This window comes from Lontra canadensis, unplaced genomic scaffold (assembly GCF_010015895.1).
Source record: "Lontra canadensis isolate GAN:19392208 unplaced genomic scaffold, GSC_riverotter_1.0 scaffold35, whole genome shotgun sequence".
NCBI lineage: Eukaryota > Metazoa > Chordata > Mammalia > Carnivora > Mustelidae > Lontra > Lontra canadensis.
In genome coordinates this window covers 15,545,112-15,677,310 of record NW_022631029.1, presented here as the reverse complement: position 1 = coordinate 15,677,310, position 132,199 = coordinate 15,545,112, and the positions used below count along the sequence as shown (strand labels likewise).

Sequence of the window (132,199 nt, the reverse complement as noted above, 5' to 3'; positions counted from 1 at the left end):
CTGACTATTCATTTACTATAATGAACATCTGTTGGTTACTACACTTGACCCTTGACCGGTGCATGGCTTAGGGGCACTGCCTCCCATGCAGTGGACAATCTGAGTGTGACTTTTGACTCCCCGCAAATTTAACTACTAATAGCCTATTGTTGACAGAAGCCTTACTAGTAACAGAAAGCCAATCAACACATTATGTTATATAAATACATATATATAACGTATATATACTGTATTCTTATAATAAAGTAGGCTACAGAAAAGAAAATGCTAAGAAAATCATAAGAGAAGATACATTTATAGTCTTGTACTTTTTATAGAAAAAAAAATCCATGTATAAGTGAAATTGAACCTGCACGTGCCGTTCATGTTGTTCAAGGGTCAATTGTATTTATTGTGTGAGTCACAGATGGAACAGGCCTCGACTTCCCTTATGGAAGTCAGAGAGGCCACAAATCCCTCTCCCAACTCCTGGAAGCAGGAAGATAACCTAAGCTCACTCTCACCCAGCCCTATGATAATGTCCAACTTGCCTGTGGCCACCATTTTGGTTCTGCCCTAAGAACAGACTAATCTGAGCAGAGCCATATACCCTAATGATAAATTTACCTGGTGATCAGTTCACTCATTGACCAATTTGCATTATGAACAGTTTATCTAAAATTCAAGCCTCTTTTGAGTATTTTTGCATTCATCTGGCTGCTATGTTTTGGGTTGCTGAGGGGGGGCACCTTTTTTGGCATTTTTACGGATTTAAAAACTTAATTTCCTCTAAGGGTTTTTCCCCCTGCTAAATTTTGCATTTGTGTGTGTGTGTGTGTGTGTGTGTGTGTGTGAGAGAGAGAGAGAGAGAGAGAGCGAGAGCTCTATACCCAATGTGGGGCTTGAACTCATGACCCCAAGATCAAGAGTCGCATACTCTACCAACTGAGCCAGCCAGGCACCTTGTAAATCTTGTATTTCTGATTAAGTATTTAAGAAATGTGTCACCTTTTATAAACAATAAAATGCGTTCACTGATGTGGGAGTCTTTTAATAGTATATGAACCTTTCAACAACTCTAAGGGACTTATTTACAAGTGGATATAGACTCTTCAAAGTTGTGTGCTCACAGCAAGAGACCCTTACTGAATCTGATATTCAAGGTATTAAATTCAGAATAATCCTATGTTTGTTTGTTTGTTTGTTTGTTTGTTTTTTTAAAAGATTTTATTTGACACACAGAGAGAGAAATCACAAGTCGGCAGAGAGGCAAGCAGAGACAGAGGGGGAAGCAGGCTTCCTGCTGAGCAGAGAGCCCGATGTGGGGCTCCATCCCAGGACCCTGGGATCATGACCTGAGCCGAAGGCAGAGGCTTAACCCACTGAGCCACCCAGGAGCCCCTCAATAACATTTTGTATAACAAAACTGTGGTTGGGAATGTAAAATGGTACAGCACTCTGGAAAATGATTTGGCAGTTTCTAGAAAACTAAGCACACACTTATCCTACAACCCAGCAGTTGCAGTCCTGGGCATTTATCCCAGAGGAATGAAAACTTATGTTCACACAAAAACCTGTACATGATTGTACATAGTAGCTTTATTTGTCATAACCCCAAACTGGAAACAGCTCAAATGTCCTACAGCAGGTGAATAATTAAGCCAACTATGCTACACCCATACTGCATGCAATAATATTTAACTTCAAAAAGAACAAACTACTGATACAGGCAATAACTTTGAATGGATCTCGGGGCATTGTGCTTAAGTAAAACAAAAAAACAAAAAATCTTCCAATTTACTTCCAATCTACTGCTGTATGACTCCATTTATATAAAATTCTCAAAATGACAAAACTTTAGAAAAGGAGACCTGATTAGTAGTTACCAGGGGCAGGGAAGGGTGGGTGTGACTATAACAGGGTAGTACCAGGGAAAGCTCTGCAGTGACACAACAGTTCTGGTGGTTACTCAATTCTACACACTTTGATAAAACAGCATATGCACACATCTTACCAATGTCAGGTCCTGGGTTTGATACATTGCTATAGTTCCCAGAGCCGTAACCATTGAGTGAAACTAGATGAAGGGTTCAAGGATCTCTCTGTACTATCTTTGCAACTTCCTGTGAATATATAATTATTTCAAAATAGAAAGTTTTTAAAAAAGAAAAGAAAATTATGGTTGAAAGCATCACCTGATTTCTCAAATTTCCCTTCTACACTGGTCTGAAAAAAATTCTAGTCAAGTGGAAGGATGCTTATGCCTCTCATATGGAGAAGTCTTCTTTATGCCTTTTACAGCTTCATAATATTCCGTTTCATGTCTGTACCATATATATTTTCTCATCTAAGCCCTAAATGTTTATTTCCATCTTTTGCCATTATAAATTGTCATTATTCTAAATATCCACGTATCACTTTATACATAAATTTCTTCCATTTCTTTTATGACTATGTTTGTAATACAAAGTCTCTGAAGTGGCAAAACTGGTTTTCTTTTCTTTTTCTTTTTTTTTTTTTAAGATTTTGTTTATTTACTTAGAGACTGAGAGAGACAGCATGAGAGGGGAAAGGGTCAGAGGGAGAAGTAGACTCCCTGTTGAGCAGGGAGCCCGATGTGGGACTTGATCCTGGGACTCTGGAATCATGACCTGAGTAGAAGGCAGTCGCTTAACCAACTGAGCCACTCAGGTGCCCCCAAAACTGGTTTTCTTAACAACTATGCTGTATTGCTATATTATTCTGTTTTTTAAGCAACATATAAATTGTTTTCAAGAAGTCTCATTTCTGAAAATAGATCTGCAAAAGGTTTTAGTCTACTTCAAGTTGTACATATTCAACATTAAAAAAAGATAAAAGCAGGGGTGCCTAGGTGGCTCAATGGGTTAAGCCTCTGCCTTTGGCTCAGGTCATGATCTCAGGGTCCTGGGATCAAGCCCCGTATGGGGCTCTCTGCTCCGTGGGGAGCCTGCTTCCCCCTCTCTCTCTGCCTGCTTGTGATCTCTCTCTGTCAAATAAATAAATAAAGTCTTTTTTTTTTAAAGATAAAAGCAGTAATAGCTAAAAATTAAAAACAAAATAACAAACAAACAAAAACAGGAAAGACTGTTACATTCACTCCTTTACCATGAGGGGAGTACTATAGCACTTTTTTAAATCAAAGCAACAATTAGAATAGAACCAGGATAATTCTACTGTAAATACCTAAAAAGACACTGCAACTAATAATTGTTCCTTCATTACTTGGAACGGAGCTGTTAAATTCAGTCAGCAAACCTTTCTGAGCAGAAAATAAATAAATAAATAAATAAAACATTTCTATTTTATTAACTTAGACTCGCTATTTATCTATTGGTGTTGATTTAAATACATTCTTAAATTTTTAAAAAATAGTCCTTTATTAGGGATAGAGAGAGTGAGAGTGAGCACAAGTGGGAGGAAGGGCAGAGCGGGGAGGCAAAGCAGGCTCTCTCTGAGCAAGGAGCCCTCCATGGCTGGAAGGACCCGATCCCAGGACCCAGGGATCACAATCTAAGCTGAAGGCAGACGCTTAACTGACAGAGCCACCCAGGCGCCCCTTAAATAGATTTTTAAAAAGATTTTAAGTAATCTCTACACCAGTAGGTGGCTTGACCCAGCAACTTCCAGATCAAGAGTCTCATGCTCTAGGGACTGAGTCAGTCAAGCACCCCAACTTAAACGCAGTTTTAAAGTTATACACTCACTATTATAATACAGTTCATTTTTACACAGATCCAGAGAAAATGGGAAATTCTGTCTACCTAAATGTAACAACTACACATAGAATAAGGCTGGTGTTATTAATTCAGAGACATCTTCCAACACAGTATTATAAATAGGTGCTAACGTATTGAACAAAATGGCTTTCCTTCAGCCAAAAAACATCTTTTTAATCTAGTCAAGTAATCAGCATCAAAATGTTTAGGATGCTACACAGCTCCTGGAAATGGGGCACCAGATCCATCCTTTAAAAGTTCACGGTACAGCGTGTGGGTGAAGCTTTCTGGGCAACCTTTCCCTCTTTCAGCCTTTGCTGCGGCGAAGCCAAAATGTGGGCTCATAGTCTGAGTTTTGCAACCCACAGAAAATGTGGCTAAGGCCGGAAAGCAGACGTATTTACACTTTTGGAGGCCCCATGTTTCACGAGTCACATGGCTGGCCTGACACAGTGGCTTCCGCTCCTTCTGCGGCTTGCTACCGCCACTCAAGGGGAGCGGGCGCCCTCTAGGGCTGAGCCTGGGTACTGAAATAGTCACCGCCACCAGGGGAAGGGACTGGGGGAAAAGCCTGGATCGCTTTTCCCTAACAGCTCTGCTTCTAGAACTTCCAGAAACTAAATCCTATCAGTGCAGTACCAGAAATAATCCTACGGACCGATGCGTGTGCGTACGAGCGCGTGCATGTGTACACACCCATAATATCCCCTTTAGGACCCCTAAAAAGAAGCAGGAAACCAGAAAGTGTGCTTGCCCCTGGGATGGGGGTGGGGGGAGACATCGCAAGAGAGACAGGGACGGGTGGGACACTCACTCTCCCTTCCCCCCACATTTATCATGAAAAACTTTCAAACATACAGAACAGGTGAAAGAATACTGCAATGAATTTCCACATACTCACCACTTAGATGCCACAGCTCTTGTCATTTGTCACATTTGCTTTAGCTCTATATTTATTTGCCTGAAATATAGGATTAAAGACCCATATGAAAAATCATCTCTTTCACAGACAACATAATTGCCTATGTGGGCAATCCTATGGAACCTACAAAAAAGCTTCCAGAAATAATAAATGAATTTAGCAAGGTTGCAAATTTAATGTCCAACCCCTGGAAACCACTATATTTTGATATATTAGCAGTAAAAAACTGGAAACTGAAAAAATTTTACACATCGTTTACAATAGCCTAAAAAGGACAGAAATATGTAGACATAAATCTAATAAAATATGTGCAAGTCTTGAAAGTTGAAAACTACAATAGTCCAATGAACGAAATCAAAGAAAACAAGGTAAAGGGAGAGACATGCTGTGAATGTGGTTGGAAGACAGTATAGTTAGGATATAGTTCTTCCCAAAATGTTCTATAGTTTCCTCACTATTTCAATCGAAATTCTATTTTTTTTGTAGATGCAGATAAGCTGATTGTAAAGATAATTTTGAAAAAGAAGAGTAATGTTGGAAGACTTATACTACTTGACACAGCTACAGCAATCAAGGCAGTATAATATTGAGGGGATAAACAGAGATCAATGGAACAGAACAGGCAGTCCAACTATAGACCCACACAAAACAGTCAACTGATGTATGTACAAAGGTGCAAAGGTAACTCAATGGAGAAAAGATGGTCTTTTTACCAAATGATGTTGAAACAAATGGACACTATCTGCAAAAAAAGAAAATTCAGGACCTAAGCCTCACACCTTAAATACAAATTAACTCGGGTCACCTGGGTGGCTCAGTGGGTTAAGTCTCTGCCTTCGGCTCCGGTCATGATCCCAGGGTCCTAGGATCCAGCCCCACATCAGGCTCTCTGCTCGACGAGGAGCCTGCTTCCTCCTCTCTCTCTGTGTGCCTCTCTGTCTAGGTATGATCTCTGTCAAATAAATAAATAAAATCTTAAAAAAAATACAAATTAACTCAAAATGGATTATAGATCTAAATGTAAAACTATAAAACTTTAGAAGGAAACATCAAAGAAAACCTTTGCAATCTGGTGTTTGGCAAAGAGTTCTGAGATAAGATACCAAAATGTGACCCATAAAAGACAAATTTGGGGAACTGAATTTCATAAAAATTTAAGCCTTTTTCTCTACAAAAGACACTGTTAAGAAAATGAAAAGATATGCCACAGACTGTGAGAAAGTTAGATATTCAACACAGAACTGGTATCCAGAATATATATATATATATATACATATATATATATATACACATATAACTCAACTGTGAGAAAATTTCAAATGACCTAATAAAAAATGGGCAAGGGATTTAAACAGGTATTTCACCAAAGATGACATATAAGTGGCCAATGAGTCGTTGAAGAGATGTTCAACATCATTAGCCATTAGGAAATGCAAATTAAAACCACGGTGATAATGGGGCGCTGGGTGGCTCAGTTGGTTAAGCAACTGCCTTTGGCTCAGGTCACGATCCTGGAGTCCTGGGATGGAGTCCCGGGATTGAGTCCCGCATCAGGCTCCCAGCTCCATTGGGAGTCAGTTTCTCCCTCTGACCTTCTCCCCTCTCATGCTCTCTCTCACTGTCTCTCTCTCGAATAAGTAAATAAGATCTTGGGGCAACTGGATGGCTCAGTGGGTTAAGCCTCTACCTTTGGCTCAGGTCATGATCTCAGGGTCCTGGGATGGAGCCCCATGTCGGGCTCTCTGCTCAGCAGGGAGCCTGCTTCCCCCTCCCTCTCTCTCCCTAGCTCTCTGCCTACCTGTGATCTCTGTCTGTCAAATAAATAAATAAAATCTTAAAATAAATAAATAAATTAAATCTTTAAAAAAAAAAAAGCACCATAATGGTATTACTACACACCTAAGAGAATGGCAAAAAAGCAAAAAGAACAAACAAATGATACTACCAAATGTTGGGGAGGATATGGAGCACTGGAACTCTCATACACTGGTGGTAAGAATAAAAAATGGTACACCACTCTAGAAAGCAGTTTGACAGTTTCTTAGAAGTTAAATACATGTGGGGCGCGTGGGTGGTTCAGTGGGTTAAAGCCTCTGCCTTCGGCTCAGGTCATGATCTCAGGGTCCTGGGATTGAGCCCCACATTGGGCTCTCTGCCTCCCCCCACCCCCTGCCTGCCTCTCTGCCTACTTGTGATCTCTATCAAAAAAAAAAAAAAAAGTTAAATACATGCAGCATATGACCCAGCAATCCCAATCCCACACCATAGAGAAATACAAACATACGTTTACATAAAACTCTGTAAAATTTTTTTTGCATTTGCTCTATTCAGCATTGCCAAAAACTAGGAACAATTCAAATGTCCCTCAACAAGCAAATGGATAAACCAATTGTGGTACATGCATACAGTTGAGTACTACCCAGCAAGAACAAACAATGAACTACTGATACACATGACAACTTGGATGAACCTCAAAGGTATTATGTGAGTGAAAGAAGTCAGTCTCAAAAAGTTATACATTGTATGATTTCATTTATATAACATTCTGGAAAAGGCAGTAGTATGGCAATAAACACAGATTAGTGGTTATCAGGGATGGGAGCAAGGAGTGGGCTTTGTGAGAACAGGAGAGAGTTTTGGGGATCATAGGACTGTTCTGTAACCTCACTGTGGTTGTCAGCTTCAAAACTCTCCAAGCGGGACACACACATACACACACACACACACACACAGAACTTTACTGTATACTCACTTAAAAATATATTTTCAAACAGCTAATCTTCGTGTAAACAAAGAGAGATCCAGACATACATGCTTATACATAAATGGTCCTTCTTGTAAATACACAGAAGAAATGAGTCATAGTGGTTGGCAAAGTGGGGAGAGGAAGCAAGGTAACCAAGGTCGGGGGAGGGGAGGGCAATTACTTTTTAACTTTTTTTTTAATATATATTTTTTAAGATTTTATTTATTCATTCGACAGAGATCACAAGTAGGCAGAGAGGCAGGCAGAGACAGAGAGGGAAGTAGGCTCCCTGCTGAGCAGGGAGCCCAATGTGGGGCTCAATCCCAGGACCCTGAGATCATGACCCAAGCCAAAGGCAGAGGCTTAACCCACTGAGCCACCCAGGCGCCCCACTTTTTAACTTTCTGTACTTGAATTTTTTTTTCCTATAATGAAAAAAATCTCCTACTCAAAAATATTTTTGGAATTCAAAATAAAATATAAAACATAAAGGCAAATGAATATATGAAAAAGAAATATGTAAAAATAATAAATCATATTTTGATCACAATTAAAAATCTGCCTTTTATTTTAAAATCTGTTAAGCTATTACATATTATCCCTTCCAAGCATTTTTCTATGCATACATACTTCTAGATAAAATTGGGATATTTCAAAGTATTTTTATTCTGCTTTTTTTCCTTTAATATTATTTCATAAGTACTTTTGCATATTAATTAATTCTTTACAAACAGAATTTCAGGTATTATGTAATATTTCAACATCTGGATATATCCTAATTTATCTAAGTATTTTCCCAGATATTTAAATAGTTGAAAAATTGTCCTACTATATGAATATTTTCACATAAATTAATCAAAAGCAACCAAGATTTAAGAGGATAAATCCTGCGATGCCTCGGTGGCTCAGTGGGTTAAGCCTCTACCTTCAGGTCATGATCTCGGGGTCCTGGGATCAAGTCCGGCATCGGGCTCTCTGCTTGGCAGGAAGACTGCTTCCTCCTCTCTCTCTGCCTGCCTCTCTGCCTGCTTGTGATCTCTGTCAAATAAATAAATAAAATCTTAAAAAAAAAAAAAGAGGATAAATCCTTACAAGTAGAATAGCTAGGCCAAAGGAATATGTATATATTATAAAATATAAACACATTTATTTATATGGATGAACATATTTATTTGAAGGTTCTTAAGGATCGATTAACAAACTGCTTTCCAAAAACACTGGAACAATTAATACTGTGTATGAGTGTCCATTTCCCTGAACCCTTATAAATATGGATAAACTTTGTCAAATCTTTAATAATTTGAAGAACCAAAAAATGGGGTCTCATTGATGTTTTGATTTCTATCCCTTTGGGTATGAGTGAAGTCAGACATAATTCATGTGTATTTTTTTTACATAATTCATGTTTGCTATCGTTTCTACTACTTTGTGAAAGTGTCCTCTTCATGCTCTTTGCCCATTTTCTATTGGGATTTAAGTGTTTTCTCCTTACTCCTTAGGAATTCTTTATGTATTAAGTATTTATATAAATATATTGCCATGTCTGTGACAAAGATTTCCCAGTATATTATTTGGCCTGTAATTTTATGAATTGTGTATGTTAATTAACAATAAATTAAAGAAAAATATTCTCATTATTAAAAAAAATACTATATAAAAGGTATAAAAAGAAAAGTAAGCGGTGCCTGGGTGGCTCAGTGGATTAAGCCTCTGCCTTCGGCTCATGATCTCAGGGTCCTGGGATCAAGCCCCACATCAGGCTCTCTACTCATCAAGGAGCCTGCTTCCCCCCTCTCTCTGTCTGCCTCTCTGCCTACTTGTGATCTCTCTCTCTCTGTCAAATAAATAAATAAAATATTTTTTTTAAAAAAGGGGAGCCTGGGTGGCTCAGTGGGTTAAAGCCTCTGCCTTTGGCTCAGGTCATGATTCCAGGGTCCTGGGATTGAGCCCCAAATTGGGCTCTCTGCTCGGGGGGAGCCTGCTTCCTTCTCTCTCTCTGCCTGCCTCTCTGCCTACTTATGATCTCTGTCTGTCAAATAAATAAATAAAATCTTTTAAAAAATAAATAAATAAATAATTTAAAAAAAAAAAAGTAAAACATTCCTTGATCTCTATTAGTCAAATTCTACCCCTCAACTGTTTAGCCTCTCTTCACAATTTCTTATGAATTCTTTCAAAACACTTTTTTTTTTTAAAGATTTTATTTATTTATGTGACAGACAGAGATCACAAGTAGGCAGAGAGACAGGCGGGCGGGGGGGGGAAGCAGGCTCCCCACCGAGTGGAGAGCCCGATGTGGGGCTTGATCCCAGGACCCTGGGATCATGACCTGAGCCGAAGGCAGAGGCTTTAACCCGCTGAGCCACCCAAGCACCCCTCAAAACACTTTTTTATGAGTAAATATTTTTATTCCTGTATTTTATTACACAAATGCGATTCCATTTTTCTATTTATTTGACACAGAGAGAGAGCCTAAGTAGGAGGACAGGTAGAAACAGGATCCCAGCAGAGCAGGGGAAACCCAATGTGGGACTCCATCCCAGGACCCCGGAATCATGACCTGAGCCTAAGGCAGTCACTTAACCAACTGAGACATCCAAGTGCCCAGGATTCCATTTTTTTCAGTTCATATCTCACCTTGTTTGGAGACTGTTTCCAATAAGTATATATGGTATATATGTATAGATCTGTACATGTAGGTCTGCTTCATTCTCCCATTTTTATTAACAGAAGAGTGATATTCCATGGAAGGGATGTAACATGCTTCATTAAACCAGTTCCCAACTGATGGATATGTGAATGCTTCTAGTTTTTCCCTATTTCTACTTTTTAAAAATTTCCTTATCCAATATTCATTTGTATGAATTTGGTACAGGGTTTCCCACTTTTTTAACCTGTGAGGAAAGATAATATCACTTTCATAAAAATTGTATTTATAAGGTATCATAGAAACCAGAGGCATTGGGTGCCTGGGTGGCTCAGTTGGTTGGGCGGCTGCCTTCAGCTCAGGTCATGATCCTAGAGTCCCAGGATGAGTCCCACATCGGGCTCCCTGCTGAGCGGGGAATCTGCTTCTCCCGATGACCTCTCCCCTCTCATGCTCTCTCTCTCTCATTCTCTCTCTCTCTCTCAAATAAATAAATAAAATCTTAAAAAAAAAAAAAAGAAAAGAAACCAGAGGCATTCTTGTTGATAAAATAAGAATAATCACTAATATGCCACCTGTCCCTGGATACAAAGCATGTCTTCTCTGCTTCGTCCTGAAGGAACAAAAGGAGACATTCATTCACTGAGGCTTTTCGTGTGAAGTTTAAATTCTGCTGTGGTCACTTTCTTAAAAGAGGTTGACAGACATTAAGCACATGGAAAGGTGCTCAACATTGTTGATAATCAAAGAAACAAAAATTAAAACAACATGAGATATAAACCCATACCCAACAGGACAGCAAAATCTTAAAAACTGGTATCATCAAATGTTGGTAAAGATTTGGAGCAACTTAGTCAGTTAAGAGGCTGCCGTAGGCTCTAGTCATGATCCTGGACTCCCGACATCAAGCCCTGAATTGTGCTCACTGCTCAGCAGGGAGTCTGCTTCTCCCTATATCCCTCAGCCTACTCTCCTGCTCTCTCTCAAATAAATAAACACAAATCTTAAAAAAAATATATTTGGAGTAACTGAAACATGCTCATCTTGGTGGAAGGAATATAAAATAGTACCACCACTTTGGAGAATTATTTGGCATTTCTTTCTTTTTTCCTTTTTTTTAAAGATTTTATTTATTTATTTGACAGAGAGAGATCACAAGTAGGCAGAGAGGCAGGCAGAGGGGGAGGGGGAAGCAGGCTCCTTGCACAGCGGAGAACCTGATGTGGGGCTCGATCCCAGGACCCTGAGATCATGACCTGAGCCGAAGGCAGAGGCCTAACCCACTGAGCCACCCAGGTGCCCCATTATTTGGCATTTCTTGTAAAACTGAACGTATACCTCTCTATCTATGACCCAGAATTTCACTCCAAGAGAAACAGAAACATAGGCTTCATAATGACTTTAATATGTATATTCATAGCAGCTTTATCCATAATAGCCTCAAACTGGTAACAGCCTAGGTGTCCATCAATGAAATGGGTAAGCAACAACAAAAAGGAGTGAACTGTAGTCAAGCTGATTCTAAAATTTATATTGTAGGGTAAAAGAACTAAAATAACCAAAATGATTTTGAAAAAGAAAAATGTATGGGGCACCTCGATGGCTCAGTGGGTTAAAGCCTCTGCCTTCGGCTCAGGTCATGATCCCAGGGTCCTGGGATCGAGCCCCACATCGGGCTCTCTGCTCAGCAGGGAGCCTGCTTCCTCCTTTCTCTCTGCCTGCCTCTCTGCCTACTTGTGATCTCTGTCAAATAAATAAATAAAATCTTAAATTTAAAAAAAAGAAAAAGAAAAATGTAATAGGAATCACATTACCTGATTTTAGGAATTACAATATAGCTACAGCTATCAAGACAGTATGGTATTGGAGGAGGAGGGACAGAGATACAGATCAATGGCACAGGATAGACTCCAGAAATACACCTACACAAGTTTGGCCAAATGATTTTTGACAAATATGCAAAAACAATTCAATCGAAAAAGTAGTTCTCTCAACAAATGGTATTGGAATAATTGGACATACTTGAGGAAAAAAAACAAAGATGTCAACCTAAACCTAAATATTATACAAAAATTAACTCAAAATAGATCATAGATCTAAATGGAAAACATAAAACCATAACACTTTTATAAAAAAGAAGAAGAGGGGCGCCTGGGTGGCTCAGTGGGTTAAGCCACTGCCTTCGGCTCAGGTCATGATCTCAAGGTCCTGGGATCGAGTCCCGCTTCGGGCTCTCTGCTCAGCGGGAAGCCTGCTTCCCTCTCTCTCTCTCTCTCTGCCTGCCTTTCTGTCTACTTGTGATCTCTCTCTGTCAAATCAATAAATAAAATTAAAAAAAAAAGAAGAAGAAGAATCTTTGTATGCTGGTGTTAGATAAAAATTTCTCATATATGACACCAATAAAAGCATAATCCATAAAAGAAAAAAGTTGAAAAATTGGACTTCATCAAAATTAAAAACTCTTGCCTGTGAAGTATCTTTACAGGATGAAAAGACAACCCATAAACTGAAGAACATGTTTGCATATCACATATTTGACAAAAGACTTGTATACGGAATCCATAAACAGTGCTCTGAAGACAACGGTAAGAAAAGAATCTCATTATGCAAAAATCAATCAATGAAATAGATCACACAAACAGAATGAATGGGGGAAAACTTCCTGGATACAGAAAAAGTATATGCCAAAATTCAACACCCTTTCATGTTAAAAACATTTGTCGGGCTAGAAATAGAAAGAAACTACCTCAACATAATAAAGCCCATATATGAAAAACCTATAGTTAACATCAGCTAGCTCAATGGTGAAAAACTGAAAATTTTTCCTCTAAGATCAGGAAGCAGACAAAGATGCCTGCTTTTGATACTTCTACTCAATAAAGTATTGGAAGCTCTAATCAGAGCAATTAGGCAAGAAAAATAAAAGTAATCCAAACTGGAAAGGAAGACACAAAATTATTTCTTTTTACAGATGGCATGATCTTATACATAGAAAATCCCAAAGGGGCGCCTGGGTGGCTCAGTGGGTTAAGCCTCTGCCTTCGGCTCAGGTCATGATCTCGGGGTCCTGGGATCGAGTCCCACATCAGGCTCTCTCCTCAGTGGGGAGCCTGATCCCAAAGATTACACACACACACACACACACATACACCTGTTAGAATAAACAAATTCAGCAAGGATATGAAATCAGCACTCAAAAATCAGGTGCATTTCTATACACTGACAATGGACAAGATGAAAAGGAGATTAAGAAAAGCATTCCACTCATAATAGCATCCAAAATAATAGAATAATTAGGAATTAACTTAACCAAGGAGGCTAAAGACTTAAACACTGAAAACTATAAGACACTGCTAAAGGAAATTGAAGAAGACACAAATAAATAAAAGATATCCTGTGTTCATAGACTGGAAGGCTTAATATTGTTAAGATGTCAATACCACCCAAAGCAATCTACAGATCTAGTGCAGTCTCTATCAAAATCCTAATGACAGTGTTTACAGAAATAGTAAAACCCATCCTAAAGTTCACATGGAATCTCAAGGAACCTCAAGTAGACAAAACAATCTTGAAAAAGAGTAACAAAGCTGGAGGACTCAACTTCTGATTTCAAAACTTACTACCAAGCTATAGTAATCAAAACAGCGTGGTACTGGGGCGCCTGGGTGGATCAGTCATTAGGGCGTCCAACTCTTGGTTTTGGCTCCAGTTATGATCTCAGGGTCCTGGGATTGAGTCCTGCATCGGGCTCCCCACTTAGCAGGGAATCTGCTTGTTCTCTTCCCTTTGCTGCTCCTCCTCCTCTCTCTCTCTGTCAAATAAATATATAAAATCTTTTAAAAATAACAAACAAACCTGTGTGGTACTGACAAAAATATAGGCATGGAAACCAAAATATAAACTAGAAAGGTCAAAAGAAAACTCTCCCGTATATGGTCAAATCATTTTCAACAAGGGTACCATGACAGTCAACATGGAAAGGACAGTGTTTTCAACAAATGGTATTGGGAAAACTGGATATCTACAAGCAAAAGGATGAAATTGGGCCCGACTTTATATCGTATACAAATATTAACTCAAAATGGGTCAAAGACCTAAACATAAGAGCTAATACTATAAAACTCCTAGAAGAAAATATAGGAGAAACTCTTCACGATATTGAATTTAGGAATGATTTCTTAGATATGTTAAATCAGAAACAAATGGAGGAGGGACAAGTGGCCGGCTCAGTCAGAGGAGCTTGCAGCTCTTGATCTCAGGGGGTTCATGAGTTCCAACGCCATGCTGACTGTAAAGATTATTAAAAAAAAAAAAAATTAGTAAACTACTGATACACTCAACATGGATGAATCTCAAAAACACTTTGCTGAGCCAGACACAAGAGTACACGTCTTATAATTGCCTTTATTTCAAGTTCGAGAACAGGCAAATTAAGTTACAATGATGGAAATTAGATCTGTAGTTGCCTGTGAGGTGATGTGTGGGGAATGACTGGGAGGAAACATCGAGGGAACTTTCTGAGGTGGTAGGAATGTGCATTTTACTGTGTTTAAATTACGTCTGAAAAGGTAGGGTGAGTGAAAAATCCCTCTTAATAAATCTCGTTTGAAATGACCAAGCCAAAAAATAAATAAATTAAAAATTTGGTCAAGCCCATAGAAGGTTGAAAATTTTGGATGAAGGAGTTTGTGAGGACTGCAACCCAAAGTGACTTGAGGACAACTGGAGGCAACAGTAATCACCTGAGAGGGTTCCTGTGAGAATTAATGGAGCTGTAAAGCACTTACCACAATCCCTGGCACACAGTAGGCGCTTAATGCATCAGTGAAAGCTCGGGTTCGCATTCCAGGGAACAGACTGAGCGCGGTCCCGGGAAGACCAGACTCGCTCATAAGGTGGTTAAGTTCCCTGTCACTAGAGAGTGCGCAAGCGACACCTGGTGCCCTGAGGGTTCCAGTGCCCTCAAAAGGCTGACCTAATAGCTTCAAGTTATGTTCCTTAGAGTCTGACTTTCCGTCCCCGTGCTTCAAGCACCACCACTTATGAAAGTGTCCACGACACGCAGCCCGCACTGCACCAACCTCCCGCTCCCGAGGAAGTTAGTTGTGGTGTCCACCCCAGAAACAACTGTGGAACCACCCAACGCGCCACCTCAGCCCCGCCCCTCGGCCCCTCACCCTTGAGGGGATGGGCAGGGCACGCAGGCGCCGCGCCCTGCCATTGGCTCGAGCTGGCGGGGGAGGCGGGGCCTGACTAGACTGCGGTCCTGCTGTGTTGTCATTCGGCGACGGCTAGAGGACACAGTCAAGATGGCGGCAGTGTCTGGCCTAATGCGGAGACCCCTTGAACAGGTAGACAGCGGCACGCGTGCCTGCGCGCGATTCCTGCCCACCTTGCGTCCCCTCTCAGCGTCTTCTCTCTCCCCTCCAGGTCTCCGGGCTGCTGAGGAGGCGCTTCCACCGGACGGCGCCGGCGGCGCTGCAGGTAAGTGGCCTGGACGCCCGCCGGGTTGGGAGGGGGCCGTCCATCCCGGGGAGGAGGCTGGGGACGCGCCTGCGCCGTGGGGAGAGGGACGGCAGCGGGCCCTGGAGTTAACAGATTCCCACGTCCAGCCTGGGATTCGTCGTGCTTCTCTTGGGACCCAGCACCGGACACACCAGCATATCACCCCCGCCAGGCTCATTGGGAATCTGTGGGGCGATCTGACTACACTAGACTTGACGCTTCTTCCCTCACCCTCCTTTTAAATCTTTCCTGTACTAAAATACATAAAACCAATGTTACCATTTTGAAGTGTATATTCAGCGGCACTAAGTCCAATTACTACGTTGTGAGACCGTCACCGCCATCCGTCTTCAGAACTTTGTCACCATCACAATCAGAAACTCTACCCCCTAAACAGGAACTTCCCATTTCCCCCAGCTCCTGGTAACCTCTATTGCACTTTCTGTGCCTGTGAATTTATCAATTCTAGGTACGTCCTGTAAGTGGAATCCTACATTGTTCTTTTAGGTCTGCTTTATTTCACTTAGCATGGTTGTTTTCAGGGTTCACATATGTTATAGCATGTGTCAGAAATTCATTTTTTTTTTAAGATTTTATTTATTTGACAGATCATAAGTAGGCAGGGAGGCAGGCAGAGAGAGAGGGAAGAAGGCTCCCCGCTGAGCAGAGAGCCCCCCCTCTGGACTCCATCCCAGGACCCTGAGATCATGACCCCAGCCGAAGGCAGAGGCTTAACCCACTGAGCGACCTAGGCACCCTTCATTTCTTTTTTTTAAGGCTAATATTCTATCTTATGCATATACCACATCTTGTTCATCCATTCATCTGTTGATGGACATTTGGGTGTTTTCACCTTTTGGATTTGTGAATAATGCTGCTGAGAACATTGGTGTGCAAGTATCTGAGTCCCTGCTTTTATTTCTTTTGAGCATCTATCTAGAAGTGGAATTGTTGGATCATATAGTAATTCTGTGTTCAACTCTTTGAGGAATTTCCACCCTCCCCTTTTTTTTTACTAGAGGATTCTACCAATCTGTTTAGTAAAATAACTTGTACATTCGGAAGGTAGTGTTTGGAAGTGCCTCGTACCTAGTGAGTGCTCAAAACATAGTTTTTTATATGGGCCTCCTTAACCGTTCTCCATCCCACACTATACCAAGTGTGGAAATAAACAACCCAGTATAATTTCTACTTAGGAAACTACTTATGAGCTGGTCTGGCCAGTAAACAGATTTTGTTAAGCTTAGATGCACATCAAGAAAAGTGTTCAGGGGGCGCCTGGGTGGCTCAGTGGGTTAAAGCCTCTGCCTTTGGCTCAGGTCATGATCCCCGGGGTCCTCGGATCGAGCCCCACATCGGGCTCTCTGCTCAGCAGGAAGCCTGCTCCCCCCCCCCACCTCTCTGCATACTTGTGATCTGTCTGTCAAATAAATAAATAAATAAAATCTTAAAAAAAAAAAAGGTGTTCAGTAAACTCACTAACAAATCCAGTGAGGCTGTATGATAAAAATGTTACTTTTCGAATTCTTTGAACTTTTAAAAAGAAGCCTGTTCTAGTGATAGTTTTTATATTATGTGCTGTAGGCAGCCTAGGTAATTATAAAAGGAAAGAAACTCAGTAGTATCTGAAGTAATTCTGTAGTAATCCTTGTTGATTGTTTTCCCCATACCTGTGACAGGTGACAGTTCGTGATGCTATAAACCAGGGTATGGATGAGGAGCTGGAAAGAGATGAGAAAGTATTTCTGCTTGGGGAAGAAGTTGCCCAGTATGATGGGGCATATAAGGTAACCCAAAATACAATAAAGCAATATAAATTGAGGTGGCTGTTAGCCCCCATATACACTTAAAAGTAATGAGATCATTGTGTAATTTTAGGTTAGTCGAGGCCTGTGGAAGAAATATGGAGATAAGAGGATCATAGACACTCCCATATCTGAAGTAAGTCTTCCATCAGGAAGTGGACCTTTCAGGGGCATGTTAAAGTGTACACTGTTGTGATTTTTATGCATTTTCACTTGTGTTTATATTTTACTTATAGATGGGCTTTGCTGGAATTGCCGTGGGTGCAGCTATGGTATGTAATCCTCTTTATGAATCTCATCCAAAGATATTTCTTTTAACATGACCTTTTAAAAACATTGTTTGAATTTTGGAGTGGTTGCCACTCTTTATCACTTTTTAGTTTTTTAAAGACCTTTGTTTTTTATTTGACAGGCTGGGTTGAGGCCCATTTGTGAATTTATGACCTTCAATTTCTCTATGCAAGCCATTGACCAGGTTATAAACTCAGCTGCCAAGACCTACTACATGTCGGGGGGCCTTCAGCCTGTGCCCATAGTCTTCAGGGGGCCCAATGGCGCCTCAGCAGGAGTGGCTGCCCAGCACTCACAGTGCTTTGCTGCCTGGTATGGGCACTGCCCAGGCTTAAAGGTGGTCAGCCCCTGGAATTCAGAGGATGCAAAAGGACTTATTAAATCAGCCATTCGGGATAATAATCCAGGTCAGTAGAATGACCGTTAGGTCTCTTGAACCTTAAAGAACTAAGTTGCAATCTTTGCCTGGAGGGAAGCCGTTAAAGGCTTCTAGTTGGGCTTAAACATACCATATAAATTGTCAGTTAATGATTTAGAGATACGGTAAAGACCGTTTTCAAAAAGGTTTTGTTTTTGCTTTTCTGACTGTAAAGGGGCCTGCTAGGTACCTACAACGCTGATTTAACTACAATAGATAAAATTAGGATTGACCAGAATATAAATGCTGGTACCTAAACCATCCTCTCAAGGCTACTAGACAATAGTTATGAGGCTTCCTATTGTCACAGTGAAACTTCTTGCAAAATGAGTCATAGTGTTGTATATATATTTGGTCATGTAGTTACTTCTGTTAAATATTTATATTTTTCAGTGGTGGTGCTAGAGAATGAACTGATGTATGGAGTTCCTTTTGAATTACCCTCAGAAGCTCAGTCAAAAGATTTTCTGATTCCCATTGGAAAAGCCAAAATAGAAAGGCAAGGTAAGAGCACTTAGTACATCTTAAATATTATTTGTAATCTAGCCAATTATGTTGGTCAAATTCTTTTTTTGTTTTTTTAGAGGTGGGGGAAGGTCGGCGGTGGCGGGCGAGAGAGAGAGAGAGAGAGAGAATGGGAGAATATTAAGCAGGCTCTATGCCCAGCCCAGAGCTTGACTAGGGCTTGATCTCATTATCCTAAGATCATGACTTAAGCTTAAATCAACAGTTGGACGCTTAATTGACTGAGCCTGCCAGGTGCACCTGGTCAAATTCATTCTTGAAGTTACTTGCCTTTTACTTTGATTAGGAAATTATAGGAGGAGTTCAAGTTAAGAAATGTGTCATGTTTTGCTTATACATTTATGCTTCCTAATTCTCAGTCCAGTAGATTTGTATTTCACCCCAAGAAGGCTACCACATTCCTTGCCTCCCTGGAACGGAGTTGAGTTCAAGATTTTACAAATGAGCAAGAGCCACAGTGGCTGCGGGGCAGTACAGCATCTTTGGTTTCAACCTGGCCTCTGATCTGTGACCACTTTGTTTCAGGGACACACATAACCGTAGTTGCCCATTCAAGACCTGTGGGCCACTGCTTAGAAGCTGCAACAGTGCTATCCAAAGAGGGAATTGAATGTGAGGTATGTGGACATTCACTTCTGGAAAAATCAGAAAGTTTCCTTTTAAAATTAAGACCCAGAAACAGGAGTTTGAATTCTCTAACAGGTTAACTGAGTGTAAAATCCTGCTTTGCAAATACCTAGCTTTTTACTGTGTAGCTTCTAGATCTGTTACAGTAGTACCTGCTTTCTCAAGTTGGGATCCAGCCGTGGAGCTGGAGTTCGGGAGAGGGGCAGACTTAGAAATCAGGGTCTAACTCCTTCACGTCCAGGACCTGCCACTTGCTGGTTACACTTGGGCAAGATGTGTACTCTCAATCTCAGCCACATCAGCTGTAAACTGAGGAGAATACACTTACTGTCCCCTCGGGGTGGTTGTGGGAATTACACATAGTGTAGCACCTGGTGCACCGTGAGCAGTCCATTGGTAGTTACGAGTTGTTTTGACAAGAAGTAAGTTAGCAAAGGAGGATAAGTGAATTCTTAGCAGAACCCCTTGTGGTAGAGATAAAGATTTTCATTTTAATTACAATTTCCCATTTTACATTTTGTTCTTGGATAGGCAGATTCGATTTTCCTAGACCCAGAGATGAACAGGAAATAAGAGAGGAAGTGGTATTATGGAGATGAGACGACATTTGTGGCACGGTGGCTCTACAGGTCATATCTGTGTTGTCTGTTTAGGTGATAAATATGCGAACCATCAGACCAATGGACATCGAAACAATAGAAGCCAGCGTCGTGAAGACCAATCATCTTGTCACCGTGGAAGGAGGCTGGCCACAGTTTGGAGTAGGAGCTGAAGTTTGTGCCAGGATCATGGAAGGTATTTCAGAGAAACGGGTTCTAGAATACTCAAACTGTAATAAACAGTGTGTACCTGGATACTGGGCAGAGATTAGAAGCTAGGCCAACAGTCTTAACTTGTCACCTTGGCATTTTTCATTTGGGTCAATGGGTGTTTTGGGTGGGTGAGGGGGAAATGTTTTTTAAAAAGCCAGAAACAGTCCTGGTAATGAGTATTCCTTTAGATTTTCTCTCCTTTGGAGAGCCATACCTCCTATGGGGAGGTGGTGGTGCTCAGTGGCTTTTCTTGCTTCTCAGTGAGCCTCCTTCTCTTCTAGGCCCTGCATTCAATTTCCTGGATGCTCCTGCAGTTCGTGTCACTGGTGCTGACGTCCCCATGCCTTATGCAAAGATTCTAGAAGACAACTCTATACCTCAGGTTAAAGACATCATATTTGCAGTAAAGAAAACATTAAATATTTAGTTCGGACTTGAATTTCAAGTCGTTGGGATTTACTTAAAATACTTGCTGTCTACTTCACCTGGATTGTACTGTAAGACCTTATGATTCATAAAGTTATCTCTAAAGCAACAACATGTATGTTTTTGTACTTGGAAGAATTTAAATGTGCTTGTATGTGGAAAAAACTCCTCTCCTGCCCTAGACTCCATGGGGTTTTTTTCTAGTCTGTTACAATCACCACATTCTTTGAATAAGGCTAATGTAAAATTTTAACCTCTCATAAGGACAAGGTATGAATGTGTCAGAGTTTTGCAGAAAGATGTATCCAAAAAGGACAACTTGTATGTAAAGGTAAAAGCTATCGTCTACATTTGTTGTTAAATTGTTTTGATAAGGAATAAAAGAATTCCTAATATGACTAATTGTAATTTTATATTCTTGAAGTAGTAAACATGGGGTGGGTGGAGGTCTTAAAATTCTGCTAAGAATTTCTGATAAGAAATGAGCGACACTGGGGCGCCTGGGTGGCTTGGTGGCTTAAAGCCTCTGCCTTCAGCTCAGGTCATGATCTCAGGGTCCTGGGATCGAGCCCCGCATTGGGCTCTCTGCTCAGCAGGGAGCCTGCTTCCTCCTCTCTCTCTGCCTGCCTCTCTGCCTACTTGTATGTAATCTCTGCCTGTCAAATAAATAAATAAAATCTTTAAAAAAAAAAAAAAAGAAAGAAAGAAATGAGCAACACTAATCACCTAAACTGCCATCACATTTGTAACAGGAACTTGTCCACAGACTCTTCAAATGCCCAATTGTAATAGGGTTCCCCTCCAAATTAAACCAAAATTCATGTCAAGTATTTTTCCCATTGCCAAAAAAGACATTCTACCATATGCTGTCGTCTTTAGAAGTTGAGACAGAAAACACAATTAGTTATAGAAGCATACAAAGGGTGCCTAATTTAAATAGCAAGACAGGATTGTTAGCTTTTAATAATTAAGAGGGAAAATAAGACAGAAATAGACATCAGGTAGGTAAGAAGGAAACCAGAAATACTATATGGATCTATTTCTTATAAAAGTTCCCACAAAAAATCCCACTTCAAATGCCTAGCCAAGCTACAGACACATTTTCTTGACATGGTTTATTTTAATAAAAAATACAGCTGAACATTTATCACAGATTAAATGAAACTATACACAATGACATTCTCTCTGCATAGTAACCAACACTGATGTGTGTACTTGAATTTTTAAATGGATTACTGATAATCCTTTAAAGTGCAATTTATTTAAGGGTTTAAACAAATCATAGGATAAAGGATCTAATAAATGAGTAACATTAGAAAGATGATGTATTTGGATAAATCTTTCAAAAATCAGAACTGGTTTTTATGGATGCCAAATTACTTATGTTGTAATAATAACCCCCCCCCCCACAAACCACAAACTTGACTTTATTGCTGAGGATTAAGGAGATCCTCTAATCCGGAAAGCACTTTTCCTGATCTTCACATTTTCTGCCTGTCCAATATACTCTGACTAAAAGGAACTGTGAGTCGAGTGGTTGCTTTCACAGCCCTGAGTTCTATAACCACAATGGTATTCCTGTTAGAACCTAGAGAAGGTTCCGGACTCGACTTGCCTGTCTATCCGAATGGGAAAGGAAGAACTCAGTTGCTTCTCTCTCTCCACGACGTAACTAGGCTTTACGCTACAGTGTTGATAATGTCTGAGATGAATTAAGGTAGCAAAAATGGGAGTTGTCTAAGAAGCAACCAGAAAATGCTTTACAGAGAAATGAGAGGAACGTTTCTGGGAGCTGTCTGATGGGAGAGGAGGGATTGCAACACAAAGGTCATTCACTGCTGTGACCGGACGTGGTCATTGCTTTTGTGTCCCGTTCCTTCAGTGGGTGAAAAGGTTGACCAATACGCTGCTGCCCCCGAAAGAAGCCCATTAGAGGATGAACCGGACTCCTTTAAAATGGCAATAACGGAGCAAAATAAAGATTTCTTAAGGCAGAAACGCCAGCCTGACTTTATTCTATTTGAGTATTTCCCTCTTGAGAAGCCGCTTGTAGGAGCATCTGCAAGACAGCAAGCGGCTGTCCTGGCTCATTCATCCGGAACGAGAGTACTTCAGGGGCTGGAGGTGGGAGGAAAGAAACAAAGAACTTTTCCCTCCAAATGTAAACACGAAGCTTTAGCCGATCTTAGGAGCGCTATGATCACAGGTTTCGGCTTTCCTCAAAGTTCCCTTTTGGAAATTCTGGATGGAGCGGAGTAAGGCTCCACGGCTCACACCATTCACAGCCTGGGGCAGGAGTTGTGGAGGCGCCTCTGTGCTCGCAGGAAGCAAGGGAGCTGCTGCTGGTGGAGGCGGGGGCGGAGGTGGAGGAGGTGGAGGTAATGCAGACATCCCTGGGTGGGGGGCAGAGGAAGGGGACAGTCAGTATCATCTCTCCCAACCCCCCCCCCGCCCCCGCACACATGCTACTACTGCTCAGTCCTGGGTAGAAGGGACTTCGATGAGCCTGCCAATGTTTTCCCGCAGAGGGACCAAGATACCCAGTACTGTGTGTGTTTTTTTTTTTAAATGCTAACTAGAAGCATCAAAGGGGAATTAATTAAAGGTTGCCATTTTCCCCAGGTAATAAGCCATCTAAGACTGAATATCACAGATGACATGAAACTCTACACAGTGACATTCTCCCTGCATAGGTGAGGCTCTAACTCCATTTCCAAATTTTAGCAGTGGTCCCCAAAGAAAAGTTCCATCAGCTGCTTCAGGCAGGTCCAGGGCACCTACTGAGCCAGCAAGTCAAGACAGACATTTGTATGCACAGAGTTGGGCTACCTGAGTATCAATCACTGACAAAGGACGAACATTTCTTTAGCTGCCCCAACACACAATATTTGAAGGATGTGGTTTAACAGAAAATGACAAGCCACTCAGGATTCTAGGCAAAGAACAGTGCCTGCTGGGTTTGAGGGTTCCCCAGGGGCGTGTGTCTTGAATAATCATTTTCTATTAGGCTGCATTAAAGAAATATAAAATGCTAATAACTGTTAGCAGCGCAAAGCAGGGGGCAGAAGGCTCTCTCCCTGGGAACAGTCTTCTCAGGGAGCAGTCGTCCTCAGCACCTTCTTTCCACGGGGCTTCACCCGGGAACAGAACGGAGCTGCAATAACCCTACACCTTCGCTGAGCGTCAGCGAAGAGAGACTCCGCCCGAGTGGACAAGGAGAAGGGAACTGGACACATATCTAAAGCTTCCCTTAGCTTCCAGGCACGCCAACATGTGGCCGTTACAGTTTTGAATCGATGAATGAGTTACTCTCCTAGGACAAAATAAAAGCTGAGTACAGCCAAGGACCTGCTTTAAAGAACTTGCTGGTGCGGCAGAGATACGTGTCCTGTCACCCGGGAATCCTGCAGCTCTCGGTGACTCCCCTGTTTCTGGCCTTAGTCTCAGCCCCTCCTAGGGCTACACAGCAACACATCCTGTTAGGTGTTCCTCCCCTCTAACCTGCTGCTGAGCTGTGCTGGTAACAAGTAAACATACCCTTCACCACCTGAGTTTCTATGGATGAGTGGTTCAGGATCACCAAGTACTCAGCTAAGAGCATCCTTTTTACCGAGCGTGACACGTAACAGTTCAAAGTCTTGTATTTCATGGAAGACCACTTACCTTCCTTTCATCTTTTACTCAAACCTAAGCCAGCTGCAATTAAAGAATCACACAGACACATACATTCATGCTCTGCAATCTTAGAATTCTCAAACGATGAAAATACAGCAATATGAATAAACATTAAATACAGACAAATGAACAAAATGTAATTCTCACTGGTACTACATAGTAACAACCAATGAATGAAGTCCTAGTATGTTCTCTACCAGGGTGACTTGGGGAAAAATGTTCGCAGCTGTGTGTTACAGGGTTAAAAAGATAAAAAGAACTTTAAACCCACAATGTTTGCTAAGGTGAGAAGAGCAGGGAGAATAAGCATGCTAGTAGGCGGTTTTGGAGAGTGGCCAGTGAAATCCCAGGAGGAAGGGGGTGTCTCTGAAGGCTCTTGGGACTCAACAGCAGCACCAAGAGTGCCCCAAGGAGCCAGCAGGTGCGGAAGCCCCGCAGTGCTGCCCACTGGCCAGCATCTGGGTTTGACATTCAGCGCCTGCCCTGTATCAGAAGGGGCTCCAGAATTTTTGGAGAAGAGGCACTGCAGGTTCCAAGAGGGAAGTCAGGCTCTGGGCTGCAATAGCACTGGTTTTGTGCTAAAGGCACAGAAGAGCCATCCGGAGACCTGCTACCCCTCCAGCCCGGGACTCTGGGAGGCTAGAGTGGGTCTCAGCTGCTGGACCTGGATCTGGGTTGCCTCTTGGCACAGAACAAATCTGCTTGGCCCTCATGAGGAGCCCACCCTCAACTTTGGCTGCATTACCAGCCACTCAAAATTAAAAGTGCAAATTGACTATCTCAGAGTTTGGGAGTTGGGGGTGATATTCAGTACCTGGATCTGTATTTTTCCACGTAAAGTTTGAGATTGTTATGGCTTTAAATGAATCTCCTTGAATATGTAGGTAGCATAAATAAACAGACAGTCCCAAGTGTCAAAGAGTAACCTGTACTTATAAAGCAAATGAGACGTGGAGGTCTGTGCAAAAGGAGAGGCTGTTCATCCAAGGGTAAGGAACAAAGTAACCCTGGCATCTGTCCCCAGACGGCCGGACCAGACCCAAAGGGCCTAACTGTCCCACAAGGCCCACTTTCCTTACTGGGCCTGAGACAATGAGGGCCGATATTCAGGTGTACCACCAGGGCAAGGCCAGACCTCATCTTGCCAGCTCAGAACACTCTGGAAGTGGGGAGGAAGTCCCACGGTCAGAAGGTCAGGAGGAGAGGAAGCAAAAACAGACCCAGGGACTCAGCCACTGACTACAGGCCCAACACCAAGATTTTTTGGCCTCTTCTTTTTACCTTCTCTATAGTCCACAAGCTTCCTTTAAAGTTTGTCAGGGCTTAAGCTACAACATGTTCTAACAGTTGGCAGTACTGATAGGGGCCAAATTCAGAACTGGCTATGTGGCCTGAGGCAGGCCTGACAGCCACTGACTCCTCCCCGCCAACAGGTACCCAACAGCCCTTACCCCCAGGCCACAGATAAGACCAGACAGATTCTGTGTTACATTGGTTGTTAATTAGAATTTAAATTAAAAATTTAAAGGGGTGGGGGGGAAAGGTTGGTTGCTAACTGAATTCACCCAGCTTTGAAAAATACTGGCTTCCAAACCCAGGATGAGGGATGCTCCGAAACAGTTCTCTTCCATCCTACCTACTCTTAGACAAAAATCCCAAAGCCAGCTACTCTATCCTCCCCAGAATCCCATTCACCAAACTAATGAGAACCTGGCAATCCAGAGCCTCAGTTAGATCTAGGGTAGAAAGCCTTGCCAGAAAGACCCTCACCAGCCTTGGGGAAAGAACGTCTGGGGACTGCCCTTTATTTGGGGCCAGTTTTAGCACTGGGCCATCTACAAGTCTCTGCAGGTCTGTCTTTGTGGTCTGCGAATAGAAGCGGGGAGACCACAAGGCCACCAGACCAACATCAGACCTGCTAGCCACCCTCGAGAGGGAACAGAGAGCAGTGACCCCTGGAAGCAGACCGCGCTCCCAGCTCTTGGCAACTGCCTTTGTATTTTTCCTCAGGTAGATGAGAAGGCTGCACTCATGTCCCAATGCAAGAATTAGTAAGGGTGCTCTAGAGAACTGTTTTTTCCTACTGTCCGTTATAAAAGCTGGTGAACTATCTTCCTGAAATCAAGAACTCAACCGGCTAACACTCTTTCCCTGCATCAGAGTAACAGGGAACCAATATTTTTGCTGCACCAACACTGTGGGATCCCGCTTTCCAAAATGAAAATAGAACAAAATGCCATGCGGTTGATTTGCAGGTTTTGAGCTGTGTTTTAAAACTACAATCAGAGTGGAAATGAAGATTTTGAAGGTCACGGTGAAAATGAAATGAATGTAGATGAAGTCATTTGGGTGCTTTTTAAAGATGCTGTATTTCGTTTAGATGTTCAGATAAGGAAATCGTCCCAAATCTGCTTTCCCATTTGTTCATCACTTCTGTGATCTCCACACACTGGGCCCCATTTCACATCCAGAAACAGAGCATCTTTAAAGTTAGAGAAACCAGTATAGCTTACTTTACCGAAAATTCACGTTCAAAATGGTGCATGCTCTACTAAAAACAGCAAAGAGAGAGAAAGAAAGAGAGAGAGGGGACACACATCATTATTCAGATTTCAGTGTCTGTTAATCAAATAGTAAGAGACAGCAAAATATTAGTCTGAACCACATGCTGATTCTTCTCACTGCCAAACTAAGACCCACTTCACCGCAAAATGCACTGGTTTGTAAACAAGACGGTGACCGTTTTAGAACACGGAAAATAGGCTCAGACAGTAATCAGCGAGTCAACATGCTAACAGAGTTGCCAGAGAAGCGCTTTCCTCTTCATACTTTTTTTCTGTGTCCCTGCCCCCGGAGCCATTTAGATGGGATTTTTTTTTTTTTAAGATTTTATTTATTTATTTGACAGAGAGAGAGAGATCCCAAGTAGGCAGAGAGGCAGGCAGAGAGAAAGGGGGGAGCAGACTCCCCACCAAGCAGACAGCCCAATGTGGGGCTCGATCCCAGGACCCTGAGACCATGACCCAAGCCGAAGGCAGAGGCTTAACCCACTGAGCCACCCAGGGGCCCCTAGATGGGATTTTTATTTGTTTATAAGCACAACACTCACTTCAGAAGACCTGTGAAGGTTTTAATCCCCGACCCCCACCCCAAAGTGGAGTGAGTACAGGAAGTGCAATTAGTTCTACTGCTAAATAAGGACAGCTTATCAAGATGGGAGAAAAACTAGAACTCATCACTTTTCCTCAAATCTTCTATAATCTAAAATGAAGACCTGTGTTTTTAAAGCCGGGAAGAGCACGAGCACAGGGTAGGTGGAAGGTGGAGTTCCTGGGCAGGGGCAAGTGGCCCCTCCCCCAAGGCCACCCTCTATAGGCTGAATTTGGGCAGGGAGTGACATTCGCTTACTTGTGGCTATAAAACTATTAAAGAGAAGACAAGCCAGGCAAACATGGCTCTTGTCTTCCTTTTAACCGACTAGATTCGAGGTTAAATGTGAAGGATAATGCTCTTCCTGACAGAATCCCAGAGTTCCTGATGAACGGGGACAATGGCTTTGTCTGCAGAGGGGCTGAGAAATGAGGCCCACGAGGGGCTGGGCAGGCTGACCACTCCCCAGGGACAGCTCTGGGAGGATGCTGGGGACACTCTGCCCTGTGCCACCTCCACCCACACCAGCCTTACCCCCTTGGTCGTGGAGGTGGGGAAGGAAGGCTGAAAGAGGACAGGAGAGCAGAGCCAACGCACTCTTCAGAGAAACACTGAAGGCCAACCTGCTCATCCCAAAGATGGCAACTGCTTTGTGTGTGTGTGGAGGTTTCGAGAAAAAGAAGCAATTCTTATGGCTGGAGACACGGATTCTGAGCCAAGAATGGGTTTCAGACTTTCACCTGGCCAGACACAGTCTGGAAATTCCCAACATTCTAAATAAATATATCTCTTTTTTGTGTCTTATTTATTCTCAACCATCCTTCCTATTATTCAAGCTTTCAGTCACTCTGTGCCCATAAGGCTCTGTTTTCCCTCGTCCAGCTCTCTAGATTTGAAATTTCCCTCTCTCCCCACTCATTCTGACACACTGAGTTTTCTATGAATTGCCAGCTTTCTCTCCAAAATGACTCCTTTAAATTATTAGCTGCAAGCAGAAGGACTAGAGTTCTCTTGCGGGTCATTCATGGCTTCCACTTTATAGCACGTCACCGCTTATAAAGCTTTGTGGTGTACACGACCTAATAAAGACCAGGAATTCTTTTAGAAGTCAGCTTCAGAGAATGGAAATTACTTACCCAAGGTCTCAGCTGTAAAGTGGCAGAGCGAGGACTCTGGCCCAGAGTGCTCCGACTCTACCTTCAGGGCTCTTTTCAGGCCACAGAACAGTGTTTAACAGCACACACCCTACCGTGCACCCGAGAGAACAGGCACTCGATCAAAACCAACCCGGTAGGGGCACCTGGGTGGCTCAGTGGGTTAAAGCCTCTGCCTTGGGCTCAGGTCATGATCCCAGAGTCCTGGGATCAAGCCCCACATCGGGCTCTCTGCTCAGCAGGGAGCCTGCTTCCTCCTCTCTCTCTGCTTATCTCTCTGCCTACTTGTGATTGCTGTCATATAAATAAATAAGATCTTAACAAAAACCAACCCAGTAAATGCGCAAGGTCGGAACCAAGTTTGGATCCTGGCTCTAGCATCCCCCACTTGTGTGACCTTGGTCAAAATCCCTTAAACTCACTAGGGCCTCTGTTTTCTTTGCCTTTAAAATGGAGCTTTAGGGGCGCCTGGGTGGTTCAGTGGATTAAAGCCTCTGCCTTCAGCTCAGGTCATGATCTCAGGGTCCTAGGATCGAGCCCCACATCGGGCTCTCTGCTCAACGGGGAGTCTGCTTCTCCCTCTCTCTCTGCCTGCCTCTCTGCCTACTTGTGATCTCTGTCAAATAAATAAATAAAATCTTAAAAAAAATTAAAAAAATAAAATGGAGCTTCAGTAGGAACTACTCTCATTGGAAAGGAAGGTATTCATGGGGATTAAATCAAACCATGACTTTAAATTACATAGAACACTGCCTTGCACAAAGTAAATGCCTAAAATATTTTAGATGTGCTTATTAAAAACAACAAAAATTGAGGGTCTCTTCTCATTTAGCTTTCCCAAAACACTCTTTTGCACACCTGTTTTAAAAAGAAACCACACACACACACACAATAGCAAGACAACAGGCCTATCTACTCCCAAAGAGAGTGCCAGGGTGTATTTATTTGTGTGTGTGTGTGTGTGTGTGTGTGTGTCTAAACTGGGACCTTCTAAACTACTCAGTTCTAGGAATACAAAGTGTAAACACAAGTTGGTGATATTTACCATGAAATAAGTCAGGACAAAGAATTTTAAAGCTCTTGAAAGAGTGACTTTCCAGAGGCAGGAAGTATAACCTTCAGCAGAAAAGAAAGGAATGGTCTCACTGAAAATATAAGAATTGAAGCAGAAGTTTTAGATAATCTCACTCCTCCCAAAGGAATGAACATCAGACCTAGGGAAATGGCATTTCTTCCATCAATCTGGTAAGGACCTCAGGAAGAGGAGCCATGGCAGGAGGGGCAGTAAGGAATGGGGGAGGCCCCAGCCCTTACCTGCTTGCTGGAAAGAGCTCATGAGAGGCAGATCGCTTAGCTTGTATCATATGTCCTTCTGCTGCACACTAAAAGTCACGGAGCCTAAGACCACTGTCAGCTATCACGAACGTGCTTAAAGCTGACTTTTTTCAGGAGGAAGACAATGTGGCCAACGGAACTTGCCTAAGTTGATCTGTTGCTGAGCAAACGGGATCCCCAGTGGATTTACAGTATGCTTGATTAGAAGGGACAATGAGACAGTCTCCCCTTAATTCTGACCTTTTTGCCTTTGACAGAGGAGGGAGCCAACACTCAGACATGTAAAGTGATTCATCAAGGTCTCCTGATAAGGAACAGTGTAGCGAGAGCTTGTGTATGCCAGGTGCTGTTCTAACCCCATACACATGGAATGTGCTGGATCCTCATAAAAACTCTTGTAGGCAGGCACTGTTACTATCCTCACTGACAAATGAGAAACCAGAAGCAAAAGGGAGGCCAACTGTCTTGCCCAAGGTCCCAGAACTAGCAAGTGTTCACCCTCAAGTTTAGGTTCCCTGGCCCAAAGCATAGCTCCCAAGGGCTCCCAGATTGAGTTGTGTTTGAGATGCTACCTTGAGCAGGAATTGTTAGTTGAATACTCTCCCAGATAAGCATGCCTTTTTTTTTTTTTTAAATGATAAACTTGACCTCGAAATAAAGACAAAAATTGGAGTAAATGTGATTCCAGCAACAAGATGGGCAGCATGCAGAGAAGCAATGAGAAAGATGAACCCACTGAGAAGCTTGGCCTCCTGTCCTAGAAGGAGGATCAGTCTAGGCAGGGACCGACCAGCCAGAAAATGCCACCGGTAGGCTGGGAGTCTGCTCTCACCCAGCAGAGGCCTTGAAGGCAGAGCAAGCCCAGGCAAACCAGCAACAAGGATTTACCGAGCAGCAAACACGGGCACAGCAGCACCAAGCACTACCTGTCTGTGGCTCCCTTCTGCCTTGCACAGAACAGAAGCGGGTGCACTAGTTTTTCAGGTAGAGATTCTCTACTGAAAGAGGGGAAATACTGGGAGGAGAAAAATTACCAGAGTTGGACCCCAAGGAAAGCACTTGTTTAATAATGTCTATTTCTTGGAGTTCTTGAGAGGCACTGGAAAAAGGACTCCACACGAGCTAGGGACCTGTCTATTCACCCCTGTAACCCAGGACCAACCACGGTGTCCAGCACATTGCAGGCTCTCATTCAACGCATCCTGAGTAAGTGAATGAATAAACTCACCGTTTAGGGCCTGAAATGCTGGGTTGACAAGCGAATGCTAATCATTTTTAAGAGATGTATTACAGTAAGTGCCCAGCAGAGGTCAGAGTAGAGTCTTCAGGGCCGAGACAGTTCATCAACAAACAGTGAGACGAGATAAAGGAAAGGAGCCAATAATTGCTGGGAACCTACCACCTCTGCCAGGCTTTGTGCTAGGGTCTTCACATGTTTTCCCGCTCAATCCTTACAACTCCCTTTCAGAACAGGTCCGATCAAATTCACAGTAACGCCCCCTGCCGCTCCCACTCAACTCAACGTTTTTCCAACATTGTCTCCAATTACAAAAGATCCCTTCTTCTCTCATTCTAAAAATGTCCTCGTCTCACCTGCTACAGTATGAGCCAGCTCGAATTCAAAACGCAGGTAAAATCAGAGGATTCATGAAAAAATTCAAATAGATTGAGAATTCCCCAAGGCATTTAAAAATGAGAACTGGAAGTTAACTTCCCACAACCACTCTAATGCATACAGTAGGTGCTCTGTAGAACTAAAGAGACATCCCGTGTATTAAAGAAGCATTTATGGATTCTCACTCTTTATTCTCTCAATTTCCTTCAAATGTCTAAGTGGTGTAAAATTAATATCCTTTCTTCCATTAAATGGCTCAACACGATCTGGGCAGTGGAGTTTCCCCAGAAATTTCTGACTAGCCTATACAAGTCACCCCTACACAAGAGAGAGAAGACTGTATTCTTTCTTGAACAATACTTGGGGGCTTTCTTGTAAAAGCTGCTTATAAAGTCGGCCAGGGAAAAGAATATCATTCCCATGAACCAGGTACTTGGCTCCTCAAAACAGGTCCTGGCCCAGAACACTCAGCAGCAAGCCACCAGGAACCATCCTCAGTCAGCAAGAGGAGATACCACCAGCCAGAAGTAAGCTGTGCAAACTATTCCCTTTACACTTGCTTGTCATTTTCTCAGGAAGGTCAGTTAGAAGATTTGAGAGCAGATGGGTAACGTTCTTGATAGCTCCTGGGTGCTGCCTTAGGCCTTGATGAATATGGAACTGTCAACTCATAAATCAACCCCAGGCAGTGACCCTCCCTCCAGACAGCTGCAGCAACTCTTCCAAGCACAGCTGACAGGCTCTGAAAGGCAAAACCAGTTCCTCTGATGTTGAGAACACCTGGTTCCCTTAAGTAGTGAAAAGAAATACTGGTTCCCCAGTGTGTTTTTCTGAGGCATGCAAAATGGTCAGAAAAGAGATACTAATTCAAAAAAGAAAGAGGGAAAGAATTAGAGACTATTCTTATAAATATTCCCCAAGATCAATTCTATGTTTTTTTCAAACCAAACTCATGGTAATCTGATTGAATTCACAAGGGCAAAACAAAGACTAGTCACAGAAAACTACCCTGGCAAGTAAACACATTACAGAGCAGAAGAGAGAACCAACAGTCACCAGGAAAGCAGAAGCTGGGTGGTTCTGTCGCTCCCACACCTGGGCATTTCACCAGTGCTGCTCGGTGACAAAACGACATTGTGGCTGGGCTCCCCAAGGGGAGAGCTGTGGCAGGACAAGGCGACCCAGCAGTGGCACAACTGTTTCAATCGGCTCAGCACGTACTGGGACAAGACCTGATCTGAGAGCACCAAATCCTAACCACTAGACCACCAGGGAGCGTCAAGACCTGATCTGAGGACCCCAGCATGAGGCCTTTCAGCACAAGAGCAGGCTGGAGGTGGAGGGTGGCTGCTGCCTCTGAAACCAACTATTCCACTCCCTGTGAAGTGGGACTTGGGACACCGAGACCGTCAGCTCTCCCAGTGTGCACTCCCCTGGGGTTCCCTGGAGAAGGCTGACCCCTGCGACACTTGTGCCTGGGCCAGAAGGCAAAGGGCCCCACTCCTCCTCCTGTTGGGTGAGAGAAGCGTGGTAGGGACTGTGGCTTCATCACTCACCTGCTGTAGAGGGTGGAGTCGGTGACGACGGGGATGTGAGAGGTGAGCTGGCCCCAGATCCTGCTAAGAAAAAACACAGACAAATCCTCCTGGGGACCAAAGACAGACATCTGGAATCTGGCCTGAGCGGGGCACCCACTGTTGTCTGAGAATCTGCACTTGGCTGAGTGGGTGGGTCTTGTGGTAAAAGGTGGGGAGGGACAGAGAATTCAGAGCCTGGACCCAGTGACCTCAGGTTTCCCCCAGGGTGCAGGGTATGCTTCATCCCCAGGCCACTAAGGGCTCCCTGCCACCCGCTGCCTTCTACGCCCTGCCTGGGTTGAAACCAACTCTGAGCTGTCGACGGCTTGTGCAGTTGGCTATGGTATCTCCTCCTGACCCAGCTTCTGTCTCTGCATAATGAATGACAAACGACAGTGGCCACAAGTGGTACAGGGGACAAGCCATCCAGGGGAAGCCACTCTAGAGGAAGCAAGAATTCTCCACAGCATCCAACTAGCAGTGCTCTCTGTAGAAGTTCCATTTAATCAGCAGCTACATTCAACTAGGTAGGGTCAACCTGTTTGGTTTCTGGATCACCCAGGCCTCTTCTTAGATGAAATCCAGTAAGAACCTTCTTTTCCATTAAAACAACCTGCATATTCCCATATTCGCAGCATCTCCCCTTTGCTCAGGAGTCCCCAGAGAACATCCTGCTGGCCTGACATGAAAGCAGCCCAAAGAACAGAGAGGTTCCTACATAAGCCTTTCTGTGGCCATGGGAAGCCCCCTCCCCACGACAGAGGTCCTCTGGAGTGAGTGACCAAAGCTCCAGGGAGGGCCGCGATCAGGCCTCTGAGAAGCCTCCAACCATCACCTCACCCACCACCCACAGGACAGGCTGGGCACAGCACGGACACTGGGCGTGAGGAGAAACGTCCCAGTTAAACCACATCTCCCTCAAGCGGAGTAGCTTTTCCCTGTTCGCAATATTCTCTCACCTCCCTATAAACAGGAGAGGTGTTTTACTGAAAAATGAGGTAAAACCCAACGCATCCTGTGTTTCCATCGCTTTCCAGCGCTGACGGAGATATGTAAAGGGGAGAAGATCGCACTTGTGATTCCAGTGGGGTCTGGAGATGATCTGTCCATTTCCACCAATGGCTACATGGCTTTCCTGAACTTCTTGAGGGTGTGGTGGGGTCTTGGGAGTCCGTGGAGTCTCATCCGGGTGCATGGGGCCCAGAGCCTTGCAGGCAGGCAGGGCCTCAGGAAGGTGGAGAACACTGAGCCAGGCTTTCTCTGCCTTCTAAGGAATGAGCCACTGGAAAGAGTATCTGTCCGACATGCTGGGTGGAGACAGGAGTCTCAGCCTAACGCTGATGAAGACTGGCCCATATCCATTTCATCAACTGTGGAGAAAGGAGACCTCTAACTCTGGAACTGCCCACTGGCCACAGTAGCCACTATCCCTGAGGAGCCGGCCTTGGTCTTCACTGGGGGCCTCTCCACCTCTCTCCCTTCTGCAGCTCAAGTCTGCAGGCAGTGGTGTCAGCACATTCCCACCTCTTCCTGAAGTCCACGACCTTCCCTGACAGCCCCACTCCCGACTTCCAGCCCCACCTGCACCGCCTGCCATCTCTGGCTGCGGCTGGTCCAGGACTCGCGTCCTGTGCGCCCTGGCAGGCATCTCTTCACTGACTGCGCGGGGAAGACCCGAGCAGGCACGAGCTGTGAACACCCTCCATGTCCTCCCTTCCTTCCACTTTTAAATGCTTCTGCCTCTTTATCCAGCTCTCCTGGCTCCTGCCTCCCAGGAAGAGATGGACGAGCTTCCTCTTCGGTGAGGCTGACAGCTGGGCTCCTGAGCCTAACCTCTTGGCCTTCTGGCCTCCCGGTCACTCTCTCTTGCACATCTTCAGCTTCTCCCTCCTGCTCAGCCCTTCTCCCACCTCAAAGTATACACAGCTATCCCTCAACCTAACAAAACCTCCCCTCTCCTTGGCCCTCCAGGCTAAGCTGAAGCTGGGCGGGTTCGAATGAAGCCATGCCCTCTCTATGTGGAACTCTACCTCACAGATTCATAAGGTGGAAGGAAAAAAAAGATTCATAGGATGCATAAGGTGGAAAAACTGAAGTCCCCAAAGGATCTTTCAGTCTAGCCCTGATTTCCGAAGATGGAGATACTAAGGTCCACAGCCAGCGGGGCTGGGTGAGGGGCAGCCAGGAGCGGGTGAGAGAACCATGCTCTGTGCCACCCCAGCCCTTCTGGAATGATGCTCTTTGCCACCCCCGCCACCACACCCACACACTGTTCAGTGCTTTCCTTAACCCTTGTATAAGGGCACTTCCTCCCACCATGTAGGGACCAGAGTAGAGGGCAAGACGCAGGGTCGTTTCTATTCGAGAAGGTTCTACTAACAAACAGGAGGCCTCGTGTTGTTAGTTGGGTTGGTTTTTCATCCATGCCTCATGCCCATCTTTGATCAAGTCTCACCATCAGTGCAGAGGCTGGGTTACCCCATAACCTGAGGATTCTTCAGCACTTGAGTCCTGTGAGCCTGTGAATGCTGTCACAATTCTTTACTAGGGGCAGGGTTCTCTTGTTCCCTACACTGCTCAGTGTCTGGCCACTAGAAGCCAAAACCTCTTGACTCCTCGTCCTGACCCTTGGGCCCGGAGGCCCCACTACAGTCTATAACCAGTTACCTGAATTATTGGAGTTGCTGTATTTTGCTGAATGCTCTTCACTGTTCTCAATCGCAGATCGTTTTGACTTCTTTAAAAATAAGAGAGAGAGATGGAGGGCAGCAAAGAATAAACACACTGAAGCCAAGAGTTAGAACACAAATATTTTCCAGGCACACAGTGAAACTAGCTACATATGAGGTCATACTTGGCCTCATAACTTAATACAGTTAAGAAGCCACGAGCCACAACCAAAAAGGGGAATAAAACCAAGAACACTGAGTTTACTATCTCAGGCCAGTCATTCTCCGCAATTACATTAGGCTGTAATCATCCCAGCAAGCCCGGAAACTATACGGTCCATTTCTCCACTGATATTATGCGGCTCTTTTTTAAAAGCTGCAAATCAGTCATCTGGAAATAGTTTTAGCTTTCAAGGAGATATAGCACAAAATCTTGTCATTAACTAAATGTGCACTATTAACCTACAGCTTTCTTCACATGTAGCCAAGAATTTGCAAAGAGGGGATGCCTGGGTGGCTCAGTTGGTTAAGCATCTGCCTTCGGCTCAGGTCATGATCTCAGCGTCCTGGGATCGAGCCTGGCCATCTGGCTCCCTCCTCAGGGGGGAGCCTGCTTCTCCCTCTCCACCACTCATGCTTTCTCTCTTTCTCTCATAAATAAAAAAAATCTTTAAAAAAAAAAAAAAAAAAAAGAATTCACAGAGAATCCAGAGACACCACGCTTACCTTTCGAGCTAAAATCTTTCTCTTTTTCCTTTCTTCTTCAGATCCATGGTGAGACTGAGCTCTTGTCAGTCTTCGATGCTGGTGAATCTTTGAGAGACCACAATTCATCACAAATGTAAGTGTATCCTACATCAGTGAAAATCTCTAACATGTTTTGCCAAATCAAGTTATTTTGGATGAAAATTTTGTCCTTCCTCAGCCTGTCACCTCCAAGCCTGGGTCTGGATGTCTGAAAGAAGAGTCTGCCAGAAGCTGAAGATCCTTCTCCTTTCCCTCTGTTCCTTCCTGCCCTTTGCTCCTCGATGGAAGACAAGTGTGGCTCCCAGCACCTTCAGAGCAAGGACAACGTGTGGCCCCTACCTCTACCCAGCCTGCCCCAATCGTAAAGGAAGACCATGTGTTATGGATGTGCTTGTCTCCCCCACAGGCTCAGCACCTTGAGGACAGGACTGTGAAGTAATCGGCAACCTCACAACATTGAGCATGCAGCCTGGTTCAGAGCAAGGATGCAAGAAATGTTTATGGAATGAACAACCAGTCAAGGGTAAGTCACCGTGAATATGGCAACAAAGGATGGGGACACTAAAAGATCAAAAGCCAGTAAGGAGCTAGTAACATGTACCTGTTTCTGTTCTTCAATTAGTCTTTTCTCTATACATTCTTTGGCGATTCTCAATGCCTCTTTTAACTTTGTGGGGATCTGAAAGAAGAGAAAGTACATAACCCACTGAGTAAAATGGCCAGAGATTCTCTTAAGCCCTGGTTTTAATACAGGACTTAACTGGTTGGTTATCACGAAGGAGGGAGTCTGCAGTAGAGCCAGGGGGCACCTGGGTGGCTCAGTGGGTTAAAGCCTCTGCCTTAGGCTCAGGTCATGGTCTCAGGGTCCTGGGATCGACCCCGCATCGGGCTTTCTATTCAGCCGGGAGCCTGCTTCCCCTCTCTCTCTGCCTGCCTCTCTGCCTATTTGTGATCTCTGTCTGTCAAATAAATAAATAAAATCTTAAAAAAAAAAAAAAGAACCAGTCACAGGTACCCACTTGAATACTATCCATCCCCACCATGCTCACCGCAGTACCATTTTTTAGTAATGAATATATGAAACATGTAAATAAACACAACATGTTTCAAGTAACTCAAGTAACTCAAGGGGCCCCAAATGGCAAAACAATCTTGAAACAGAAGATCGAAATTGGAAGCATCACACTTCTCGATTTCAAAATATATTACAAAACTACAATAATCAAAATAATGTTCTATTGGCATACAGACAGATATATGGACCAAGAGGACAGAATAGAGAGCCTAGAAATAAAACTCTCATGTGGTATAAGGTGAAATGATATTTGAGCAGGGTGCCAAAAATACATGGTAGAGAAAGGACAGTGTCTTCAATAAATGGTGCTGGGAAAATTGAATGTGAAAGAATGAAGCTGGACCCTCACCAGTTTAACTCAAAACTGGACTGAAGACCTGAAACTATAAAACTCCTAGAACACAACAGAAGCTTTAAGATATTGGATCTGACAATGATTTTGGATAAGACCCCAAAATCACAGTCAAGAAAAGCAAAAACAGACAGATGGAACTTTCTGGAAACTTCTGCATATCAAAGGAAATAATCAGTAGAGTAAAAAGGAACCTATGGTATGGGAGGAAATAATTGGGAATCATATATTTAACAAGGGGTAAGAGCCAAAATATACAAAGAACTCTTATAACCTGACAAAAGAAAATAAATAACCTGATGGAAAAAAACAGATGTGTCACAAAAAAAAGATGATACCAGAATAAAACTTGAAAAAAAAAAAGATTAGAAAATCTAAGAGGGGGGAAAAAAAAAAAAAAACAAAAACAGGCAAAGGACCTGAAGAGACATTTCCTCAAAGAAGATTTAACAATGGGCAACAAGTGTATGAAAAGACTAATCAACATCTCTCATTAGACGAATATAAATCGAAACCATGCTGAGATACCACCTCACACACATTAGGATGGTCATTATTGCAAAAGCAGAAAATAACAAGTGTTGGCGAGGACAGAGAGAAATTGGAGCCCTCCTGCACTGACAGTGGGAACGTAAAATGGTGTGGCTGCCGTGGAAGACACCACAAAGTTTCTCGAAAGGCTAAAAGTAGAAATACCACATGATCTAGCAATCTCACTTCTGGGTACATATCCCAAAGACTGGAAAGCAGGGTCCTGAAGAGATATGTGCACACCCAAGTTCACTGCATTATTCACAATAGCTGAGAGGTGAAAAAAGCTCAAATGTCCATCGATAGAGGAATGGATAAACAAAATGTGGTATGTGCATACAGTAGAATAGTATTCAGCCTTCAAAAAGAAAAGAAAAGAAAAGAAATCCTGGGGAACCTGAATGGCTCAGTGGGTTAAGTGTCTGCTTTCGGTTCAGGTCATGATCCCGGGGCCTGGGATCGAGCCCCACATTGGGCTTCCTGCTCAGCAGGGAACTTGCTTCTCCCTCTCTCTTTGCGCTCTCCCTCTCTGTCAAATAAATAAATAAAACCTTAAAAAAAAAATGGTTAATAGGATAACTTTTACGTTTTTTTATCATAATGAAAATAAAAAATATATACAGCTTATTGGAACACACACAAACCAATTCAATTAATCGTTGTATTTTATAACTTCAGAGAAATTTTCTCTATGAAAGATTTATTTTCTGTATTTCATAAGCTTAAGCTTTTTCCTGCCGGAAGATTTTTTTTTTTTTTTTTTTTTGAGAGCTAGAGGGTAGAGCAGAGGGAGAGAGAGAATCCTAAGCAGGCTCCAGCACAGAGCCCGATGTGGGGCTTGATCCTACAACCCTGAGATGATGAGCTGAGCTGAAATCAAAAATCGGATGCTCAATGGACTGAGCCTCGCAGGCGCCCCCTACCAGAAGATACTCTTCCAGAAGATAATCTTCTAGCCTGGTACCTGGTATGCTTCTGAGTCTGTTGTTTCTTCAGGCCTGGGAAACAGACAGCTGGATCAACTTTCTATCTCTATTCTTCTTCTTCTTTTTTTTTTTAAGATTTTATTTATTTGACAGACAGAGATCACAAGTAGGCAGAGAGGCAGGCAGAGAGAGAGGAGGAAGCAGGCTCCCTGCTGAGCAGAGAGCCCGATGCGGGGCTCAGTCCCAGGACCCTGGGATCATGACCTGAGCCGAAGGTAGAGGCTTTAACCCACTGAGCCACCTAGGCGCCCCTGTCTCTATATTCTTTTAAAAATAAAAATTTAAGGGGCACCTGGGTGGCTCAGTGGGTTAAGCCGCTGCCTTCGGCTCAGGTCATGATCTCAGGGTCCTGGGATCGAGCCCTGCATGGGGCTCTCTGCTCAGCAGGGAGTCTGCTTCCACCTCTCTCTCTGCCTGCCTCTCTGCCTACTTGTAATCTCTGTCTGTCAAATAAATAAATAAAATCTTTAAAAAAAAATTTTAAAAACCTTTGAATAGGTAATGTGGTTCAAAATTCAAAGATATGAAAGGATACGTACACAGTAGAGTCTGCCAATGCGCTCTCCTTCATGGAGGCAACCAATGTCACCAGTTTCTTGTGTATCTTTCCAGAAAGAATGTACATACACAAGAAATTAAACTTGATTTTTAAATCACGTTGTCATTGTTGCACAGACTCTCTGGTTCAGAGAAAGAACAAGGTCTAGTAATAATTCCTAGGCTGGACAGGGTTGGGGAGAGCATATTTATTTACAAGGCCGAATGTATTTCCTGGGGAGTTTCAGTGAAGAAGAGATGGATTTAAATGTTTTTCTTTCCTACTTCAGATTCAAACAAGCTATTTTTGTCAAACTCCTCTGCCTGGCCAAACAGGACAAAAGAAAATGTTTTCCTCTCCTGTACAATCTTCTGACCCCACCTTGTTTTTGTTTTTCCTAAACGGAATTTCATCATGATAATATCACACGTTCTTCTGGAATATGGAGAGGAGGAAGAATCCCCCTTCATCCTACTGCCCAGAACAGAATTGACCTCGAGCCCTGAGGAGAGCCAGTCCTGCCCCCCAACGCCGCCCAGGTGCCCATATGGGCCATCTCAGTTGACCAAGAACAATAAACAGGTGTTACTCACCAGTTGTACACACTGAGTAAACATCAACTCAAAGACTAGGCCCATAGATGAGAGATCTCAAATAGGGGTTGTTTTGCTCCCTTCCCTCTCTAGGGGACATTTGCTGATTTTTGGAGACATTTTTTATCATCACAATGTCTGGGGTGGAAGGGAAGTGCTGTTTGCATCTAGTGGGTACAGGCCAGGGAAGTTGCTTCATGTCCAACAATGCACAAGACCACCACAACAAACTATCTGATCCAAAATGTCAAATGTTGTGTATGATGGGACACCTGGGTGGCTTAGTCGGTTAAGCATCTGCCCCTGGCTCACATCACGATCCCAGAGTTCTGGGATCGAGCTCCCCATGGGGCTTCCTGCTTAGTGGGGAGCCTGCTTTTCCCTCTCCCTGCTGTTCTCCCTGCTTGTGCTTTCTCTCTGACAAATAAATAAAATCTTTAAAAAAATGTCATGTCTGAGAAAAGCAGCCATAGATAAATGGCTAGTATAAAAAAAGCAAAGTAAGGCATCATCCTGAGTTTTTTCGGGTTCTAAAGCCCCTACTCGTCCCATGATACCACACGATGCTGCTACTTCCCAGGATTTTCCTTGCTGACTTTCTGCTGGACAAGTTATTCTTTTTACACATTATATTTTTATCTTGCTTGTCTTTCCACCTTAGCCCAAATAGTCGTTTTCCATGCTACTACAATGTCTTTATAAATTTTACTTTCATTAGATAAAAAACATTTTGTCAAACAGATACACCATAAATTCTTAAATTAGTCCCTCATTATACAGTATTTAGATTGTTTTCAAGTGCTCGCTTTGGCAGCACAGATACTAGAATGTCTTCAAATTTTCACTATTATAAACTCTGTACCTAAACTTCCAGTTATAAAATTAATAAGCCAAATTCATTACAACATAGAGGATATAGTCGATATTTTAATGACTTTGTGTGGTGATAGATGGTAATTAGACTTATTGTTGGGATCATTTCATAATATATAAAAAATATCAAGTCACTTTGATGTACACAAACTAAGAGAATATTGCATGTTACCTGTATGTCAATTAAAAAAAATATTGTACCTTCTCTTGTTTGATTAAAAAAAGCACTAACTTGACACACAGATGGCCAACGTCTAATGAGAAGGTGCTCAACATCACTAATCACGGAAATGCAAATCAAAACCACAGGAGGTATCACCTAACATCTGTTGCAACGGCTAGTATCACAAAGACAAGATAACTGCTGGAGAGGATGTGGAGAAAAAAGAAACCTTTATACTAAAGGTGGAGATGTAAATTGGGAAAATCGTATGAAGGCTCCTCAAAAAATTAAAAATAGAACTACCAAATGATCCAGCAATTCCACTTCTGGCTATTTATCTGAAGGATATGAAAACACTGAATCAAAAAGATATGCACTGGGGCGCCTGGGTAGCTCAGTGGGTTAAAGCCTCTGCCTTCAGCTCAGGTCATGGTCCCAGGGTCCTGGGATCGAGCCCCGCACCGGGCTCTCTGCTCAGCAGGGAGCCTGCTTCCTCCTCTCTCTGCCTGCTTCTCTGCCTACTGTGATCTCTGTCTGTCAAATAAATAAAATCTTTAAAAAAAAAAAGATATACACTTCCATGTTCACTGCATCATTATTTATACCACAACATGGAAACAATGGTTGTCTAAGTGTCATCAGTGGATGAATGGATTAAGAAAATGTGGGTATATACAATGGAATATTACTTGGCCATAAAAAAGGAAATCCCGGGATGCCTGGGTGGCTCAGTCGGTTAAGCAGCTGCCTTCTGCTCGGGTCTTGGTCCCAGGGTCCTGGGATCGAGTCCCACATCGGGCTCCCTGCTCAGTGTGCAGACTGCTTCTCCCTCTCCTTCTGCCTCTCCCCCGCTCCTGCTCGCTTGCACTCTCTCTCAAATAAATAAATAAAATCTTTTAAAAAAAAAAAGGAAATCCTTCCATTTGCAACAACATGAATGGAGCTTGGGGGCATTATGCTAAGTGAAATAAGTTAGAGAGAGAAAGACGAATACCATATGATCTCATTTATATGTGGTCTCTAAAAACAAAACCAAACCTGAACTCATAGAGAACACACTGTTCACAGAGAACAGAATGGTGGTTGCCAGGTCGGGAGGATGGGGCAGATGAAACAGGTGGAGGGGGCAAAAGGTACAAACTTCCAGTCCCAAAATAAGTTAAGTCATAGGGACATAATGTACAGCATGGTGACTATTATTAAGATACTATATTGTATACTTAGCGTGGTAACTATTATTAAGATACTATATTGTATACTTTAAAGTTGCTAAGAAAGTAAATCTTTTTTTTTTTAAGAAAGTAAATCGTAAAAATTCTCACCACAAGAAGAAAAGAATTTTAACTATATATAGTGACAGATGTTAACTAGACTTACTGTGGAGATGACTTCATAATGTACACGAATATCAAGTCATTATGTTGTTGGACATCTGAGACTAACATAATGTGGCATGTCAATTCTACTTCAATAATTTTTTTAAAAGCACTAAGTTTCAACATCAACTTATATATGTCACAAACCAAAAAAAAAAAAAAATGGTATGATTTGCTTTACCTTAAACTGTGGCTTTTCAGAAGTGGTTAGTAAAACATCACTGAATAATCTGTTAAGAAAAGAAACAAACAAAATCTTTCTTAAGCCAGATGTCCTCTCAGAACAGGATCAAAACAGAATGAGACATCTTTAGGCCATGAGGTTCCCACGTCCCCCAGCCCTGGCCCAGTCCACCATTTCATGCTGATCGACACACTCAAAGTTTACAGGGCACCCAATGTGACCACAGAAAAAGCTCAGCACCTCCTCACTGCCCCCCAGTATCAGAGGTGCTACCAAGGAGAGACTGGGTCAGCCCTGTACTGAAGACTATTTCCCCACGTGGCAGGGCAACGGACCTCTTATGCCATAGAATAAAGTAATAAACACTTTTAAAAATTAGTTTTGCAAATTATTATTTTATTATATTATTATATTTATATTTATTATATTGTAAATAATTTATGCAGTAGATATTTCTAAACAGAATAACTGATTTTCCCCCTTTTTAATTAAACCCTAGAAAAGGATAAAATTTATTCTGTGGGGGGCACAATCAGTTAAGTGTCCGACTCTTGGTTTCAGCTCAGGTCATGATCTCCGGGTCGTGAGATTAAGCCCTATACTGGGCTCCATGCTCAGCGTGGAGTCTGCTTAAGATGCTCTCTCTCTCTGTCTCCCTTGCCCTCTGCCCCTCCCCCTGCTCTCGCGCTCTCTCTCCCTTAAATAAATAAATCTTAAAAAAATTATTCTAGAGCTCAGTAAAATAAAATTGTTAAGTAGAAAGACACTGTTCTGATTGGAATCTAACAAGAAAATAATTTTCTTCTAAGAGGTATTTCTTAAATTCTCTTAAAAAAAAAAAAAACTGGGGTGCCTGGGTGGCTCAGTGGGTTAAAGCCTCTGCCTTCAGCTCAGGTCATGATCTCAAGGTCCTGGGATCAAGCCCTGTATCAGGCTCTCTGCTCAGCAGGAAGCCTGCTTCCCTCTCCCTCTCTGCCACTTGTGATCTCTCTCTCTGTCAAATAAATAAATAAAATCTTAAAACAATAAGAACAACAACAACAAACCAGGGGGCTCTGGGTGGCTCAGTTGTTAAGCGTCTGCCTTCAGCTCAGATCATGATCCCAGGGTCCTACGATCAAGCCCCACATCAAGCTCTCTGCTCAGCGAGAAGCCTGCTTCTCCCTCTCCCATTCCCCCTGCTTGTGTTCCCTCTCTCTGTCAAATAAATAAACAAAACAAATAAATAAAATCTTTTTTTAAAAAGGCAGCTTTTAGAGTATATCAATTCTCTCTTCCAAAATTATGTGACTAGAAACAACAGCATGAGGAATTCTGAGCTACTTCGGCTAAGACAGTTTGGGGAATTTACATGGCTGCTTGGGCAGTGCCCCCATGGCTATGTAGGAGCCTTGCCTTGAGGAATCCCCTTTTTAAAAAACAGGAAATACTTCACAAGTAGAAATGATACAGCTAACTTTTCCCCACAGTGCTCCCTGGGCGGCTCTGGCAGTAGAGACAGAACTCTCCCCATCAAGGGCACAGGCCCATTTACTTCCAGAAAACACATTTTAACTGAACAGAGTTCACGCCTCTTCAAGTATTCTTCTCAAGACTCAAGGCCGCAGGGTAGAAAGACCTCAGTGAGGAAAAAACAATGTGGCTTCCCTTTAGACTTGGATGGCTGGGAGGAGAATGGAAGAGGTCTGGACCATGGGGGCTACAAACACAAACCCAAGTACATCAGCACGAATCCAGGTTGTTCCCCAACTACAAAGGCATTTTCTTTATTTTTTATTATTTTTTAAAGATTTTATTTATTTATTTGACAGACAGAGATCACAAGTAGGCAGAGAGGGAAGCAGAGAGAGAGGCAGAAGCAGGTTCCCTACTGAGCGGAGAGCCCGATGCAAGGCTGGATTCCAGGACCCTGGGATCATGACAAGCCGAAGGCAGAGGCTTTAACACACTGAGCCACCCAGGCGCCCCAAAGGCATTTTCTTTTAAAATGAGTTTGTGCAAAAATTGTTTCATTTCCCTAATTGGGTCTATTCTTCCATATTCACACTGTTATTAAAGGTGGCTGCTTGGGAGAGGGACACACCAGTGTCAGCTGAACTTTAAAAGGTCATATCCATGGGCAGGGGCGGGGCGGGGGCAGTGTCAGGGGTTGGGGCAGCTCCCACACTCTCTGAAGGCATGGAGCTCCTCTGAGCTCTGGCCTTATGCATTCAAGCTAAGCCCTGCCCTGCTTCCCCGCACCACTGTTTCTTGAGAACATCTGCTATGTGGCAAGCTGGCACAGACGACGCACTGGGTGTGCCGTGGATATGTGCCACTCGCAAAATAGACGCTGAATCAATAGTCATCATGACTAACACTCGCGAAGCGCTACACCAGGAATCGCCTCATTCACTCCTCCCAACGATCCTCTCCGGTGGGGCCCACTACCAGTCCTATTTCCCAGACGGGGAGCCTCAGCTTCCAGACACAGGAAAGCTGCCCCAGGTCACCCTCCCCACCCAGAAGTGGGGAGGCTGGGTGCAACCCCAGCTCTGTCTAACCTCAGACACACCCTTCTCAGCCATGCTGCTGCGCTCTCCAAGAAGGGACAGAAAGCACAGCTACAGGCAAGGCCCTGCAGCACTATTTCAATGGTCCTGATGAACTAGTCATAACCTAGTCTAAGGGAGAACGTCTTCTGCGCTCCAAGCCCCTAACACAATGCCTGGTACAAGTCAGATGTGTAACCCATGTTACCCAGGGAGCAGAGGAACAAAGGTGCGTAGGGTGGGCCAGAAACCCGCTGACCTCCTCCTAGAGGGCACAACCAGCCACAGCTGAGGGCCAGCTGGTGCGCGGAACAGGGCCTTGAAGGACAGTGCTCCAGCAGGCTGTCGGTCAGAATGTTCTAAGTGGGGGTGGGTGGGTGGGGGCACATGTACACACATATGACGCTAACATCGACAGGGAGAGACACACGTGAAGATGCGGACATCAAGGGACAGCGATCAGACCACGGCAGCGGACAGCTCATGATATCATGCTGCAAGTGACTGACAACAAGCATGTCACTTCAACTCCACAAGGACCACACCTGAGTCTACTATGGTGCCAGGCCCCTGGCTTCGTGGTCCAGCGTTCTACACAGTTAGGAAGGTGACAAACAAGGCGTGTGATTGACTTACGGCATCTGTAAGAGCCGGGAGACGGCAGGCATGCCATTTTTACAGGCTTCACAAGACAGCGTGGACTCCAACACGGCCACTTGAAATGAACAGATACACATTTTAGTTCCACAGAACATGCTGGCAAATCTGCTTGGTGATGAAAAGTTTGACACCACTTTGCAACAACTGTCTGCAGGCTGATCAGGACGGTGTCAAAACTCTTCACGCACAGACAGATGGCATACATGGGGGAGGGGAATGTTGGCAACACCATGTTACCGATGGCTCAAAATAAATGGTTCAGACACCACATGCTGATAGAAAGCTAAATATATTTCAAAGATAATTGGAGGAAGGATTCCAGATATCATTCATAGAAGTGTTTGCTCTCTTAAAAGAAAAGTAAACACTACACAGAAAATTCTGAACTTGGAAAACATTTTGCTGCTTGCTTTCTTTTTAATCAAAACTGGCACACAAAATGCCAATTGTTGACGTCTCATCATCCAACACCTTGGATGATATAAACAAAAGCAGCCAGATTTTTCTACTCACAGGTCACTGTTCAGTTTCAGCTGTTTGCATTCAACACAGGCCCAGTAGTCTTGGGGCCTGTACTCTTGAACCACTACTTTGACACAAAACTAGCACTTGGTGGGGGGTTAACTTGCACATCTCATAGGCTCAGTGGTCCGAGAGCTACCCTGCCCTCCCCTCTTGGTGTTGCTCTAACAGTGAGTTCTGGGCGGGCTATGGATGGGATGAAAGGGTCCCTGGATAAGTCTGCATCAGTCCCCATGTTCCGCCCCCAAAAGTGTCTCCCACCTGTCCTCTGGCCCTCCTCAGTCCCCTAAGTAAGGCTGGAAGAACGCCGGGATCCAATCTGCCAGGTGTTTATATTCCTGCCTCCCTTTCCCTGCTCTCGACCTGCCAGCCTTTTATCTACCAGATGTCCAGCCCATGGCTCTCTTGTCCCTTGCAGGTCCCACTCCAGTCTCGGTCTGGCCCTTGACACCTGTCCCAGTTGAAAGGCTGGCTTCAATTTGCCTGTTCCTAGCTTCTGCTTCTATATCAGACTCAGTCTGGACAGATTTATCTTTACAACCTCCCGGTTCCAAAATTTGAATGCAGTTACAGTATGTTTCCTGAGGTTTTAGATAGCCAGACAAATGGACAAACCATCTGAATTTTTAGTGAGGTGAATTTAAATAAATCACTCAGACCTGGTTTACTTTTATAAACTGGATTTGGCTGGCTATGGAACATGGCAACCTCCTCTGGGTCCTTCCTGGACTTTGGAAAGAGGGTGAGTAGCTCTGTGGACTACCGGGGCCCATTAGACTCCTTCAAAGCCCATACTGACCCACAGCCATAGACGGTGCAGGAGGGAAGCAATCTACAGGCACTGAGTCTGGCGGTCTTCCATAAGTCATTTCATACAGTAAGTGGCCAAAGCAGTGGACGTCCACGCTTTCCAATGTCTGTGGAAGACAAGAGAGCAGGGTGGTTATCTTTCAGCTTGGCTTTGTGAATCCCAGGGTTCCTTCCCTAGGCTTTCACCAAGAAAAACATGGCCCAGGGGCAACCCCGCTCATTACTGGTAGTGAAAACACAACTCCAAGGCCTTTTGCAAAAGCTCACAGGGCACTGCTCTGACCCAAGGTCCTGGTCCTACTCCCCATTCTTTTCCAGTCCATGATTCTATGTCCCTCCTTATCTCATCTACCATTTCAACGAGGCACTTAAAGATAGAGCAGTACTCTGTGAGAGAAAAGAGCCAACAGGCATGGCCTACCCTGCATATTTCTTACATGGGCAGATCATGGGTCCTGCCAGGGGGATCATTTATACCTAAAAATTAATTTCCTGTTTTCGTTACTTCTAGCAACTTACGTTGATTTTCCTGAATTGTGAGAAATAGGATCGGTAGAAGGAAGGAAGGCCTAATAAGGAATTCTCAAGGTCTAGCAGCCGGCAAGTGTCACCATCGAGCATCACATTGGAGGCGTGAAGATGCCCATAAGGGAATCCCTTGTCATGTAGAAACTTCAGTACCTATTTAAAAAATATGTAGAGGTTACATTCCCCCACCCCCAACTCATTCAGTTATGAGACAGGTTAAACTTTGTTTTTTAAGTCACTATAGTTTGAAACAAAACTGGTTACTGAGGAGATTCCTAAAGAAAAATGCCCTCTCCATCCATTCTTTGGAAAAAGGGGTGATGCTGAATGCTTTCCAGTTATGAGACCCAACTCCAAGCTCCCTCATTTCCAAAGAACAGAGATGCAGCTTCTGTTAACCCAAAGCTTGGGGTTAACAACTTTAATGTTCGACTTCCAGCACTTTCTGATCTCAACAGGCCAGCTCCTTGCAGGCCAAAGTCTTGATCCTCCCACACAGATGAGTAAGGCTAACATGGCAGGGCATCAGCCAGTTAGTTGTTCAGGAAAAGGGGTTGGGCGAAAAATATCCCTAGTCCAATCTCTTCTCAGAGTATATTGTGCTGGGGTGCTTGAGTGGCTCAGTTGTTAGGCATCTGCCTTTGGCTCAGGTCATGACCTCAGGGTCCTGGGATCAAGCCCCATATCAGGCTCCCTGCTCAGCAGGGAGTTTGCTTTTCCCTCTCCCACTCCCCCTGCTTATATTCCCTCTCTTGCTGTGTCTCTCTGTCAAAAAAATAAATAAAATCTTAAAAAAATATATATATTAGGCTGTTTATTAACAGGAACACATGACAGGCTCCCACAGAAAGAAGCAAACCTTTCCACTGCCATTTATTAAACAGAGGCTCACCTACAAAGGGAGATGCCTGGAGATACACCCATAACAACCGCATGAACTAGAGCAGTGCTAGCCAAAGGGGGTACCCAGGACAATCTACTGAGGACTGGAAGAAAATATGACAACTTCTCTTTCTATTTGCTTGTTTTTAATCTCCTTCTTTCTGGGGCTCCTGGGTGGCTCAGTTGCTTAAGTGTCCGCTCTTGATTTCAACTTGGGTCTTGATCTCAGGGTCATGAGAGCCTGTGTCGGGCTCCGCACTGGGCATGGAGCCTACTTAAAAAACAAAAACAAAAACAAAAAAACCTCCTTCTTTCCTAACTTAACTTATAATACACAACATATATTAGTAGTAGTGCATGCATATAAGTTATTATGGGGGGGGGTTATGCTTAAACTGTTTTCACTGATAAGGTCGGACAATCCAAGAAGCCTGGAGAACAAGGCTCTAGAGAGTGATATGGGAAAGGCTTTTCATGCGTTTCACTTTTGCAAGGGAGCCAGATGGTTATGTATTGATATAACAAAATCAATAATCCTGGCACAAAGATAAAGATCAACCAAACGTAACACAAAAGTTGGTATCTGCACAGTGAAGTTCTTAAAAATCAGACACTAAATTCTAATAGCTAAGCTTTTGGAATTTTTGTGGATCTGAATTGGCTGCCTTAGTCTCAAATACTTGCTTTTCGGGATAAAATAGGACAATGCCATCTATTTATAAGCAATCCCAAGAACTTTCCCAAAGGAATACAGTAATCTGAGTGAAATCCCAATGCAACCTAAGCAAATATTAAATACCTCTTACCTCTAATATTTGCCGTCCGTATGTTTTTATTTGCTGGAGTTCAAGGCCCTGAATCTTCTTAGGGTTGCAGTACTTCTTTAGGAATGGGTCTTTTGGTTTTGCCTTTGGAAAAGCACAAAGAGCATATAAGAGAACAGCAGCGGGTCTGACTACCACACGTAGCCTGGAACAGGCAGGGCTCTAAGCAGCTGGGGGTGCCAGATGAGGTCAGCTCACAGAATGTGGGTTTTTAAAGTACAAGAGTCTGTGCAGTTGATAGAAAGAGGCTGACCTGAGTTGCATCCCTTCTCTGGTCCAGTGAAGATGGGCCTGGTCTTGGCCTTAGCAGACCCCAGAGTCTTATTTTCCAACTTTACTGAGATAGTTCAGTATTGCTCGTTAAGTGAAAGACACAAACTTTAAAACTGACCTGAGAGAGCAGCTTACGATGTCATGTACATAACCATTACCTATTCAACCTTCTTTCATTTGGGGAAAGGAATGCTCTTTAACCAGATGGGGTAGTTTTACTGATAAAATCAAAATAAATTCCAAATCAAATCAAAATTAAAATAAACCCTAAGGGTTTCTTAGGGCCTAACTTCCGGAACCTGAGGGATCAAGAATCTATGATAGGTTCTGAAGGGACTTGAGAACTTCTTTATGACCATGAACTTGCACCACAAGTACCTTGTAGATCAGGTCCTTCAAAGTTCCTTTTTCATTAAACATCCTAATAAGCAATGCAGAGGATTCGTTAGCTGTGGCAAAGGTGACCCGATAGATATAAGGGTGCTGTCAAAACAAAAAAAAAAATTCACATTTATTTGCATCAGCATCTGGGTCCTTTGAGATCAAGAATCTGGTTACGTAGACTTAAGTACCCTCACAGCACTTTAGTCTCACATAAACGTGCGGATGTTCCCTGAATATGTGGCATTTTCTTATCAGATGATCAACAAGCACATCGTTCTTAAAATGAGAGAAGGAACCTAAACTATACAGACAAAGGGACATGGACAGCTGGCACGGCGAGCTCACCACGTGAAGGTATATGCCTGGGGATACACATGCTTGGAGCTCAGGCAGAGGTCTGGGGGATAATGGTTTTAATATTCTGCCTCTGTACGTTGGTAGAGAATACAGCCAAACCCTAGCATAGCCAAGTGAGGACCAGGACAAACGTGTCTTCATTTATAGCGCTGCGTAACATTTCACACTGCTGTTTGGGGCCAAGCCAGGGAGCGTAAAAGCCAGAAAACAAGCAAAAAAGCCACATCTTTTGGAATCGTGGCCCTTATCCAAAGCAGCTAGCATGAATCTTCCCATCCATTTTCTGCAGGGTGCAGTGTGATGACTCACGGTTGTCTTCCTGAGAAGGGGCCACTGACGTCAACCAAGTGGGGTGGAGAGTAAAACTAATTATTTAATGACTGAAAGTCCTCATATGACCTGGAATTTTGGTTGCATGAATCAACTGGCTTCAAATAGGTGTTACATGTCCATTTGCTCAAACGAGCACCATTATAATTTAAACCCATAGGAGCTGAGCTGTGCAAAGGTTTGGGAGGGTTCGGACTGAGTGGGCTGGGGGATGGAAGGGTATCCCCAGAAAAATATAGTCCTTGATCATGAAGTTTCTTCTGACCATCACATCAAAATGATTATTACTGATCCTGTAACAGCTGTATTAAAATATAATTCTTATATATATGAATATATATGATATTAACATATATATGATATTAACATATATATTTATATCTATATAATTCATATGCCATTATAATTCACCTATTTATAGTATACAATTCAATGGTTTTCAGTATATTCCGAGCTGTATAAACTACCACACAATCTAACTTTAGAACACCCTCATCACCCCAAAAAGGAACCCAATGAATAAAATAAAAATCGTTGAGTCCATACTGATATAAACAGACCAAGAGGAGCGAATAAGAAGCTCTTCCCTTACAGTATGCCAACTGATAAATCTAAGAAGAATGATGGTGTTGGAAAATCTCAATGAAGCTAAAGCTAGTAGGGCTTTGGTGAGAACAGGATATTTATACAGTCTCAAAATATCTCCCTTATTAATTCTTGTTATTTATTTGATGAAGATAATTAAGGATGGGTACAAATATTTAGCCTGAATTGTTCACTGTGGCTTTTTTCCTTTTTAAATAAGAAGAAAAAACTGGAAGTGGTCCAAATGTCTCGCAGAAGATTAGTTGAATAAACGGAGGTAAGGCCAACTATAGTCTATGCAACCAGTAATAATGATGTTATACCATATTTATTCCATAAAAGATGTGCATGATATATCATTAACCAAAAAATCAGGTTTTAAAACAGTATATGTGTAATTTTTCAAAAAAATAACCATATAAAGTTCTAGACATTTTGGTTTGCTTGGGACTGTAGGTGAGTTTTCTTTTCTTATTTTTGCTTATCCATATTTTCTAACTTTTCTACAATTAATACACACCACTTATCTGTACCACCTTCTTTTTTTAAAAGCACAACCTTTAAAGGAAATTTGGAATTGAATGCTGAGAGCCTGTGGCACACAACTAATCACGCACAAAGACCACGGCATTTTTCTTGGCTACACTGCACACCTCATTAGAAGCTTGGTTTTGCTAGCTTGACAAGACACTCTATCTTCAAAAATGAACCTGCCCACCCAACTGGATAGGTCAGCATAATTGTGCTCATGAATGACTCATTCTAGGGTCCTACATCCTCATGCAGACCACAGATAAAGAACATCAATATTAACTCGCTTTTCTGGCCAGATTAGTCTTTTCCTGAAGACATTCTGCATATATTCTGAAATACAGTGATGTATTTTCTTTCCACTAATGGCCTTGGATCAGAACTGTACATTAGCATAAATAATGCCAGGCACTCCTAAAGGCCAACTAGCTGGCCTGTGAGAATAGTGATTCAGACAGCAAAAGGGCTCTTTGTGCCTTCCCTCACCCAGCTTATCTAAATCCAAACTAGTTCTGTTTTCTCAGACTAGAAACAGATCTTTCTTTTTTTTTTTTTTTTTAAAGATTTATTATTTATTTGACAGATCACAAGTAGGCAGAGAGGCAGGCAGAGAGAAAAGAGGAAGCAGGCTCCCTACTGAGCAGAGAGCCCAATGCGGGGCTCGATCCCAGGACCCTGAGATCATGACCTGAGCCAAAGGCAGACGCTTAACCCACTGAGCCACCCAGGCGCCCCTAGAAACAGATCTTTCAATTCCACTGATACAAACATCCTTACTGAGAACAAAGTGGGTACTTTCTTACTCGGATATTTGCTTAAAACAATTGTCAAGTTTCATGGGTTGTGCCGATGTCATGAATGCCATTTAAATGGCCTCTGGGGGTGCCTGGGTGGCTCAGTCAGTGAGGTGTCTGCCTTTGGCTCAGGTGTTGATCCCAGGTCCTGGGATCGAGCCCCACATGGGGCTCCCTGCTTAGTGGGGAGGCTGCTGCTCCCTCACCTTCTGGCTGCCACTCCCCCTATTTGTGCTCTCTCTCTCAATCAAATAAATAAATAAAATCTTAAAAAAAAAAAATTGGTCTCTGAGCTATAGGAGCAGCCCTGAGCAATTTTAGCGTGAACTGAAATCCACTATACCTCTCCACACTGTTGAGCCTACAGAGCATTTCCAGCTCTTCTGTCCATGGTCACCTACAAGAAAACACTCTGAATCTGTCAGCCACCTAGAAAAACAGAAGGGCTTGGGGTGCCTGGCTGGCTGAGTCAGTAGAGCATGTGACTCTTGACGTCGGGGTTGTGCATTTGGGCCTTATGTTGGCTGTAGAGATTATTTAAAAATAAAAGACTAAAAAAAAGAGAAAGAATAGAAGGGCTTGTACTCACCGAACAGGAAGGCAGAAGTTTGATTAGACACTGAAAATCTTTATCTGACAGAAACTTGTCGGGACCAAGGTCAGCCTGGAAACATGGGGGAAAATATCAGGGTGTTGCCTTAAGTTACCAAAAGAAAAATTCCTTGTAAACCTTTCCCTTTATTTCATTTGTCCAAATATGACTGTAAACCAAAGGTGCAAGCCACACAAAGTCGGGTGATGGGTATTGAGGAGCGTATTTGTTATCATGAGCACTGGGTGTTATGTGTAAGTGATTTATCACTGAATGCCAATATTGCACCGTATGTTAACTGCCTAAAATTAAAAGAACAAAAACAAAAGCAAAAAGATTTTTTAAAAAAACCAAAAAACTATGCTTTTATCAAATTCCATTAGCCAAACCACTAGAACTCCTGAAGCAAGAGAGAACATAAAGCAATGTGTATTTTTTCTTTAAAACAAACTGCAAAATTCCCAATCCTAAAGAGGTTCCAGAACTATTTTAAGCTGTTCTGTTTCTTTCCAGATATTTACTAATTAATCAAATACAATCACATGGATATAACCAAGTGAATAAGCAAAGTGACTCAAAATTACTCTCCTTTGATGTAGGACTGAAGAGGCCTTTACAACATCACTCAGAAGAACAGTGCAATTTCTTAATTATCCTTTTTCAGTATCTGCTTTTATAAACCCATCTCAAGTACATGAAAGGAGACCAAAGCAAAAAATCAGCTCACCCAGCTTAACACTAGCCGCTCCTTTGGCTGATTTTTAATCTTCATCAAGAAATATTTCTTCCTTATCCTCCAACCTGCATAAAAGCAGAGATGCAGTCATAGCAAATAATATTTACACCAACAGAGAAAAGTTTCACCAAGTAATTTTAAAAATCCAGGTTGGCAATCTTACCCGCTACAATACTGGCACCAGTAAAACCACCACTTGGTAATGTTGACATGGGAAAGATGGTATTTAAGAAAAACAAAACAAAACCCCAAAGCAAAAAAAACCCACAGAAAACACCAAAACAACTACAAACGAAGAAACTATTCATGGGCACAGGAAAATGGGCACTTCACTTAAGGTGTAGTGAGAAAGAGATGAAGAATGACGGACGGCTCTGAAAATACACATTACTACCCCCCAAGTCTCCAGGTGGCACATTACCCAAGATTCATTAAGTATACAAGTTACGGACTGCGTCTTCAAGCAGTAGGAAGGCAAAAAGAAAAAGAAATCACCTGCGTGGAAGAGCTTTCTCGGGCTACAGATAGGAAAGCGTGACAAAGAGTCCAGTTCTGTGATCTGTTTGAACAGACCAGGCACGTGCCAGTTTCTCACCTATGTCTTTCAACGGTTCTACCACCTCCCACTTTGGTTCTGATCGGAAGAACATGGAAACTTGCTGTAAGGCAATCTCTGCAAAGACATTTTAGAAACTCATCAGTCCAACCTATCGGCAAAGTACCACATGCTTAAGATGTTATTCTTGCAAATGAAATCTTGGTAAGTCTAGGACCTTCTTAGAAATCTTAATTACAGGAAGAAAATAAACAAAAGAAGCCAGAGAATGTAGGATTCTAGATTGGATCCTGGAACAGAAAAAGGGCAGTAGTGGAAAAACAAGTGAAATTTGAATAAAATCTGTAGTTAATAGTAACGCACCAAAGTTGACTTCTTAGTTTTGATAAATATGCCATGGTTACGTACAATGTAAACATGAGGGGAAATTTGGTAAGTGATGGTATAGGGAACCTATTTGTACTATCACTGCTGTTTTTCTGTAAGTCTAAAATAATTCCAAAGTAAAAGGTTTATTAAGAAGAGTAATTACTGGGGTGCCTGAGTGGCTTAGTGGGTTAAGCCTCTGCCTTCGGCTCCGGTCATGATCTCAGGGTCCTGGGATCGAGAGCCCCACCACTTAGGGCTCTCTGCTCAGCAGGGAGCCTGTTTCCTCTTCTCTCTCTGCCTACTTGTGATCTTTGTCTGTCAAATAAATAAAATAAAATCTTAAAAAAAAAAGAGTAATTACTAATGATGTGAAAAAAATACATAAATATATTTTTCTTTAAACTGAAAGATCTAAAATATGTAAATAAACTAGGTGGCCTGAGCCAAGAATTCAATATATGTGTCAGGCCACAGCCCGAGCACAAAACTCAAAATGTGTTTTGAGGTCAGCTCAGAACAGCATTTATGTTGCTCTAACTGATATTTATCCTGTCTTCATTCCTCATGGAATTAAAGCTTTCACCAACAAAGAAGCGATTAGCCTTAAATATATATTGGAAATAAAAGCCAGTGTTTTAGAAAAACATCTATGTACAGCAACAACACAGTTCTATTGTGGGACGTTACCGTAGCCCTGTTTACTGGAAAAAAATCCATCCCCCTTTTTGTGTTCATTTATCATGAGAACGTTTCCCCTTTTTAAGAAGACAATGAGAAGAGGAAGTTCTTTAAAGTTCACTGCATTAAGAAATTATCAGAATAACTGTGCTTTTACATTTCCTGCAAAAAGAGACATCTGTAATTTGCTATTTTCCCTCAACACAATGGAAAAAGGAAGCCACTCTAGATGCCTGAAAGCAAACAGCAATACTGCAAATTCATTGTGGGATTTCACCTCCGCCTAGCATCAGCGGCATTTCAGGCCGACCGGTGGGAGATTTGGCAGAAATGTTCTCCTTATGTCAGACTGACCTCGTCTGGAATTACCATGGCTAGTGCTTGGCAGGCAATGTGATTTTGATATATTTTACAGTATAGTATGAGTTAAGACATTCAGGGAAGAAAATAATCTACTAACTAGTGGTTTACTGACTGGACCCGTAAATTGTGGATGCCGTCCACCCAGAAGAAAACCTGAGGTGACGAGATACAAAACTGACTCTATTTACATTTGTTCTAACTACCCAAAGGGACAAACCACTTGGAGGGATCAGGTGTGGCAGAAGCATATAAAGTGTTCCTAATCAATGCTGGGAACTCAGTTGAGTTAATGTTGACATAATGTTGATATAAAATATTTTTAGCTTTTCCAAAACAACTTCAACAAAAATAAGCATAAAAAAAACTTGAACATAAACAGCTTAAAAAGGCTTCATTTTCAGTTAAGATCGTATCAGCTTTAGGAAGGATCATGAAAAATAATTTTCTAAATACAGTACAGTGTCATTCTAAGAGAGTGTAAAGGACAGTTGGTTCATAACTCAAAGTGACTCATAATTCCCCACAAAATCATTATTTGTCGTATTCTACTAGGTACCATACATTGTTCTAGGAACAGGGAGATGGCTGTCAACAAACGGAACATGCTAGATTTGTTACTGATAAACTTTTTTTTTTTTTTTTTTTTTTACCTTGGGGAATCAGGAAATTGTAGAAAGGACATTTTCTTTCCCCTGAACTATGATTTATTGTCAAGTAAATCCCATGACGAGCATACCTCCAACATGAATCCCCTACTTCCCAAGCTTCAGGCCACACACTTCAATCCTAAGCATTTGCTCCTCTGTTTAGAAGTATTTACCACACCCCACCTCTTTACAAGATCAAGGCCAAATTTCTAAACCTAGTGCTACCACAGATCTGGCTTTACCTTGACTTTCTGTCTTTACCCCTCCACACAAGTGGTGCAATGCCTAGATTTACCTGCCTTGACCCCTGAAGACAGGCCCAACCCCATCCCTCCACATTTTCTGTTCCTGTCTACCTATCCTGCAAGGCTCAGCCCAAAGCTGCGACTCCTCAAGCCAGATCTCTCCCAACCCTCCATCCTCTACACTCCCAGAGCTCTGTGTGTCCTTCTCCCATGGGATTCACCCAAGGTCTGTCCTGTGTTAGGGCTACTCTCTTCCACTAGACTGTGAACTCTGGCTGTGAAGGCTACGTCTTAATCTGGGTAAAATCCCACAGCCACATGGAAATATTCTGTCCTCTCCTGGAGCACTGGCCCTTGCCTCTTGGCGTGACTAACTTCTACTTATCCTTAAATCTCCATGTAGGCATCAACTCTTCTGGAAGCCTTCTGCCACCTTCAAAACCCCGACTCCCACCCTCAAGTTGCTGGGTCATGTCTACTCAGCCATAGCCTTCACCTGTCAATCCCCCTGCAGAACGGGGGTGGGGGTAGAGGGCTACGCTTTCCTTAATGCTTTATCTGCAGCACCTGACACAGAGCAGGCACTCAATAAATACTGGACGCAGCAAGAACTAAAGGTCCAGTACATGTTCAATGGATGTGGACACTCTCTTCCACTAGAACATGAAATCCATGAAAAGAAAGTCATCTGCCCTCTATTTCCTTAATACTGACATACACATGGGGAAAAACTGCATGCTCAGGAAAATGCTGAGAAACATTTCCAGACAGGAAATGCAGAGCGAGGCCTTCAGGCCCACCCTGTGCTTCCCGAAGAGCTCTGACTTGTCAGCTCACAACGTACCAGCTGCCCCCACTGTGTGCAGCCTTTGAGCTCCCAGGTCCCAGCTCCGCCATCATGACAAGAGAACTGACCCCCGCCCTGCAACCGGTCTTCAGCTCTCCGATCTGCTCCAGCAGGTGGCGCCATAGAGACCCACACAGTCGACTTGGGCCTACCACCTCTCCAGAGCGCCCTGCCCTGGTTCTGAATAAAATCCCCACTCCCCGTCCCATCCCTCCCTCCCTCCCTCCTTGTATCCTTGAGCCCACTACTACCTGACCAACTCACAGGGTTCCTGGGGTTTCAGGACTAGAAGACAGCCTGTACACTCCCTGTCCACCCCCGCTCCCTCTCCTCTTGTTTTCTAGGCCGGGACCAGAGGCTCACAGACGAAAAATGCTGCTGATGACAAAGCTGGGGCCCAGGAGCCAAACCTCCTTATTTCTGGTCCAAGTGTCTTCTGTATGGACATTAATATCCCCTTATTCTGAGGGGGTCTGAGGTCTGAAGTGGGAAGATGAACGCTTTTAAATGATAGAAGCACCCCGTCAATAATTTGAATAAGGTGAGGTGTGTGGGGGTGGGGAATGTGTGCACGTGTGTTTTCCGATACGAGGTCCTCATGACTAGGAGACACCTGTTCTCCCTGTAACAAAAGCTGGCCCTCCATCAGACTTGGTAACACCAATGGGCACCTCCTAACTCCCGCACAGAGCGCCAGGGACCTCTATTTCCTTGGTCACCTGGAGAACACCAGGAAAAGAAAGAAAAGATAAAAAATCCCAGGCTGGAGCCCCAGGGGGAGAGGAGGCAGCTGCTGATGCCCTGAAGCTCCTAGTTACCCACCCCCTGGGGACGGGGCTGGCGTCACAGTCCCCCTCCAACCAGGCATCTTCAACCTCAGAGCAAGAGGCAGGAAAAGCGGCCTTGGTGACTTCTGTCACATGAGCACAGATCTCAGATCCCGCTGAAGTGGAGTGGGTAGTGACCACGGGCCATTAGGAAACGGTAAGAGGTGGCGACCTTACCCATATGAAGGGGGCAGTGGCCTTGCCCAGAGAGGAGCCATAGGGTGGCGGTACACAGAGTGCACTTGGGAATCAGAGGCCGAGCTTTGAGCTGCAGGAAGCCGGACAAGTCCGCCTGGTTTTCTGGGGATTTGGCTCAGTCAAGCTGGTGCAGAGGAGGCTGCCTGGGCTTCCCTTTCCTGAGGCTGCTAGTGAGTCAGCCTAAAGGCAAGGCAAGTTCTGATGTTTCATTCAAAGGGGGCAGTCTCTGAATTATATATCAGCATCTCTCTGAAAACACATCCATCCCCTATTATTTTATTACGGGGCTCTGTTCTCTAAATAGCAGCAGCTTCTTGAGCATTTGGATCCCGGTGGGAGCTCCTGGCAGCCTTCTTAGATCTCTGCCCACATCTGCTTTGGACTCTTGACTGTCTGCCATGCCAGGGGCAGGAGCAGGGGGACAGAAAAGATCAAGTACAACAGCAGCCTGTGAGGGGGTACAGCGGGAAATACAGGGATCAGATCCTCTTCCAGGGGCAAAGCAGCATTTTAATTGGAAAACACTCAGACATTGTACACTTGCACAGTCCAACGCATGTGCACCCTAGCAAGGTAAGGCCTTTCCTCTCAGGTGACCTCCTGCCTATGGAATGAAAGCGTTAGTTTGGGTATGCCTGCTCCAAAATGTCCCCTAGCTCTGACCCCCCGTAACTCAGTGTTCGCCGAGCACGTCTTCCTTGCACCCGCGCCCCCACCAGCCTGGCCCGTACCCGGCACAGGGCACACGCAGAGCGGACGGGGAAGGTCTCCAGATCGGGCCGCATCAGCCTATGCGCACTGCACCCTGAGGGAACACATGCGCAGACACTCTCGGGAAATACAGGGACAGACCAATGGAAGGGGCTAGGTTAGGGCTGATCTGATAGCAGTCGGTCCAGACAGTTCGCCATCAGACGCTGTGGGGAACAATGGAGGTGAAGCATGGTGACTGCAGGCCACAAGAGATGCTGCTCTGGAAGGAGTTACGCTCTCCTGGAAGCCCCTGACCTGTAATACCTTTTCTCCTAGGTGAACCAAGAAATAACCGGGGGGAAGAATGACAGCCTTGTAATAACGTAATGCTCCATTTTGTCAATTAGAGTAAATGTGAGTTTGAAAGAAACTTTCCTTCACTTGATTGCATTCTAGAAGGCATTTTTCTTACCTCTGCAGGTACTTCCATTAGAAGACAGGAGGTACATTCTATAGCAAGGCTTCTCAGCCTTTATGTGCAGGCAAATCACCTTGGGACTTTGATAAACTCAGATCCTGACCCGTAGGTTTGGGATGGGGCCTGAATTCAGCATTTTTGACAAGCTCCCAGTGATCCCAATGCTGTCGGTCAGAGGACCATACTGGGATATGAGGAACAAGGTCCAGGGCTATGGTTTTCAAACTCTGGCCCCGTACTGCAATCTCTCGGGGAGCTTTCCAAACTACACGCCCCCCCACAACCTGCCGTAGAGATTTTCATTTAATTGGCATGAGTACCTGGGCATCAGAATTTTTTAAAGCTCCCTTGCCCTCCCTTGAGGGGCGACAAGCAGTCCCCTATTTTCCTCTCTCTGAAACAGGTATAAAAGCGCCTTCCTCTAATTACTTCAAAAAGTAGTGTTTTGAGGACCTGAAATGTAACATGTACACAATCTATTCTCTCAGCAAGGAAATCAGCTTATTAAAAATACCCAGAGTTCCACTAAGACTTTAAGCATGGCTCAGCTTTAAAAAATCAGTCGAATTCTAGTCACTGGTTCAGTTCTATGACGGTTTCCATTGGTCTCTTCAAGGCCACACCAGGGAACACTGAATGTTTAATCACTCGTTCTGCTGACAAGAAGCTTAGGTCATTGACGCTAGCTTTGTGTGTAACTGGCACCCTTTCCACCTCAGTCCCCTGACTGATCCAGGGAAGGTCTGGAAGAAACTAGCTCCTCCTCAGGCTTTGCCTTGGGGGCAAATGGGAAGACACAGAAAGGACCCTTTGGAACCACTTGGTATAAAGCAATACCCAGAAAAACCAGGCATACCGTATGTTGTAAATTACAGAAAGAGACCCAAATAAAAATCAAATTGAGAGTATGGTACAGATTATTGTGGATTATTTACTTTCTTTTCTGTCAGGGAAGATAAGAAAGACAAGACTAAGTATAGGACCCAATAACTTCTCTTTCATATTCTTCTGTGCAAACATCACAAACATTTTAGAAGTAATCATCTTCTTCTTACACTCTTACAGTAAATTACAATTGGGTAAAGTATTAATAAGCAGATAATGCCCTATAACAAATGTACACACAGACCCATTTGGAAATAACTTCTCCCACATGTTGTCACCAGCAAAGAACAGTGTCTCTACAGTCATGCAACCATACCTCAGAGATCGCTTTGCTTACCAGTGTAGTTTGCAGAGTAGTTGTTTGGGTCTAAAAACTTCTTAACCAGCTCGCAATTAGACAAGATATGATTTGTGGTGATAACGTTGAGATAGTTCTGCAGACCTTTCTGCCTCTCAGCTATGAATTCACGGTCCATGTTACCAATCAATTTTTTGGGAGGAAGAGGTAGACTGAGGCCTGCAATCTTTAATTAGAAGAGAAAAAGTATTATACTCCTGTCATCCCCACAGAAGATATAATATCAGAATCCTGAGCCACTACATTTCACTGAGACGCATACTGATTTCAGTGTTATGATAAAAATGTGAAAAAACTGCCACTCAGAATTCATAAAATGCTATATGAAGCATAGCAACTTTAAAATGTCATTTTTTAAAAAGATTTTATTTATTTATTTGACAGAGAAAGACACAGCAAGAGAAGGAACAAAAGCAGAGGGAGAAGCAGGCTACCTACTGAGCAGGGAGGGAGCCCGACATGGGGTTCAATCCCAGGACCCTGGGATCATGACCTAAGCCGAAGGCAGAGGCTTAGCCCACTGAGCAACCCAGGGGCCCCCAAATTTAATTTTTTTTTAAGTTTTTCTATCAAACTTATATATGAACATAATTTCAGAGTCTTTTTATTATTAGCAGCCCTGCGACACTCCCCCCCCAACCACCTCTGCCAACAGGTGACCAAGCCATTATCCATTCCCCAGAGACAGCCACATCAAATTCTCTCAGCCCATCTTTTTGGCATAGGGTTCATCATGAATTGATTTTCACTATTAGGTATTAATCTATTAATTTCCCATTATGGATTAAGTTCTCTTTCACAATCCTCTTCTCACCCCACATGCAACCTATTCCTAATCCCTCCAATATAGTTATAATTTTATTTAGTGCAATATTCCTGTTTACATTAGGTGATCTGCACCACAGAGCCAGAAAGCCATGCTTACAATTCCTTTTTATCAACTGGTCTTTTTTTGTTTGTTTTAGTTTTCTGTTCAACTCCAAACTCTCTAAGCATTTTCTCAACATATTCAGACACAAAGACGCATCAGTTTCATCTTCTTGAGGACTGCCTGCTCCAAGCAGGACTGGTGGTCCCTCCCCCTGCAGGCTGGCATCCTGGCACATCACACGAGGATGCTCTTGCCTGTCTCCTGCTGAACCCCACTTCTAGATCCATACATTCCTTTTTTGTAGAAGAATCCCGGATTTTTAGTGAGGATACCCTCTGCCAGCTTCCTAAAAAGGGAGCCAGGGAAATCAATTTTTTTTTTTTAAAGTTGCATGTGTGAATGTCTTTATTCTACCCTCACACTTGAATAATAGAGAATCTTGATGTAGAATTCTAAGTTGGAAATATTTTTCCTCCCGAATCTTTAAAAACTACTTTATTGTCTTCTAGCTTCGGTGCTATTAGCAGTAGATTTTTGCTTCCATTTTTGTTCCATGCCCCCACCCCACCCCCTATAAGCTTCTAGGGTCTTCTCCTTGACCCCAGTTTGTGAATCCCATGGGCCTCTCTGCAGATCTATTTTCACCCTCTGCGTTGCGTACTGAGCCCTTTCTATCTGGAAACAAACATCCTTCTGTTCTTTGGTATTTTCTGGTATTAGGTCATTATTTCTTCCCCTCTGTACCCTTTGCCTTCTTTTCCTGGAACTCTTATTCCAGTGTTCGGTCTTCTGGACTGGTCCTCTATTCTCACCTTTTCTCTCCTATTTTCCACCTTTATTAGGCAATATTTTTTTCCTACTGAAAAAATCTTCAGGAATAGTTCCTTTATCATTCAGCTCTTCTAAAGAGGTTTCATTTCTTTCTTTCTTTCTTTTTTTTTTTAAAGATTTCACTTATTTATTTGACAAACAGAGATAGATCACAAGTAGGCAGAGAGGCAGGCAGAGAGAAAGGTGGAAGCAGGCTCCCTGCTGAGCAGAGAGCCTGATGCGGGGCTGGGTCCCAGGACCCTGAGATCATGACCTGAGTCAAAGGCAGAGGCTTAACCCACTGAGCCACACCCAGGCACCCCAGAGGTTTCACTTCCATTATCTTTTTTTTTTTTTAATTTCTGATTACTCTTTCTTTTCTTTAATAGCATCCTGAATGTAATGCAATTTCTTATCTGAGATCATAAAATATAATTTTTCTGAAGAGCCTGAGATGTTCCTCTTAATGCATATATTCTGCTTCCTGAAGGTTCTTTTCTTTTTTTCCTGTTTGTTTTCACTGTTATCTTTTATGTTAAAAGTGTTCCTGAGGGTTGCCTGTGTGGCTCAGTAGGTTAAAGCCTCTGCCTTCAGCTCAGGTCATGATCCCAGGATCCTGGGATCAAGCCCCACATCGGGCTCTCTGCTCAGCTGGGAGCCTGCTTCCCCCCTCTCTCTGTCTCCCTCTCTACCTACTTATGATATCTATCAAATAAGTAAATAAAATTAAAAAAAAATTTTTTTTAAGTGTTCCTGAGAGCTGGGGTGGCTCAGTTGGTTATACATCAGCCTTTGGCTCAGGTCATGATCCCAAGGTTCTGGCACTGAGCCCCACATCAGGCTCTCTGCTCAGCGGGAAACCTGCTTCTCCCTCTGCCCCTCCCCCTGCTCATACTCTTTCTCTCTCTGTATCAAAAATAAATAAATTTAAGAATCTTTAAAAAAAATAAAAAATAAAAAAAATAAGTGTTCCTTAGTGGGGAGCTGAGTGGCTCAGTTTATTAAGTGCCTGCCTTTGGCTCAGGTCATGATCTCAAGGTCCTGGGCTCAAGTCCCACATCAGGCTCCGTGCTCAGCAGAGAACCTGCTTCACCCTCCGCCTGTTGCTCCCCCTGCTTGTGCGCACTCATGCGCGCTCTCTGACAAATAAAATCTTTTTTAAAAAAAGTATCAGATTGGTATCTTAATTTAATGAGCAAAATCACTTTCAAAGAGCAGTTGTACTCTATATTTATGCTTAGATTAGAATAGCCCAAGTGAGACATGCATATTGATTGATGGGAAGGTCTCAAGAGAAGGGCATCTTTAATTCAGGAAAGGATGTAATCTAAACCACCCATGTGGACAAACCTAACTTAGCTGTTCCACTCTATATTTGTCAAACAGTGAAGACCTTGAACTCAACACTGGACAAGACAAAAAGGTTGGCTGATAATTCTAAATTGCCTATTTCTCCAACATAATTATGAAAATGTGTCAGAGCATACTTAGAATGAATTTTCTATCATGGCATAATTCACTGCCAGATAAGACATGTATTTCAAGTCATTTTCCTCATTCATACAATTAGGCTTTACCAAATAGCAGTTTCTTTATTAACTAAATAAAAAGCATACTTAAGAAGAAAGCACATCACTCAGCTAGTACACATCCAAGTGAATCACTTTATTATTATTTTGATGTTGTTGTTCCAGAGCATTGAGTAATATAGAATAATCAAAGGTACTACTAAAAACACAACTGATATTTCTTTTAAAAGTTCTTTTACGGGGGCGCCTGGGTGGCTCAGTTAAGCATCTGCCTTGGGCTCGGGTCATGATCCCAGGGTCCTGGGATCAAGCCCTGCTCATCAGGCTCCCTGCTCAGCTGGGAATCAGCTCCCTACCCTACCATCCCTCCACCCACCCACCTTGCATGCACTCCTGCTCTCAAATAAATTCTTTATTTTATTTTTTTAAGATTTACTTATTTATTTCAGAGAGAGAGAACACACAGAGGGAGAGGGAGAAGGGAGTGGGGCTGAGCACGGAGCCTGACACAGGACTCTATCCCAGAACCTGGAATCATTACCTGAGCCCAACGCAGACGTTTAACCATCAGCCTCCCAGGTACCACTAAATAAAATCTTAAAAAATAATAATAATAATAAATAAAAATTATTTTCTTAAGTTGCAGAATACAATCTCATTTGTGTGTGTGCATTCATGTATGTGTACGTTTAAGCCCATGGATATGGTTATATATGCATGAAAAAAATGTCTAAAAGGACTCACACTACCTCCTTGAGAACAGTTACCTCTGGGAGTGGGTTGGTCAATAAATTTTTCTATGGGCATCTGGGTGGCTCAGTTGGTTAGGAATCTGCATTTGGCTCAAGCTGTGATCGCAGAGTCCTGGGATCAAGTCCCACATGAGGCTCCCTGCTCAGCGGGGAGCCTGCTTCTCCCTCTGCCTGCCTCTCCCTCTGCTTGTGCTCTCTCTCCCTCTCTCTGACAAATAGATCGATAAACTCTTTTAAAAATAAATAAATTTTCTATACTATGAAATGTTTACATTTCTCATTTACCACTTTTTTTAATTAAAAAGGAAAGAAAAATACATGCTTATCAAACTGACTATATACACAGCAAGGATTCTTAAAAATTACCATGACAAAGCACAGTCGGTTAAGTTTGGGGTGGGGTGGCACACCTGGGTGTCTCAGTTAGTTAAGTGACTTCAGCTCAGGTCATGATCTCGGGGTCTGGGATCAAGCCCTGAGTCAGGCTCTCTGTTCAGCTGGGGGTCTGCTTGTCCCTCTTCCTCTTCCTCTGTCCCTTCCCCTTCCCTTGTGCTCTCTCTCTCTATCAGATAAATAAATAAATAAAGTCTTAAAAGTGTCCCGTGACTGAGCTCCGCATCAGACTCTGCTCAGGACAGCTCCTTGAGATTCTCTTTCCCTCTCCCTCTGTCCCTCCTCCCCATGCTCTGTCTCTCTCTCTCTCAAATAAATAAATCTTAAATATTATATATATTTCATATATATATTTATATGTGTATATGTGTGTATATTACATATGTATATGTATTTATATTATGTATTATATATACATAGATATGCGTGTGTGTGTGTGTGTGTATACATGTGTACCAATATCAGCCCGTTTGCCTGCACTACCCGCCTGACAGCACACCCAGATGAAATCCACATGACTCAAAATGGAGAGTTGAGGTGCCTGAGTGGCTCAGTGGGTTAAAGCCTCTGCCTTGGGCTCGGGTCACGATCCCAGAGTCCTGGGATCAAGCCCTGAATCAGGCTCTCTGCTCAGCAGGGAGCCTACCTCTCTCTCTCTCTCTCTCTCTCTCTCTCTGCCTGCCTCTCTGCCTACTTGTGATCTCTGTCAAATAAATAAATAAAATCTTTTTAAAAAAAATTAACAGAATGGAGAGTCACATCTATATCATCAGATTCAAACCCCAACAGGGCTATTTCTCATTCATGGTGAGGATATGAAAATGAGTTCGATAAGGTATTTGTTTTGAACTTTGTGGCCTCCAAGCTTCCATCAATCTATTTGTTCAAGCTTCATTTCACTTTAGGAAAATATATTGATCTGCCCAGACATCCCATCAGCTCATCCCATCACCTGATCCCAAATCATCAGGTGAAACAAAGTATTCTTTGCCAACAGCTGCAATTATAGTATCTCTGCTATGTTTACTACACTGGTCAGCTGGACAGACTGGAGGTTGTTTCCTGCTCTGCATGAAGATCTCACAATAAATATTTCTACAAGCATTACTAGCATGTAATATGTGTGTTACTTTAAAAGCTTGCCTTTTAAAAACGACTAGCATTCGAGAGATACTTACTCTTTCAGCTTTCTCCCAGAATTTCTAAAATGTTTGCCAATTATAGAATATAAAGTTTAGAAGTCCAATGACTCATTAGGAGGGAGGGAAAGAGAATATTAGTACAGAGAGCAATCAAGTCTCTAGGCAATGATTTCCTAGACACCTCCACACTGATGGCTTCAAACCATGACAGCTCACCATCCCATTTTATTTATTTATTTATGTATTTATTTATTTATTTATTTATTTAAAAGATTTTATTTATTTATTTATTTGACAGAGATCACAAGTAGGCAGAGAAGTAAGCAAAGAGAGGGGGAAGCAGGTTCCCTGCTGAGCAGAGAGCCCGATGCGGGGCTTGATCCCAGGACCCTGGGATCATGACCTGAGCCGACGGCAGAGGCTTAACCCACTGAGCCACCCAGGCGCCCCTCACCATCCCATTTTTGAGAGCTTTCCTCTTTAACATGTCCTATGGATTCCCTTCTTGAGTTCCTGTGTACTGAATAAGAAAGTCAGTGGAGAAGTCCCCAAAGACACATCCATTTTAGAGTGATAAGACAAAGGGGAATAATCGCCAAAGTGAGGTCTAGATCCCATAATCTGACCCGCTCATAGAGGCCTCTAAAGTACATGACAAAGTATACTGTAGTTTCAAGAAAACTAGTTCTGTCTGGAGGAGGAACTTTCAAAGGATTAATCCTTCAAAGGATTTAATCTTTTTTTTTTTTAAGATTATTTATTTATTTATTTGACACACACAGAGAGAGATCACAAATAGGCAGAAGTAGGCAGAGAGGCAGGCAGAAAGCGAGGGAGAAGTAGGCTACCCGCTGAGCAGGAGCCCGATGTGGGGCTTGATCCCAGGACGCTGGGATCATGACCTGAGCTGAAGGCAGAGGCTTAACCCACTGAGCCACCCAAGCGCCCTAAGGATTTAATCTTTTAATCCTTCATTTTCATGATCAGATCTCAATGGTCTACAAATTGCCTTCAACCATATTCCAATGAGTATTCTAGGGAGTTCTAAGTTTTCAACGAACCCTTAATTTGTCCCAATATCCCCCCAGTGTACCGCAGAGTCTCTCCTATATCAACAGCAGGCAATGAAATTCAAATCACAAAGCACCCGTGCTACAACAGACATGAGAAGTCACCTGGTTCTACCCCTTGTTTCAGATGGGGAAAGTGAGGATGGAGAGGGAAAATAAATGACCCAAGGTCTCCCCGCTGAAAGGGTCAGGGTCTGGGCTCCTTCCCAACATGAGGATTCCCATCTCATTTCCCATCATTTCAGCTCTCAGTCCTCTCTTTTGTTTTGCTGTATGTGGTCTCCCTGGATGGTTACTCATTTCATGTTGCCTTTAAAATAAGTTAGTGGGGCACCTGGGTGGCTCAGTGGTTAAAGCCTCTGCCTTCGGCTCAGGTCATGATCTCAGGGTCCTGGGATCGAGTCCCGCATCGGGCTCTCTGCTCAGCAGGGAGCCTGCCTCCTCCTCCTGTCTCTGCCTGACTCTCTGCCTACTTGTGATCTGTCTGTCAAATAAATTAAAAAAAAAAAAATCTTTAAAAAAAAAATAAAAAAAAAAATAAGTTAGTGATTCAAGGACACCTGGGTGGTTCAGTCAGTTGGGCAACTGACTCTTGGTTTTGGCTCAGGTCATGACCTCAGGGTCGTGGGATTGGCAACCCTCCTGCCCGCCCTGGCAGGCTCTCCCGGCTCAGCAGGGAGTCTGCTTGTCCCCCTCTCTGCCTCCCGCCCACTCACATGCACTCTCTCTCCCTCTCTAAAGTAAATAAATAAATCTTTAAAATAAGGTAGTGATTCTTCTTTAAGGCAAAATATGCTCATTATATAAAGTTATGAAAATGCATCTTCCTTAGCTTTGCTTATTTGGCTTACATCTGCTTGTTTATAGAGAACTTGGAAAGTACAAAACACTATAAAGAGCCAGGAAAAAAACCCATAAAACCCATAGTCCTGCCACCTGGAGATTACCATTGTTAACAGTTTGGCATATCCCCCTCTAATCTTTCTTTCTAAACATTTAATGTAATTCTATTATATTGCATGTATAATTTTACATTCTGCTTTTTTTTTTCCACTTTGGCATCTCTCCTATTGGAGACAGACAACTCTGCATATGTGTATTATATTTCTCTTTCTTCAGCAGGAACTCATTTATCCATCAGAAAGGGTAATCAGACACTAACAAGCATGGTCACAGTTTTATTTTGTGGTTTTTAGAGTCTTTTTGGTCTGTTTTATGGAGGTTGTTTTGAAATTATTTTCTTGCCAAAAAGCTGTATGTACTTTCTTCTGTTTGTTTACTTGGATCTAGAAAAACCTCCCACTGAAATGATGTCTGGCCATATCCTGCCCAGCATAAGCCAACATCAATACACGTGGATATTTGCATTTGAAATAAAATGCACAGTGAAAGTGCCTATTTTCAAAGGGAAAATTATACTGAAGCAAAAATAAAATTCTATTATATTAAAAAGGCCATAACTGAATCATCATAGAGATCCAACCTTACATCCCCTAAGCAAAAACAAATAGGGCAAAAAACCCTCTCCCCCCCAACCCATTCTTGGGGGCTAGGCCTAGACAATTTCAATTTCAGAGCCCTTCCTCCCATGAGTCCTCCTCAATCCCGGCTGAATGACACTGTATGAAGATCACTGGACAAAGGTTCTCTTGTGCATCAAGGTGAAAACACATAGTAGGCTTGATGTTAACTCCCAAATGCCACTGTGGAAATGCTGCCTGGGAACGTCTGGAGAGACTTCTAGAGAAAATCCATTGCTGGAATGAACTACACATTGGTGCCTTATCCACATCATCAGAGACCCAGCTTTTGTCTAAGTGGAAAGAATATGCTATAAAAATCCATAAATGAAACCAATTAAACCCATCAATAAGGAGAATTTGATCTCTCCCAATATTTTATCTGAAGATTTAAATTGGTCATACTATAATTAAAATTTAAAGAGACACAATTTGTCAAATGCACGACCATCTGTCAATTATATAAAGGTCTGCAGACACTCAGGCCAATTCTATCAGAGACCAAGTTAGCCATTTCTGTTTTCAGCAGGGTTGTAAATAATATTGTAGTTTGGACTCTACATATACTGTTCTCCAAAGCCTGATCAATAACCATGGCATTTTGAAGGAAAGGAAGCATGTGCTCGCCCTCAGCCAGCAGTCCTCCTGACCTTTGTGGACAGGACCAGCGGTCACTCAGACTAGGTAATAAGTGATGACATCAATGAAGGGAGAGCAGTGCTTCACCTCCTGGCTGAACTGGTCATAAGCCAAGCACACCTGCTCAGGGTTTACGTTATCAATCATCTGAGATATGACCCAGGCCCAGTGGTCTGCAATCACCCATGGCCCTTAAAGACCAATCTGCTGAATGGGGATGTGGGTGCTACTGCCAGTACTTACTATGGTGCTAACGCCCCTCTAAGACCCTTCCATCATGACCAGCACAGCTATTTCCAGAAAAGATTCTGCAGCTCATCCCTCTTTCCATTGTGGCCACCAAGTTAGGAACATTTAAATCAAAGGGAGTTAGAAATAGGTATTTAAGAGAAAAAAGTTACACTGAAAAAGGCTATCTCTAGCTTCTGCTGAGTATTGATCTGCAAGGCTGACTATGCAGTCTAGCTCAGCGGTGAGAGTCTGAGACAGTCCCAGCTCTAAGTGAATGACTCTAGCAACCCAGCCAGTCATTCCTTATCTGTGCGGAAGAGAGGACACACAGCATCCCATGACTGTCTTAAGGATGTCATCTCGCACACAGGGACTCACTTGCCTGTGACTATTGTAAATCAGATGTTTATTTCCCAAAGTTTATTTTTAGAGCCACACATCATCTGTTTAAAGTGTAAGTCTATATCCTCCACCAGGAAGATCTGCTAGTTTTTTGTTCTTGATACCGCCCTTTCCAACCAGTTTCTAGGACACCCCAAGCAATGACCGTGTGTCATTAGTGTTTTCAAATACGTACCTGCAAGCTGTTGTTCAGCAAATCAAAGTCACTGTATCTCCTAACGATCTGTAAGACAAGACAGCGGTGTTTTCATTCGGTAAAGACCACCTCTTTCATTTCCTTATTTAATATTTATTGGCATTCTAGGGCTGAGGCACTTGAACTAAAGGTAGTAGGGCTTACACTGGGTGCTTAACATGCTCAACTGACAGGCCCAGAAAACAGACCTATCAGTGCCCAGAGCTAGCTGGGCCCATGGGAAATCGGTTAACACCAGTCAAACACACAAGATGCCAATAGGTAAAAGAGAATGATGATGTATTTGTTTTTAGGGTGAATAGCCCTTTAAATATCTTTCTCATTAAGCAGGCACCTGGAAAGATGAATTAATGATTTATGCCCCCACCCAAAAAATTTTTACTGAACATGAAATCAAAGTAAAAGGAAGTGAACAGCTTTGAGGCCCTTCATCCTTGCCCTGGATAAAACTTCCCCCAGTTGAGAACCCACCATTCTAGAGATAGGACTGTATCTGCAGGCAGAGAGGCCACACCTTTCCCAATTCCCTGTGTTTCCCCTCTCGGTAGACAGTCCACTTTCCATTGTCTATACATTCTTTCTTAGTTATGCTGATGGCATTGATTAGGCCAGAGTCAAATTCCACTAGCTCTTCAGGCTCTGGGCAAGGAAATTATTTTGCTTTTGAATGATTTGACTTCAACGCTTGTTGAGGACTCTCAAATATTAGTGAGCAGAATTACCTACCAATCTTCTAGGACTCTGCCCTCGGAGAAATATCCCACAGTAGGTCCACGGTGGGGCCCAAGAGTCTACGTTTTGGGGAAGTATCCCCAGGATTCTAATGCCTTGTATCTGGAAAACTACCCCAAGGATTGATTTCCCTGGTAGGACAATGCTCTTGCCCTGCTTGTCAAATACACATCCAAGAGTTAAATAGAAGGCCATCCCTCAGAAGTGCAAAGTACATAGCGGTTAATCATGGCGAATACAGATTCCAACCCTGTTCTGTCCCTGATTTGTGTGTGACCATTGCCTAGTTAGTAACCCTTGAATGTAAAACAGAGAGCTCCATAGTGCAGAACTATTTTTAAAGGGTTGAGTGAATTAATGTGCCTGAATCAGTGCCTGACAACAAATGTCCAAGAGATGTTAAATAGTGTAACTATTCACGCAGAAAGCAGTTTGAGGGCGCTGGGTGGCTCAGCTGGTTGAGCCACTGCCTTCAGCTCAGGTCATGATCCCAGAGTCCCGGGATTGAGTCCTGCATCAGGATCCCAGCTCTGCAGAGAGTCTCCTTCTCCCTCTGACCTTCTCCCCTCTCATGCTCTCTCTCACTCTCTCTCTCCCTCAAATAAACAAATAATAATAATAATAATATAATAAACAGTTTGAAAATTCGGGCAAAGAGAAGACCAAGTGTGGACCGCTGTGGTCCAAGACTGCTTAGGGTGAGAGCTAAGATTCAGGCCTGAAGGACAAGGTACGCTGTTTTGTAGCAGAGAAGGGGGAGGGTAATTATAATTACAAAAGCAAGAAAAAATGGCCCCTAGAGAGAAGTCACCCACCCTCTGCAAGTCAACTGACAAAGGAAGGACTTCTGGGTCTAAGTAGGCAGTTTTTACTCTCCTTCCACTACCGAAGAGCACAGACCCTAGGGCTATATGGCGAGTCCATGGGGAGTCCATGAAATGCACAGGCTCTGAGCTGTACGATGTCCAGGGTCCCCTCTAGCCTTTCCATCCGATGGACCTCACTCTAAAGGGCCCCACCTACACGTGGCTGCAGGGGAGAAGTATGAATTACTAAGAACAAAACAAGTAATCTACCTACTATCTATCTTACTCTGGGTCAAACGAGAGAACAAATTCCTAGATATTCTCTGTGGTAACATCATATACAAATTAAACCAAACAAATGGGAACAGAAAACCCTTTGGATATAAATCTTAAAGCTGGAAGGTTTATATCCAAAAGAAACAGGATTTATATTTATGCATGTTTTGGTTTTCCCACATTTTTGGATAACCTGAGTCAGACTTTTATTTAAACTGTTAAACATTTTTCTAGGGACAAAAAAAATGCTTACCTGCCAACTGTTTTCTGCTGAAATTCCTCTTTGTACCCGAATGATATACTCCTAAAAAAAGAGGAGAGGGGAAAGAAAGAGGCTATTATAAGACACCCAAATCAGAGAATCAAAATTAATTGAAAATATCAGATAAAGTAGACTTCAGAGCAAAGAAAAGTACTAGAGATAGAGGATACTGCATCAAGATAAAGCAGTAATCAACCAGCAAGACACAGCAATCTTAAATGTGCATATACCAAACACCAGAGATGTAAAATACGGGAGGCAAAAACTGATGGAACTGAAAGAAGAAATGGGCAAATTCACGGTTATGGTTGGAGACTTCCACACCCTTCTTTCAGTGATTAATAGAACTATTAGACAGGAAGGACACAGAAGAACTCAACAATACATCAACCAACATTTTTAATGAGGATTTGTGGACACTCCAGCCAACGACAGCAGAATACACATTCCTCTCAAAAGGACATACAGATGGCAATAAGCACAGAAAAAGATGTTCAACATTACTAGTCATCTGGAAAACGCATACAAAGACCGCAATGAAATATTATTACACACCTGCCACAATGACTAAAACAAACAAAAAAATAATACCAAATGCTGGCTAAGTCACAGAGAAACTGGATCACACATATACTGTCAGTGGGCATGTAAAACGGTACCCTCACTCCAGAATACGGTTTCGCAGTTTCTTAAAAGATTAAACATGCAACTATTATGCAACCCAGCAATTGTACTCCTGGGCATTACCCCAGAGAAATGAGCATTTATGTTCACACAAAACTTGTACAGGAATGTTCTGTTCCAATGTTGGTAGCAGCTTCATGAGTAACAGTCCAAAATTAGAAACCAGCCAGATGTCCATCAACAGGTGAGTGGTTAAATTCTGCTACATCCCTATCACACAGCAATACTCAGTTACAAAGAGGAATAAGCTATTGGTTCATGTAACAACTTGGACGAATTTCCAGGGTTATGCTGGGTGAAAAAGTCGGTCGCAAAAGATTATGAACTGCATGACTCCATTTATATAATTCATGAAATGACAACATGATAGATACGGAAAACAAATTTGTGTTGTAGGAGTTAAGGCTGGATTGGTAGGGTGTGGGGGGGAGGGATGCAGGTGTGGCTATAGAAAGCCAAAGTGAGGGGCTATGCTTTCAATGTTTGTGTCCCTCCCCCCCAAATTCATGCTGAATATGAACCCCAAAGATAATGGTATTAGGAGGCAGGACCTGTGAGAAGTTCTTATGTCATGGGAGTGAAACCCTCATGAATGTGTTTAGTGCCAAGTAAAGGAGGCTCCAGAAGGATCCCTTGCCCCTTCCACCAAGAGGATACTTTGAGAAAGTACCAGTTATGAATGAGGAAGGCAACCACGCTGGCTCCCTGATCTCGGACTTTCAGCATCTGGAACTGTGAAAAATAAGTTTCTGTAGTGCATCAGCCATCCACACCCGCCTGAGGGATGCTTGGATTGATGGGAATGTTCTGGATCTAGACCGTATCAAAAGTCTATGTGCTGACTGTGATACTGAACCACAGTTTCACAAGACAGTACCACTGAAACAAACTGGATGATGGACATATGGGATCTCTCTGTGTTATTTCTTACAACAGCATGTAAATCTGTAATTACCTAAAATAAAAAGTTTAAACTTAGATATTCAAACAAGGAGTGGTAGCAATTGGAAGACTAAGATCCACGATTTTGGGTGTTCAGAGTTTGCATTCTATATGCGTCCCCAGCTAGAGAAGGCCCGGATTAGGGAAGCAAGTGAAAGGGTAGAATAGAGAGGCAGTGATGGCATTTTCCAAAGAAACCAAATCCAGTGACCAAACCCCCTACCTGCCTCATCATTAACATCTCTCTGCTCCTGAAGAGGAGGGAGAGGAGAGGGTATTAAAAATACATATTCTTTGGGATGCCTGGGTGGCTCAGTGGGTTAAGCCGCTGCCTTCAGCTCAGGTCATGATCTCAGGGTCCTGGGATCGAGCCCCGCATCGGGCTCTCTGCTCAGCAGGGAGCCTGTTTCCCTCTCTCTCTCTCTGCCTGCCTCTCTGCCTACTTGTGATCTCTCTCTGTCAAATAAATAAATAAAATCTTTAAAAAAGAAAATACATATTCTTGGGATGCCTGGGTGGCTCAGTAGTTAAGCGGCTGCCTTTGGCTCAGGTCATGATCCCAGGGTCCTGGGACCCAGTCCCAAGTCAGGCTATCTGCTCGGCGGGGGGTTTAGCTTCTCCCTCTGCCTGCAGCTTCCCCTGCTTGTGCTTTCTCTCTCTCCCTGACAAATAAAGTCTTAAAAAAAAAAAAAAAAAAAAAAAAAAAAAAACACATTCTCAGGCTTTGCACCAGAAATGCTGAATTAGAATCTCTAAGATAGAACCCTAGGAATTAGATGTATTAACAGCCTCCCCACGTAATTTTTTTTTTTTTAAGATTTTAAAGGCAGACGCTTAACGACTGAGCCACCCAGGCGCCCCTCCCCACATAATTCTTAAAGACAGCAAGCAGGAAACACAGACCTAGTCCAGCCTTCTGTCTATACACAGGGGGATTCATGATGAAGGTATAGATTAAATCATTTAAGAATGTTGACATTCTTTCCTCAAAGGCTCAGAATTGTTTTAATCTCCTTGGATGGTATGATTTAGGCATTACCGGCAATCACTACTCAACAAATGCTTATCAACAAGGTATTCAGCAAATCCTTTCTACTGAATTCTCATTTAAATAGGTGATTTAGAAAACAAAGCCAAATAAGCACTGTTAACTTGGTGACTGGATTTTTAAAATAGATGTTTTTGCGCTATCATTCATTTCCACTCAGTGTATTTAAGAAAAGTGGATAAAGTTCTCATAGCAGGAATTCCCGCCTCCTCAGGAATATGTTAAGGATGGCAATTCAACAATATCCACTCAATTACGAGTGAATCAGCTGTGTACCTGGCAGCCATGCTGAGTTGGGTTCATATGGGGGGTATTAAATAAATAAACAAACATACACACACATATGTATATGTATATATGTTTTTTTAAAGATTTTATCTATCTATTGGACAGAGAGACAGCAAGTGAGGGAACACAAGCAGGGGGTATGGGAGAGGGAGAAGCAGGCTTCCCACCAAGCAAGAAGCCCGATGCAGGGCTCAATCCCAGGACCCCCGGAACATGACCTGAGCAGAAGGCAGATGCTTAATGACTGAGCCACCCAGGCATCCCATAAAATAAATATTTTAAGTCTGATTCATGTAGTGTGGCAAATCTCTTAAGCAATATGCTAATGCAATTATTTCTAAATCCATACAGATAAAATGCTGAAAACTTCTGACATTCTTAAATTTGGGGGCTCAATCCTTTATGGTGGAAATTTTCTTTTTTCCAGGCAAATTTTCTGGACTTTTACATTCTCAGAGTCAAGCTGAAATTAGCACATATCATGGAGTACTTCCAAACAACCACACATTGAAAAGACAAGCTCTTCTGATGTCTAAAATTGAGGGAAAATGTTGATTCTCAAAAACCACTTCTAGCATCTATTATTTCACTATGATTTATCAGAGGAATAATATTAATTTAATTCAATTTTTTAAAAGATTTTATTTATTTATTTGCTAGAGAAACAGTAAGAGAGGAAACACAAGCAGGGGGATTGGGAGAGGGAGAAACCGGCTTCCTGCTGAGCAGGGAGCCCAACGTGGGGCTCAATCCCAGGACCCCGGGATCATAACCTCAGCCAAAGGCAGACACTTAATGACTGAGCTACCTGGCGCCCCTCGAATAATATTAATTTTAAAAATTCCAGTTCAGTGTTGGGCACTTTGTAGGTACTGAGTAAAAGCACTGTTGTCGCGCTTTACACGTGTTGAGTTTAAAGTTCAGATCTGTGCTTTACAAAGACATTGCTGCCAACTGTAAATAGCCACTAACGAACCCATAACGTTCCAATCCCTGTACTTCATTCATGCTGGGGTGTAAGTCTGAACAGAAAGGTACAGTCTGATTCCATTTCTTCCTTCATAGACACACAATTTAGATTTAAAAAAAAAAACAAACTTGTCTATAAACATGTGACTCTTGATCTCAAAGCCGTGAGTTTGAGACCCACATTGAGGGCAGAGTTTACTTAATAAAATTCAGAACTTCCTGAACACACATTTGTGCCAGAATAGGTTATGTCTACACTATTTGGTCAACTGGCAAACATCTTCTCACCTTACTCCTTTCTATATGCTCTTTGCCCTTTATTCCTCTCCCCTCCCCGCAACTGATAGTAACCATTATGTGCTCTAGTCTTCCATGAGCCTTTACCGTTGTCTCTACTCCAGGATCGCAGGACTATCAGGCTAATAATTCTCACTAAGGTATTCCTGAAGTCTCTTAACTGATACCCTATAAAGTTGTCTATTATTGTGATTATGATTATTATACTGTCTTTAAAAAAGACCCTGTCTATAAAGCAGCACACAATAATGACTGGGAAAAGCATGTGACAGAGGGAAGCAGTAACTACAAGATAATGCCTGGGTCATGTTGTCAGGCGGTGATAGCCAAAATGACATCTCCATTAATGTCTGTGCCAAGACATTCTTTAAATTTAGGCCAGTGATTTCAAAAGAGGGTGATTCTGACCCAAGTGACATTTAGCAATGTCTGGAGACATCACTGGTTGTCACAGGGATGAGGGAGCTACTGGCATCCAGTAGATAGAGGTCAGGGATGCTGCGAAACATGTACAATGGACAGCACAGCCCCCCCCAGCCCCCCCAACGAAGGACTACCTGGCACCGAATGTCCTTGGTGCCAAGGCTGAGACAGCCAGGTTGAGGTGCACCGATAAACCAGTCATCCCCATCCATAGAGGCTTGGCTTACAGGGTGGTGCTGGGGGCTATCTCTGTCATCATCTGCAGTTGGCCATAGCCTACTAGTATCTCATATACAACACTGCTTGTGTCCACCTAGACTTTACTTAGTTACTGGTGGCCTGCAAGCACCACCATTGTGTAAAAACACATCAGGGACCCATTAAGGCTTCACTGTGGCCCCCAAGTCCCATATGCCATCTGGTAACAGATACAGAAAGATACTGGAGAATATAAGGTGATTTTCCTCGAAAATATTTCTTTTAAGTAAACTCCACCCCCAACATGGGGCTCGAACTCACAACCCCAAGATCAAGAGTCGCTCTACTGACTGACCCAGCCGAGTGTCCCTGCTCAGAAATATTTTTACTCCAGTTCAACAAGGCAAGTTAGTCCCTTACTATAAAATGTTTGAATTTTTTAAATTTTGCTTGATACCACCATCCACTTGACCAAAAGGAAGTATTTTCACCTCAAATTTCCAATCTGTAAACTAAACACAGCACTGCTGTCCACTGCTGGCAACCAGGCTGCAGCTCTTATTAAAGCATAGAGAAGAGTGCCCTGGGGACTAGAAGAAACCCAACATTGAAGTCACACCTCCTCCTTCTGCACCGTAGTCAGCAGCCCAGAGTCCTCCAGCAAATCTTTCCCATCTTTTCCACCATCTCTAATGCAGAATGGAAACTGCCGTGTATATCAAAGGGACAATAAACCACCAAGGCCCATCAGGCAATGAAGGGCTCTGTAGTGCAGCCCTGAGTCTCACAGATCTACACCTGTCCCCAAACCCTGCCATCTGCTGCCACTTCCCCAAAAGGCACTAGGACCACGGAATTTCTGACTTAAGTGAGGTTAGAGAGAAGTGAGCACCGATGCTGTGCCTGGAACTTTGCTAAGCCCTTTACTCTACACTTCTCTCCAATTCCCACAGCTGCCGAGAGGTTAGATCTCAGCTCTGCTGAGTGAGCTGTCTAAGGTCACATAACCAGGAAGCCGCTGGGTGGGAAGTGCAACCTCGGTAGCAGATTCCCAAGACCCTCCCACCTGCCAGGCTGGCAGCCCTCGGTGACCTGGGGCGCCCTGAGCTCTTTCTGCAGCGCTGAAAGATGAGAGTCCTCACTAGTGGGTGCAACTCAAGCGGTCCATTTCTTTTTTTCTTTTCTTAAGATTTTATTTATTTATTTGACAGACAGAGTTCACAAGTAGGCAGAGAGGCAGGCAGAGAGAGAGAGAGGGAAGCAGGCTCCCCGCTGAGCAGAGAGCCTGATGATCCCAGGACTCTGGAATCATGACCTGAGCTGAAGGCAGAGGCTTTAACCCACTGAGCCACCCAGGCACCCAAGTGGTCCATTTCTAATGATGGTGACCTACTGACTCCAGTACTGGGGGGGAGTGGGCTGTCATTTCCACAACCGTTGATTAATGTTCCCAACACGGGCCATTTTCCAAGTAAGCATCCTCATTGGCATTTTGTTTCCTAAGTTTTCAGAAACGCAGTTAAGATTTCCCTGCACAATAGCCGACATTCAAAGATGCCTTGGTTTGATGAGATTTTAGGAACAAAATGAGAAGGAAAACTTATTTTGAATCTGTCTGGCCCCAAATTACCTTAATGAGTCTACAAACACAGATCACTCTGGGAAAAAAATGTGTTCAAGGAACTAAAACCTAAACTTAAGCAAACCTTCAAACCAGATTAACCCACATAATTCTTCCTTCCCTTTTGGCACAGATGAGACTCAAAATACAGAGAGATGAGGACAGCTTTTTGGAGGTAGTTCACCTGTCTGTGTTCCCACACCACCATCTCTAAAGCAGAGGGTCCCAATGCCACTGCATTCAATAATCACCTAGAGAACTTAAAAAAATAAAAGGATACTAAAGAGAACTTAAAAAAAAAAGGATACTAAAATAAAAGGATAATAAAAATAAAAAAATAAAAGGATACTAAAAAAATAAAAAGATACTAAACCTCCTCCCAGAGGCTCTGATTTAACTTGTCTGGCTGAAACACAGCATTAGTAGGTCCTAAAAGTTCCCCCAGGTGATTCTAACGTGCAGCCAGGGGCGAGAACCATGGTTCTAAAACCTCTTAAAAAGGAAGCAGCTTTACACTATAAAAATAAAAACCCTCTCAAGAGAGGAAGGAAACAAATGAGCCAAGCACCCACCAATCCTCACAGCCTCCTCCATCCCCACCCTCGCCTCTCCTTGCCGATGGGAACCATTACCCTCATTTTGTAGCTGGGGATCTCTGGAAAGGCAAATGCGTTGACTAGAAAGAAAGTGATAGCTTGAGGTGGAAGGCCCGGTCTCCAGCACCTACTAAGCCCCACCACTCTCTTGGGTTCATTCCCAAACCCACTTCCTCCTGGCACTTTCCCTTCATAGGAAGGCCTGCAAAGAACGCTGAGCACGGGTGAACTTGCTGGCCATCCAATATCATCCTACTTCCCTGCTCAGGAACCTTCCAGGGTTCCCAATGGCCAGAGACTAAAACCCAACTCTTAGCCTAGCTTCCATGCGTGGCTCTCACCCACCGGAAGTGTCCTAACTCTTTCTCCACCTCAAACCTGCCTCTACTCAGTCAGATTCTGTGTGTCCTATACATCCCCTACTGATTCCCCTCTTTCTCTGTTCTACCGAGTCAACACCTGGCAAGGTCAGCTGTTTAATCATGTTACTGTCCTATGTCTACCTATGTCCGGGGAGAGGAGGGATTCTCTCCAACTGAATTAAGTTCTTCAAGGGCTAGAATCAACGTATTTCTTTGTATTGCAAACAGCACCCAGCATGAGGTCAGGCCCATAGTAGCAAATACTCCTTGGTGGGAATTAATTAACTGACTGATTGCTTCTTTGGAAAGGAGGAAGCGTGTTGCTTTTTCATGCACACCTACATACAGGAAAAGTCAAACAGTATGCTCAAGAAAATCTCATTGGGTATTGGGGGGGCATGGGTGAAATAGATGAAGGGGATTAAGAGCTACAAACTTCCAGTTATAAAATAAATAGGCCACGCGACTGGATGGCTCAGTCAGTTAAGCACCTGCCTTTGGCTCGGGTCATGCTCCCAGGGTCCTGAGAGAGAGCCCCACATCAGGCTCTCTGCTTAGCGGGGAGTCTGCTTCTCTCTCTACCTCTACTGCTTCATCCCCTTCTCATGCTCTCAGAGTTGTAAGTCAACTCTACTTAAATAATAAAACAGAATTTTTTTTTTTAAAGAAAGTCTCCATGGATCTTCCAAGCCCTGATTTATCATCCCTTTATAAACCCAATATTCAAACCCATGGTATCACACAGCACAAGGGCCACAGCTCACAGGTATTGGGCAACAGCATCCCGAAGGACAACAAGGTCTCAAAGGAAATTCTCAGTTGCAGGACTTCTGCTCAGCTCACCAGCAACCTGCCCGGCTGCTTACAATTCTTAGTATTTCACCTAGAATTAATGATGACTCCTTACTCTGCTAAATATTCATCACTATTGCTGTTTCATTTGTAGATTTTCAGTGCTGAAATGTACCTGTGTTTTATTCTCATTGCTGTGCACTCTAATAATGTGCAAAACCTGCCCCCAAACAAATGAAAGCATTTTTTTTTTAAGATTTTATTTATTTGACAGAGATCACAAGTAGGCAGAGAGGGCGGGGTCGGGGGGGTAGCAGGCTCCCCAGCCCGATGCAGGACTCAATCCCAGGACCCTGGGATCATGACCCAAGCCAAAGGCAGAGGCTTTAACCCACTGAGCCACCCAGATGCACCAGCATTCGTGTTTTAAAAGGCATTTGAAGGGGGGGCACCTGGGTGGCTCAGTCGGTTAAATGTCTGCCTTCAGCTCCGGTCATGATCTTGGGGTCCAGGGATCAAGTCTTGCAACAGGCTTCCTGCTCAGCAGGGAGTCTGTTTCTCCCTCTTCCTCTGCCCCTCCCCACTTGTGTGCAGATGCGCTCTCTCAAATAAATAAATAAATAAATAAATAAATAAAATATTGGGCAGGTGAGTGAAGCCAACTTCACTCTTTGACAAAGTGAAGCCAACTTCACTTTTTGACCAAGTGAAATAAGTCTCATTTAAAAACTAACTGAATCATAGAACTGTGTGCTTCACCTTTATGCAAAGCAAGTTCTCCAGTTTCTACTCTGTGTTCCCAGAAGGGGCAAGGAACACGTCATAAATGTGCTTTGATGCCTGCAGTGAGATGCCACCACCTTACTGAGCAAGCTTCTTCGGGAACACGTCATAAATGTGCTTTGATGCCTGCAGTGAGATTGCCACCACCTTACTGAGCAAGCTTCTTCGCTCTCCAGGCCTTTTGAAGTCCAAGCTCTCCTCTGCGGGACAGTCTCCTGCCCTGCCGCCGGGGGAGCTGGTCTCCCCGCCTGACTTCAAAGACAGCCGATGTTTCAGCTAGGAGCAACACTGCGAAGCAGCGCTCAAAAATCCTCTTGGCCACAGACATGACTAGAGAATGCACATGGCATTTTAAACAGCAGTTTCTGTGGCATTCTGTGGTACAAGGACCCTTAAATGACGCCAAAGCAAATCACATAATTTGCTAAGATGGGACATGCATCCCATCTTACGTCAAAGCAAAGGGGGAAAAACCCTCAAAAATCTCGGGCTCAATTAAATAGTAATTAAAAATGAAATACGACCTCCAATAATCCTCAAATTTCTTGGGCTGATGCGCTAAAAGTGTAGAAACAGACGCAGTGAACATAACCTCTGAGAACCACTATTTAGCTGGCTGACAAGAAAACTCCAATCTGGTCGGAAATAATGATGTTCATGGGGGCTCTGGTATCTGACAGCTAGTACCGACCTGGGTACCAGCTAGGAAGGAAGTGTTCCTCCTCCTGGGGCCACTTCTCTGCCTTCCCCGCTCTGTGCCGTGGCCCCAAAGCCTTCTGGAGGCTGACGTGCTGATTTTTTTTTTAAGAATTTATTTATTTGACAGAGATCACAAGTAGGCAGAGAGAGATGGGCCACAGTGCATGCCCCTCCCCCATGCCTCCACTGCAAGTCCCCAAGGGGAGAGGGCCTGCTTTTCCAGTCAGAGACCCAGTTCAAACCCCAGGTGGCACTTACTAGTTTTGAGACCTAACTTTGCTGAGCCTCTGAGCCTCAGTTTATCCACAAAAGCATACCTTTCCAACAGGATGGCAGTAAATATTAGAGGAAACGGTATACTTACAGCACCCAGCCCAGAGGCCAGCTCCATAACTTAGTTTTCTTTCCTGCTAAGAAATAGCAAACACAAGGTGTGTACATATGAATACACCAGGGCCCTAATCAGCAAGCTCAGGAGATGGCCACAGCACTGTCAGGAGCACCAAGGGAACAACAAAAAGCAGCCATTCTCTCTGAACACAGGAAATAACTGTATCAGTCTCTGATTTCTGACAGCAGGCACCACTACTCCAGCTTCTCTTGTCCCAGCTTCTACGCTCACATTTATTTATTTATCTACCTATTTGTTTTTAAGATTTTATTTTTAACGGCACCTGGGTGACTCAGTCTGCCTTTGGCCCAAGGTCCTGGGATGGAGCCCTCCTTCGGGCTCCCTTCTCAGTGGGGAGCCTGCTTCTCCCTCTCCCTCTGCCGGCCACTCCCCCTGCTTGTGCGCTTGCTCGCTCTCTCTCTGTCAAAATAAATAAATAAAATCTTTTAAAAAAAATTTATTTTTAAGTAATCTCTATACCCAATGTGGGGCTCAAACTCACAACCCGGAGATCAAGAGTCACACGCTCCACCAACCAAGCCAGCCCGGAATCCTGTCTATATCCACTTCTAAGGATGCTAAGTAGAAAGCCTCACCCTAAAAAGAGCTGGATATCAACAGTAAGAGAAAGGTTATGTTGTTTATGGTATGACCATGGAATGAAAGACTATGCAAGCTTTAGAACGGTGTATTATAGGAATTTTTCATGATACAGGACAATGTGGATGCTATAACATCAAATATTTTAAAGGGTTAAAAAACTGATAACATTGATAAGAAGAGGGAACTACAACAGATGTTAACAGTAGTTATCTCTGGGGTGAAATTATGTGTGGTTTAAATTCTCATGGCTTTTTTTTTTTTTTTGCATATTTTTTAGGTTGTCTGCAATGAGCATATTTTACTTTCCTAATCAGGAAAAACAATTTTTCCAAAAGTTCCTTGGTTTGCTACACATGTAATTTAAAACATGCTACTTTCAAACAAAGAATCCTGAGTGATAAGAACTGAGATTATCTGAGCTTAGAGAAGAGCACAGTACTTTATCCATGATGAATGCAAGCTATCATCTTTCTTCCCTTGGTAAGTGAACTTTCAGTCATTTTATGACTCACCAGCACCTTTACTGTGCTGGGGAGTTTGGAAAAACAGAAGATGAAAGTCAAACAAATTAACCCTCCTATTAGTTTCAGCGGTGGTAAAACATTTGGTGGGAAAGGTGCTTGTAACTATGGGGAAGTCAAGCTCGGGAAGTCCCTAGTGGTTTCAAAGGAGTAGAACCGCTCAGCATCACGAAGGATGAGGGAGGGCTGACTGCACATAAATTTAATCTGCCTCGCCTAAAAGCATCCCGGTGTCCTCCTGAGACGCTAGTTCCAATCATAACCGTGTAGTGACTCTACACGCTGTGTGGCCATAGGCCTCTTCAGAGCTGAAGGGGGAAAAGGCCACATTGGTGGAGCATTTACTCTTCGGTTCCTCAGCTTATCCCAACTCTCCACAGTGCTGGGAGGTACGTGTCACTATCTCTTTCACAAGAACCCCACCTCTCAGAGGGCAGGTGCCTTAAACGAGGGCACTCAGCTAGGAAGTCAGGAGAACGGACTCCACGCCATTCTGACCCAGGGCACAGCACTTCCTACCCTGCGTGGCCTGAGGCGGGACGCTTCCACATCGCACACCCCTCATTTTGCAGGAGAGCTTAGAGAAACAGGCAGAACCAGTCGATCAAGTGAGGAAGGAGCCCAGAGTAAGGGCAGATTGTGGACCACAGGAACCCAGGCCTGGGGGACAGGAGTTGAAACAGCTGCAGAGCTCTCCACACCTCCCAGCCCCGGACCTCTGCGCTGGGCGAGCTGCCTCCTCCTGCCCGTTCGCAAACCGTGGGCTGGATGTAACCGGGCACCGTAGAGAAGCTGTGTGCAAATGTGAAAAGTCTTTTCTCTTCCCAATATTAAATAAGCACCCCCCCCCCCGCCCGAACACGAGGCAGGTTCCAAAGCAGCAGAGAGGAACATTTTTGGATGTCCTGAAGCAGGTATCAGGCTTCTGGAGTGAGCACCCCGCAATGTGAATGGTGGTTAACTTCGGCTGTCCCGGAATGCAACAGGGCCACACTATGCTCCTGCTCACCTCCAACAACAGCTGCACATCCTCCCTGTGCTTTACTATCAGAAATCACTTAGGCTCTTGGTCTCAGTGGTCACTGCAGGGCGGTCATCCTGTGCTCCCATTCAGGTCTTCTCACTCAGTTTAGCAGCCTGGAGAGAGTCCTGACCTAAGGCTGTGAGGCCCAACAGGGTGGGCACTGCCTGGGGGGCTGCAGTTTAAGTTTTATTTAATTTTATTAAAATTTAAGTAGTCTAAGTGGCTAACTGTAGCCACTGGACAGTAGAGTTATGAACTGTTCGCAGGCATACACATGAGATATTTATGAAAACGTGAGCACAGTAAACATAGTGTGTTATGACTTGCTTTTCTCCCCCCACTTAATATAAGACAAATCTCGGGGCACATGGGTGGCTCAGTGGGTTAAGCCTCTGCCTTTGGCTCAGGTCATGATCTCAGGGTCCTGGGATCGAGCCCCGCATCGGGCTCTCTGCTCAGCGGGAAGCCTGCTTCCCCCGCCCCCCGCCCTGCCTGTCTCTCTGCCTACTTGTGATCTCTGTCAAATAAATAAATCTTTAAAAATATATATATAAGACAAATCCCTTTCCATATTAGCAACCACACATCTGGATATTATTTTTAAGGTCTGCATCTGGCCTGTCCAGGATAGTAGCCACAAGCAGGATGTAGCTATCGTGAATCTGAAATGTGGCTAGTCCCAACTGCAGTATGTTGTAATTGTACAATGCACACCAGATTTCAAAAACTTTGTAGGACATAAAGAACATAAAACATATTAATAGTTTTTATACTGCTTATCCATTGAAATAATATTCTGGGTATACTGGGTTAGGAATACATCACCTAAATTCATTTCACCTTTCCTTTTTACTTTTCTAATGTGGCTACGAGAAAACTTACAATTACATGCGTGATCTGGACAGCACTGCCCTACAGCCTCCATGGCACGTAATGAACTAACTCCAGGCCTCTGCAGCCAGGGTGGGAGAATGGAGAAAATGGCAACCCAAATCAGTGTCTGGTTCAGTGACTCAGGGGAGGACCCCTAACAGCCTCATCTAAGACCGGGCTTCATGGAGACATCAAACAGGTCCACAGCTCTGTGGGCCCTGATAACAGATCAGGCTGGGGATCTGCTGCCCCCAGCCCTATGGCCTGGAACAAGTTACTTACCCTCTCTGGACCTCATTTTTTTCCAACAGAAAAATGGAGATAATAGCTCAATCCAGAGTTGTCATGAGAATCAGGTAAGAATCTAGAAAAGTTTGAGCAATTTCTTTTTTAAAGTTAAATATACGCTCACCATATGACTAAGCAATTCCATTCCTAGATATCTGCCCAGGAGAAATGAAAGTCTGTCCACACAAAGACTGGTACCCAATGCTCATAGAAGCTCTATTCGCAACAGCCCCAAAGTGGAAACAAGCCAAATGTCCACCAGCTAATGAATGCGTAACAAAAGGTGAAATATTACCCGGCAATAAAAAGAAACATGCGACAACATGAAAGAATCTCAGAGCTTTACACTAAGTGAAAGAAGCCGGATGCAAACCATTATACCTTATAAGATGCCATTTATATATATGACATTCTAGAAAAGGTGAAATGACAGTAACGGAAAGCCGGCCAGTAGTTGCCAGGGATCAGAGGAAGGATCCTGACTGCAAAGAGGCCTCAAGGAAGTATCTGGAGTGATGAAAATGTTACAGTGGTTACATGGGTGCCTGCATTTGTCCAACTTAGGAAGTAAGATAAGTAACATAGAGAACTTACCACAGGGCTGGGCCCTGCCCGCCCGTACCAAGTGCTTAAACAATGCTAGCTGTTATCATGGCAAGTGCCACTGCCTCTTCAGTACTGCCCGAACTTTCTAGAACCAGACTCAGACTCACAATCTTCCTGGGCAAAACAGTTACTGCTCACTTACCCTGGACCGTTTCTCTATTCTTTTCTGGTGCCTTTGTTTCCCTCGTGGCCTCTAATAGCAGACTTCTCTGTTGCGTTCCTGCCTCTCTCCAGTCCTTCTCTCCCGACTGCCACTGACCTGATGTGGCCTTTCTAATCCCATCGCTTCACTACCACCCTGAACTCTCTTCTCCCCTCCCTTCACGCTTTGCACCGACCCCTACTCACCAGCAGCAAAATAAGCTTCCTAAAAACCGCTTCCACATGCTACGTAACCTGCTCAAGTCCCTCACTACTGTTCAGATCCCTGAGCCTGGCCTCTAAGGGACCCCAGAGCTGGCCCAATCTCCCCTTCCCATCTTCTACTTCCCATCAGAATCCTCCATGACAGATCCTTTTGGAATGAACAAACAAAGGCAGGGACTGCATGGGTCTTGCTCTGATGTGCACCCCAAGAGCATAGCACAGTGCCAGGAACAAAGGGCATGCTCACAGCAGCATCCGCTGAATTAACTGAAGTCTGCAAATGCAACCCAGCCTCAGAGAACACAGCTAGTCATTCTTTAGTATTTTAAACTGAGATCCCTATGGGGTGGGTTAGTAACAGTTTAGAAGAGGATGAACAACTACAGTCTCAGGAAGGATTTATGTATTAAAGGTTACAAGGCTTCTGTTTACATTTCTAATTTTTAAAAAATACATCAATAAAATAATTATTTAAATATTTTCTCCCTTTGGGGCCCCTGGGCGGCTCAGTTGGTTAAACATCTGCCTTCAGCTTACATCATGATCCCAGGGTCCTGGAGTCAAGTCCCTCATTGGGTTCCCTGCTCAGAGGGGAGCCAGCTTCTCCCTCTGCTACTGCTCCCCTGGCTTGTGAGTTCTCTCGCTCTCTGAAAAATAAAATCTTTAAAAAATATATATTTTTTCCTCCCTTTAGCCCAGACCAGACTAAGAGCCTCCAAGTGAACTCACATGAGGCCAGTTATAGAAATCAGATGAGTGTGTTCATGGTTTATTTGGTTTATCACAGTTTGGGCCACTACATAGCTTTTCAACTCATTTTTTGGGGAAAAATTTATTTATCTGACAGAGAGAGACACAGTGAGAGGGGGAACATAAGCAGGAGGAGTGGGAGAAGAGGAGGCAGGCTTTCCGCTGAGCAAGGAGCCCGTTTCGGGGCTCGATCCCAGGACCCTGGGATCATGACCTGAGCCAAAGGCAGCAGCTTAATGAAGCACCCAGGCGCCCGCTTTTTAATTGATTTTGCTCTGCGTCATACATGGTTTCATTTATACCCATTAATGGACCATGACTAAAGACAGGCTTTTATTAGGAATGCCAAAGGTAAAATATCAGTTAAGTGAGAAGTTAGTGAGAAATACGAGAAGTGAGAACCATCATAAAATTGGTAATTCTGCAAACTGTCCGAAGATGCTCATTATCAGAGCCTTAAGCTGTGTTCATCTTATCACAATTCTCACTGCCTCTTGTATTTCAAAAAACAATGTAATTCAGATCCCAAACATTAATATAATTTTTAATAATGTACTGATCTGAATAAAATATTTTTTTAATTCAAAATAACTTCCAGAGGGAGTTTTTTACAATTCAGTAGTAAGATGAAAGGAGTCTGCAAGTTCAAAAGCCTGGGGAGTGCTGATTTAGAACCTGTTCTCTGAGAGGCTGTTAAGCACAAAGTCCCAGGAAGGACCTGGGGGGCTGGAGCCACTCCCACTGCCCCCTCAGGGCTCCCAGGCAGGTGGGCACTTTCAACACCGTCACCTTTGGTTCAGACATCTGCCACTTCTACCAGGAAAGAAGCTCCTTGCTTCATGCATCTTTTTATCTTAATACACCGCCCACTGCCCAGTTCACAGGAGACTCCTCATAGGTGCTTGCTAAGGTTCCCAAACCGTAGAGGCTTTCCGACAAGGAAGAAGCTCTGTGCTTCACAGAGTGAAAGACACCCAAACCTGGAGTCTGTGCCCACAGCCTGCCTAGGGGAAAGGAAGTCAGCGGGGCTCCACAGAACAGAAGTCTCAGGAAGCGGTGTTCTGCAGAGGTCAGCTGCCCCCCAGCCTTCCCCCTCACAAGTATCGGTTGGCACAGTCTACTTGGCAGGGGCAAGGGCAGAGCACGGGGCTTTCTATTTCTCACCCCGCTGCCACAGGTCAAATGTGTGTACACCGATGTTGGTGACGCACAGAAGCTTCGAGGTGAAGAGCTGAAATGGGCATTTGCCAGGCATGCCCCCCTCCCCCTGAGGCCCGGCCTCTGGGAGCCCATCTGCCAGTTCCGTGGCCGAGCCCCGTGGCCTGCCCATTTGCCTCTTCCACCTTTTCCACCGCCTCTGAACGCCAACAGCCGGTTCTGCTGTCAGGCAGGGCCCAGAAGGGGACCCCGGGCTGCATCCCCCGAGCCTGGCTATCAAGACAGGTTCCTTCAGAGGGAAGAAGAAAAATGCGGCAGGGGAGTTGCTCTTTGACAGGTCACTAGTCTCTTTTTTGCCATTTGGTAGTAAAGCGATCACAGCTGACAGTGAAACAAACTTTTAAATAAATAATTCTCCTTTTTCTGCTAAACATACCTGAGCGCCCAGCAAGTACCAGTACCTGAGAAGTTAGTTACCAGTGTTCTGGCAAATACAGAGGTAATAAACTACATCAAAACAGCTGATACTTATGTGCCGAGCTCTGCTGAGAACGTTCCGCGTGTGAACTCAGTTAATCCTCACAGCAGCTCTAACATACTCTTATCATCTGCACTTTACAAAGAAACAAAGATTAAACCGTTTGTCCAAGGTCACTAAGGTTATTGTCCCTCTGCTCCTGCCTAACCCTTTCACGTGTGTGGGAGGGGGAGATTACAAATAGAAAACAAAGTAGTAAGAAATAACAGGTATGGAGCACCTGGATGGCATAATCCATTAAGCACTGACTCTTGGTTTTGGTCAGGTCATGATCTCAGGGTTGTGAGATTGAGCCCTACGTAGGGCTCAGCACTGGGTCTATTTGAGATTCTCCTTCCCTCTCCCTCACCCTCTGCCCCTCCCCTGCTCCCCCCTTACATGCACACGCACTCGCTAGCGCTCTCTCTCTCCCTCCCAAATAAATAAATAAATCTTTAAAAAGAAAGAAAGAGGGGCACCTGGGTGGCTTAGTGGGTTAAAGCCTCTGCCTTCGGCTCGGTCATGATCCCAGAGCCCTGGGATCGAGTCCCACAACGGGCTCCCAGCTCCACGGACAGCCTGCTTCTCCCTCTGACCTTCTCCCCTCTCATGCTCTCTCTCACGGTCTCTCTCTCAAATAAACAAATAAAATCTTAAAAAAAAAAAAAAGAAAGAAAGAAAGAACAAACAGGTATGTAAAATGCTTGCACGTTTGGAACCAATAAAGCTCAATGGGAATTTCACAGGAAGGAAAAGCATATCCAGCTCTGCAGGGGCGCCTGGGTGGCTCAGTGGTTGAGCATCTGCCTTCGGTTCAGGTCATCATCCCAGGATGTGGCACAGAGCCTTGTTTCGGGCTCCCTGCTCAGTGGGGAGTCTGCTTCTTCCTCTCCCTCTGCCTCTTCCCGTTTGTGCTCTCTCTGTCTCTCTCTCAAATGAATAAATAAAATCTTTTTAAAAAAATAAAGAAAAGCATATCGAGCTTGGTAAGGTAGTTGTCCCCAGGAAGTGTTCCCTGAGTTGTAGCTCAGATAATGGCAATCATACACAAATCCATTTATTCAACAAACAGGACTGAGTCTTACTATTATATGCTAGGGAATGTGCTAGTTTGAAATGGAATCAAAGTAACAATACACAGACACGAAAGGCTGGATTTGAAGTGGGGGGTAACCTCAGAGAGAAAGACATGGACAGAGGCAGAACAAGCCGCCCACAGGCACCACCCAAATGCCCCTTGCTACCTGAGTAGCGGGAAGGGGAAGAGGTGTGTCCTGCATGCTCAGAGCTCCCGGAGTCAGGCCTGCCCACCACTGCACCCCCAGCACCGACCACAGTGGCCGTCGGAGAGCCAGAGCCAGAACCCGAGAAGCAGCATGGAGTGGAGAGCAGCAGGTGTTAGTGAATGTGGTATGCACAAGGGGACACACGGGGATGTCTGGAGCACAGCGATGTGTCAGCCAGCCCTTCCCTGTGCTCTGGGGGGACAGTGAGAGCGCTTGGTGTGGTATGAGCAGGACGGCTTCAGGCTCCATTTCCCCCCTGCAGGACTAAAGTGCACCTGTCCCCGCCCACCAGTCCCAGGTCACCGGGCAAAGGGCAGGCTGGAAGGCAGGCATGCGGAACAACACTGCCTTCCCTTTGCACCTCAGAAACAGCTGTGGCATCTTAGACCCAGGTTTGTCCCTTACCAACGCTCTAGTCACTCCCTCCTCCTGCCACACAGAAGCAATGTGGCAGCCTGGTTGAAATGCCATAAAGAGAGAGGTGGCCAGGGCGCCAACACTCTGCTGTCCCCGCACAGAGGCCCCTGCCTTCCGCTGGGCTCCTGTACTAAGTCATCTCAGCACCTATGCCTCAATGCCCTCAGCAAGGTGCAACCCAGAGTAACTCCTTCCAACCGACAGGACAGAATTCATCTACTGTTCCAAAGCCACAGCTTCCTGAAAGCAGGGTTCACACGGCAGCAAGATGAACTGTTTAGATACGAGCTACTTCTTCAACTTTGCAGTTCAAAAAACCTTCTCCAGCAGTGATTCTTAACCTAAGATTCAATGCCAAAGAGCCGGCTTCAGGCCAGGGAGGATCTGGGAGGTTATCTTAACATGTGTATGAGCATTTACAGAGAATTTGTCCCTCTGAAAAGATTGTGAAAGGAGGTAAACCCAAAGAGGTTAAGAACTTGTGCTAAGAATGTGTCTCGAGTTTAGTATCCTGCAATGTTATAAACTTCCCAGGGTGACAGCTAAAAGGTATGGGGCTTCCTTTCAGGGTAATGAAATGTTCTAAAATTCATTGTGATAAATAATAAATCTAAAAAAGTGGGGGGATGGGCAGCTGGGTGTCTCAGTTAAGCAGCCAACTCTTAATTTAGGCTCAGGTTATGATCTCAGGATCCAGGGATCGAGCCCCGCATCAGGCTCTGTGTTCAGTGGAGAGTCTGCTTGAGCATTCTCTCCCACTTCCCGCTGCCCCTCCCCCTTACAGTTTCTCTCTCTCTCTCTCTGAAATGAATACATAAAATTTTAAGACTGATTATGGAGACAGGTATACAACTCTGTGAATACACTTATATTGACTTGTATAGTCAATGGATAAATTGTATGGTATGTGAATTATATATAAATCTGTTACTAAGAAAAAAAAAATTCTAGAAGAATCCTGTTGCAATAGGTTCCCCAAACTAATATTATACTTATAGGAATACCCTCTTACCCAACAAAAAGTAACTACTCAATTATCTGAAGACCATAGGAAAAATGTACTCTTAGTAAGCAGGAGGAAATGTGTGACAGCTTTTCAACTGGAAATGGCCAGACTCACCCCAAATTTGACAGTCAGCAAGATCAGCTGGAGACTAAATGGTCAATCCACATAACTCTTCCCCTCGAGGGGTACAAGTATTTACTCCAGATACAGTGCCTGTCCCTTAGTCCTCAGTCAACATTTTCAAACTGAAAATGAAGTTCTCTGTCATCTCCTCTGAAGACAGTCATACCTTAATTTCCCCTACCATGTGCATCTTACTTGTGAAAGAAGTCACTGACAAGAATGACTTCCAATTTTAGGGGGAAAACAACGGAAAAAAACCTATTACCCTCCCTTCTACAACACCCCTAAGCACTCAAGCACTTCTGAGTTCCAAAACAACGTTCGAGTCCAGTTCTCCTGTCTTCAGGATGCCAAAAGCTGGAACATAAAGGAGCCTCATTTCATGTGAAGCCGCTCAGAAATCTCTAGCAGCTTGAAAAGGAACCACTACCTGCCTCAGTAGAAAACAGGTTGGTTCTAGTTGGCCCAAATGAACCCATTTAGACCATCAATCAACAATCTATATTTTGAACAATCTATTAAGATCACAAACTACATGGAGGCTACGTACACATGGTTGAATATTTATGATATTGCCCTGAGGAGCAAAACACGTAAGATCTTTTCTCCTAAAATAAACCTCAGTCCCAGAATCCTACGTTTCTTCCAGGTAACTACAGCCAGCTTCTTATTTATATTCCTACTACAAAAAAATCTTCCTAGTGGGATAATCCTCAAAAGAAATGATGAGGACTAAGAATCATCAGCCCCTAGGGGTACCTGGGTGGCTCAGTTAAACGTCTGACTCTTGACTTCGGCTAAGGTCAGGATCTCAGGGTTGTGAAATCAGGCTCTGCACTGGGCACGAAGCCTGCTTAGGGTTCTCTCTCTCTGCTTCTACCCCTCCCCACCTCCCCCACTTGCATGCCCTCACTCAAAAAAAAAAAAAAAAAAAAAAAAAATCACCAGCCAGCCCCTAAATCAGTCTGCAAAAAATTGACTTCAATAGGTAGTTTAGGGGCACCTGGGTGGTTCAGTCGGTTAAGCGTCTGCCTTCGGCCTGGGTCATGATCTCAGGGTCCTGGGATCAAGCAAGCCTCACATCAGGCTCCCTGATGAGCAGGGAGCCTGATTCTCCCTCTGTGTGTGCTCTCTCATCTCTCTCTCTCACTCTCTCTCAAATAAATAAAATCTTTAAAAAAAACAAAAAAGATTTCAAGAAAACTTATTATCTTCATATAAAATGAGGAACGATCATTTGGTCTGCATTTGCCTATGCAAATATCTTCAAGGAATTTTTTTTTGTTAAAGTATTCAGTATAACTTGGAATTGTAAAGAAACTTCCAAATAGCATCCCAAAAGGAAGCCCAGAGAGATCCCGATTTTGAGCACTGGGTTGCCTAAAATGTCAGGCTCTGAAGGCAATGAGGTCTGCTAATTTGGCATCACATTTGACTGACTTATTCTGAGGACGTATGAAAAGAGTTTAAAAGACTATATAAAGGGGCGCCTGGGTGGCTCAGTGGGTTAAGCCTCTGCCTTCAGCTCAGGTCATGATCCCAGGGTCCTGGGATCCAGCCCCGCATCAGGCTCTCTGCTCGGCAGGGAGCCTGCTTCCCCCTCTCTCTCTGCCTGCTTCTGCCTACTTGTGATCTCTCTCTCTCTCTGTCGAATAAATAAAATATAAAAAGAAAAAGACCAAAAAAAGGCCACTGATTAAAAAGCAGAAGCTCAGGCACCTGGGTGGCTCAGGGGGTTAAAGCCTCTGCCTTCAGCTCAGGTCATGATCTCAGGGTCCTGGGACCCAGCCCCGTATCAGGCTCTCTGCTCAGCAGGGAGCCTGCTTCCCCACCCCTCTGCCTGCCTCTCTGCCTACTTGTAATCTCTGTCAAATAAATAAATAAAAAATCTTTAAAAAATAAAATAAAATAAAAATAAGTGGAGGCTCAATAATCCGAGCCACAAAAGGAAGATCAAAACCAACTGTGTTGTGACAAGTAAAGACTCTGACTAACTTGTCAACACCTCAGGAAACAGAAGACCTCAGAATCCCACAGAACAAAAGCTCAATGAAAGCAGGAGCTATCTAGCATACCACCAGATCTCCAGTATGTGTCTGGCACACAGTAGGTACCCAACACATTTTTCTCAAATTAATGAGAGCTGTTAAATAAATAAACTGTGTAAGAATACAGTTTCCAAAAATCAAAGGTTCAAAGAGAGACCTATTTTCAGTAAAGATCTCAACATGGAATATTATCTTTCCAGATTTAAAAAAATTGTGTTACGCCTCAAATACCACTAAAATTATCTTTTGTTTCTCAAGAACAAAATGCACCAAATGCAGAGTAAATGGGCCTTGATACAGATGAGCCCCACAAAAGAGTATTTTAAAAGGAGCAAATGGAGATGAAGCGTTAGCACACTATAGCACACTGACCAGCAAAAACCTGATATGCATATTTGATAACAACCCTCTCCAAAACTGTCGGTTTCCTCTGGTTTCTATTTCAGCTAGGTAAGCACTTTTTCAGTCTATTGATTTTTAGAAGTTTTCCCTTTCACGTCACCAAGAACATCTCTATTTCCCTTGTCTTCTCTTCAGTAGCCCCAACTTTCCCACAATTCACCTGTACGGCTTTTTATTCAAATTCCTTTTGTTTGGAAAATCCTTCCCTTTCCTCCCACCGGGGCTGAAAGCATCCTCCCTAACTATAGTCCCTTTGGATTTTATGGAAGTTTCATTTCCTTGCGGCAAAGGCCTGGTCTATTTCCTGAAGCCAAATTCATTGTGCTCCATAAAAGTGAAAATAAAATCATTCAAACCACAGTCAGGAACAGAATCATCTACCAATCTGTACCCTCTCTGCCAGTTTCTCATGCAAATACGCCTTTCTCGCAGTGACCTTGTGTTCCCTCCATCCTGGCATCTGTATTTTCCAACCCACAGAATGTTTCCCTCCCAAGTCCATAAATTTTAAATCCTATGTAACCTAAAATTTTCTGCTGTAAATTCTGTTTCCCAAAGCTAAACAACCTTGGTAAAGGGAAGGAACCATGGACAGAAATTAGCTATTTACGATAATAACACTTTACCATGTTTAACGCTTTGGATGTTATTTCACCAGGAAGTGAAGAGATGGAAGAAGAAAGAAACGCCCTTTAGGAATACTTCATAAAGACTGTTTCATCTGATCTTTGTAACAACCTTGGAAGGCAGGCAGAGCACGCATTTATTACCCTCTTTACAACATCAAAATACACATCAAAAAGTTAACCTTCTTATGACTTGTCCAACCAATGTCCACAGACTAGCAAGTGTCTGCCCAAAACTATATTAATGTCTTGCCTCTTCCAACTCAAAGGCTGTCCACTATATCCTCTCTCTGTATGTTTCTATCCTACAGCCAAGGAGCAACATCCATTTTTCAGCATTTCAGAGCGAGGACTGCCCTGACTTTTGGGACACTGTCTCCCTTCAGCTGACAAATAGGAAAGTCACCTTCAGTTTTCCCAATAGAAAACAATGCTCTTTTCTTCCATATGCCATCACTAACAACTACTTCTTTCCAAAATAATTTCCAACAGTTCCTGTTTTAAAGGGACTTACTCATAAGGTGCTAATAATCCAGAAAGTCTGCATCAGCATATGATTTTCTCAATAAAGTTCAGGGCTGATGCAACATTTCCCACTCTCCAATTCTACAGCTAAAATGACAAGAACATAGAACAGTCAAAAATTGCGCAAGACAATGCTACAGTGTTTTTTACTCCACCACATCTGCCTCTATGGGTCTCCTGTGAGTCACTATCTTTTGTGATCAGTCATCATTATAGTCATCCCATTCTCTACTCTATTTTATTTCTTAAAGAAAAGCTCAGCAGTAGAAATGGAATCTTATTACATCTTTCACTACCTTACTGAAGCACTGACCCCCTTAACTTAGCACCTTAGATGCCACATTGTTCCAATTTTCACCACTACTGTTTTACACAAACAAAAAAGAGGCAAGTAAGGTTGCAATTCATTTGTTTATTCATTCAACAAACACATATGAAATCCTATCAGACACCAGAATCTGGGACCCAAAATTAAGCACCTGTCCCTCCTCTCATAGGCTGGTAAAGAGGAAAACTAAAGAAGTGATTACAGAATAAACTGATCTAGGTCAAGGTGGAAGTGAGCACAGGGCTTGGGGCAGTGGCCATCATGGAATGCTTCCTGGAAGAAGTGATCTGTGAGTACTTATAAGCATCTCTTTACTTTCAACACAAAATAAACCTAAAAGACTCAACTCTTCTCCTCGGAAGTTTGTACGATTTACGTGCCAAAAGTCAAGTCAAAAATCTAATTTAATAGCAGAATTTATTCTTGACTACCTGCCCTAAATTTCAACCTTTAACCCATACTCCCACAGGTATACATTACAAAGGGTAAAAACTCTGTCCAACACAGTGCCTCTCCCAAGTCTGTAAAAGAGGATTAAAGAGAAATGAGAAAATGAAATATATTTTTAAAATGTATAATCATCTTCCTAACTGGAAATGAACACTTTGAACAATCCAAACCCTACAAAGCACGGCTATTGGAAGAGGAAACTGAGGTTCAAAAAAGTCCCACTTTAATACAACAGAATAAAAGATCTCTTTGAAGTCACCAGAACAGCTTGAACAAAAAGAGAAACAGAAGGCTATTGTGGGGCTTTAGCCTCCAGATGATGAACCCTAAACACACTGCAATGGTAAACAAACAAGCCTCAGAGCTGGAATCTGATTTGGTGACCTGACAAAACATTACAATTTAAGGAATCTCTCTCTCCCCATTCATTATTTCCCAAACAAAGTTCTACTGGCTGACAGCTCCTGTTTTTCTGCTGGTTTCTAGGTTTACTGCTTGTAAATTATAATGCACAGTGTTCTTTAAAAAAAAAAAAAAAAAGGTACAGGCAAATGAAAACAATCCTGGTTTTAAAGACCCATAAAAGACAGTATATGTAACAAATGAACTCTGTCTGTGTTTACTATGAGGACCTATTACTCCTTTATGCTACTCTGGTGGATTTTAAACTCAAATGAATGCTACCACTGCTCACTAAAGAGCAGGTTAGAGGAGGGAAGGAGCACACTCATACACCTGCCTCAGCAGGACCCCAGACTGCCTCCCTCTCCACTTCCTGCGCCTAGGCCAAGCAACTGCCCACCAACTGGGGCGGCAGACACCAGCCGTTTACATTCTGCTATCCCAAGAAGTAGACTCTAAAGTCACACTTCGATTTGGCCAGGCACATCCACATCGCCGCCACTCAGCTACCCAGCTGAAGAGAGGAAAACTCGCGGCCCCAGAGAGAAGGCTGGCGGCGGGCAGAAGTGGAGGAGAGGGTCCCGGCTGTTCCCTTTACTCTGCCTGGCCAAGGTGGGCCCGGGAATCCTACAACTCGGAGCGGCACCACCGAGCCCTTCCTCCTGCTTGGCCCAGCGGGCTGAGATCCCCACCCCCGGCCCCTGAAGACCTGAGTTCACCTGGGCCCCAGGGCCCCGGGGCCCCTGACCCAGAGCCACTGCCACGGCACTACCCTCCCGCCCTAGGCCGCCGACCCCCAGCCCCGCTTCCCGGCCGGGAGACCCTGCCCAACCCGCGCCGGGCCGCCCGAAGCCCTCTCGCCGCCCGGGGCCGCCCCGCGCCGCCCGACCGACCGGCGGGCCGCGCACCGTGTGGGACTGCAGGCTCTGGCTCGCCTCGATGGCTGCTGTCAGCGGCACCGTGTCGTCCAGCAGCACCTTGCCGGCTGGCGGCTTCTCCATGAAGGCCATCCCCGGACGCCCGCCCGCCACCGCCTCGACACCAAGAGCAGGAACCAGGCGCGCCGACTCCCGCCGCCCGCCCGGCTCCGCCGCCGCCGCCGCCGCCGCTGTCAACACGCGCCGCCCCACGCGCCGCCGCCACCCGCCGCGCCCGCGGGGTCCTAGCGCCGGCGCGTCTAGGCGCCCTCGCTGTCAACACTGGCCGCCCTTCCCGCCGTCGCCTCCCGCGGGGTCCTAGCGCGATACTACCGCGGAAGCCGCTGCCGTGGACTCGCGTTTCCAAGCTCCTCGCAGCCGCCAGCAGACCCGGTACCCTCAGCATCCAGCCTCAGACCTACGACACTCCACCCCAAGCCACCACGTCCAGAGATCCTCAGATGCGAAGACATGGCGTCCTGAGCCCAGCGATCCAGGAAATCTCCGGCCCAAAGATTGCCAAACCAAGCCTCCAACGTTGGGCTTTTCACTTTAGGCCCTGGAAGCCTGGACTAACAGACTTGAGAGTTTTACAGCTGGACCTTTCCCACCCAGACCTCCCAGGCCCAAGGGGCCTAACAGCCAGAAAAGGGACCTTCAGGATGAGACTCTCAGTCCGAGCCCTGCAGACCCAGAAACTTTCTAAAACAAGTCCCTAAGATTCAGATTTTACTGAACCCTTGATCCTAGCTTTTCAGACCCAAGAACCTAAGAGCTAGGTCCTCAGAATTGAACCCCACAGTTGGTGCCTTTGGACCCCAGAACCCTCAGACCCATGTTCTTGGAACTGGGGATCCTAAAAGCTGGGCCTCAGTCCAGGACTCCAACCTCCGCCCTTGGCCCCAGCCACAAAAGCCTTGTCAAAAAGAAAACCTTAGACCCAAAATGGAGTCACTTATGCTAGGCCACATGACCAAACCAGAACTTACTATCTAACCTAAATGTGGTTTCAAACTCTCCCAGAAATGGAATTTTAATAGTCAGGAATTTAATGGCGGCCGCAGTGAGGTAATCTGACCAGCAGACTCTTTACACGCCCCCCACTCCAAGGGAAGATGAGGTAATTTGCATGGTAGGACCCCCTGCCCTTTCCTCTAAGGGAAAGTGACCTTGCCTGAAATAATTCTTTCTTTTGCTAATAATGTCCTTGCCCCACCCTCCTTCCTATAAAAAAAAAAATCAAAAACAAAAACAAAAACCTTCCTTTTTGTACAGCACCTCAGAGGTCCTTTCTGCTTGCTAGATGGGATCCTGCCCGAGTTATGAATCACTTAATAATGTCTATTAGATCTTCAGACTTAGTTGGCTGAATTCTTTTAACAGCCTTCACCCCTGAAAACTCTCAACCAAGATCCTGCAGACTTGGGATCTTCTGTCCCATTGTACTGGCTCCAAGAACCTCAACCCCAGAGCCCCAGAGCTTGGAGATCAACTTCCCAGCATCTCGTTTGCCCCTCACAGTCTTTCAGAAACCAAGGTCACAATACTGGCACTCCCCCTGCCACCCAGTCCTCTCCTCCCACCCCAACCCTGGAATCCCACCCACATCGCTCTTTCCAAGGGCTGCATCCCAGGACGTGGAGTTAGACTTGGAATCAGAGGACCGGGATCACCGGGGCTCTGGTATTTACCAACTGTGTGACCTTGAATAAGTTACCCAACCTCTCTGAGCCCCAGCTCCCTATCTGCAAAATGGAGATACTACTACCTGTATGGAAAGGTTAGGATGTGGAATGCAGTAGGACAGGAAGGGGCTTAGCACATTTTTGCTTAACTTCCTTCCCCTACAGTTCACAGAATGGAGAGTTTCTCTTAAATTTGTCTCCCCTAGATTTTTGCATTTTAGGCAAGAGAACAAAGTTTCGGGGCACCTGGGTGGCTCAGTCATTAAACGTCTGCCTTCTGCTCAGGTCATGATCTTAGGGTCCTGGTATGGAGCCCCACATCAGGCTCCCTGCTCAGTGGAAAGCCTGCTTCTCCCTCTCCCACTCCCCCTGCCTGTGTTCCCTCTCTCGCTGTCTCCCTCTCTCTGTCAAATAAATAAAATATTTTTTAAAAAGAGAGAATAAAGTTTCTTGGTAACTGCCCCCCACCACCACCATTAGACATGACAGCAAAGGCCTAGACAGTATCCAAAGAATACCCTCTCCAAATCTTGAACTTACAGCGATTGTTGGGCAAGTAGCCACAACAGACTGACATGTGAAAAGGGAAACAAGGAACTTCATGATTCAGTCCTAATACAATCAGAATTCCAGTACTCAGTTTTTGTCTCCGTGTGTTTAAAAGCAATAGTCTACTAAAACACAACCATATATCATTTAGGGACCATTCAACTTTTTCTTCTTTTTTAATTTTAGTTTTTTATTTTCATTTTCTTGAGGGGGAGGGGCAGGAACAGAGAAAGAAGAAGAAGGAGAATCTTAAGCAGGCTCCCTGCCCAGCACTGAGCCTGCCATGGGGCCCAATCTCACAACCTTGAAGATCACGACCTGAGACAGAATCAAGGGTTGGTCGCTCAACCAACCGAGCCACCCAGGTGCCCCTCCACTTTTTACTTCCATTTCTTTAAAGCAAATTGATTATTTCATTATTTCATTATTACAATCACAGAAACCGAAATTCTGCTTGAATCATGATTCCTTTCTTAACGTGGACCGACCAAGATAAGGCTCTTCTCAAATACTGCTGGTGGGAGTATAAATTGCTCCATCTTTCTGAAAGGCATTTATTCAACAATAATTTTCAGAGTACTTACCACGTAATAACTACCTTACCCAGTGCTAGGAGCTGGGATTTGACAATACATATCAAAGACTTTGAAAATGTTCTCACCCAGTAATCACACATTTGGAAGGGTAGCCTAAAGAAATAATAGAGATCAGTGCAAATAAATAGCATGCAATGATGAATATCTAACAATAGGGAATTGGACAAATCATGGGATAATCAGAAGTAGAATATTTTGCAGTGATTAAAAATCAGATTATCAAAAGATATTTAATGATGTTGAGAAATGCTCTTGATGTAATAATGAGTGGAAAAAAGCAGTATGTGCACTTGTAGGATCCCAAGTTTTTAACATGTTTATATAGAAAAACAACAAAGGAAAACACCAAAATATCAATTGAAGGTCTCTAGGAAGGAATGCCTTCCATTTTTATGCTTTTCTGCATTTTCCAAAATGTCTCTAATGAAGATATTTACTTGCATGATTATGAAAAAAATAATATACAATCGAGTTGCGAAGTTTGTAAAATAACAGCCTTGTCTATTCCTCACTGGGGAAAAGAAACTGAAAGCAAGAAATCAGATATAGGATGGAATGAAGCCAGAGACTAACTCTCAATCAGACTTTCCCTTTCTCCGGAAATTCTCACCTGAAGTAGGACCTTAGAATAAGTGCTACAGTGAACCTTATCATTTCATTTTCATCTGCCCAAATCAATGCCTTATCAGTGATCCCCTGAGGATCCTGAATTTAACTGGCTCCTAAATCTTCTGGATTCCAGGCCCCAAAACTTGTCACAGCTTTTGAAGTGGCTCCTGTTGAATGTGGAGAAACCTTCCCCAGGCCAGAGCTGATCTAAATCCAATCAGCTTTGCTTCCAGCCTCAGACCCAGCAAAGCGAGTGAGTTATGTATACCTTGGTTTTTACCACAGACACAACTACTCAGGCTAGCAGGGGGAAAAAAAAAATTATATCCCTATATGTTGCCAAATGTGTAGATGGCCCACAGGTTGTTTAACAACTTGGCATTTGGCCAGGCTGAAGATAATGAGGATGCTTTAGTGAGGTTGCTTCCAGACCTGGCAACTGTTCTACAAAGCAAATCACAGAAGCTTGTGAAAAATTCAGTGCTTCCTAAGCAGCATTGCCTCCCAACTCAAAATTATTTTCCTTTCTTTCTTTTTTTATTTTTAAAGAATTTATTTAGTTATTTGACAGAGAAAGAGCAGGAGAGCACAAGCAGGGGGAGTGGCAGAGGGAGAGGGAAAAGCCTGCTCCCTGCTGAGCAGGAAGCCTGATGTGGGACTCTGTTCCAGGACCCTGGGATCATGATCTGAGCTGAAGGCAGTTGCTTAACCAACTGAGCCATCCAGGCGCCCCTATTTTATTTCTTTAAATATTCATAATCTGGATAGAAAACAATAAAATTTGATCAAACTCACATTTGATCATTTTTCTTTCCCTTTGATGTTTGCTATCATATCACAGAGGAATTTTGCCCAGGGTTTGAAAGAAGGTCATACACAGCTAAAAGCCACCCTAGAAATTGATTGTGGCCTAGAAATTGACTGTTTGTGGGGCCTCCTATTAATCCTGTTCTATTTATGTAGTGTCAACATCAGTCTTGGGTTCTCTTAGGATTTTGAACTTAAATAGTTTCTTTTAGTTGATTTTGGTCCAACCCAACATTTCTCTGAAGATGTTGAGAATTCTCGTCTCTGCTGTGCTTGTAATCCAAATGAAGGCAAGCCAAGAACAAAGAGAGTAAAACATCTGGGACCCGAGAGATCCTGCAACCCAAGAGTCATTTCACAGCACTCCCATTCTGCTCAGATACAGCCAGGTAATAAATTATGCCAACACATGAGGCATTCAGAGGGGCCCAGCAGCTCAAAATGACAGTCAACCCTTGCTAGAGTATGTTTTAATATAAAAACTTAATAGACATAATTTAATAGCAATTTTCCTTGGGAGTAAATTGGTCTCTGAATCATACTCGAAGAACATAAAAGAAAAATGACTAATAATTCAGCACCAAATGAAGGCCTGTGGTTACCTAAGAGGTACCGGTGTGCATACAGCAATTTCTTCTTTTTCTAGATGAATACGCAAGTCAGGTCCACAAGATGAATGGAGGCTGTGCTGAGGATTTCTTCCTGCTGCTACTCAAGATTTGCTGCTCAGAAAAAGAAATGAGTGGCATCTCACCAATATGGAAATGTTTCTAATAGAATATAAAAATCTGTTAAGCAATTTTCCAGTACATTAGGCTGAAATTGCTTAAGATGGGTATATCTTTCTATAGCAATCAAACATGACATAAATTGCAGTCTTACAATGCCCCTATGTGGAAAGTGCTAGTACAATTTGGCCTGCTGTTTTAATCGGTACTTTCATACTCACCTCCACCTGTGACCTAGTACAGTCAGGGCGGCCTTTCAATGGTCCCGGAGAGAATTTCCTAATTTGAGAGTCACCCCTGCTTTCATCAGAAGAGCCACATTCTTTTTGGCATCTCCCACAGGGCTCAACATGAAAACAACCACCAGGCAGTTTCCCTTAGAGCCAGCTTTCACAAAGCACAAGTGGCTTGAGCATCTCTGAGTAAAAATAAGAAGTCATCATTGACGGAGAAGTATCCTTTTTTGCCTACTTCTCTAGTCCAACCTTGTACTGATTTATGGAGATCAAAGGAGACTAGGGCATTCAGGGACCATTTTAAAAATGAAAACGGCCATACTGAGAAACTACTTTTGAATTACACAGTATCAGTGACCAGCCAGGAGTGACATTCCCCTTTTCCCCACCAAACTTGGCCAACACATAAAGGGTTATTCACCTTTAGAATAACCCTTTTGATGATTCTGCTCTAAAGACAAGTTATCACTGAAGATCAACTGAGAAAAAGGGTAGGTGATGGTTACGGGTAGAAGCCATCAAGTAATAGTATATAAGAAAATGCTGCAACTGTAGCAGGAAGTGAGATCTAGCACATTTTGAATATAAAGAGAATTCTATAGAATCGTGGTTCCAAATACTGTAATGCCACATGACGCGATACTATTACAGAAGCTGACAGTGCTCCAGTAATGGGAACGTTATGAGACCCACAGGGAGATGAAGCAAAGAAATGCTTTGGCACCAGGCAGGTCCCCATTTGCATCCCTGCTGTACCACATACTGGCTGTACAGCCTTGGGCAAGTCACACAGCATCAATCTGTTTCCTTGCCTATAAAATGGGACATTAAGTTTAATTCACAAAGTTTTCAGAGACTAGAGTTAATGTAGAAAACTGGCTCAGTGGGGCGCCTGGCTGGCTCAGTTGGTGGAGCCTGTGGCTCTTGATCTCGGGGTTGTTAAGTTTGAGCCCCACATCGGGTGTAGAGATTACTTAAAAATAAAATCTTAGGGTCACTGGGGTGACTCAGTTGGTTAAGTGTCTGACACTTGGTTTCAGCTTCGGTTCAGATCATGATCTCAGGGTTAGGAGATCAAGCCCTGTGTCGGGCTCTGTGTTCAGTGTGCAGCCTTTTTGAGATTCTCTCTTCCTCTGCCTCTCCTCTACTCACACTTTCTAAAAATCTTAAAAAAAAAAAAAAAAAAAAGAAAAGGAAAGAAAAGGGGGGATGGGGGCACCTGGGTGGCTCAGTCGTTAAGTGCCTGCCTTCGGCTCAGGTCATGATCCCAGCATCCTGGGATCAAGCCCCACAAGCCCCACATTGGGCTCCCTACTCAGCAGGAAGCCTGCTTTTCCCCTCCCACTCCCCCTGCTGTGTTCCCTCTCTTGCTGTGACTGTCAAATAAATAAATAAAATCTTTAAAAAAAAGGGGGGGGGAGGTAGAAATTTGAAGAAAAAATGGTAGCTACTATTATTAACGATCATATCACACTCCATTTATGGACCTAGCCCTCAAGAGTGCTACTAGAGCCAGAGAATGAGTTCTACGAGAACAGACAGTCATGGCTTTGAGTCTGTATTTTGTGCTTCAAGTTTCTGTTTTTTTCCCCCAACACTGTATCAGTTTTAGCTTCTGTAGCCTTCCCCTATGAATAAGTCTTCATGTGCATCTGAGCCGCACAGCTGCCCATTCTGAAACTCATGAGAACAGCATCCTTGTTTCTCACATTGATTTTAGTATTTTCATCTCCCCATCACCAACTAGAATATGGTACAATAGTCAACGGTCTAAAAATACCATTTATACACATCATTGCCCTCTAGTGCCTAGAATGATTTTTTCTAATAATCTGCTTAATTTATCCCCTTGACGTAAAAATTAAAAAAAAAAAAAAAATCTAGTTAGCGATCCACCAGGTGGAAAAACCTTTTCCCAGGAAATGGAGGTTGATCTCATCAATGACTCTTGCTCTATCTTCCTGATCAAAGCATCTAGCTATGATCAGAACCACCATCTAAAGTCACAGAGCAGGGCACCTGCCTGGCTCAGTGGGTTGGGTCTCTGCCTTTGGCTCAGGTCATGATCTCAGGGTTCTGGGATAGAGTCCCGCATCAGGCTCTCTGCTCAACGGGGAGCCTGCTTCCCCTCTCTCTCTGCCTGCTTGTGCTCTCTGTCAAATAAATAAATAAAATCTTAAAAAAATAAAAAATAAAAAAAATAAAGTCACAGAGATTTGGATGTTGTTATAGATTATCTTGAAAGTGTTGGTTGTGTTGGGATGACCACTCAGTACGAACACATTAGATGCATTTCCTCTTCAGTGTCCAAGGTTTTTTTAATACTGATTAAATTTTCAATATCCCTCAATTCTTAAGAACTTGGCCTCCACAGCATTCCTTATACTTTTTATTTATAATATCTTTACAATAAACATGTGTTATTTATACAGGGGAGAATCCACAGTGTTTTCAAGGGAGGAGGAAAATAATCTGGATTACTAAAATAGAAATTTTGCATTCCAACTCTATTCCAGGTTTAGACTGATTAACATCTTGAAAAATGAGTCTGTCACCTGTTTAATTGTGGGCTAGTTTGCTCTAAACTTGGGAAAACCTCTAACCTCATTCATGGGGAGAACGGATGAGCAGCTGGACTTTGCGCTTAGCTATTTGTACGTAGCATCTCCAATGGTCCTGTGTGGTAGGTGTTATCATCCCTGTTGTATACGTGAGATTGAGACAGTTTACATAAATGAGTCCAAACGTGCACATAAGCCCTTCTCTAATCACGGGGAAACCATCCGAAAGGCAAATGCCACTGAAGATGGAACAAGGTGCCGTTGTGGTGTAAGTAGTAACAAATTACGATAAACTCTGACCCAGAGACTGCTGAAAGGCAGGATCTAAGTACCCGGACTGGTAGAAGGTAGGTGCTCAGAGATGACCGGACTTCTGCTGCTGCCTTCAGTAATTAAATGCTAGTTATATTAAAAAAAAAAAAAATGCTAGTTATAAATTCAGTCACAAACTTACTCTGCACAGATAGAGGCAGGTTTGTTACTCAAATGCAAATCTAACTACATGTGAAATCCTAAAAGTAAAACCTTTGGCTAAATAACCTTCCTGGTATTTTTTCCATTTCAAAAACAGACGATGAATATGCTCAAGTCTGTGAAGCATAAAACCAAACTGGACAGTGGACCTTGGAAAGCCCCTCTACCTGCTCCCCTCCCCCAACACGGGCTTCTTGGTCTATAAACCATCCCTCAGGGAAGGGCAGCAATCCCTTTTCCTCAAAGGCCCTAGAACAGTACCACTGGCACCTGAATGTGCATCTTTTTTTTTTTTTTTTTAAGATTTTATTTATTTATTTGACAGAGAGAGATCCCAAGTAGGCAGAGAGGCAGGCGGGGTGGGGGGGGAAGCAGGCTCCCTGGTGCGGGGCTCGATCCCAGGACCCCGGGACCATGACCTGAGCCGAAGGCGGAGGCTCAACCCACTGAGCCACCCAGGCGCCCCCTGAATGTGCATCTTTGAAGACAGTTCAGGGCTGGGGAGTTTCTGGGACCGTAACTTTAACCCAGCCTGCCACAACAGTCTTTTCGCTTTCTGGTACAAAACACGACACGGCAATAACGGCCACGAATCGCTTCAGCCTCTTCACCTCTGCGGAGGCTAGAACAACTTCTCCAACATACAAAGGGGCTGGAAAGCTAAGTTCCTGTGAAAGTAACACGCAGCCTGGCCCTGGCATTTTCGTTCCCAGGAGAGCTGAAATAAGTCCGTTGACCAAAACTCCATGTACAATTGTCTTTCCGAACTTGGTGTGTCTTGCAAAATCTTCATTTAAATGCAAAGGATTGACATCCCCCGTTAATTCTGAGAAGGCAGCCACGTCCCTCTGTGTGAAGACCCTGCTGAGTTCAGCCCGGTCTCCAACCCTGACGTGCGTCTGCTCAATGCGCCGTCGGCTCACCATGGGTTGGCTCAGGCAGATTCTCCTCTGAACCCCAGCCCACCACAGATGATGACGGGAAATTACTGGGAACATCTTCAGCACTGTCAAAGTCCAGCAATCGGAGCTTTTAAATGGCTTCAGTCTTCAGGCAGCGTATTGTCACCAAAAGGGGCTTCTGAGAGCAGAGGAATGTTTCTGCAATTGACGACTATTCAATCCAATACTAGTTCCCTACTATTACCAGATAAGGCAAGCAGAAATGGAGAAACCTGTAAGAGAAAGAAAAAAGTTAAGGAAATCTGGGGAGAAACTGCACTGCAACACAGGGCATGTGGAAACGTGCCTAGTTTCCTAGGGTAAGTGAGGCTGATGCAGTGGCATCTTAAAGAGCAACCTTAGAGGTAGCCTCAAATACATAAGTGATCAGAGTAAGTTTAGTCTTCTAATATTTTAGGCACTAGGCATTAAGCAACAAATGGAAAGTTAAGACTTTTCCACAAGAATTCCAAGTTTCATCCCCAAACATCTCCCATACAATCTAAAATCTAAGTGCTTTCTCTCACACTTCCAGAAGCAATGCAGTCTTTATTCCTTCCCACTGCCCCCTGTGGATAATTTTAACCATACTAGATTTATGCAAGCAAAAAATGGGACATGTATTAAAAAGCAGTTTGAGGGGTGCCTAGGTGGCTTAGTCAGTTGGGTATCTGACTCTTGACTTTGGCTCAGGTCATGATCTCGGGGTCTTGGGATTGAGCCCTATGTTGGGCTCCTTGCTCAGAATGGAGTCTGCTTGAGATTCTTTCCCTCACCTCTCCCTTAGCAACCCCCCCCCCAACAAGCTCATTCTCTCTCATGGGCCCAGCATGCTGGGGCCCGAACTCTGCTTCGTTCTCTCTCATAAATAAATCTCAAAAAAAAAAAAAAAAAAAAGAAAAAGAAAAAGCTGTTTGACCCCTACTCAGCCTTGTTTGGAATATGTGAAGGAAGCCTTTACCTGAATCACTCTGAAAGCACATTTCTTGCCTTTATAGGATCCTAACAGAGTCAAAGAACTCCACAACTTGACAAGACCACTGCAGAGAGATCAACAATGAATGCATAAGGATTTGTCTCTGTGACATCTCCCTAGTACTTTTGTGATGGGCCAGACAGTTAAATTAGTTCTAAAAAAACCTAATTTAAATGAGAAAACTTGAGTAGATGTGCTGCCAAAGAGAGCCCTAAATGAGAAAACTTTAAAAGTAAAAGCACAGTATCTCATAGGCAGAGAATAAAATAAGCTTCAATTAAGAATGTTTCTAAAATACACATTTTTGAGTTTACAACCATGGCCATCAATTGGGAAACACGATAGCTGTAAGCAAATCATGAGTTTTGTTCTAAGCTCCTGGTGGATAAATGTTCATATCCATCCCAGTTTAAACTTCCAAAAACTACTCAGAGTTCACATGACAAGCCTCTTCTTAGAGAAGAGTATTTTTGCTTTATTTCTCCATCCATGTCTCTCCTCTGTTATACTACAAAGATGCCTCTGTCTGTCATACCTGCTACTTATCCTCAAGATGGCTGACAGGGTCTTCTCTTCGTAGGTTAGGACGTCCAAGGGTAACGCTGCATCAACCTAAGTATGGAAAAATACTATTAGCAGACTATTATTGTCGCTATTTATTATTTTTAAAAATTTTATTTATTTATTTGACAGAGAGAGGGAGATAGGGAGAGAGGGAACACAGCAGCGGGGAGTGGGAGAGGGAGAAGCAGACTTCCCACTGAGCAAGGAGCCTGATGTGGGGCTCGATCCCAGGACCCTGGGATTATGACCCAAGTTGAAGACAGAAGCTTAACAACTGAGCCATCCAGGCTACCCTCGCAATTTATTTTTTTAAGGTAATCTCTACCCAATGTGGAGCCCGAACTCACAATCCTGAGATCAAGAGTCGCATGCTCCAGTGATTGAGGTAGCAGGGTACCTTCTACCATCACTGTTCTCTTTTTTTTAAGATTTTATTTATTTATTTGGAGGGCACCAGAGTGGCTTAGTCATTAAATGTCTGCCTTCGGCTCAGGTCATGATCCCAGGTTCCTGGGACTGAGTCCCACATTGGGCTCTCTGCTTGGTGGGAACCCTGCTCGCTTCTCCCTCTTCCACTCCCCCTGCTTGTGTTCCCTCTCTCGATCTCTGTCAAATAAATAAATAAAATCTTAAAAAAAAAAGATTATATTTATTTGAGAGCAAGCTAGAGAGAGAAAAGAGAGAAAGAGAGCAAGCGTTAAGCAGGGGGTGGAGCAGAGGGAGCAGACTCCCTGCTGAACAGGGAGCCGAGCACAGGACTCCATCCCTGGATTCTGGGATCATGACCCAAGTCGAAGGCAGATGCTTAACAGACTGAGCTACCCAGGAGCCCTCATCATCACTAGTCTTAAAGTCTTACAACGAATCCTGTCAACTGCTTTTCTCCTCTAAAAAAGCAGTATTTTATTTAGTGGTGCTGTAGTACTGGGACTGCTTACTTACAATTATCCCTGTCTGGAATGTTCTTCCTGTAACTCTTCATGACTTGAAGGGTGAACTTCAAGTCTTCGTTTAAATCGTTCCATCCCTGGGGGCACCTGGATGGCTCAGTTAGTCGAGCAGGAGACTTTTGATCTCAGGGTTAAAAAAGAAAAAGTTCCATCCCTGATCCCCAGGATTAAGCTCAACTGCCTGCTAGGCTGTTTCACATACAGAAACCACCTACTTCCTCTCTCGTAACATTCTTCATTCTGGAACCGGATATCATACCTGATAGAAGGTGCACACTTTTCTCTTAAACTTTTTATTTGAAAAATTGGAATCACAAGGGACAATGTATTTTAGAGGAAGGTTCTATGCACCCCCGGTAATACAGTATCAAACCCAAAAACCTAAAATTGATAAACCAGTTTATTCAGATTTTGCCAGTCATACGTGCACTCATATTTGTCTGTGCGTGTGTGTGTGTGCATACTGCTATGCAATCTTCCCACACAGAGCGTTTCATGCAACCACTACCATAACCACCAAGATGGTATCTCATCTGGTGAGATACCATCACCAGAATTAGATCATCATCACAAGGCTGCTCTCCTACGTCGTTTTAGTCACACCCACTCCTCCCCCCAACCCCTAACCACATATCTTTCTCCAGTTTATACACTTTACTTACTTCAGGAGCATGATCCAAACGGGATCACCCAGAATGTTACCTTTTGGGATTAGCTTTTTCACTTAGCATAGTTCTCTGGAGATTCGGTTAAGTTTTTATGTGTATCTACAGTTTGTTCCTTTTTATTACTGATTATATTCTATGGTATGAATATATCATGAATGTTTAACCACTCACGGAAGGACATCTGCCTTATTTCTACTTTTGGGCTCTTACAAATAAAGCTACGATGAACACTCACATACAAGTTTTGTGTGAACATTAAGTTTTCACTTCTCTAGGACAAATGCCTAGGGGCGTAACTGCTGGGTAGTAGAGCATATGCATGTTTAAGTTGTTTTTAGAAACTGTCAAATGGTATTCCAAGGTGTCTATGCCATTCTGCATTCCCATTAGCAATGAAGGAGTGACTCAGTTTCTCTACATCCTCACCAGCGTTTAGTATTATCACCATTTTTAAAAAATTTTTATTTTCAGTTGTTCTGTTAGGTGTGTAGTGATAGCTCGCTGTGTTTTTATTTTTTATTTACTTTTTTAAAAAAAGATTTTATTTATTTATTTGACAGAGAGATCATAAGTAGGCATAGAGGCAGGCAGAGAGAGGAGGAAGCAGGCTCCCTGCCTGACGAGCCCCAAGATCCTGAGATCATGACCTGAGCTAAAGGCAGAGGCTTAACCTACTGAGCCACCCAGGTGCCCCTATTTACTTGTTTTTTAAAGATTTTATTTTTAAGTAATCTTGACACTCAACATGGGGCTCGAACTCACAACCAAGAGTCAAGAGATCAAGAGTCTCATGCTCCATCAACTGAGCCAGCCAGGTGCCCCGCCCCCATTTTGTTTTGTGGGGCTTTTTTTGAGCTTATTGTGTTGTTGTTTTTTTTTAAATTTTATTTATTTATTTGAGAGAGAGACAGTGAGAGAGAGCATGAGAAAGCAGAAGGTCAGAGGGAGAAGCAGACTCCCCGTGGAGCTGGGAGCCCAATGCAGAACTCGATCCTGGTACTCCAGGATCATGACCTGAGCTGAAGGCAGTTGCTTAAGCAACTGAGCCACCCAGACACCCTGAGCTTATTGCGTTTTTAAGGTGTGTTTCCCTAATGGCTAATAATGCTGAACATCTTTTCATTCATGTGCTTCTCTGTCAACAGTACATCTTTTTTTCTAAAATGTCTATTTGTGTCTTTTACTCACTTTCAAGTTGAAATGTTTGGTTTTCTTTACTATGGAGTTTTTAGAGTTTGTTTTATTTTATTTTCATTTTTTAAAAGATTTTTCATTTATTTTTGAGACAGAGAGAGAACAAGCATGCAATGGGGGGGAGCAGAGGGAGAAGCAGACTCCCTGCTGAGCAGGAAGCCCAATTCGGGGCTCGATCCCAGGACCCTGGCATCATGACCTGAGCCCAAGGCAGACGCTTAACTGACCGAGCCACCCAGGCGCCTAAGAGTTCTTTTTACATTTTAGATATGTGGTTTGCAATTAGTCTCCCCCAGTCTGTAATTTGTCTTTTCATCCTCTTAACTGAGTCTGCTGTGGAGTATACGTTTTTAATTTTAATGAGATGCTTACCAGATTTTGATTTGATAAAATATATGAATCAGGAAATAATTTCCTGAATCATCTTTGTTCTCTCAAAATTCTGTTTATTTTCAAGTACATGCTAACACGGGACTACTCAGTACGCTGGTCTGTGATAAAATAAGAGGCTGTAACACAATGTAAATCAACAATATCACTAAGTACATTGTTTAGTTCAGCTCAGTTTTTTTTTTTTTTAAGTTTATTTATTTTTAGTAATCTCTACACCAGCATGGGGCTCTAACTCATGATTTGAAGATCAAGCATTGCAAGCTCTTCTGATAGCTCACCTCAAGGTTTGCTTACAGAGACTTTCTCAGTAAAGGGAGTGTGCTGATTTTGGTGTGAGTCACAAATCTTCACAATGGGCAAGAAAACTGCACAGGGCGCCTGGGTGGCTCAGGCAGTTATGCATCTGACTCTTGATTTTGGGTCGGATTGTGATCTTGGGTCCTGAGGCTGAGCCCTGGTTGGACTCTGTGCTCAATGTGGTGTCTGCTTGGGGTTCTCTTTCCCTCTCCCTCTGCCGCTCCCCCTGCTCACACACACCCTCTCTAAATAAATAAAATCTTTAAAAAAACAAAACAAAAACCCCAAAAAACTATTTGCAGGTTGTCAGTCTGGGCCACAGTGTGTGTAGCACGGCACTAAAACATTTGTCTAACACGTTCCTTGTCAAATACACAAAGGCATATTAGAATAGACCTACCCAAAACTCATCATTTCTGAAAGTCTGCTTCTGCAGTGTCAAGTGTGTTTCTCAAGTTTTAAAATAAGCATTTGGAAAAGCACTGTTTCGGTATTTCTTACAAAAATCTTGGGAATGTTCAATCTACCAAGTGATTCATACCTCCCCGAAGAGGTCTTTCAAGGCTGAAATGAGCAGCTGTTTGAACTGTGCAGCATTCAGTCCAACCCCACGATCCTGAAATTCTCTACAAAAACATTAAAAAGAAAAAAAATGTATTAAATTCCATACTATTCAGATTGATAAAAATGTAATCACAAATAGAACTAAAGAGACTGAACTTACAGGCAGACTTTCATATAATGGTACTCAGAGGGGTTTTTGTAAACTATTCTTTCATATGTGGTGGCTGGGGTTGGCATCTTTTCCAAAGCTGAACACATCTAGAAATTAAAAGTCAAGAGGGCTACAAATTAGCAAGGTACAAGCTGTTTTTCACTCCCCACTCCCCATTTTTTTAAATGAGAATTTTTTTTTTTAAGATTTTATTTATTTGACAGAGATCACAAGTAGGCAGAGAGGCAGGCAGAGAGAGAGAGGGGAGGAAACAGGCTCCCCACTGAGCAGAGAGCCCAATGCAGGACTCAGTCCTAGGACCCTGGGATCATGACCTGAGCCGAAGGCAGAGGCTTTAACCCACTGAGCCACCCAGGCTTTCCTTAAATGAGAATTTAACCCATTTTTATTTTTTTAAATTTTTAAAACATTTTTAAGTTTTTTAAAAGATTTTATTTATTTGACAAAGATCACAAGTAGGCAGAGAGGCAGGCATGGGGGGCGGGGAGCAGGCTCCCCGCTGAGCAGAGAGCCTGATTCGGGGCTTGATCTCAGGACCCTGAGACAATGACCTGAGCTGAAGGCAGAGGCTTAACCCACTGAGCCACCCAGGTGGCCCTTGATTTTTTTTTTTTTAAGTAAGTTCTACACCTAGTGTGTGGCTTGAACTCATAACCCTGAGATCAAGAGTCGCATGCTCTACCAACTGAGCCAGCTAGGTAGCCAAGACCCATTTGGTTTTTTTTCAAGCTTATTATTCATTTAAGTAATCTCTACATCCAAAGTGAGGCTTGAACTCATGACCCTGAGTTCAAGTCACATGCCCCTCTGACTGAACGACCCAGGCACCCCTTGCCTTTCTTTCTTTTCTTTCTCCCTTTCTTTTTTTTTTTTTTTTAACCCATTTGATTTTTAAAAGAACTCCTAGTATAGTAATTCATTTATTTCTGGTCAAACCAAATTTACCCATAAAGACGCAAAGAAAAGATTTTCTACATGCCACATTGTTGTACTCTCAAATCCTAATAATATAATCCCAATGGACATTTTTTCTTACTAAGTACCTAGCCCTGGGCTAAAAGCCCCACATGCCTTAAGTCATAAGTTTTCAAAATGATCCCATGAGGAAAAGCTATTATTATTCCCACTTTCCCCCCAATCCATTTTTGAGTAGAGGACACTGAGGCTTGGCAAAGAGAGGTAACGCTTGCCCAAGGACACACAGATTCCAAACACTCCTGAGCCCCTCAAGACCACTCTGGTACAATGCCTCCTAATTTAAAAAAAAAAAAAAAGCGACACCTGGGTGGTTCAGTCAGTTATGCATCTGCCTTCCACTCAGGTCATGATCCTGGGGTCCTGACATCCTGAGCATTGGGCTCCTTGCTCTGTGGGGAGCCTGCTTCTCCCTCTACATGCTGCTTCCCCTGCTTGTGCATGCTCTCTCTCTAACCAATAAATAAAATCTTAAAAAAAAAATAGCATACAGGAATAAAACGTAGGATCTTCTTGTTTGCTCTCAGTCAACACAGAACATGAAGAGGAGAATGAGGAGTGGTAGCTCTGCTGTTCCATCCCATGCTGGATCTGCCTCTTCTGTCTGAAGGTCAGGTGTATACAGAGCTATCTGGTAGCCCCTACCCCCCACAAAGGGCTGAGCTTAAAGAGCAAGGGGTTTGAGAAGAGGGATTCCTGGAATGGGCAATCAATGTAATTTCTAATAGACCTGGATCCTTCAAGAATTCAGAACATGCTGGTCCCCTGGGGAGAATCTGTCACTGGCTCCACTCCTACCTCACTCCCCCTCTGGATAGCCCCTACTCATCCTTTGCATTTTAGCTTAAAGCTCACCTCTTCCAGAAACTTTACCTCCTCAAGAAAGCCATCTTTTGGACACCTTATTCTACATTAGATTCACTTGTTACGCAATCTCTTAATACTATTTGTTCAATATCTGGTTCCCCACTAAAGAAACCAGGAAACTTGAGGTCCAACCAAAGAAAGGGACTTAGCCAAGGTCACATAGCTGTAAACCATCATTTACAAAACCTTTGCACCAGGCTCAGTTCCAACCACTCCTAGATGATATCCTCAGAGAAAAGGAGAAGTTAGGGTCAAGGAGCTACATCCAAGCAGCTACTTAGAAACATGAATAGTTACTGTGTCTGGCACAGTAAGTGTTTCAATAAACACTTACTGAATGTGAGAAGTATTAGGCCTGTATGTTCAAGGATAATTTTGCTTTCAAGAAAGACTGCAGAAATAACCACCTGATGATTTTTTTCCCAATCATTAGAGTTGTCCCTGACTAGAAGGGCAGGGAGAATAGGGCCCTCAATCACTTCATTCATTGTCTGGCACCCGACGGGGTTTTTTTTTAAGAGTCACCATCAGCCTTGATGGAGTTGGCTGTCTGAGCTAGGGGAATGAGATTTGTCCTGAGGCTCAGGATGCCAGTAACAATGAAGACTTTTCTGGAAATGGATAATGATAATGGTTCCATAACAGTGTTAACATACTTTGCATCAATGGGCTGTACCCTTAAAAATGGCAATTTCATGTTATGTATATTTCACCAAAAAAGACTTAAGGAGCAAGTGTTTACTGAGCAGTGACCTCCACAAAGGCCTCAGCCTCAGAGGCAGTGACAGTATTGCCCTCTGCAGGCTGTCCAGAGATTAAGGGAGAGCATGCCTGGGTACCCTTCCTACAGCCAGGCTCACCGTAACAATGGAAGAACTTCCATAGCTCTTGCTATCATCATCTTTGAAGCCAGCCTTTGTAATGGCTGTAGGGATGCTCATTAAGTGACCTATAGTCATAGGTGTCCCTAATTCCACCTGCTGCCCACTCTCCCCCAATCTAGTCTCTACAGCAGACTGAGCCAGTTAAAACCTATTCGAGCCCTCGCCATTCCTCTGCTCAAAACCTTGCAATGGTTCCCGTTTTACTGAGAGTAAATCCAAAGGACTTACAGGACCTGCAAGGCCTTACCTGAACTGTACCGCTGCCTCCTCCAACAGCTCTGACCATGCTCCCTTGCTCAACCCCCTCCACCAGACTCCTAGCTCTTCCTCACACACCGTTTCCCTCCCGCCTCTGCGCCTCGCTCCTAGCTTTTCCGCACGCTGGGAATACTCCTCCACCAGGTAACCAGATGGCTCGCTCCCTCGGTTCTTTCACGGCTTTGATCAACTCGCACCCCTCGATGTGGTCCGGTGGCTGTTCTAATACGGCAGCCCCTCCACGCCCCTGTTCTAGTTTTCCCCTACAGCACTTAACCACCTTCTAACACAACTACGTAATTCATTTATTCGCTTTGTACTTCCCTCCCCCACCCCAAAGGAATATACACTCCGCAAGAAACCCAGTTCTATCCTGTTCACAACTGTTTCGCAGATATCGAAAAGTGCATCGCACACAGTATGCATCCAATGTATAAGTTTTGGACCAAATCAATCATTAAAAAAAAAAAAAAAAAAGCTCAGTCCCCTACTGTTGTACACTTAAGTTGTTTTAAACTTTTTTTTTTTTTTTTTTTTACGACCATCCGCCATTTATTTGGCGCCCACCTGGCGCCGGGCGCATGCGGTCTGCACACGTGATTCCGCTCACTCCTCGCAGCCACCAACTGCTGCCGCTCACTCCTCGCAGCCACCAACTGCTGACCCCGTTGTACAGATAGTCTGGGAGGTGCGAGGCCGGAGCTCGCCAGCAGCCCAATGCGTCCTAGGCCGGAGCAGATAGGTATTTCAGACGGTCGCGCGCCGGCCGCCGTAACTCTCCGCTTGCGTATGCGCACCTGGCGCGCACGGCCATACGTCACCAGCGTGGCCGACTGAGCTCATTCCCGGCAAAAAGCCGCTCTTCTATGGGCTTCTGCTTACCTGCTTTCGGTCAGATTAACCTGGCGCCTCCCTGATTCCTGTTCACTGCAAGAATCCACCAAAGCTGGGAGCTCCTCTGCAGTGGCCAGGCCCCCGGACCCAGGAAACTCCGGGATTACTTACGTTTGGCTTCTGTCTGTTTCGCTCCCCGGAAGCGTAATGGCTAGGCGCGGATATGACGTCACCGCGCGGCGTCCTCCTTGGAACCTGGGCGTGAATCCTGCAGGAGCTCAGACTGGCCGAGCTCAGTGCCCCCTGGTGCCCATTCCAGAGAAAGCTCTGTGACCAAATGTGTGTATGGGGTACTGGACTCCGGACGTATTTATTCGTCCCAGGAGCTCGCGTTCATAGTCGTGTATTTATCCATGCATTCATTCACTCAGCTTTCTATGTAGCATCTCTTCTGCTGAGCATCTTCCATCAAGCACCCCAAGGACTGGAGCCACTCCTAATGTCCCTTGAGGCGCCCAGCCCATAGTAGGTTATCCATCTGGGTTGACATAAGCTCCAGATGGTCCTGTTTTCACATGTAAGCCAGGTTTTTTCATCTATGCATTTATTCATGCTGAGTCCCTATTATGTGCTGATACTGGGAACCCAGCGGAGAACAAGAAGATACGGCCCTGTACTCGTGAAACTGATAGTGTTTGTAAATAATAATAATAAAATAACAACAACAACAACAATAATAATTGCAGCTAATATTTATCGAGTACTTTCTTTGGGCCAGGCATCATGAAAAAAAAATTTCTTATGTTAAGTCGTGGAACTCTCACACAACCTTAAGGTAGCTATTACTGTGATCATCCCCATTTTACAGGGGTGGAGACTGAGGCCCGAGAGGCTGTTACCCAAGACCACCCAGGTGTAAACAGTGGAGCAGGCGGTCTGACTTTAGATGGTGCTGTCCATACTGCCCCATACTACTATCAGTTGTGTGGCATGAGTCAAGGGTGTGTGTGGGAGAGGCACTGGGGCTGCCAAAACTTGAGTGTAAGCCCCATGAGCATGAGGCCTTGTCTGTGCTGGCTCACTGTTGCATTCCAGTGCCTGGCACTCAACACACAGCACACCGTTAGTAAATGCAGTACTTCCTAGGTGGGTGTGCTGATTCTGCCTGGGTTGGAGGCAGAGGGTTGCCCGGCACAGGCACGCATGAGCCTGAGTCAGCTGGGACCTTCTCTCTTGTGTCTTTTCTTGAAGTTCCACTTTCTTCTGTATCATCCTGCAACCTGTCCTTGGCTATAGTCATGTTCTATGGTTCTGTGGCTCTGCTTCCCTTCCTTCTTTCCTCAGAAGAGACAGGACTTGTTCCAGATTGGGGGAGAGGTAGAGGAAGTCAACACAGACCCCACAGACAGTGACATTTTCTTTCTTGAAAGAGGTTGGGTTTCAGAAATTGCCCAAACTCACTTCAAATACATCCTCTGCCACTTATTCATCCTCCTCATCCGTCACACAGAGAGATTAGTAGGAAAGTGTTGTGAGGAAAAAATAGTGGGTGTGAAGTATTGGGCTCAGGAAACACTCTGCAATGGGAGAGGTCCCCCAAACCAGCCACCTGGCAAACCCACCTGCCAGGCTGCAGCCCAGAAAAACCAGAGCAGCTCATGTATTTTAGATTTCAAAGAACTTGGGTAATTTTCACTTTTCTGCACCAAACCCTGAAAATGAAGTGCCTTCCACGTTCCCTGAATTTTCTCAGTGTTGCCTCATTAATTCAGAGTTTAGAATAAAAGAGATGCCTTTGAATGATAAAGATAGTAGTTGACTTTTCTCAGTTAAATTGTATCTATTTTCTTAGAAGATACTGTTGGCATGTGGCCTACATTTCAAATAGTATGTAGGATAGGATAAACAATGAAAAGTAAGTCTTCCTCCCACCCATTACCCAGCCAGCCTTTGTCCAGAGGGATATCCACTGGTAGGAGTTTCTTAAGTGTCCTTCTAGAGATAGGGTAGGGGGGGGCTTTCCCTTCTTAACAATGTATCCTTTTTTTTTTTTTTTTAAGATTGTATTTATTTGACACAGAGACAGCGTGAGCCAGCGCAAGTAAGGGGAACAGCAGGCAGAGGGAGAGGGAGAAGCAGGCTCCGCGTTGTAATGGAACAGGCGGTGCTCTCTCTCTATGCAGGGCTCCATCCCAGGACCCTGCAATCATGACCTGAGCCGAAGGCAGAAACTTAACGACTGAGACATCCAGGTGCCCCTCTTAACAATATATCTTAACATCACTCCAAAACATAACATACGAACCTGCCTCAGTCTTTATAGACATTGCCCAGCATTGCATTGGTGGAGTCATTTGGCTCAAGACGGCCATTCCAGACACTGTGTTTCTGATATTTCAGAGCCAAGTTGTTGGGGCAGGTCGGGGAGTGTTTTATGTTCCTGGAAGCTATGGCAGCCAAGAAAGAGTTGAGTCCACACTTCCTCCCCATGCTGTGTTCAGCTTTCCCCTCCTTGCCTTGTGAACTGGTGCCAAATGGCTTTTGCTAAAACTGGTACTTTCACAATGTTGGGAAGAAAAGGCAAGAGGGGGGCGTAAGTAGGATTACAGCCACAAATCTCCATCAGACTCATGGGAATCATATCCACTGATGCCAGCAGATTGAGAAGGTAGGACAAAGGGAGTGAAAATGACCAGGAGCTAAAAGCTACGGATGACAGGTAGTTGTTTCCATTTAGGGAGACTTGCCAAATGCCCGAGAGCGTGCTCACATTATCCCATCTACCCCCCAATGTCACATTTTTGCCTTTCACAGATGAGAAAAGAGAAAAGAGTTTAGAGAGGGTAAGTCATTTGTCTAAGGTGGTGAGAAGCTCCAGAACCCATGGGATGATAAGGTTGGAAGTTTTTCCTTGAGGCAACCCTCAAAGGAAATTGAAAGGGAGGCACGTTTTTGAGTCCCCAGAGGCCGAGCGTGAGACAGGGATCCTCATGGAAGTAATTTATTGGGGGCAGCTCTCATGGGAAACCTGCAAGGTAGGATGGGCAGGGGAAGAAGCTAAGCAAAGATGTGAGTTCAGCTGAAGCCCAGCCTCAGGCTGATCCCACAGGGAGCCCTGGAGCATAAATTATAACCAGCAAGCTTCTAGCCTTCATCATACTTACTCACCCCCACCCCCTGTCATTGACGGCCAGCTGTAGGGTCGCCAGATTTAGCAAATAAAAATACAGTTGCCCAGTTAAATTTGAATTTCAGATACACAGTGAATAGGATATCCTTATGCTAAATTAAATTTAGCTGGGCAGCCTGTATTTTGTCTGGAAACCCCAGGAGGTGAGAGGAAGACGATGGGGCACCACCGCTCAGGCATCTCCTGAGTCTGAGGGCAGTGCCCTTGGAGAAGGGCAGGTGTGTTTCCTCAGCAGCGGTGGGGAGGCATCAGTCAGTAAAGGGGATCTGGGAAGGGGACATTAGCAGCTCATGCTGCAGGCAAGGACTCTGGGGTGCAGCTCCCCAGTCAAGGGTTAAAAAAGGCCAGAAGTTCCTGCCCAGACTGTCAAGTCCAAACCAGCCCCATCATCCAGGGGAGCAGCACAATGGCCTGGTCCCTGCCTCAGCCCCAGCATCCCTGGCTGCCTTCTGAGGGTGTTTTTGCTCCTTCTCAGTCAGTTCCCTGCTTGTGTTGGGGTCAGAGTGGGAGCCAGGCTATTTAACTCTGTTTCATCCAGCATTTCTGAAATGCATTTAAATGATGGAGGGAACTTTCCTCACAAGTGAAGTTAGAAACTTCTCCCCTAAAGAAAGGCTCTAGGACCCTAGGAAGGGAGAATTTGGGGAGGGGATAACCACCCTGTAATTAAGCAGCCTATTTCTGGAGGGGCCCAAGAGCCTTTCTTAAAATTCAGAGATCCTGTCTGAGGGATTCAGCAAATCCTGCAAAGATTCTTCCTACAAAGAAGTGCACCCTTGCTGTACCCCACCTTTCCCTGGAGGCCTCTGCATCTCCATGACAGGGACCTGGGGGATCTGTGGCTTCTGACCTGTAAGAGGCCAAAGACATAGATGTAAGTGAAAAGAGCAAGCAGGGGCTTGTGGGGTCAGCAACAGTAGTGTCCAGCATGACCCATTTTTGTAAAACACTCCCCCCAATAAACCCACTGTGGGGACCTCTCTGTTGATACATATGTATGTATAAGCATATTTTTTAGATTTAAAAATTTTTTTATTTTTTATTAACATATAATGTATTATTAGTCCCAGGGATACAGGTCTGTGAATCATCAGGCTTACACACTTCACAGCACTCACTATAGCACATAGCCTCCCCAATGTCCATAACCCAACCACCCTATAACCATTTTTTTTAGAGATTTTATTTATTTATTTGACAGAGAGAGATATCACAAGTAGGCAGAGAGGCAGGCAGAGAGAGAGGGAGAAGCAGGCCTCCCACCAAGGAGAGCGCCTGATGAGGGGCTCGACCCCTGGACCCTGAGATCATGACCTGAGCCGAAGGCAGAGGCTCAACCCATCGAGCCACCCAGGTGCCCCTAAGCATATTTTTTAAACATTCATTTTGTCTAACTTGTTTTATTTTTTTTAAAGATCTTATTTATTTATTTGTCAGAGAGAGCAGGCAAGCAGAAGCATGGGGAGCAGCAAGCAGAGGGCGATGCGGTCTCCTCATTGAGCAAGGAGCCCGATGTGGGACTTGATTCTAGGACCCTAGGATCATGACCTGAGCTGAAGGCAGCCGCTTATCCGACTGAGCCACCCAGGCGTCCCTCTTTGACTTCTTTTAAAGTGACAGGTCATTATTTGTATAATTCAATAATCGTCAAATAAAAAATTGTTAAATAAAAATCAGAACTTGCCCCTAACAGTCACAAGAGGGAGCCATGGACCACACCCATCTGTATGCCTCTCTCCCACTTGGAAGAACAGACTTTTCCTCAAGATGCCCCCTCCTGCCCCCCAACTCCCACCCCCCACCGCCCAACCCCAAGGCAGGAGAGAGGAAACAGGGAGTGGAGGCCTGCTGTTCTCTTATCTACAATTCTGAAACCCAAGAAAACCGTGAAAACCGAATCTCCATGCGGCAGGCAGTTTTAATCTGAACACAGATGAAGCTTTTTATAGCTTTTGTCCCATTTACCGTGGATATTCCTACATCACACAGCAGAAATGTCGATGCATTTGGTCGTGTCAGGCAGTCCCAGACCCCACTGGGGATGTTACATAATCTGGGGTGTAGACACCCTAACACCTTTCTAAAATGGGAAACTTTCTGAATTCAGAAGCACATCTGGCTCTTGGAGGTTTGGTAACGGATTGTAAATCTATCCCATGTCAATAGTTGGCCCTTTCTTGCCCCTAAGAATCCTTCCTTCTCCTCCCATCTCCTATTGGAGCTTGGACACCCCTTAGGTATGCCCTAAGGTTCCTAGTCATTGCCTGGAGGATAGGGAGACCAAAGATCCAACATGTCATGAAGGAAAGGTTCCTCTAGGAGCCAAGGGAGAAGACCTTCCTGCTGCTGAAAGGAGCTATCTGACATCCGCTCCCTGACTAGGCTAATGATGGTCATGCAAGACACTCATCCCATCATAGGCACTTGCAGGTGACTGCAAGCCTGCTTGCTGGTGACTTCCAGTCCAGAGCCCCAGGACAGCTGGCCCGACTTCAGCAGGTAATGTGAAGACATCTCCACTGCCCCATCTGTGACCACACCCACCCCCTCTCTACTTTTTTGCCTCCTTTCAGGGATGGTGGCTGTGTGTGAACATCATCCTACTTTGTTGGGGGGAGAGAAGCGGCTGGTGAGAAAGCCCAGTCTGTATGGTTAAAGGAGTGCTGTTGAAGACCTACAAGACGAAGGATCAGAAGAGCCGGGCTCCCACCTGTCAGGGGAGAGTATGTCTCTGTGTGCCTGTGTGTGTGGGTAAGAGCCAGACAGATGGACAGGAGACAGATCAAGTGGCGAAACAGATGGGGTGAGGAAGGAGAGGAGTTGAGACAGAGACAGACTAAGAATTTAAAAAAAAAAAAAATACTCCCAAACCTGGCCTAAGAGTATTTCAGCTAACATTTTTGGAACAGACCCAGTGAACTGCCACTTTTAATAAAAGATTTCTCGATCTAAGACAGGAAGTCCCTAAAGCAGAAGGTTGGTACGTGTGGATATTAAAATTTGCATCCATCATTTTAGAACAATGTGTGTTTCACTAATCAACTAATGATTGTCCTGAGATCAATATATCCAGGGTTTGGGAAGTAAATGAGGGACCCAAAGCTAGCATTTATATTTAATTAAAACCTAAAATTTTTCTGAAGGCAGTGGGAGAGCCCTGGCTGGTATGAAGTCTGGGGAATTGACCCCCTTCAAAGGGAGACTGAACTTGATCCCAGGCAGAGCCTCGGGCCACTTCTGGAATGGCAGCTAGGAGCAGAGCCAAATCAACTGACCATTTGCCAAGTCTGACCCCCCGAGCGGCAAGATGCAGAGGAGACCTCCCCTCCAGAAAACTCCTTTGGACAAACAACACTGATGATAATTTCCAGAGTGTGGCAGAGGGATGAGGGTTATCAACAAGGTGAACGAGCCCTTCCAGGGTGGACATGACACGTGTCCTAGTTATTGAAGATACTGGGAGATGCTCAGGCTGTCCCTTGAGGCCCCCTCAGATGCCTGAATGTAGGTAAGCTTGTTTTCTACCTAGCAGAGGCTCAGCACTGGGATAGCCTTAACTGCTGAGTGAACAACTAGGTCACCTTCTTCAGCAGGGGCCTGAGGTGTGGCCTCAGTGATCGTGGCCAGAGCTGCCTCACGCTGGCTGGTTCAGGTGAGCCAACAAGGGCCCCAGCCTCCACCGGAAGTTGGAGAGAGCTCCTGCCGGAACCGGCGAAAATATCGTTTTTGCAAGTCACCTTCAATCATAAACTGTCTCCATCTCTCTACTTTTTCTTTAACCTTTTTAAAAAAGATTTTATTTTATTTTTTTATTTTTAAGTCATTTCTACACTCAATGAGGACCTTGAACCTACAACCCGCGATCAAGAGTTGCACGTTCCACTCTGAGTCAGAGAGCCAGGCGGATCTCTCTACCTGTTATTTGTGTGACTTTGGGCAAGATACTTCACCTCTTCCTGCCTCAGTTTTCGGGCTGAAAATGGGCACAACTTAAAGCAATAAAAATAAAACAGGACAGGTTGTATGTACCTTTCAGGGGTGTGAGAACTTCATAAGGGGATGCAGGGAACGTACTTGAAGAGCATCAGCTGGCCTGACCCACCTTCTCATCTCCCAGTACCTTCTGAGAACTTCCTTTGGAAAAAGCAACAAGGACGGTTCCCTGGGATGGGGAGTACTCACGGGGCCTCGAATGGACGGCAGACTTACACACATGGGCAGCACCATCAGACTTGTGTTCCTGGCACTAGTCACTCCTGGGGCTGCATCTGCGCTGGACAGGAAGCCCAGACTGATGGCGAACTGAGAGCCACCCACGGCCTGTCCCTCAGTGCCCTCGGTACGTGCCCAGCAGAGTCCATTCTCGGCAGCCCTGAAGGCCCCACTCCAGGAAGTGGGAGAGCCAGTCCCCTTGTGATTCTCAGGACTTTCCACTGTCACTTCAGAAACTTCTGGCAGTCTTTCAGGCCAGGCTGTTCTGAATGACCCTTTTCTTCTTTCCAAGACTTCCATTAAAGGCGACTTACCACAGGGCCCAGTGGGCTGTGGCTTGGGGGACCGCCAGGTGGCAGTCACCAGCAAGCTCGCTATCATCACAAGGGCAAAAAGTGGGGTGCTAAGAGGGAGCTGTGCATGTCTGTTTTCAAGTCTCCCTAACACAGTGGGGCCAGAGGTGCGGACCCAAGGCAACCCAAGGTCTGTCCAAAGGACTCTTCGATAATGCTCTTCTCGTGACTTCCAGCTGACGCGTTCCCTGACAGCCGAGGAGGCGGGAGCTGCCTCCCGCCGCTGCAGACCCCGCCAGCTGTCCTCCTGGTGAGACGGGCAGCCCACACCCCTGCCTGGATGATTCCAGTGTGTGGGCGATGCTGCAGCAACTGTGGATTCCCACTGGCTGTTCACCCAGGGCATGACGATTCCTGCAGCTCGTATGCTTTCCGATTTGCAGGACTCACCCCAGGCTGGAGACATCTTCAGACACCCTGGACACCGTCCCTCCTTACCCAAACCCACCCAGACTGACGTCTGTCCTCAGGACCGCACAAAGCTCAGAGTTCTTGATGAACATGAGAGATTGGAACAAGCAGTGTGTATTATTTCCTTCCATTTTTTTCTAGGTTTATTTTTGATTTGTGGGTTTTTTTAAAAATTTTTATTTATTTACTTGAGAGAGAGATCACAAGTAGGCAGAGAGGCAGGCAGAGAGAAAGGAGGAAGCAGACTCCCTGCCAAGCAGAGAGCCGGATGCTGGGCTCGATCCCAAGTCCCTGGGATCATGACCTGAGCCGAAGGCAGAGGCTTAACCCACTGAGCCACCCAGGTGCCCCTCATTTTTAAGATTATATTTTTAAGGGGCACCTTGGTGGGTCCGTTGGTTAAGCATCTGCTTTTGGCTCAGGTCACAATCCTGGGGTCCTGGGATCGAGCCCCATGTCAGGCTCCCTGCTCAGCTGGGAGTCTGCTTCTCCCTCTCCTTCTCCCCTTGCTTGTGTACTTTTTCTCTAATAAATAGAATCTTAAAAAAAAAAAAAAAAGATTTATTTTTAAGAAATCTCTACACCCAACATGGGGCTCAAACTCACAACCCCAAGATCAAGAGTCACACACTCCACCGGCTGAGCCAGCCAGGCGCCCCTCTTCTTTGCTAATACATGTACTGAGGCCTCTAACATTCTCTCCCAACACTGGGTTAGCTGCAGCTCCCCCATCTGAGACATCACATTTTTGTATCTTCTTGTTTCTAAGATCTGTGTTCCACTCCTCTCTGATAAATTATCATATAAACTTAAACTATATTTAAACTATAACTGTAGTTTTTAATTTAAACTATAAAGTTTATCTCACTTTATTTCTAGAACTCCTTGGCTGCAGAGTCTCTGTAAACAGATTTGGAGGGTTCAAGCTCCGAGGACTTTTTTTTTTTTTAGATTTTATTTATTTATTTGACAGAGACCACAAGTAGGCAGAGAGGCAGGAAGGGGAGGGGAGCAGGCTCCCCACTGAGCAAACAGCCTGATACAGGGTTCAATCCCAGGACCCTGAGATCATGACCTGAGCCGAAGGCAGAGACTTTAACTCATTGAGCCACCCAGGCACCCCCTTTTAAAAAAAAAAAATGGGCTCCACGCCCAGCAGGAAGCTCAGTGCAGGGCTCAAATTCACGACCCCAAGATGAAGGTCTGAGCTGAGATCAAGAGTCAGACACTTAACTGACCACGCAGGTGCCCTGAAGCTCTGGGAATTTTAAGGGCTCCTCAGTACAACAGACAAGGGCCAAAAGGAACAGTCTGATGACTCGTGCCTTCTGTTTCTGATACACGGTTTCAGCTGAATAAAAATGACAAACATGATTTCTTAGAAGAAAACTAATAACTCGCCCAAATAAGGTCTTCCAGTGTCTTCGAAGAAGCCTTACTTGAGAAAACACTTCTTAAAGTTAACAGGAAATCGGCCCACGTTGTACTTAAATAGGAACTTAGTGACAGAAACCATCTGCATGTTGCTGATCTAGATTTATTAAACTTATTTCGTGTCATTGTGGTCACTTTTACAGCTGTTTAGACTTATTTTCAATCACATGACTGTTCACAGAATTCACAGAATTCATTAACAAACTAGTATTTTACACCCAAGGGTCTTCGGTAGCACAGCAAGATAGAAAAGAGGCCCACGAGGTGCTTGTGTGTGGAATCCGAGTCTGATGATAGAACATTATTGCTTCATTAGTCCTGCTTTTAAAAATAATCAATGATTCCCAGGAAACCCACCCTGGTCATCATACAGCAACCGTTCCGGGCTCCCTCATGACAGGGCTGACACGCAGGCGCCCATCCACCCCTCGACCTGTGTTCTCCACTGCTCTGGCAGCTGGGAGGGCTGGCAGGCGTGGGACCGCACCCCTCCTCACATGCTAGTATCACGGATAGCTTGCATCTTGCTCCCTGGTCTCACAGCTGATGGACTTGCACTCACATAGGGGCCTCTACATAGAACTTAAACCAGACATGAACAAGAAGGGCTCAGCAGATGGGAGACTAACGCTCCTAAAACAGCCACTGACCATGCAGGGGAGAACGTCGAAGCAGCAGGAAATCCTCGAGTCTCAGTCTGTGAAGGTTGTTTTACAGAGGATGGTCTCAGTGATTATGGTCCCAAGGCAGTCGCTTTGCAACATGAACTTGAAGACTTCTGGGTAGATTTCATGGCTAGGTTTTCTTAATTCTGTCCCAGGGGAGTTTCTATATTGTGAAAAATATCTTGGAGATTTCCCTGTGGCCCCCAAAGCTCTGTGGATCCGTTGAGACCAGGGACAGGGGACTGGCCTCCTCAGGGACGCTGGCGCTCCGACCGCGTTTGGGGCAGGATCCCTGAGAAATGCCGCGTCCGATTCTGGAGATGGGGGCGGACGCTGTGTGCGAGTGCAGGCTGCGGGCAGGGACTCAGTCCAGCTTCTTGTTGTTGCCTGTGCTGTGCACGGAAGCTAAGAAGTCGACAATGAGCTTGGCCGTCTTCCTGGGTCTCTCCATCACCACTGAGTGCCCACAGTTTTCCAGAAGTTCTACCTGGCAGTTGGCGATCGACTTGGCCAACATGTCGGCCCCAGACACGTCGAGCACCTGCAGGACAAGACAGGACGCTAGGTAGAAAAGCCTCAGATGCCTGCATGCATTCGGGGGACCGGACAACGGCTGAGGCCTGGCAGGGGAGACATTTAGGATCGAGTCATGTCGGGGCACGTGGCTCATTGACAGAAATGACTGCATGCCTCATTCTGCAATTTGGCACCTGGACTTGTGTTGCTGCCAGCATTACTGAAGTGGAAACACACAATCCCTGCCCAGGAGGAAGTTTTTCGGTCTGATAGGGAAGCAGGACTGGTCAGTAGATGAGGGCTCTAAGTGGGAAGCATCCCAGGAGCTGAGAGTGCACAGGGTGGGTGTGGGGGGTGGGGGAGGATTCGAGCAAGAGTCGGGGGCAGGTCAGGCAAGCGCAGGGGATGGCAGTTAGCTGAGCTGAGACACAGCATGTGGGGGGCGGGGAGGGTGTGGTTGAGAAATAAGGGTTCAGGCCTCCATCTGAGGGCAGTGGGGAGCCATGGGGCTGTCTTAGAGACAGACATGATCAGGCAGGACTAGAGAAGGCAGCTCTGGGAAGGGCACAAAGAGAAGACGCAGGAGGGGAACGCTAATTATCCCAAGCTGGGGGAGGGGGCAGTGTCTCTTCGAGGGTCTTTCGGGGTCCCCCGAGCTGCGTGACCACAGGCCCTGGAGTTTGTGAATAACGGGGAATGCTCTTCTGATATGAAAAGCACCACTCTCCAGGCTGACCCTTTCCTAACAATGCACTAATTTCACTGTCATCTGGGTTACCTTGCTGTTTACACCCATCCCGGGTTTTCTCCCTAACACCCTCCTGAAGCATCAGATTTGCATCTGTTCCCCGTTTGCCACTGCGTTCACCTTCAACTCATCCAGCACAAGAGAACCCCTCCTCTCATCCTCAGTGCAAAAGCAAGACCTCCCAACAAACTCAAGTGCTGTCTGTGTTTAAGCTCCATTCTGGTCAGCCTGGACCATGAAAACCAAGATTTTCCATCCAGGAAGTGGGGGGGGGTTGTGAGGGGAGGGGCACCATGTCTCTGCCAAGGCACTGAGCACGGAGCATAGCAAAGGAGCCCCAGGCCACAAACAGAAGCAGCTGATGGGGAGCTTAGTGAGAGGGGCGCCTCCCCCGGGCCTGCACTCAGAGCGAAGGCTGCTGTGGCAACTGCACAGAAATAAAGCCCAGCGTCTGTAGAAAAATCTCCAGAGGAGGGGCGCCTGGGTGGCTCAGTCATTAAACATCTGCCTTCGGCTCGGGTCATGAACCCAGGGTCCTGGGATCGAGTCCTTCATTGGGCTCCCTGTTCAGCGGGGAGGCCTGCTTCTCCCTCTCCCACTCCCTTTGGTTGTGTTCCCCCTCCCACTGTCTCTCTGTCAGTCAAATAAATAAATACAATCTTAAAAAAAGACAGAAAGAAAGAAAGAAAGATCCCCAGAGGAAATGCAGGTGGTGTCAATGGGTCAAGGCATGAAAAAGTAGAAACTCCCAACTGAATGTCTATCTTGCAGAGAGGTCAGAACCCATAGCTGCCCACATGAGCCTCTAGCTTTGACACTGTCAGGCTGGTCAAATCTAGGACTCCTCATGGTCACTCAGACATACAGGAAATAGCTATATGGACACTCAACCGGTACACACGTCTATGGGAACCACATCAGCTCTTTCTTGCGCAAGACACTCACGAAGATAGTCAAAACAATTTTCCTCCATCCCACTTCAGGCCAGGGCCAAGACTAGGGTGGGGGAAGTGAGGCACTTGCCTTGGGCACACAATTTAAGCAGCCTCCAAAAAACTCGGTAATTAAGATGGAGATTATTTTAATGCAGTATTTAAAAAAACAGACATTAATGCAAAAAGACCCACCATGAACAAAATATAAAGACAGGATCCGACCCTGCACTCATATGACCTACCTCACACTAGTTCACATTCTGCCAGGCATTATAATGGCAGGTAGATCAGGATTTGCTGGAGCTCGGGGATCCTGTCTTGGTGCCCACTGTAACCCCAGGGCCTGCCACAGTGTCAGGCACATACCAGGTGCTCAGTATAAATCTGTTAGCTGACTTAAATGTATAGGCCGCCAGCTGGTGGCTTTGTTCCTTTGCTAGGTTGTTTATTTATTTCCTTGCTTGCTGGCTCACTCCCTCACTGTATACTCTGGGTCTCCTGTATCCCAGGCACTGTGGTGGCAGGATGAAGGGACATAAAGAGTAACAGACCTTGTATATCTTCACAAGGCCCTCCCATTCTGGTGGACTGAAGACAGAGGGGGAATACTTGAACTGATGTGCAGAAATCCTCTTAGGAAGGAGGACTGCCAGGTTCAGTTATGCAGGCTGTATACTGCCCAAAATCAGTGGGCATGATTCACATAGACAACAATGCACACAGCTCTCCTGCAGCTGTACAGCACAGTGGCTGACCTACTGGGGTCCAAAGAAGAGGGAGGCTGAATTCAGCCTGGTGGGCATGGGTTGGTGACCCCAAATGCTGACAACAGAACAGGAAAAGAGCCAGATGCTTGGGAAGCAAAAGGGCATAAAATAAAGAGCCCCTAAAGGCTTTGCTCTTTGGATTTTGCACTGGGGATGGTCCATAGAACACAGAGATGATTTGTTCATATTTATAGTAGATCCATGGAATGTTAGGCTCTTTTTTCAGAACAAAATGGACTTCAGAGTCCTGGAAAAAATTCTGGACCATAGGCAGAGGCCTACTCTCAGAGGCAAAGGACATGAGTAATAAGTAATGTATTTTCTTATCACTGGAGAAAGATCTCCCTCATGTGTGTTGCTTCACGTGAGCCTCATATCACCTCAGTAGTAGAAGAGAAACCCAGGATCTGGAGCAGCTGAGTGGTTTGCTCAAGGTCATGGGCTGATACAGAGCAAAGGCAGGGCTGGAACCCAGAATTTTCAGAGTCTAAGCCCAGAGATCTTGCTTCTGCTTTGTCTCCGCAGGGCAGGGCAATGAGTCCTTGCCTCTCTGTGTTGGTCCCTGAGAGCCCCAAATCACCTTTGGGATTTTTAGACTGAAGAAAGGCCTTCATTGTTCTAACTTGATTTCTGATTGACTAAGCCCTGCTGGCCTACTCCGTGTCCGCTTCTCTACTCAGGTGCACACCAAGCTCCTTTTAGTCCCTTGGCTGCTGCAGAAGGGAGCAAAGAGTCCGCCCTCCTCACCATGCCCACATCACTGCACCCTACATCCTCGGCTGTACCCGGCTGGTTTGGGAGAGCTATACACTGACTCCGTCACCAGTCCCTCCCTAGACACCCTGGGGACACAGTGCTGGCTGCTTCTCCCCACGGATCATCATGGGCCTTATAAAGGCTCCATTTCTCATTGCCTCTTCTTGCCTTAAAAAAAAAAAAATTATTTGAAAGAGAGAGAGAGACAGAGAGCATGAGCGGAGGGAGGAGGCAGATGGCAAATGGAGAGGGAGAAGCAGACTCCCCACTGATCAGGGAGCCTGATGTGATTCAGGGCTCAATCCCAGGACCCTGGGATCATGGCCTGAGCTGAAGGCAGATGCTTAACCGACTGAGCCACCCAGGCGCCCCTCTTCTTGCTTTAAACTTTAGAAGAACTTTGGGGCACCTGGGTGGCTCATCAGTTAAGTGTCTGCCTTTGGCTCAGGTCATGATCCCAGGGTTCTGGGATAGAGCCCCACATCAGACTCCCTGCTTAGCAGGGAATCTGCTTCTCCCTCTCCCTCTGTGCTTTCCCTCTCTCTCTCAAATAAATAAATAAAATCTTAAAAAGAAGAACAACAACGACGACAACGACAACAACAACTTTGAGTAAGATATGATTTCTAAAGAACTGCTGCAAGTAAAAAAGGAGCTTCTGGGGTATAAACCAGTCTCTCTTTGGAGAGTCTGTCATTGCTTGTGTCCCCCGTCTAAAATTCGTATTTTGAAGTTTGAACCTCCAATACAAAGGTGACTTTATTTAGAAATAGAGTTGTTGCAAATGTAATTAGTTAAGATGAGGTCATACTGGTACAGGTGGACCTCTCACCCGATATGACTGCCAGCCTTAGAAAAATTTAAACATAGAAAAGAAAATCTGAACAGAGAGGCACATAGGCACAGGGAGAATGCTGCGTGGGGATGGAGGCAGTCGGCAGCATGACACATCTA

The 132,199-nt window shown here is 44.3% G+C and overlaps 5 protein-coding genes across 17 annotated transcripts in view; 1 reads left to right on the top strand and 4 right to left on the bottom strand.

Moving 5' to 3' along the window:
• Positions 1–15,259: 15,259 nt before the first annotated feature.
• PDHB (pyruvate dehydrogenase E1 subunit beta) lies at positions 15,260–20,838 on the top strand. The gene is made up of 10 exons (XM_032868443.1): positions 15,260–15,382; positions 15,462–15,515; positions 17,216–17,323; positions 17,415–17,477; positions 17,578–17,613; positions 17,754–18,039; positions 18,444–18,554; positions 19,101–19,192; positions 19,856–19,997; positions 20,296–20,838. Exons 1-10 carry the CDS (start codon positions 15,341–15,343, stop codon positions 20,439–20,441), a joined length of 1,080 nt encoding a protein of 359 aa, XP_032724334.1. The 5' UTR covers positions 15,260–15,340; the 3' UTR covers positions 20,442–20,838.
• A 1,513-nt stretch (positions 20,839–22,351) lies between these two features.
• PXK (PX domain containing serine/threonine kinase like) lies at positions 22,352–98,670 on the bottom strand. Of its 10 annotated transcripts, none has more exons than XM_032868434.1 (19): positions 98,468–98,669; positions 73,139–73,189; positions 71,051–71,098; positions 61,496–61,682; positions 54,968–55,045; positions 54,364–54,437; positions 53,634–53,708; positions 50,442–50,546; positions 49,773–49,874; positions 48,076–48,237; positions 47,546–47,663; positions 46,201–46,279; positions 43,031–43,079; positions 36,964–37,041; positions 36,342–36,428; positions 35,614–35,683; positions 32,926–32,985; positions 26,634–26,666; positions 22,752–22,833 (listed from the first exon to the last, which is right to left on the bottom strand). In XM_032868434.1, exons 1-18 carry the CDS (start codon positions 98,567–98,569, stop codon positions 26,647–26,649), a joined length of 1,545 nt encoding a protein of 514 aa, XP_032724325.1. In that variant the 5' UTR covers positions 98,570–98,669; the 3' UTR covers positions 22,752–22,833; positions 26,634–26,646. The 10 variants fall into 10 exon arrangements, with proteins under 10 accessions (XP_032724316.1, XP_032724315.1, XP_032724317.1 ...); XM_032868428.1 differs by having other exon boundaries at positions 22,757–22,833; positions 32,926–32,988; positions 36,342–36,467; XM_032868431.1 differs by having other exon boundaries at positions 22,757–22,833; positions 36,342–36,467.
• A 7,392-nt stretch (positions 98,671–106,062) lies between these two features.
• On the bottom strand, positions 106,063–107,773 carry HTD2 (hydroxyacyl-thioester dehydratase type 2). Its single transcript, XM_032868435.1, has 2 exons — positions 107,194–107,773; positions 106,063–106,997 (listed from the first exon to the last, which is right to left on the bottom strand). The coding sequence occupies exon 1, from the start codon at positions 107,717–107,719 to the stop codon at positions 107,213–107,215; it is 507 nt and encodes a 168-aa protein (XP_032724326.1). The 5' UTR covers positions 107,720–107,773; the 3' UTR covers positions 106,063–106,997; positions 107,194–107,212.
• On the bottom strand, positions 107,754–117,517 carry RPP14 (ribonuclease P/MRP subunit p14). 3 transcript variants are annotated; one of them, XM_032868438.1, is made up of 6 exons: positions 117,430–117,517; positions 113,429–113,526; positions 113,246–113,330; positions 109,174–109,250; positions 108,624–108,702; positions 107,754–107,895 (listed from the first exon to the last, which is right to left on the bottom strand). In XM_032868438.1, exons 2-6 carry the CDS (start codon positions 113,524–113,526, stop codon positions 107,839–107,841), a joined length of 396 nt encoding a protein of 131 aa, XP_032724329.1. In that variant the 5' UTR covers positions 117,430–117,517; the 3' UTR covers positions 107,754–107,838. The 3 variants fall into 3 exon arrangements, with proteins under 3 accessions (XP_032724329.1, XP_032724328.1, XP_032724327.1); XM_032868437.1 differs by lacking the exon at positions 117,430–117,517 and adding an exon at positions 117,307–117,409; XM_032868436.1 differs by lacking the exon at positions 117,430–117,517 and adding an exon at positions 116,992–117,060.
• A 9,719-nt stretch (positions 117,518–127,236) lies between these two features.
• The window catches only part of ABHD6 (abhydrolase domain containing 6, acylglycerol lipase), a 51,671-nt gene continuing 46,708 nt past the window's right edge, over positions 127,237–132,199 (bottom strand). For both annotated transcript variants that reach the window (XM_032868422.1, XM_032868423.1), the window contains exon 10: positions 127,237–128,064. In XM_032868422.1, the coding sequence (XP_032724313.1) occupies positions 127,888–128,064 (177 nt within the window). In that variant the 3' untranslated portion in view covers positions 127,237–127,887. The remainder of the gene's footprint in view (positions 128,065–132,199) is intronic.

Coding starts and splice junctions, on each gene's coding strand:
- PDHB (XM_032868443.1), top strand. CDS start 15,341: ATGGCGGCAGTGTCTGGCCTAATGCGGAGACCCCTTGAACAG. Junction 15,516..17,215: donor CGGCGCCGGCGGCGCTGCAG/GTAAGTGGCCTG, acceptor TACCTGTGACAG/GTGACAGTTCGTGATGCTAT. Junction 18,555..19,100: donor AGCCAAAATAGAAAGGCAAG/GTAAGAGCACTT, acceptor ACTTTGTTTCAG/GGACACACATAACCGTAGTT.
- PXK (XM_032868424.1), bottom strand. CDS start 98,569: ATGGCCTTCATGGAGAAGCCGCCAGCCGGCAAGGTGCTGCTGGACGAC. Junction 54,438..54,967: donor AGAACCGTTGAAAGACATAG/GTGAGAAACTGG, acceptor GCTTTTATGCAG/GTTGGAGGATAAGGAAGAAA. Junction 49,875..50,441: donor TGAAGGACCTGATCTACAAG/GTACTTGTGGTG, acceptor GCTTTTCCAAAG/GCAAAACCAAAAGACCCATT.
- HTD2 (XM_032868435.1), bottom strand. CDS start 107,719: ATGTTCCCAGTAATTTCCCGTCATCATCTGTGGTGGGCTGGGGTTCAG.
- RPP14 (XM_032868438.1), bottom strand. CDS start 113,526: ATGTGTTCAGCTTTGGAAAAGATGCCAACCCCAGCCACCACATATGAA. Junction 108,703..109,173: donor ATCTTGAGGATAAGTAGCAG/GTATGACAGACA, acceptor ATCTCTCTGCAG/TGGTCTTGTCAAGTTGTGGA. Junction 107,896..108,623: donor GTGCTTTCAGAGTGATTCAG/GTAAAGGCTTCC, acceptor TTTCTCTTACAG/GTTTCTCCATTTCTGCTTGC.